The following is a 126391-nucleotide window of genomic DNA, read 5'->3' on the forward strand; positions in this document are numbered from 1 at the left end:
GAAAACAGAATGGAAAAGAACGGACGTGGGTAGTATATAGCGGGGATGTTAAACGCATGTTCATAGGAAGCCTAGCGGATGAAAGCGGATGGAAGTGGATGACAGCTCCGAAGGGGTTACCGGTGATAACTGAGAAGCGGACGCATAGCAGAAAGAGCGGATGCATAGCGGATGAAGGGGATGCATCACATACGCCTAACGGAAACAAAGGGGATGTTGCGCGGATGTATATCGGATGCAGACCGATTGTCCGCTAGTTGTCCTTCTACATACTCTAGACATACTCCAGACATCCTCAATATACGAGATACATCCCAGATATAAACGCTTTGTCCGTTTTGAATACTTTATATACGAGATGCATACGCTTACATCCTTTCTATTTCCGTGCTACTAACGATGAATAGACGTTTCATGTACCTTATCTTTCCTCCCTCTTTCCGTTTTCAGCTGCAGTGGATGTGAGTTGCAAGGATGCCCAGAGGATGCAGAGAGGATACAGCAGACGTTTAACGGATGATAACGGACATAGAACGTTTGTTGCTCGTATATGTCGCGGATTTACATCGTACACGGTGGAAAGTTCATCCGTTCTAAAAGTTTTGTGCAGCTCAAAACTTTTTGCGCGGATGAAATCACAGTGGACGGATGCTCGATGGATAGAGCGTATGAAGCACGTATGCAATGAGTACACAACGGATGCATAGCATTTTCCAACGGATGGCAAAGATTTTTTTTACGTTTTACATCCTCTTTGCATCCGTAAGTGCAGTGGGACCGGGCCTTTACTCAGACGAGAACAAGGTGCCCTCAGAAAAGACTCCTGTACATTTTCTTTTGTATGCATTGCCAAGTTGTGCCTTTTTGTGATTTTTGAAAAGGGGGAGGAGAAAAGATCAGCTCTTGGTCAGAGGGGTCTTGTATTCTTCAAATGCTGAGTCTGTTTTAGGTTTATTATTATAACTGTACATGTGCAGGCAGGTTTTGTTTTCTGGTTTTTAGATTGTTTATGGAAGCTGAAGCAGAACAGCAGCTATTAAACTATTGAATCTGCAAAATACTGTTCACATTTACACAATGGATTTTTTTTTTTTTGCCAAACTTAATTTTTTGTAAGTGTGTATGTAATTGAGATGAGGTGTAGTACAAAACAGATTACTCAAGAAGTGATTGCACAAGATGCATCAAGATTATTTTGGGAACATGAATATTCTCCTCACTGGGGCCTCCACTGTAACGAACTCGATACGAGTCGTTAACAAATCTTATAACTTAATGCATGAAACGCGCTTACAACACATTTCCAATGTGAATATTTTATTGTATGATGGTGCAGAGTGAGAGAGAGTGAGAGAATAGCCTTCAGGGCAGAGTCTTTAGTCCAACCACTGCGTAAGCAGTATAACAAAAACCGCGCACCGCCCGTGCGCTTTCCAAAAACAAAACAATCCTTGCCAGCAAAAAAAATAGGAAACAAAAAAGGAGCGATCTCACCTCTTCAGATGTGGGTTTAAGTCCGTCTGTACCTTCCTCAAAAAGGGCGAAGAAGAAAAAAGTAATCCATAAGCGTGTAGCAGTCAATCTATTTCAGAGCATTGAAGAATACTGAAGGATGTCAGAATGTACGTGCGCCGGCTTCCATCTACCTCCATTCATTCCTCTTTCCGCTTCCCATTCAAAAAACGAGCACGTGATTTAAAGGGTCTAAGGCCATAGGACAGGGAGCGAGGAGGTGTGTGCGTGTGTCAGTGACAGGGTGAGTGACAGAGAAGAACCCTATGGACCCTTTTCACGTGACGTCACGACAAACGCGGCTGCCATTTTGGACATGTACTACCAGTAGTTTACCACAGCCAGCATTGAGGAACGGCAGCAAAGAAAGTGTTTATTTTCAGCAAGACTTCCATCATGCCACTATATTGTTGTGCACCTGGATGTAGTAACCATCAATAAACAAGGCAAGGGTTATCATTTTATCGGATCCCGGTAGATGCTGACCGACGGAGAAGATGGATAGCGGCACACCAACGCCTGTGTAGTGACCACTTTGTTGGAGGTAAGACGAATAAAATTAGCCAGAAAAGGCATTACATTGCTGTTAACATTCTGTGGCGGCGAGTGTGTAACCAAATAGGCTAAAATAACCCATTGTAACCTCTTTGTTCTTCTGTAGTAGCTATTAGCTAACGACATTAGCTAGCGTTGTGTTCCTTTGCTGTTGGTAGACTGTAGGACAGATCAGAGGCAGTGTCCTACAAACAGCGCTTAATTTGAGGGGGAGCAAGCCGGAGCGCGCTCCGGAACCTCGGGCGTTGGCTCCGGCAGCTATTTACACTGGATCCGGTGATCCGACACCTCTTTTGACTATGTAACAAAAAAAACAACAACAAATAATTAAATTAAAAAATGCAAGTTTATTTAGTGTTAATGTCTGATTTTGATATCTGTCTTGTTGGTGATTTCTCTCATGAAACGACATCCACAAAATATCTGCAGATGAACTTAATTTGCAGTGTTATTACAAAACATGCCCAGAAGCGCAGCGCCGCGCCCCCCTCTTTTTTTCCGCACCGGAGCCGCTCATCCTCTGCGCTCCGGGACCTCCCACTTTACAAATTAAGCACTGCCTACAAATAAGTGTTCAAAACAAGAGGAACATGTATTTGTCTCTTAAATCCCCTCCTAGAACTGCCACCTTATTGTGGTGGAGGGGTTTGTGTGCTTGAATGATCCTAGGAGCTATGTTGTCGGGGGCATTATGCCCCTGTTAGGGTTTCCCAAGGCAGACAGGTCCTAGGTGACAGGCCAGACCAAGAGCAGTTCACCAAAAAAAACCCTATGGAGAAAAAATCCAGGACCGTGACGTCGCCCGGTAGGACGCAGCCGGGGCCCCACCCTGGAGCCAGGCCCGGGGTTGGGGCTCGTATGCGAGCGCTTGGTGGCCGGGCCTTTGCCCATGGGGCCCGGCCGGGCTCAGCCCGAAGAGGTGACGTGGGCCCGACCTCCTGTGGGTTCACCACCCACAGAGGTAGCAGTAGGGGTTTGGTGCAGTGTGGATTGGGTGGCAGTCGAAGGCAGGGGCCTCGACGACCTGATCCCCGGACACAGCGGCTGGCTGTTGGGACATGGAATGTCACTTCGCTGGGGGGGAAGGAGCCTGAGCTTGTGCGGGAGGTTGAGAGGTACCGGCTAGAGATAGTCGGGCTCACCTCCATGCACAGCTTGGGCTCTGGAACCCAGCTCCTCGAGAGGGGCTGGACTTTCCACTTCTCTGGAGTCGCCCATGGTGAGCGGCGGCAGGCTGGTGTGGGCTTCCTTATAGCTCCCCAGCTCAGCCACCATGTGTTGGAGTTTACCCCAGTGAACGAGAGGGTCGCCTCTCTGCGCCTTCGGATTGGGGAGAGGGCTCTTGCTGTTGTTTGTGCCTACGGGCCAAATAGCAGTATAGAGTATCCGGCCTTCTTGGAGTCCCTGGGAGAGGTACTGAGGGGTGCTCAGACTGGGGACACCATTGTGCTACTGGGGGACTTCAATGCTCACGTGGGCGATGACAGTGACACCTGGAGGGGCGTGGTTGGGAGGAACGGCCTCCCCGATCTGAACCCAAGTGGTGTTTTGTTATTGGACTTCTGTGCTAGTCACAGTTTGTCCATAACGAACACCATGTTTGAGCATAGGGGTGTCCATAAGTGCACGTGGCACCAGGACACCTTAGGTCGGAGGTCGATGATCGACTTTGTAGTCGTGTCATCTGATCTCCGACCCTATGTCTTGGACACTCGGGTGAAGAGAGGGGCTGAGTTGTCAACTGATCACCACCTGGTGGTGAGTTGGATCCGCTGGCGGAGGAGGAAGCTGGACAGACCTGGCAGGCCCAAATGTATGGTGAGGGTCTGCTGGGAACGTCTGGCCGAGCACTCTGTTGGGGAGGTCTTTAACTCCCACCTCCGGGAGACCTTTTCCCAGCTTCCGAGGGAGGCGGGGGACATTGAGTCTGAGTGGACCATGTTCTCTACCTCCATTGTGGACGCAGCTGTTCGGAGCTGTGGCCGCAAGGTCTCCGGTGCCTGTCGTGGCGGCAATCCCCGAACCCGGTGGTGGACACCGGAAGTAAGGGATGCCTTCAAGCTGAAGAAGGAGTCCTATCGGGCCATGTTGACCTCCGGGACTCCTGAGGCAGCCGACGGGTATCGGCAGGCCAGGCGTGCTGCAGCTCGGGCAGTTGCGGAGGCAAAAACTCGGAACTGGGAGGAGTTCGGGGAGGCCATGGAGAAGGACTATCGGTCGGCCTCGAAGAAATTCTGGCAAACCGTCCGGCGCCTCAGGAGGGGGAAGCAGTACTCTGCCAACACTGTTTACAGTGCAGGTGGGGAGCTGTTGACCTCGACTGGGGACATTGTCAGGCGGTGGAAGGAATACTTTGAGGATCTCCTCAATCCCACCGTCATGTCTTCCACTGAGGAGACTGAGGCTGATGACTCAGAGGTGGACTCGTCCATTACCCAAGCTGAAGTCACTGAGGTGGTTTGCAAGCTCCTCGGTGGCAAGGCACCGGGGGTGGATGAGATCCGCCCTGAGTATCTCAAGTCTCTGGATGTTGTGGGGCTGTCTTGGTTGACACGCCTCTGCAACATCGCGTGGCGGTCGGGGACAGTGCCTCTGGAGTGGCAGACTGGGGTGGTGGTCCCTCTTTTTAAGAAAGGGGACCGGAGAGTGTGCTCCAATTATAGGGGAATCACACTTCTCAGCCTCCCAGGGAAAGTTTACTCCAGGGTACTGGAGAGGAGAATTCGACCAATAGTCGAACCTCGGATCCAGGAGGAACAATGCGGTTTTCGTCCTGGTCGCGGAACACTGGACCAGCTCTATACCCTTCATAGGGTGCTCGAGGGTTCATGGGAGTTTGCCCAACCAGTCCACATGTGCTTTGTGGATCTGGAGAAGGCATTCGACCGTGTCCCCCGTGGTATTCTGTGGGGGGTGCTTCGGGAGTATGGGGTTCGGGGCTCTTTGCTAAGGGCTGTCCGGTCCCTGTACGAACGGAGCAGGAGTCTGGTTCGCATTGCCGGCAGCAAGTCAGACCTGTTCCCAGTGCATGTTGGACTCCGTCAGGGCTGCCCTTTGTCACCGGTTCTGTTCATAATTTTTATGGACAGAATTTCTAGGCGCAGCCAGGGGCCGGAAGGAATCCTGTTTGGGAACCACAGGATTTCATCTCTGCTTTTTGCGGATGATGTTGTCCTGTTGGCTTCTTCAAACCAGGACCTTCAGCATGCACTGGGGCGGTTTGCAGTCGAGTGTGAAGCGGCTGGGATGAGAATCAGCACCTCCAAGTCCGAGGCCATGGTTCTCGACCGGAAAAGGGTGGCTTGCCCTCTCCAGGTTGGTGGAGAAGTCCTGCCTCAAGTGGAGGAGTTTAAGTATCTCGGGATCTTGTTCACGAGTGAGGGAAGGATGGAGCGTGAGATCGACAGGCGGATCGGTGCAGCCTCCGCAGTGATGCGGTCGCTTTACCGGTCCGTCGTGGTGAAGAAGGAGCTGAGCCAAAAGGCGAAGCTCTCAATTTACCGGTCGATCTACGTTCCGACTCTCACCTATGGTCATGAGCTTTGGGTAATGACAGAAAGAACAAGATCGCGGATACAAGCGGCTGAAATGAGTTTCCTTCGCAGGGTGGCTGGGCGCTCCCTTAGAGATAGGGTGAGAAGCACAGTCACTCGGGAGGAGCTCGGAGTAGAGCTGCTGCTCCTCCACATCGAGAGGAACCAGCTGAGGTGGCTCGGGCATCTTTTTCGGATGCCTCCTGGACGCCTCCCTGGGGAGGTGTTCCAGGCATGTCCCCCCAGGAGGAGGCCCCGGGGAAGACCCAGGACACGCTGGAGGGACTATGTCTCTCGGCTGGCCTGGGAACGCCTCGGTGTTCTTCCCGAGGAGCTGGCCGAGGTGTCTGGGGAAAGGGAAGTTTGGGCTTCCATGCTTAGACTGCTGCCTCCGCGACCCGGTCCTGGATAAGCGGAAGAAGACGAGACGAGAAATCCAGGCCGTTCCCTGTAATCTGTAACAACGGTTGGAGAAAGTAATGGCAAATAGTGAGTGCACAAACCATAGAAGGTAAACTGTACACAGCGCCAGGGCAGTGTGATGGTATGTCTACTTTTAGATTGTGTTAGCTTATCAATGAACACACTCGTCACTCGACGAGTTTCACGTCTTTACGACGGATACTTAAATGTGTGTTAGGTATTATTGTTGCAGTCTAAGCAGTCATTGTAGCAGCTAGATGAGCGAGAACCAAAAGGGTCTGTGCCATAAACCGTTATTTCTGTACGGCGTTGCTAATGTGTCGTTACTGTTGTTATTTCTCCCTCTGCTCGCCCTGTAAATGCCCTACGTCGCTGGATAGCGAAGGTGTTTTCTGCATCTCGCTCCTTTTTCTTGTATGTTCTCCGTTTGTCGCCTTCCTCGCATTCAAACCAATTCGAGCCGAAGTCCGCTACATGTCCAAAATGGTGGTCGCATTTACGAAGGTCACGTGACTGAAAAGGGTCTATACCTGAATTTCTCTTAAAGTGAGGCTATCTATGTCTTACTTTACATAGACGTTTTAATACGAAATATAAAGAAGTGTCTTAGACATAGATACTATTTTACGCTACTGATAAATAAAACTTTATGTGGCTGATGCTACAATGTACCTAAGACTTTTGCACAATACTGTATATATGACAAACAAAACTAAACTGAACAAAAGCTTATTGTTCTTTTTGGCTCACCCATACAGTATAATGAACTGTATAATAAATACCTTAAAACTACTGTCATAATACTGTAGAGTATGTGTCAACAGAATGCATTGTGGTCCCACATCACCCGAAGCACTGCTTTCAATGGTTATTTAAAAAAAAAAGTTTACGGATGGATTTGTTTACATTTCCGTGTCTTTTGTTTCTGTTCTAGTCCTGGCTCCTCCCCCATCCTGTCTCTGGTTTGTTACTAGCTTATGTCCATCTGTTATCTCACTGATTAGTTTCTCTATGTATTCTCCTTGTCTCTTTTTACGAAGTCTTACCATGCATTTGTACCATAATTCCTTAGTGTCTTGAGTTTCTAGCTTCCTGGTTGATGATTAAGAATGATTAATTCAGAAAACTCTTTGAACATTTGCGTCCTTCCACATTTTACAAAATTTTAAACCACATTTCAGGATCACTTTTTTAGTTGTACCTTGACCTCAGATTTGATCATCAAATCATTACTAATGTCAAGAGAAGCTTTCAACTTAGAGCAATTACTAATATTAAACTATTTGTTTGTTTGTTTGTTTGTTTGTTTGTTTTTTCATGCATGACTTGGAGGAAGTTAGAGTATATATGCTTTTATTTCATCTCATTCTCTTTGGGACAATTACATCAGAGCTTTTTGGATTACTTAAAATGAATTCCTATATCTATTATGTCTAAGTTTTATTTTTATGATTGTTGGGACTGTATGTGTATGGTTAAAATATACTAATCTTTACTTAATTACTTACAACTGATGGTAAAGACAATGACATTTAGATATTTCAAGTTTATCAAATCAAATCAAGTTTATTTGTACAGCGCTTTTAACAATAAACATTGTCGCAAAGCAGCTTTACAGAATTTGAACGACTTAAAACATGAGCTAATTTTATCCCTAATCTATCCCCAATGAGCAAGCCTGTGGCGACGGTGGCAAGGAAAAACTCCCTCAGACGACATGAGGAAGAAACCTCGAGAGGAACCAGACTCAAAAGGGAACCCATCCTCATTTGGGCAACAACAGACAGCCTGACTATAATATTAACAGTTTTAACAGGTATAACCCTCAACTGTCCTCATGGGGCCGTCCTTCACAGGAGTGGGGCGATAAAACTCCGACCAGACACAGGGCACCAGGATGGATCAAGCAGGTCCGAGGGGCAGAAGAGGCCAGCATCTCAATCCCAGGATCAACATGTAACTCAGAGGGACAGATGGGGGGGGGGGAGAGAGAAAGAAAACACGTTGTTAGGTATGCCCTAAAAATGACAAGTATTAAATCTGTGTGGTAGGCTCGCAGAGACGAGAGTCTTTACATCAGGCATGACGCACAATGGCATGTTAATATGGTAAAAAATATATCATGACCTGCTCTGGCTGGATGCTTGATTGGGTGATGGGAGCACACTCCTCAGCAATGATGAGATGCAGATGGGACTCTTAGGCCTGGCCAAGACAATTCAGTTACATTTCACCGGGTCTGGGACATGCGACAGAATGTCTGACGGCCGATTCCCTGCAGGCTACGATAGCCAGTCGAGGTCCCCACCGTCTCCACCAAAAGATTTCCTGTTGACTCCATGTAACTCAGAGGGACAAATTTGGGGTGGGGGGAGAGAAAGAAAACACAGGTGGTTAGGTATGCCCAATGTCACCTGAATAAGTAGGAACAGTATACATATTGCACCGAGTACAAGCAGGGACTCCGGCAACTAACTATGACAGCATAACTAAAAGGAGAGAGCCAGAAGGTAACACAGGCATGAGGGAGCCCCGGGACATAAAGCAGCCAGCCACTGCACCGTCAACAAACTCGAGTGAGCAAGCGAGTGGGGACTGACAGCATCCATACATCCCAGTTTACCAAAACACTCTATGTCTGAGGACCCTCCAGATCTACTCCTTTACCTCATAAACACCATTAACAAAAGGCTTGACTAAACAGATATGTTTTCAGCCTAGACTTAAATGCTGAGACTGTGTCTGATTCCCGAACATTACTTGGAAGGCTGTTCCATAACAGTGGGGCTTTGTAAGAAAAGGCTCTGCCCCCTGATGTAGCCTTCAATATACGAGGTACCAGCAGATAGCCTGCACCTTTTGATCTAAGTAGGCGTGGCGGGTCATAGAGGAGCAGAAGTTCACTCAGGTACTGTGGTGCGAGACCATTTAGTGCTTTAAAGGTCAATAGTAGTATTTTATAATCAATACGAAATTTGATTGGGAGCCAATGCAGTGTGGATAAGACAGGCGTGATGTGGTCATATTTTCTAGTTCTAGTAAGGACTCTTGCTGCGGCATTTTGAACTAACTGGAGCTTGTTTATGCACTTATTGGAACATCCAGACAGTAAGGCATTACAATAATCCAACCTGGAGGTAACGAAAGCATGAACTAGTTTTTCTGCATCATGCAATGACATTAAATTTCTTATCTTTGCAATATTTCTGAGATGAAAGAAAGCTATCCGGGTGATGTTATCAATGTGAGTTTCGAATGAAAGACTAGGGTCAATAATCACTCCGAGGTCTTTTACTGCTGCACGTGAAGAAACAGAAAGGCCATCCAGAGTTACTGTGTAATCAGAAAACTTACTTCTAGCTGTATGTGGTCCGAGTACAAGTACTTCAGTCTTGTCAGAGTTAAGCAGAAGGAAATTAACGAGCATCCAGTGTCTAATGTCCTTAACACATTCCTCAATTCTATTAAGCTGGTGTCTCTCAGATATTTATATCTGAAGTCACTATAAGCAGGCGACACAGTGGTGTAGTGGTTAGCGCTGTCGCCTCACAGCAAGAAGGTCTGGGTTCGTGGCCAGCGAGGGCCTTTCTGTGCGGAGTTTGCATGTTCTCCCTGTGGGTTTCCTCCGGGTGCTCCGGTTTCCCCCACAGTCCAAAGACATGCAGGTTAGGTTAACTGGTGACTCTAAATTGACCGTAGGTGTGAATGTGAGTGTGAATGGTTGTCTGTGTCTATGTGTCAGCCCTGTGATGACCTGGCGACTTGTCCAGGGTGTACCCCGCCTTTCGCCCGTAGTCAGCTGGGATAGGCTCCAGCTTGCCTGCGACCCTGTAGAACAGGATAAAGCGGCTAGAGATAATGAGATGAGATGAAGTCACTATAAGCTGTTACAATAAAATTTATGCTTATTTATCAAACAATTCACTGAAGAGAAAATGCTTGACTTCTAAAGAACTTATCTTCCAATATGCTCAGAAAATAATTAACAATTGTTCTACGAAATCGAGTCGTACATGAGCTGATAGCTATAATCCGTGTACTACAAGATTGAGTGGAATAATTGTTTTATTCTATCCACATTCACTGGATTTTGAGAAACAGAACATTTTTATTTTTTGCAAATTCGATAAATAAAAACTTTATACAAAACATCTGACAAAATCATTTCTGCTTAGAATGTAAACAAACCGGTGAAATGACAGGAACAATTTGTGAAAAATGCGATAATACTTCTTGAAAAATAAAAAAGATATGTTCTTACCATCAAATACTTTTATTCCATATTTTGTTGCTTTTTTGTATTTTTGGGGTTTTGTTTTCAATTATAGTTTTTATTTCATCCTTGGTTGGTTCAGCAACATGCTCTGCCATTTTGTTTTTCTCTACTCACGGTACAGTATATGAGCTGATATCCTAGTAGTAGAGTAACTAATCAGAGCACGCGATTGCTCACATCCAGTGAATGTGTATACAATAAAGGACATTACTGTACCTTTAGGGATATAATGGCTTGTCACTGGGGCAGGACCTTCTAAGGTACTTACAGTGGGGCAAAAAAGTATTTAGTCAGCCACCAATTGTGCAAGTTCTCCCACTTAAAAAGATGAGAGAGGCCTGTAATTTTCATCATAGGTACACTTCAACTATGAGAGACAGAATGGGGGAAAGAATCCAGGAAATCACATTGTAGGATTTTTAATGAATTAATGGGTAAATTCCTCGGTAAGTATTTGGTCACCTACAAACAAGCAAGATTTCTGGCTCTCACGGACCTGTAACTTCTTCTTTAAGAGGCTCCTCTGTCCTCCACTCGTTACCTGTATTAATGGCACCTGTTTGAACTCGTTCTCAGTATAAAAGACACCTGTCCACAACCTCAAACAGTCACACTCCAAACTCCACTATGGCCAAGACCAAAGAGCTGTCAAAGGACACCAGAAACAAAATTGTAGACCTGCACCAGGCTGGGAAGACTGAATCTGCAATAGGTAAGCAGCTTGGTGTGAAGAAATCAACTGTGGGAGCAATTATTAGAAAATGGAAGACATACAAGACCACTGATAATCTCCCTCGATCTGGGGCTCCACGCAAGATCTCACCCCGTGGGGTCAAAATGATCATAAGAACGGTGAGCAAAAATCCCAGAACCACACGGGGGGACCTAGTGAATGACCTGCAGAGAGCTGGGACCAAAGTAACAAAGGCTACCATCAGTAACACACTATGCCGAGAGGGACTCTAATCCTGCAGTGCCAGACATGTCCCCCTGCTTAAGCCAGTACATGTCCAGGCCCATCTGAAGTTTGCTAGAGAGCATTTGGATGATCCAGAAGAGGATTGGGGGAATATCATATGGTCAGATGAAACCAAAATAGAACTTTTTGGTAAAAACTCAACTTGTCGTGTTTGGAGGAGAAAGAATGCTGAGTTGCATCCAAAGAACACCATACCTACTGTGAAGCATGGGGGTGGAAACATCATGCTTTGGGGCTGTTTTTCTGCAAAGGGGCCAGAACGACTGATCCGTGTAAAGGAAAGAATGAATGGGGCCATGTATCGTGAGATTTTGAGTGAAAACCTCCTTCCATCAGCAAGGGCATTGAAGCTGAAACGTGGCTGGGTCTTTCAGCATGACAATGATCCCAAACACACCGCCTGGGCAATGAAGGAGTGGCTTCGTAAGAAGCATTTCAAGGTCCTGGAGTGGCCTAGCCAGTCTCCAGATCTCAACCCCATAGAAAATCTTTGGAGGGAGTTGAAAGTCCGTGTTGCCCAGCGACAGCCCCAAAACATCACTGCTCTAGAGGAGATCTGCATGGGGGAATGGACCAAAATACCAGCAACAGTGTGTGAAAACCTTGTGAAGACTTACAGAAACCGTTTGACCTCTGTCATTGCCAACAAAGGGTATATAACAAAGTATTGAGATGAACTTTTGTTATTGACCAAATACTTATTTTCCACCATAATTTGCAAATAAATTCTTTAAAAATCAGACAATGTGATTTTCTGGATTTTTTTTCTCATTTTGTCTCTCATAGTTGAGGTATACCTATGATGAAAATTACAGGCCTCTCTCATCTTTTTAAGTGGGAGAACTTGCACAATTGGTGACTGACTAAATACTTTTTTGCCCCACTGTATTTGTACCTTTTATGTACTCATTGGGAATATATGTACCTTTTTGGCCCCAAAAAGTACATCTAGTTACCTTGAGTTCCAATAATGAGCCCTAGGGGGTAGTGTAGATTGTACTTTGGGGGACAGAAATTGACTGCTACTGTACCCCTGTTTCTGACAGTAAAAAATACCAATTTCATTCAACCTGTAAGAAGTATATGACGAGCTGCATAAATGTTCTATTTAATATATTACAAAATTTTAAACTACACCCAGAAAAATATTTATCTTGATTTAATGTTTATCACAAGTTTAACAAGCTGCAGTGTTTCTGAAGGAACTTTGGTTTATTTTATATGTAGAATACAGCCATTTTGAGAAACTGGTATTAAAGCCATAAAGATAAATAGAGGATTGGCAAGTACCGTGATATATAAACTATTTCCAGAAAAGTTTTAATGTTTTCTAAAAAGTAATAAAAACATGTGATTTGTTAATTCATATGAACCTTTATTTAACTGACAAAACTACAAAGAAAATATTTTCAGTAGTTTTACTGACCAACTTCATTGTATTTAAAAAAAATAAATAAACAAAGTGGCGGCACGGTGGTGTAGTGGTTAGCGCTGTTGCCGGGTTCGAGCCCCATGGCCGGTGAGGGCTTTTCTGTGCGGAGTTTGCATGTTCTCCCCGTGTCTGCATGGGTTTCCTCCGGGTGCTCCGGTTTCCCCCACAGTCCAAAGGCATGCAGGTTAGGTTAACTGGTGACCAGAGGCGATTCTAGAGTCTGTTGTGGCCCCAAGCAAAAATTTCCAGGGGGTCCTTCTGACCAGTGTTCATCACCAATATGTTATAAATAATCTGACACCAATGAAAAATGTATGAAACCAAAGTTTTTTAAATTCCAAATGTGAAAATACAATGGTAAAGAACAATAAAAACAATAAAAAAACAAAATAAATAAGCCCTCAGGCCCTGACTCTCGGGGGGCCCCTGGGCCAGGGGGCCCCAAGCAGTTGCCTGCCTTGCCTGTTCACAAGCTGCGCATCTGCTGGTGACTCTAAATTGACTGTAGGTGTGAATGTGAGTGTGAATGGTTGTCTGTATCTACGGTATGTGTCAGCCCTGTGATGACCTGGCGATTTGTCCAGGATGTACCCCGCCTTTCGCCCGTAGTCAGCTGGGATAGGCTCCAGCTTGCCTGCAACCCTGTAGAACAGGATAAAGCGGCTAGAGATAATGAGATGAGATGAGATGAGATGAGATGAACAAAGTCAGAATTTGATGCCTGCAACACACTTTCAAAAAAAAGTTGAGATTGAGGCAAAATAAGACTGAAAAGTTTATAGGATGTTCAATTTTGGAAGATTCCACAATAAGCATGTTAATTGGTATCATGATTGGGCATAAAAGGAGCAATACCAAAGTCTCAGTCTGTGTAAGCAAGGATGGGGTGTGGCTCACTGCTTTGTGCCAAAATTTGTGAGAGAATTGTTCATCAATTCAAAAAGAACATTTCTCAACCCAAGATTTTAGGTCTTTCAAAAACTACAGGACATAATATTGCAAAAAGATTCAGGGAATTCGGAGACATCTCCATGTGTAAAGGGCAAGGTCAGAAACCACTGTCGAATGGGCATGACCTTTGAGCCCTCAGGCAGCACTGTCTGAGAAACTGTCATGCTAATGTGACAAATATAGCCACATGGGCTTGGGAGTACTTCAGAAAACGGTCGTCACTTAACACAGTCCACTGCTGCATCCAGAACTGCAACCTGAAACTGTATTACATAAGGAGGAAGCCATTCATCAATTCTATGCAGAAACGCAGCCGATTTCTCTGGGCCTGAACTCATCTCAGATGGACCAATAGACAGTGGAAACGTGCTGTGGTCAGATGAGTTACATTTCAGCTTGTTTTCAGGAAAACCAGACATCGAGTTCTCAGTGCCAAAGGTGAACACGACCATCCAGTTTGTTATTAGAGAAAGGTGTAAAAGACAGCATCTGTGATGGTATGAGGGACATCAGTGCCTATGGCATGGGTGAGTTGCATGTGTGTGAAGGTACCATTGATGAAGCGGTGTATGTCGGGATTTTAGAGAGACATATATTCCAATCAATGTGACATCTCTTCCTGGGAAGTCCATGCTTATTTGAGCAGGATAATGCAAGGCCTCATTTTGCACAGGCTACAACAGCATGGCTTCATAGACAGAGTGCATGCACTTGACTGGCCTGCTGCCAGTCCAGATCTGTCTCCTATTGAGAATGTATGGCACATCATGAAGAGGAGCATCAGACAATGGCGAACACAGACTGTTGAGCAGCTGAAGTCTTGTATCAAGCAAGAATGGACAAAAATCCAAACTGCAAAACTGCAACAATTAGTATCCTCAGATCACATACAATTAAAATGTGTTGTTAAAATAGGGTGACCAGATTTCCCTAGTCTGAAACCGGGACACTTTTGCGCGCGACCATGCTCGTGCACGCACACCTTTTTTTTTTTACGTAAACGTGACACTCAGAGAGGTGCTCTTATCATTTTGTTGAAGCTCACATTTATCAACATCTCACATGAAATAAAACAAACAGGCATTTTGTTATCTAGTAGCATAGTGGTATACAGATCAGTTAAATTATGGTCAGACAACAGATTTTGTAATGGCTGAGAATAGGCCAGGCTATGTCCATAGGCCAAATTTAAACTGATTTATTTCACCTGTTTGTGAGAACACCAAGAAGAATGCATATGCACATGTAGGCTATATCTCTAAAATTGTATGCACTATAGCATGAACTTAAAAAGTAGATATGTGACCTCAACATAGCCTAGGTCAGAATCAGCCTTACTAACCATTCCCCACAACTGAATGAATAAAGCAAGAAGATGTGTACAAAAGTGAACACTTTAATGGAAGGTGCAACAAGCTGTTCAACATAGTAATATGGCCAAACTGTCAGAATGGTATGTTAAACAGAAACAAAAAAGAGACAAGTGATTTGAGAATATATACAACCCCGATTCCAAAAAAGTTGGGACAAAGTACAAATTGTAAATAAAAACGGAATGCAATAATTTACAAATCTCAAAAATTGATATTGTATTCACAATAGAACATAGACAACATATCAAATGTCGAAAGTGAGACATTTTGAAATTTCATGCCAAATATTGGCTCATTTGAAATTTCATTACAGCAACACATCTCAAAAAAGTTGGGACAGGGGCAATAAGAGGCTGGAAAAGTTAAAGGTACAAAAAAAGGAACAGCTGGAGGACCAAATTGCAACTCATTAGGTCAATTGGCAATAGGTCATTAACATGACTGGGTATAAAAAGAGCATCTTGGAGTGGCAGCGGCTCTCAGAAGTAAAGATGGGAAGAGGATCACCAATCCCCCTAATTCTGCGCCGACAAATAGTGGAGCAATATCAGAAAGGAGTTCAACAGTGTAAAATTGCAAAGAGTATGAACATATCATCATCTACAGTGCATAATATCATCAAAAGATTCAGAGAATCTGGAAGAATCTCTGTGCGTAAGGGTCAAGGCCAGAAAACCATACTGGGTGCCCGTGATCTTCGGGCCCTTAGACGGCACTGCATCACATACAGGCATGCTTCTGTATTGGAAATCACAAAATGGGCTCAGGAATATTTCCAGAGAACATTATCTGTGAACACAATTCACCGTGCCATCCGCCGTTGCCAGCTAAAACTCTATAGTTCAAAGAAAAAGCCGTATCTAAACATGATCCAGAAGCGTAGACGTCTTCTCTGGGCCAAGGCTCATTTAAAATGGACTGTGGCAAAGTGGAAAACTGTTCTGTGGTCAGACGAATCAAAATTTGAAGTTCTTTATGGAAATCAGGGACGCCGTGTCATTCGGACTAAAGAGGAGAAGGACGACCCAAGTTGTTATCAGTGCTCAGTTCAGAAGCCTGCATCTCTGATGGTATGGGGTTGCATTAGTGCGTGTGGCATGGGCAGCTTACACATCTGGAAAGACACCATCAATGCTGAAAGGTATATCCAGGTTCTAGAGCAACATATGCTCCCATCCAGACGACGTCTCTTTCAGGGAAGACCTTGCATTTTCCAACATGACAATGCCAAACCACATACTGCATCAAATACAGCATCATGGCTGCGTAGAAGAAGGGTCCGGGTACTGAACTGGCCAGCCTGCAGTCCAGATCTTTCACCCATAGAAAACATTTGGCGCATCATAAAACGGAAGATACGACAAAAAAGACCTAAGACAGTTGAGCAACTAGAATCCTACATTAGACAAGAATGGGTTAACATTCCTATCCCTAAGCTTGAGCAACTTGTCTCCTCAGTCCCCAGATGTTTACAGACTGTTGTAAAGAGAAAAGGGGATGTCTCACAGTGGTAAACATGGCCTTGTCCCAACTTTTTTGAGATGTGTTGTTGTCATGAAATTTAAAATCACCTAATTTTTCTCTTTAAATGATACATTTTCTCAGTTTAAACATTTGATATGTCATCTATGTTCTATTCTGAATAAAATATGGAATTTTGAAACGTCCACATCATTGCATTCCGTTTTTATTTACAATTTGTACTTTGTCCCAACTTTTTTGGAATCGGGGTTGTACTACGGAAGCCGAGAGAGGCCCTTCATATAATCCTTTTTTTTTTTTATTCACCTTGTTATCCCGAGATAACGACATAATTAATTCAGGATCTCGAGAAAACAACACAACTAATTCGAGATCTCGAGAAAACAAAACCGTTATTTCGAGATCTCCAGAAAACAAAACAATCATTCCGTGATCTTGAGAAAACAAAACAATTATTTCATGATCTCGAGTAAACAGCTGAGAAATGGTTCATTCAGGTGCGCCAAGAGACTTGTGATATGCTGACTTTGGGGCTGTTTCTCATTCTGTATAGACGCAACTTTGGTCATTAGAATGTCTGGAATAATCGATCACCTAATAAGGCAATATTTTGATCAGGGGTTGACAGAGGGAGAGATTGCATTAAGTCTTTTAATAAGGGATCATTTCAAAATTAGTCCGCGGCACCTCCGCAGAAGACTGGCCCGGCTTCGTCTCTACTGACGGAGATACAGTGATCCAGCTGAGATCATGAAATAATTGTTTTGTTTTCTCGAGATTTCGGAATAATACTTTTGTTTTCTCGAGATCTCGAATTAGTTGTGTTGTTTTCTCGAGATCCTGAATTAATTATGTCGTTATCTCGGGATAACAAGGTGAATAAAAAAAGATTATATGAAGGGCCTCTCGCGGCTTCCGTAAATATACACTCAAACAAAACAGCACTAAAGGAGGAGAGGGGCGACAGCCCGAGGAAAGCCCCCACAGGAGCGCACATCATTTGCAACATAGGCTACCCAACTCAGTACAAGAACAAAGCACTTACAGTATGTGCAGTAGGCTTCGTGCACATTGTTCTGCACCTCTCGGAGGAAGGGGTAGGTGCCCTGTAAATCTTTGGAAAAGGTGCATTTTCTTTTCGGCATAATTGCTGCGGCATTACTGCTGCTAGCTGCTAGACAAAGAACATTCGCGCCAGTTAATGTTTATTTTATTGTTGCATGGCAACCCGTTCTGTTGTCTGGAATAATGTGGCTAAATAAACACCCATGCCACAGGGCCAGGGGGCAGTAACCAGGAAAGTTTGCAATTCCTGTCAATTCATCAAAATAGTAAATGCAGACATTTCTCCGCTAATGATTCCCACGCTGCTCAGTCGCAAACGTCGTGAGTGGTGAAAACCGGGACATATCCATGTCCCGACAGACTTTTGTTGGGACTCGGGACACACAACCCCAAATCGGGACTGTCCCGGTAAAACCGGGACGTCTGGTCACCCTATGTTAAAAGGGAAGGTGATGAAATACAATGGTAATAATGCTGCTGTCCCAACTTTAAGTGTGTTACAGGCATCAAATTCTAACTTTGTTTATATTTACAAAATACAATTAAGTTGATCAGTAAAACTTTTGAAAATCTTTTGTCATTTTGTCAGTTAAATAAAAGTTCACATGAATTAACAAATCACAGACTTTTGATTTTATTGCATTTTGGAAGACATCCCAGCTTTTCTGGAAATGGGGTTTGTAGATTTAATTCCAGTCAACACACAGACGTCTGCTCAAGCATGCCAACCAGTATCTATATAAATCTTATTCTCATGCCAGGTCTCTAAATTGAACTTAATTTTAATTATTTATGTCCCTGTTCCTGCATGCTGTACTGGAATTGATAGTTTAGGGCTTTGTCTTAAATCTTGGCAGCAGTGGGAGCAATTAGATGAATACTACAGTAATGTGGGCTTCATTCTCCCCTGAGGGTGACTCAGAGCTTCAGGACTAGAGAGAATGTGCACATACATCAAGAGTGAAGCCAACTAAATTTTGCCCTTATATATCAACTTGCTGACCAACCTCACCAGGATCTACAGCAAGGACATCAGGATGACATTCAGACTGGATAAGCATTGCTGCATGGTGGCAAGGAGAGGGAACATGGTCAAGACTGATGGGGTGGACTTACCACAAGGCAGGATAGCAGACATACAGGACAGCTACAATTGCCTGGGTATCCCACATGCCAATGGGTGCCATGATGAGGAGATTAGATTAGATTAGATAGATACTTTATTAATCCCAGAGGGAAATTTAAGATATCTAGTAACATTTCTGCATTGCACAAGATCAATACAAAACTAAATAGCATTATACAAGGAAATCGGATAAAAAAACTAAAATACAAAATACCAAAGAAATAAAACATTACCAATAAGAGCAAGTAATAGAATATACAGCTCTCAGTGTGGGAGGTAGTGAGGTAGTGCAGTTGGCAGTAACCAGTCACAGTGCAAATAAGAGTGTAGTGAGCAGTGCAAATACAACCCCGATTCCAAAAAAGTTGGGACAAAGTACAAATTGTAAATAAAAACGGAATGCAATAATGTGGAAGTTTCAAAATTCCATATTTTATTCAGAATAGAACATAGATGACACATCAAATGTTTAAACTGAGAAAATGTATCATTTAAAGAGAAAAATTAGGTGATTTTAAATTTCATGACAACAACACATCTCAAAAAAGTTGGGACAAGGCCATGTTTACCACTGTGAGACATCCCCTTTTCTCTTTAGGGATAGGAATGTTAACTTATTCTTGTCTAATGTAGGATTCTAGTTGCTCAACTGTCTTAGGTCTTTTTTGTCGTATCTTCCGTTTTATGATGCGCCAAATGTTTTCTATGGGTGAAAGATCTGGACTGCAGGCTGGCCAGTTCAGTACCCGGACCCTTCTTCTACGCAGCCATGATGCTGTAATTGATGCAGTATGTGGTTTGGCATTGTCATGTTGGAAAATGCAAGGTCTTCCCTGAAAGAGACATCGTCTGGATAGGAGCATATGTTGCTCTAGAACCTGGATATACCTTTCAGCATTGATGGTGTCTTTCCAGATGTGTAAGCTGCCCATGCCACATGCACTAATGCAACCCCATACCATCAGAGATGCAGGCTTCTGAACTGTGCGCTGATAACACCTTGGGTCATCCTTCTCCTCTTTAGTCCGAATGACACGGCGTCCCTGATTTCCATAAAGAACTTCAAATTTTGATTCATCTGACCACAGAACAGTTTTCCACTTTGCCACAGTCCATTTTAAATGAGCCTTGGCCCAGAGAAGACGTCTGCGCTTCTGGATCATGTTTAGATACGGCTTCTTCTTTGAACTATAGAGTTTTAGCTGGCAACGGCGGATGGCACGGTGAATTGTGTTCACAGATAATGTTCTCTGGAAATATTCCTGAGCCCATTTTGTGATTTCCAATACAGAAGCATGCCTGTATGTGATGCAGTGCCGTCTAAGGGCCCAAAGATCACGGGCACCCAGTATGGTTTTCCGGCCTTGACCCTTACGCACAGAGATTCTTCCAGATTCTCTGAATCTTTTGATGATATTATGCACTGTAGATGATGATATGTTCAAACTCTGCAATTTTACACTGTCGAACTCCTTTCTGATATTGCTCCACTATTTGTCGGTGCAGAATTAGGGGGATTGGTGATTCTCTTCCCATCTTTACTTCTGAGAGCCGCTGCCACTCCAAGATGCTCTTTTTATACCCAGTCATGTTAATGACCTATTGCCAATTGACCTAATGAGTTGCAATTTGGTCCTCCAGCTGTTCCTTTTTTGTACCTTTAACTTTTCCAGCCTCTTATTGCCCCTGTCCCAACTTTTTTGAGATGTGTTGCTGTCATGAGATTTCAAATGAGCCAATATTTAGCATGAAATTTCAAAATGTCTCACTTTCGACATTTGATATGTTGTCTATGTTCTATTGTGAATACAATATCAGTTTTTGAGATTTGTAAATTATTGCATTCTGTTTTTATTTACAATTTGTACTTTGTCCCAACTTTTTTGGAATTGGGGTTGTACTTTGTGAACAGTTACATACATGTGCAGTGTGTTTAGTGGTATATGATAGATAAAAAGCATAGTATATTACACGATAGGCATAGTTAAAGTATATATCAGCACATATAATAGTGTGATAATATACGATATATAATCTCATCTCATTATCTCTAGTCACTTCATCCTGTTCTACAGGGTCGCAGGCAAGCTGAAGCCTATCCCAGCTGACTACGGGCGAAAGGCAGGGTACACCCTGGACAAGTCGCCAGTTCATCACAGGGCTGACACATAGACACAGACAACCATTCACACTCACACCTACGGTCAATTTAGTCACCAGTTAACCTAACCTGCGTGTTTTTGGACTGTGGGGGAAACCGGAGCACCTGGAGGAAACCCACGCGGACACGGGGAGAACATGCAAACTCCACACAGAAAGGCCCTCGCCGGCCACGGGGCTCGAACCTGGACCTTCTTGCTGTGAGGTGACAGTGCTAACCACTGCACCACCATGCCCCCCGAACTCAATATATATAAAACTTCCCTCTCAGCCCCCTTTTTTTTGGGGGGGGTTCCTCAGGGTGAGAAGCTTGGTCATTCGGGAGAGATTCAGAGTAGAACCGCTGCTCCTCCACATTGAAAGGAGTCAGTTGAGGTGGTTCGGGCACCTTGTTAGGATGGCCCCTGGATGCCTCCCAGGGGAGGTTCTCTGGGCATGCCCCACTGGGAGGAGACCCCGGGGCAGACCCAGGACACGCTGGAAAGATCACATCTCTCGGCTGGCCTGGGAATGCCTCAGTATTCCCCCGGAAGAGCTGGTGGAGGTGGCCAGGGAGAGGGAAGTCTGGGCTGCTCTGCTTAGGCTGCTATGTACCTCCCCCCCTACCCAGACCCAGATAAGCAGCGGAAAATAGATGGATACATGGTTGCACAAAGATATGAAGTTTATCTTGTGTTGAAAATATTTTCACTCATTTGCTTCACTCACTCGTGGATATGTTCAACACTCAAAGATAAATGTCATATCTTTGCACAACCTTGTTTTATATATATATATATATATATATATATATATATATATATATATATATATATATATATATATATATATATATATTTAAAAAGAGACTGGTTTTACTATTTATAGGTATGTGGTTGAGGAACATGAACATTTTATTCCAGAAACTACTGACAACATTTCCACCAAATTCCACATAAAAATACTCTCACTTAGAGCATTTAATTGCAGAAAATGATAACTGGTCAAAATACAAAAGATCAAGTGTTTTCCGACCTTGAATAATGCATAGAAATCAAGATCATATTCAATTTTAAACAACACAACACTAATGTTTGAACTTAGGATGAGTTCAGAAATCAATTTTTGGTGGAAAAACATTTAATTACAGCTTTCACGCATCTTGGCATGCTCTCCACCAGTCTTTCACATTGCTCTTGGGTGACTTTATGCCACTCCTGGCACAAAAATCCAATTCACTCAGGTCAGCTTTGGTTGATGGCTTGTGACCATCCGTCTTCCTCCTGATCACAGTCCAGAAGTTTTCACTGGGGTTCAGGTCTGGAGATTGGGCTGGCCATGACAGGGCCTTGATATTGTGGTCCTCCGTCCACACCTTGATTGACCTGGCTGTGTGACCTGGAGCATTGTCCTGCTGCAAACCCCAATCCTCAGAGTTAGAGCACAGAGTCAGAGCAGAAGGAAGCAAGTTTTCTTCCAGGATAACCTTGAACATGGCTTGATTAACGTGTGTCCTTCACAAACAAACATCTGCCCCATCCCAGCCTTGCTGAAGCACCCCCAGATCATCACTGATCCTCCACCAAATTTCACAATGGGTGCAAGACACTGTGGCTTGTAGGCCTCTCCAGGTCTCCATTTGACCATTAGACAGCCAGGTGATGGGAAAGGCTGAACATTGGACTCATCAGAGAAGATGACCTTACTCCAGTCCTCCTTATGGTCTTTAGCAAACCTTAGCCTGGCTCTTCTTTGCTTCTCATTGATGAAGGGCTTTTTTCTCACTTTGTATGGCTTCAACCCTGTCCAGAGGAGCCTGTTTCGAACCATCCTTGCCATGCACTTAACCTCAGCTGCCATTTGCATTCTTTTTGTAGGTTACTTGATGTCATCCTACAGTGGTTGAGTGATATTTGAAGGCGTTGACGATCACCCCACTCAGTGGACAGTCGTTTTCACCCTCTGCCAGTCTATAACTTTGTTGTTGCATTACATTATATTACATTACAGGCATTTAGCAGATGCTCTTATCCAGAGCAATGTACAACAAGTTGTCCCCAATGTCTGCTGCTTGACCTTTTCTTATGAACTGCCATCTTTTAAATTTTGAGGATGGAAGCCACCTGACCATTAGACAACCAGGTTCAAAACAGGCTCCTCCGGTTGGGGTTGGTTGGTTGGTAGGTAGGTAGGTAGGTAGGTAGGTAGGTAGGTAGATGGCCAAACAAAGTCAAAATAAACTTTAGATGCTGTTTAGTTGTTATGTGCTTATCTCAAATACTGTGTCCATCTGTTACTCATACCTGTGTTCAGTGAGGGCAGGCTGGCAAGAAGAGGGCAGGTGGTCAAGCAGACAAGTAGGCAGGCAAGGCAGGGATGAAGAGAGGCAGATAGCAGAAAGGCAAGCAGATGGCACATAGTGGTGTAAAATCCAATTGTTTGTAGATCCACAAAAGGGTTATTCCAAAAATGTAAGTTCCAAAGGGTGAAATCAAAGTAAATGAAGAGTTAAGTCTAATTGTTCAAGTGTATCTTGGAAGTGGTTAAAAAAAAAAAACATTGGTCACCAATATCTTCCATCGTCTAACTGAGACTAGACTGAGCACGTGGAATAGATAGTTTTCACTGATGTCACGGCATTCCGGGGAACGCCCCCCAGCCGCCATCTTGGAGGGCAAACAAAATGGACCATCGCCACTACCGGCTACGTTATCTCGGACGAATTTATGAAGTTATATAGTCAGTTTTCTAAAATAAAGATCAATGTCGGCAAAATCAAGCAAACAGAAGTATATAGATACACATCTCACGGTATGCAGCCAAACTGGCCTTGATTGGGGGAATTGACCCCTACGAAGTGGACAAAGATGCATTTTCAAGTGACTATGCAGGGCTGCCAAAGCCTGAAACTGCCAAAGCCTGCTCCAAAGCCTGAAACTGACTTCATCAAACTTTAAAGGCTGTCTGATATATACAACTTTATATATTCACAGCGCGCCTTTTGGCGGATGCCGCCTGAATCGCGCAGATCCGATTTTTTTTTGGGGGGGGGGGGCGTTGGAGTGTCTGATTATAATTTCAAAGTAAATTCTGTATTAAAATTACTAAATAAGCAAATCCGTTACAGTCCATGAAACAGGAAGTATAAGGATGAGAAAAAAACAGTTTAAATCGGGAAGCTGCGCACATTTGCGCAGTCCTGCACACTGCTCGGGCTGCGCAAATGTGCGCAGCTTTCCGATTTAAACTGTTTTTTTCTCATCCTTATACTTCCTGTTTCATGGACTGTAACGGATTTGCTTATTTAGTAATTTTAATACAGAATTTACTTTGAAATTATAATCAGACACTCCAACGCCCCCCCCAAAAAAAAAAAAAATCGGATCTGCGCGATTCAGGCGGCATCCCCCAAAAGGCGCGCTGTTTGCATCCCAAACACAAATTAAATCATACAGAATAGACCTAAAATGTTTTTCAAAAATGACCCTTGCGTGAGTGAAGTGACAAGTTTCAAATAGAAACGTGACAAACGAGCGATATTAAGTGTACATTACAATGTAAATGTACACTCAGCGGTTCCAGTTAGGCATTCTCCAGAGATTGTTCACATGATGTTTTGGTTTCCAAAAACAAACTTAAACACAATTGATTGCTTATTTAAACAACTTACCACTTACAGTGGTGCTTAAAAGTTTGTGAACCCTTTAGAATTTTCTATATTTCTGCATAAATATGACCTAAAACATCATCAGATTTTCACACAAGTCCTAAAAGTAGATAAAGAAAACCCAGTTAAACAAATGAGACAAAAATATTATACTTGGTCATTTATTTATTGAGGAAAATGATCCAATATTACATATCTGTGAGTGGCAAAAGTATGTGAACCTTTGCTTTCAGTATCTGGTGGGACCCCCTTGTGCAGCAATAACTGCAACTAAACGTTTCCGGTAACTGTTGATCAGTCCTGCACACCGGCTTGGAGGAATTTTAGCCCGTTCCTCCTTACAGAACAGCTTCAACTCTGGGATGTTGGTGGGTTTCCTCACATGAACTGCCCGCTTCAGGTCCTTCCACAACATTTCGATTGGATTAAGGTCAGGACACTGACTTGGTCATTCCAAAACATTAACTTTATTCTTCTTTAACCATTCTTTGGTAGAACGACTTGTGTGCTTAGGGTCGTTGTCTTGCTGCATGACCCACCTTCTCTTGAGATTCAGTTGATGGACAGATGTCCTGACATTTTCCTTTAGAATTCGCTGGTATAATTCAGAATTCATTGTTCCATCAATGATGGCAAGCCGTCCTGGCCCAGATGCAGCAAAACAGGCCCAAACCATGATACTACCACCACCATGTTTCACAGATGAGATAAGGTTCTTATGCTGGAATGCAGTGTTTTTCTTTCTCCAAACATAACGCTTCTCATTTAAACCAAAAAGTTCTATTTTGGTCTCATCCATCCACAAAGCATTTTTCCAATAGCCTTGTGGTTTGTCCACGTGATCTTTAGCAAACTGCAGGCGAGCAGCAATGTTCTTTTTGGAGAGCAGTGGCTTTCTCCTTGCAACCCTGCCATGCACACCATTGTTGTTCAGTGTTCTCCTGATGGTGGACTCATGAACATTAACATTAGCCAATGTGAGAGAGGCCTTCAGTTGCTTAGAAGTTACCCTGGGGTCCTTTGTGACCTTGCCGACTATCACACGCCTTGCTGTTGGAGTGATCTTTGTTGGTCGACCACTCCTGGGGAGGGTAACAATGGTCTTGAATTTCCTCCATTTGAACACAATCTGTTTGACTGTGGATTGGTGGAGTCCAAACTCTTTAGAGATGGTTTTGTAACCTTTTCCAGCCTGATGAGCATCAACAACGCTTTTTCTGAGGTCCTCAGAAATCTTCTTTGTTTGTGCCATGATACACTTTCACAAACATGTGTTGTGAAGATCAGGCTTTGATAGATCCCTGTTCTATAAAACAGGGTGCCCACTCACACCTGATTATCATCCCATTGATTGAAAACACCTGACTCTAATTTCACCCTCAAATTACCTGCTAATCCTGGAGGTTCACATACTTTTGCGACTCACAGATATGTAATATTGGATCATTTTTCTCAATAAATAAATGACCAAGTATAATATTTTTGTCTCATTTGTTTAACTGGCTTCTCTTTATCTACTTTTAGGACTTGTGTGAAAATCTGATGTTGTTTTAGGTCATATTTATGCAGAAATATAGAAAATTCTAAAGGGTTCACAAACTTTCAAGCACCACTGTATAAAATGATCGGAGCAGACTTTGCTGTGTTTGGAAGGCTGATAATCCTTGCGGTTGATTCTCGCAAGCCATAGATTTCTCCTCTGTATGCTGAGTTTCTTTGTTTGCTCGCCTTCATGCTCCTGTACAGTGGGAATTCCATAAAAGCTCCGCTTGACGTCATCATCTGACCTATTACGACAGCCGTGAATACAACAGGTGTGCACCATTGCTAGCTTTAAATAGTAGTAATGTAACTATAAATGTAAATAATATATAAATGAATGTAACTCGCGTGTTACAATGTGTGCTCAGTGACCCGTACGGTAAGCTAGCCCTCCAAGATGGCCGCCACCAGGGAATCCCCGACTCTGTGACGTCATGTGAAAACTATCTATACACCATCTTTTACCTGAACAGGTGACCTAAGGCTCTGTCAAAATAAAAGTTCCAAGCTTAGTGCCAGTAAATCTAAAGCAAAAATATGAGCCTCTAAACCAAAGCAATTTTACACTAAAATTGGCTCCTACAGACAGACAGATAGACAGATAGATAGATAGATAGATAGATAGATAGATAGATAGATAGATAGATAGATAGATAGATAGATAGATAGATAGATATACATTGCTATCTGCTGACTACTTCTTTGTCTCCTTTCCATCATCTTTCATGCTCGCTGCATGTAGATCTGTCTGACTATAGCTTGAGGAAATGTTTGCAGTGTGGAAATGTACACAGAAAACTGGAAGTGATTTGTACAGATTTATCTCCATTTATCATTATCAAGATTTTAAAAAAAAACTTAAAACACATGAATAGCTTTACAGACTGTAAAAGAGAATAGATCTAGATTTATCCATCCATCCATTATCTGTAGCATAGTTAATAGAGGGAGATGGTCAGGAAGGCCGGCAAACTTCAAAGGACTAACTCTTTGTTCAACATTATGACATGTCACGTGACATTTACCATGCACACGAACCCTGTTTTGCTATAGAAAAGACTATGCATGCGATGTATTTTTACAGTTTATTAAGAATATTCTAAGAATTTTGGTTTAAAATCAACGTTTTCAAACCACAACATGCTCGTGCTTCGATTCCGTGTTTGTTTACATTTCGCAACAAGAGTAAAGTAGCGCGAAGTTCACTGAAAATATTATGAGCAAAAACTGAATAACGCTGTACGTATTTTAAAAGCTACTGGGATAATAAAAGCAAAACATCGAGTATCAATATTTTATCTCTTGAAATCGAAGTAAAACAAATCAAATCTCAGACGTTTTTTACAATTTTAGGATTTTTTTTTACTCATACTCAGTTTCGAACTGTTGAAGCTCACCTCTACAAGATGCCAAATTTTCCCTATTTCTCAGATCGCTTGATTTGAAAGATTCTGGCTTTTATTACTATTCTTCTTAAAGAAATAACAACCAGGAAATCTGGGGCAAATATTTTTTTTTGATAAGCCTTCAGTATTTGGTTTTGATTGCCGTATCGTAAAACGATGATGCTTAGAAAATAGGTAAATTGACGGCATTTTTAAAAAAAATAATAATTAAGACTTATTTTAAATGATTTTCACTCATCATATGCATAGTTTTAAATGTTTTGCTTTTAAGTTTTCTTTTGCTTCTAAAATTATGAATTTTAACTCAAAATCATCTCTAAATTCACTGTCGTCCTATATGTTTGTTTGGCCGGTGTGCACGGTCGTGGTCACGTGATGGTACAGTTCAACCTCAAATACGAAACAATAGGACGGTCCTTTGAAGTTTGCTGGGTTTCCTAACCATTCCCCTCTATTAACTATGTCTGTAGCCACTTATCCTGTGCAGGGTTGTGGGCAAGCTGGAGCCTATCCCAGCTGACTATGAGCAAGAGGCGGGGTACACCCTGGACAAGTCACCAGATCATCGCAGAGCTGACACGTAGAGACAAACAACCATTCTCACTCACATCTATGGTCAATGTAGAGCCACCAATTAGCCTAACCTGCATGTCTTTGGGGAAACCAGAGCAGCTGGAGGAAACAGACACAGGGAGAACATGCAAAACTCCACACAGAAAGGCCCCCATCGGCCACTGGGCTTGAACCCAGAACCTTCTTGTTGTGAGGCAACATTGCTAACCACTATACCACTGTAATCCATCATACTTTTAAATGTCTAGTAACAGACTAAATACACTTATATTTGCTTTATTGCAATTTTCATAATTAGAAATATTTGATAAATTTACTTATATTTCTTCAGTGTGCTCTCTATAGCTGCAAACAAATCTGGGTTGGTAAGTTGATCTAAACTGGACCGTTTCTCTTCTACACAATTTTTTTTTACCTCTCAGTGAAATCCTGTACTCTGAAACGTCGTTTTAATTGCTGCATGAGCATCACTCAGACTGCTTGCTTCTCTACTCATATCTAACTCCTACTACAGGGTGAAAATAGATCTGTAATCAGGAAATAAACCGAATCAAATCAGATTTAGCGATATTGGTTCCTGAAAGTAAAACCTTACAGATGGTATTGCATGTCTGGTGCAGTTCTGTTACCCAACTCTGGTGCCAAAAACAACAGAAAATTCATAACTTTTTGTTTCAATTGATAAAATATGCTTCTGTCAGTTTTTCACAATCAGCAGTCAGACACTGAATTTCCATAAAACATTCAGTGCCAATTGCTTGTAATAAATTTGTGGCCAAGTCAAGATTGTACCTATGAAAAGATTTAATCATGCAGAAATGTGGATAAACAATCAGTTGACCTTTTTGAATATTGAGCTGTAATTGGAAATCCTGAGAGTGACTGTAAAGGAGGTCTGTCAGGTTTAGGAGTTAGAGGGTAATGGTTATAGGTTAGTGTTCAGGGTGCATGGCAATATTTAGGGGCTAAAATACAGAAGAGCTTAGTGCTAGAAGTTAGCGTTAGGACAGTGATTAATGTTAGAGGTTGGGGTTTGAGGTTAATGTAAGAGGTTGGGGATTTGATTTGATTTGATTTGATTTGATTTGATTTATTAAGGATCCCCATTAGCTGGTGCCTTAGCAACCAGCTAGTCTTCCTGGGGTCCGCATTAAAATAACATACAACAATTATACAATTATAAATATAAAATGAATACACATCACATCAAGCAATGAGCAACAAATAAAATACATACATTGAGAAAACAATAACAGCATTCCAGACAACGGAAACATACAGTAAATTACTGTGTTAAGTAAACCTTAAGAATTCTTTTAAAAGATAATTTGCTAAGAATACAGAGGGTTTGGGGCAGGTTATTCCACAAAGTCAGTGATCGAAAAATAAAAGATCTCATTAATGCATTATTTTTGTTTTTTGAAGTGGGTAATTCAAGCTGTCCATTACTGGAAGCTCTAGTGCAATGATTATGCATAGTATTACTAAAAACTATTTGTTCGTGTATAAAAATTGGCATTTTAGAGGTCATAACTGACTTGAACAGCACAAGTGTATTACACTTCAACCTATTTTCAACAGTAAGCCAAGACAGGCAGGCATGCATTCGGCTTACATTAGACCTTGGTGAGCAGCCCAGGACTAACCGTGCTGCTCTGTTCTGAACTACCTGGAGCTTCCTGAGGTCACCACTGTTAGCAGATGACCACACCATGGAGCAATAATCAAGATGACATAATACCAAACTCTGAACTATCTGATTTAAAAGTGGACGGGCAACAAAAGAAGCACATTTCCTACAAACACCTATTGCTCTTCCCATTTTTTAAAAGTATATAATCAATTTGCTTAGACCAAGACAGAGTGCAGTCCAGCATCACTCCAAGGAGTTTAGTACTTTCACCTTGTTGAACTGCCAAGCTACACAATTTTAAATCAAGCTTTGGGCTTGTAGATAACCTGTGCCTGGTTCCCAGCACAATACATTTAGTCTTAGAGATGTTAAGCACGAGTCTGTTACATACTACCCAGATTTAAAGGGATAGCATTAGAGATTAGTGTTAGAGGTCAGTATTTAGAGGTCAGTGTTAGAGGTCAGGGATAGTTTTGGAGGTTGGGTATAGTGTTCGAGGTAAGAGGTTGGGGAGAGTGTTAGAGGTCAGTGTGAGAGGTCAGTGTTAAAGGTTGGGGATAGTGTTAGAGGTTGAGGATAGTGTTGGAGGTTGGGGATAGTGTTTGAGGTTAGTGCTAGAGGTTAGCATTAGAGCTTGGGGATAGTGTTAGAGGTTAATGTAAGAGGCTGGGGATAGTGTCAGAGGTGAGCATTAGAGGCTGGGGATAGTGTTAAAGCAGGGCTGCCAACTTTTCGAAATTCCTTGGAGTGAGATTTTTTTTGGGGGGGGGGGGGAGTCGACGGCAAAATTTTTCCGCACACTATGCAGTAAGTGGGAATTTTGTATTCAGTTTGATATTCACTTGTCCCCCTGCATTCTGGTGTTTTGTTTGTGGGTCGTCCAGCTGGAGATGGACAATTGGGGGGGGGGGGGGGGGGGGTGAGATTTTGGATTTAGTAGATGTTCCTGCATTCTGGTGGATTTTTGGAGTGGCCTGCTGTGCCATACCTACATTCTTACACACCCTGACTTGCCAGGCCTTCAGCTTGTGGCCAACAAAAGCACCAAGTTTTGGCTTAAAAGCCTCCACACTAGAAAACTACAGATGACTGCCAATGTTCCTGTAGCCCTATAGACCTGTGTTTCAGATTTAAAGGCAAGTTCATGTTTGAAAATATTTCATCAGCTAAGCCTAAACACCTTCTGAATTGAAACTAAATGTTAAGTTTTTAATAACTGTTGCAAAAAATAAGATTGTCCCTCACTGACTATTCATTATGCATTTAAGGGCTTTCCCCACCACTGGGTTCAGCAGAAGATTGGCATGGGGAAAAATATCAACAGCAAAAGAACAAATAAAATGCTTAAACAGTACCAAAATGTGCATGTGCTACAAGAAACATTACAATGATTAAGTTTGAACAGTATTGAAACACAAAAAGCTGAACCTTGGCCATAGGTGGGAATGTGCACACAAAGTTGGGCTTAAAAATTTTGGTCATACTTAAATAAGCTATATTAATATATTTCTTATTAATTTATTTCTTATCTATGTTTCTTATTAGTAATAGAGCATTTGTCAGGGCCTGTTATCTGACAAATATTCTCTACCTGTCTTGCCCTCTTTGAAACCCTGTCTCCTCAGTATATTGTTCTCTGTCTTTTTTTTTAATTATTCACAAGTTCAAGTTCTTTGATATTACAGGTGACCATGCTTTATTTACTTTAACTGAGCAATTACATACATCATAAATAATTAAAAATAAATACCCTGTAAATAAACAATAGGTATGGTGGCTAATGGCTCTTCTTGAATTTGTAATATTATCTCTTACTTGCTTTATTTTACATTTCCAGTATGGCTTCAAATAAAGTCATAAAGTATGATAACATACAGTAAACAAACTAAAAATGCGCCTTAATAAACGTCTGCTAAGGAGGTGCTCTCCCGTGCTGCTTGTTGGGGAAGATAGAGGCTGTGGCACGGCAGGAGGCCTATAATGATTTAGCATGCCTAGTACACAGCTCTCGATATGGCATTAAATATTCTCACAACACTTATAGGCTAAAACGATTCAGAAACTTTATATAAGTTCATAATTACGCCAGTAACACCACACATTGGCGTGCATATGTACAAACCTGTCTGAGACACCCGTCTTCAACTCGGATACCTTCTTCTCTCACCTCTTCCTCTAAATTGACGGTAGGCAATTATCCAACTTCCGGCGAGTGCCGCATCATTAGATGTGCCACCTACCATAGAGGAGTGTGTACAGAAGGGAACACCTCTCTGCCTGTTTAGCCGTGCATAAGGCATAATTGATCGATCGCAAGTGGTTGGCGCGACGCAATGGGTAGCCTAGGTTAGACAGATAAACTAGATTTTTTTCTAGCGTGAGAAATCGGAGGTATGGCGTGTGAGCATGTGAAGACAATCAAATGCGTGTGTCTCACGCTCATTGCGTGAGAGTTGGCAGCCCAGGTTAAAGGTTAGTGTTAGAGGTTGGGAATACTGTTAGAGGCTGGGGATAGTGTTAGAGGTTACTGTTAGATGTTGGGGATAGTGTGAGATGTTAGTTTGGCAGGTTGAGGATAGTGTTAAGGTTAGTGTTTAGAGGTTAGTGTTCGAGGTTGGGGATAGTGTTAGAGGTTAGTGTAAAAGGTTAGTATTAGAGATTGGGGATAGTGTGAGAGGCTGGGGATAGTGTCAAAGGTGAGTGTTAGAGGCTGGGGATAATGTTAAAGTTAGGGTCTAGAGGTTAGAGTTAGAGGTTGGAGATAGTGTTAGAGGCTGCAGATAGTGTTAGATGTTAGTATTAGGATTTAGAGGTTAGTGTTAAATACAGGGATTAGTGTTGGAGGTTGGAATTACTGTGAGAGGTTAGTATTGGAGGTTAGGAATAATGCTAAGGTTAGTGTTTCGAGGTTAGTGTTAGAGGTTGTGGATAATGTTAGAGGCTGAGGATAGTGTTAGAGGTTAGTGTTAGGATTTAGAGGTTAGTGTTAAAGACAGGGATTAGTGTTTGGAGTCGGGATTAGTGTGAAAGGTTAGTATTAGAGGTTAGTGATAATGTTAAAGTTAGCATTTAGATGTTAGAGTTAGAGCTTGGAGATAACATGAGAGGTTGGGGATAGTGTTAGAGGCTGGGGATAGTGTTAAGGTTAGTGTTTAGAGGTTGCAGATAATGTTAGAGGCTGGGGATAGTGTTAAAGGTTAGTGTTAGGATTCAGAGGTTAGTGTTAAAGACAGGGATTTGTGTTTGAAGTTGGGATTAGTGTGAGAGGTTAGTATTAGAGATTGGGGATAATGTTGAGGTTAGTGTTTAGAGGTTAGTGTTAGAGGTTAGAGACAGAGATTGGGGATAATGTTGAGGTTAGAGTTAGAGATTAGAGTTAGAGATTAGAGATAGTATTAGAGATTGGAGATAATGTTGAGGTTAGTGGTTAGAGATAGTATTAGAGATTGGGGATAGTATTAGAGGTTGGGGACAGAGGTTAGTGTTTAGAGGTTGGGGTTAGTGTTAGAGGTTCAGAATTCAAATCAGTTTATCTGCCAAATGTCCAAGTATACGGAATTTAACTTGGCTGATCAGCACAAAAAATACCCAAACATATAATGTACAATAGGGGCAGCATGGTGGTGTGGTTAGCACTGTCGCCTCACAGCAAGAAGGTTCTGAGTTGAAGCCCAGCGGCCGGCAAGGGCCCTTCTGTGCGGAGTCTGCATGTTCTCCTTGTGTCTGCGTGGGTTTCCTCTGGGTGCTCTGGTTTCCCCCCACAGTCCAAAGACATGCAGGTTAGGCTAATTGGTGGCTCTAAATTGACCGTAGGTGTGAATGGTTGTTTGTCTCTGTGTCAGCCCTGTGATGACCTGGCGACTTGTCTAGGGTGTACCCTGCCTCTCATCCATAGTCAGCTGAGATAGGCTCCAGCTTGCCTGTGACCCTGTAGAACAGGATAAGTGGCTACAGATAATGGATGGATGGATAATGTAAAAATACAGATACACACTACCTGGCAGAAGAAAAAAGGACCAAACTCCAATTGAAAAACATTTGGTTTGACCCATTTTTTGCCCAGGAGTGTATAGACCAACAAAGTGCAAAAACAAATACTGTACATTAACAATAAATGTAAACCCAATCCACATACAAAACAATCACATAAATAATACAACAAACACCTCAATTTCAAATGTCTGGTGAAGGCAGGATCAGCCCTGTTTATTTATTGAGAAGAGCAACCACTGTTGAGGAAAAAAAACTGTTCAGGTGTCGTGTGGAGTGGTACCATTTACCTTAGGGGAGTTTCTGAAACACATAGCTCCCCAGGTGTGTTTCAGTCTGTGGATATTTTCTCAACTTGGTTCCTAGCCCTGATGTAATGTAACTCCAGAACCTACAGCTGCTGCTGGCCAGTCAATTTTTCTGCAGTGTGCACAATTGACTGCAGTCTGGCCTTTAAAAATGAGGAGGTTTAACTGAACCACACAGTTACCGACAATGATAAAATACTCTCAGTAGGTGATCTGTAAAACGGTGATTAAACTGCAGATGTTGAGTTTCTGTAGTTGGAAAAACAGTCATGAGTGAGCTTTCCTAATTATGGTGATTGTGTTTATTTCCCATTTGAGGTCTTTGGAGATGTTGATTCCAAATAATTAATGACTGCATGGTGGTTGATTTCCAAGGGGTAATGGGAAGGCAGATTCTTATGAAAATCAACCAGCATCTCTTTTATCTTTTGTGTATTGAGCTCCACATTATTCTCAACATTCCAAGTCAGACAGGCCACTTATCTAATGTAGGCAGACTCCTAATTGTTGCTAATGAGACCTATTATAGCTGTGTCATCTGCAAACTTAATGGAAGTGTCACTGGATGTTCATTCATTCATTCATTCATTCATTCTTTTATGAGTGTACAAGGAGAACATGAGAGGTTTGAGCACACAGCCATGTGGAGCCCTAGTGTTGATGGACAGTGATTCAGTCCCAGCTACACAAATATTCTTCTGTCACTAAAGTGGGGTTTACATTAGACCGTATCAGCGGATCATCAGATTAATGTTTTTAAAAACGATTAGCGTGCACACAGCAATGCCAATACACGATTCGCGTGCACACAGCAACGCCAATACACGGATACGCTAATTACATGACTAATTAGACGGCACGTAAGTTGAAATGTGTAAATGTGTAATGTGTAAAGTTCTCCTCAGCGGCTCGGCTCCGCAGGCATCCTGCGCTCCAAATCACTCCGCCCTGAACAGCGAGTGCCCTCTGGAGGGTGCGCACTCCGGCCCTGCGCAGCTCACAGAGCGCGCGAGTGAAGCGCACGAGCAGTGATTAGGGACTGAGCTGCTGTGTGTGTGATCCCAGTGCATATCGGGCATGCGCAAGTCACTTACCACTTGCAAGTGGAAGGATGGCAAGCCTAAAGACAATCATAACTACACAATGGGCAGTATTTGCATCAGTATTTGCAGTATTTTCATACTTTTATACTCTTTAATGAAAGGTGATACAAGGCGGAAGTCTGCGCCGTTTTTCAGCAGTCGCGTCACATGACCAACGCCAGCGAATCAGGAAGGTGGATGTCACAGTGACGTTGTCCAATGACGACGTCAGCTAGAGCTCAGCACAGCGTATCCATGTATCCTCAATGTTTACACAGCACCGGACCAGACACGAACTGGGTTGAATACGTGGACCCTGGCGGATTCCCGTTTCCCGGCGTTTTAATGTGAACGGACAGTGCATCCACGAAGAAAACGAGACAGATATGGTCTAATGTAAACTTGGCCTTAGGAAGTCAACAAATCACTGACAGATGGAGGGGTCCACACTCAGGTGTAGCAGCTAGAGTCATTCTGGCAGAACTATATTAAAGGCAGAACTGAAGTCCACAAACATGACTCTGGCATGAGCCTGAAGTGTCCAGATGACTCAGGTTGACTGCATCATTAGCTAAGCAATTTGACCTATAAGCAAACTGCAGTGGTTTGTGGTAGTGGTAGTAGTGGGGGGATTGGGGGGTCAGTGACAGACCTGAGGTCAGAGACAACCAGCATTTCAAAGCATTTCATGACAACTGATGTTAGGGCCACAAGCCTAGTCACTGAGGCAGGGTATATTGTCCTTCTGTTATCTGTGAAAGTCCTTCTCCTCAAAGAGAGGGGTGAGGAGTGACAGTCATTGAGTGGAATGGAGGTTGGTTGGTTGAGTACTCACATTAGATTAGATTAGATTAGATTCACTTTATTCATCCCACATCAGGGAAATTCACATGTTACCTTCAAAGTAAGTGTAAAAGTCATTAAGTTGGTTGGTCATCAAGTTGGTTGGCCAGGTTGTGGGATGTTGTGACTTGTAAACACTTTTTCTTGTAGCTGGTGATAGTTTTAAATAATTTCCATACTGCAGAAGTGTGATACTGTATTTTCCAAAAGCTTGCTCAAATTTGGGTGGCACTGTGGTGCAGTGGTTAGCACCGTCACCTCCCAGCAAGAAGATTCTGGATTTGAACCTTGTGGCTGATTGGGGCCTTTCTGTGTGGGATTTGCATGTTCTCCCAATGCCTGTGTGAGTTTCCTCTGGGTGTGCTGGTTTTCTACCATAGTCTAAAGACATGTGGTCAACTGGCTTTTCAGATTGCCCATAGCTGTGAATGTTTGTCCCTATGTAGCCCTGTGATAGATTGGTGACCTGCCCAAGGTGTAACCCAACTCTCACCCAAAGTCAGCTGGGATTGGCTCCTGCTTTCCCAGTGACTCTGATGGTTAAGCAGTGTAAATAATGTGCAGGTGGATGGATGTACACACTATGTGGCTCAGTGCATGGTCTGAGTCACTGAGGAGAGCATGAGAGAGTGATAGTGGAGTTATATTAGAATAAAAGTGATCTAAAGTTTTCCCCTCCTTTGTTGGGCAGCTGACCATCTGTTTAGGTTTGAGATGAACAAAAGTTAAAATTGACTATAATCAGAAGCACAAAGTTTGGGTGTTTGTTTTTGATGTCCAGTATCTGTTCAGCAAGTGAGTGCAAGCACATCAGGTGTTAACTTTGGGGGGTGGAATGAAAACTCTGGTGAAAATTAGGGATGGGGAGAGTGAAATTTAGGGTTGGGGTTAATGTTAGAGGTTAGGGACAGTGTTACAGGTTCCTGTTTAGTGGTTAGCGTCAGAGATTGGGGTTAGTGTTAGATTTTGGGGTAATGTTAGAGGTTGAGGTTTGTGTTATGCTGGGCATACACTGTGCGACTTTTGGCCCGATTTTGACACGATTTTCACTCGTGCAACTATTTTGGAGATCGGGCCGAGTTTTGGCTCAATCGTGCATCTCGGATCGTGTAGTATACATGGGATAACGACAAGCGATTAACACCTCACGACCTCCTCCCGATCGATCGGATGAAAATCAAACCTGTTTGAAATCCTGAGCATCGGATCCGAGCATTGCATCCGAGCATCGGATCGTATAGTGTGAGAACAGGAATTGTAAGCTGCGTGCTGTTTACCCCTGCGATTCACTCATACAGTGTGAGCAGCAGCTGAATACCACAATTGAAAAAAATCGCACAGTGTATGCCCAGCTTTAGACATTTAAAGTAGAGCCTAGTATTAGAGTTAGTGGGTCATGTTAGATGCTGGAGTTAGTGTTAGAGATTGGTGATTGTGTTAGATGCTGGGGTTAATGTTAGAGATTGGGAATAGTGTCAGAGGTTGGGGTTATTGTTAGAGGTTGTGGGTAGAAGATAGTGTTGAGTTTGGACATATTCTTAAAGCCAAACAAAATCAAAAAAATAAATGCCATTTGCCAATCACACAGCCATCAAATAAAGGCTTCTAATTATAAAAAAAAAAATCCCCGGGCACTGGAGCGCAGCTCTCTCTCTCTCTCTGTGTGTGTGTGTGAGAGAGAGAGAGAGAGAGAGAGAGGGTGGGAATACCTCTCACAGTGAAGAAGTGCTGCTGGGACATGTGCAGCCCCAATGGCACGCTAAATAATGTCTCTGCGCAGGTATCCACCTCTGCCTTGGTGAGACCAGCAACCAGAAATGGAAAGTCTGGTGGCAATAGAGTGTTTGGTGATGGGAGCAGGTTTGAATGCACTGGGAGCTCCTAGTCAGATCCCTGCATGCCAGCGGCACGGAGCTTTTTATGGTTGCCAGCAGCTGGGCTGAGTGGCAGCTGCTCTCAGCAGACCCCTGTGTGACTGAGCAGCCCTATTTAGGAGCCACACTGCTCACCCCAAGTGGGAAGGGGCCTAGAAAAGGTGGCCTAACACCTTCTTCTGGAAGGGATACCCTGCAGGAGGACAACACCAGCATGGTGTAGGACTTGCAATAAAAAAATAGCCTCCTACCAAGACTCACTGAAACACTGATTGGCATAAGCGAAAGGCTCATGTCACTCAGGATCCCTCTGGCTAAGAAATGCTACGGTACCCTCCTAAGTGCCTATGTACCAACACTACCATCAGGGGATGAGGTGAAGGACCGCTTCTATCAATCACTAGATGAGGCTCTCCGTCATATATCCAAGGAAGACAAGATCCTTTTGCTGGGTGATTTCAATGCTAGAGTGGGGAAAGACAACAAGGTATGGAGTGGTGTCATTGATGGGCATGATATTGGTCGTGTCAATGCAAACAGTCTGCATTTACTAAGCCTCTGTGCTGAGCATGGCCTGACTATCACAAACACACTCTTCCAGCTCAAAAATAAACACAAAACATCCTGGATGTACCCACGCTCCAAACATTGCCACCTGCTGGACTACATCATTGTGAGGCCGTCTGAGATAAAAGACGCCTTACTCACTCATGCAATGAGAAGCGCTGAGTGCTGGACAGATCACTGGCTCATCATGACCAGGCACCTGGTGAAAGTACGCCCTGCTGTCCATCTCCAGAAGCCAAGAAAGAAGAAGCTGGACTGTATCCAGCTAGAAAAGGCTGAGATCCAGAACAGCCTCAGTCTCACTCTGGCTGAAAACCTGGAAGACATTGAGCTTCTCCTGAGCACAGATGACTCCATAGATGAGAAGTGGTCGTCCATGAGCTCTAGACTCTATGAGGCAGCTTCCCAATCCATTGGGTACAAAGGCAGAAAGCAATAGGACTGGTTCAGTGACAACATGGGCACAATAACTTCCATACTGAAAGGCATGCACAAAGCACATAGTGCTGTCCTCACAAATCCTACATCAACTGCTCTCCGGCAAAAATGGCAAGAATCCAGGAGAGTGGTGCAGTCAAGATTGTGTGCCCTGCAGAATGAGTGGTGGACATCAAAGGCAAATGAAATACAATCTCATGCCGACAGAAATGATATGCACAACTTTTATGATGCAGTGAAAATAATCTATGGCCCAAGAAACTACTCCATCTCCCCCCTGAAGTCTGGCGATGGTACCACCCTCATAAAGGATCAGAACCTGATCTCAAAAAGGTGGGCAGAGCACTTTCAAGCTCTGCTGAACCAGCCCTCCCCAGCAGATCCCTCAATCCTGGATGAACTACCTGTCCGCCCCACCATCCAAGACCTTGACCATCTACCAAGCCTTGAAGAGGTTCATCGTGCAGTAAAGTCACTAAAGAACAACAAGACCCCTGGCCCTGACAAAATCCCCACGGAGATCTTCAGACAGGGAGGCTACCTCTGCACCCGTGCACTTTTCCTCTTTATCTCACACATATGGAGGACCAAAACCATCCCCCAGCAGTGGAAGGATGCTAACATCATCCCCATATACAAAGGCAAAGGAGACAAGTCCCTCTGTGGCAACAGCCATGGCATATCACTCCTGGCTGCTGCTGTAAAAGTCCTGGCCAAAGTTATGCTACAGAGGCTGGTGAAAAAGATTTCAGAGGAGCTGCTGCCTGAGTCTCAGTGTGGGTTCAGGAGAAACAGGAATACTGTGGATATGGTATTCATAGCACGGCAACTCCAGGAGAAGTGTAGAGAGCAACATCGAGACCTCTTCATAGCCTTCATTGACCTGTCAAAGGCCTTCGACACAGTCAACAGGGAGATCCTATGGAAAATCCTTCTGAAGTTTGGCTGCCCACAAAGGTTTGTTAACATCCTTCAGCAGTTTCATGAAGGCATGATGGCGTGTGCGACCATCGGAGGCCAGGAATCCGAGCCATTCAGGGTGTGCACTGATGTACATCAGGGGTGCATCCTTGCTCCAGTTCTTTTTAACATTTTCCTCCTGTGTGTGACATGACTGCTCCACAAGGACATCGAGAGAGACAGCGGAATTACCTTAGACTTCAGACTTGACGGGAATCTGTTTAACATCCGAAGGCTCCAAGTGGCCACAAAAACAACATCTGAGCACATCACTGAGCTACAGTACGCCGATGACTGTGCAGTCGTGGCCCATACACCAGAAGCACTGCAAGTCACCCTTGCAGCTGCTGCAAAGGTGTATGGCAAGATGGGGCTTTCCATAAAAGTAGCCAAGATTGAAGTAATATGCCAGTGGGCCTCTACTTCTCCACTCCACTCACCAACCTTCACTGTCTCCAACAAACCACTTACAATAGTAGAACCCTTCAAATACCTGGGCAGTTTCCTCTCTGATGACTCCAGCATTGACAGAGAGATACAAAACCGGATTTAACATGTGTCATCTTCCTTTGGCAGATTCAGAAAAAGGATCTTCCAAAATAAGGACCTCAAATTCCACACCAAAATATCAGTCTATCTGGCAGTCGTCATCACAACTCTCCTCTACACCTGTGAGGCATGGACCCTGTACAGTCACCACCTCAAGATGCTTGAGGCTTTCCATATCAGATGCCTCCAATACATCTTGGGAATAACCTGGAGTGACTGAGTGCCCCATACTGAAATCCTCCGTAAGACCAGTATGGAGGCCATCATCACCCAGCACCAACTTTGCTAGCTTGGTCATGTCATCAGGATGCTGAAGGAATGCCTACCTCGCAAAGTGCCATATGGCCAGTTACATGTTGGCCACTGCCTGGCAGGGGGCCAGAAAAAGCGCGACAAAACCAACTGAAGATGACTATGAAAAAGTGTGGTCTGAATCCAAGCCAGCTGGAGGACATTGCCACCCAACGCTCCATCTGGTGGCAGCTCTGTCAGCAAGGGGTGCAGAAGCTCGAGGAGGACTGAGGAGACCGACGGACCAGGAGATGCTTGAAGAGACATGAAGCCAGTTCCACACCCATACCCCCAGTCAGTGCCCTTAACTGTTCTGTCTGCGGCAGGCAGTGTGTCTCATGGATTGGACTTTATAGTCATATGAGAACTCACAAGTAGCAGAGGCAGGATTGTCATCATCGGATATGATGGACATCCTTAAGCTAAGTGTGTGTGTATTTTCCCTGCTTCAGATGGGTTAAATGCAGAGAAAGTACTTCACTGTAATGTATATGTGACAAATAAAGGCATCAAAGTCTTTAAAAAAAATCCCCAGGTACCACTGCTCTCTCTCTCTCTCTCTCTCTCTCTCTCTCTCTATCTGTGTGTGTATATGTTCACTGCTTCAGATGGGTTATATTCAGAGAAAGAATTTCACTGTGCTGTAAGGTAAATATGACAAATAAAGGCTTCTAATAATAAAAATCTAATCAGAAATTTTCTCTAACCATGTGATTTTTACTGGCAGCAAAGTCTGCAAATCAACAGGCTTCACTTTTATGAAGTTTAAATCTCACCCGGCTTGATAGCGCACATGCAGTACTGACACAGATACTAGTAAACAATGTCTGTTGTCATAGCAACACGATTCTTGCAGCAAAACAACTTCTCAAATGTTGGTAATGTGTGTGCTCACTGTATATATGTGTGTGTGTGTGTTCACTGCTTCAATGCTCAGTCTTATTTTTACACCCAAACTCTTGACACTCAGGCATCTTCAGGGTTGTTTACAACAATTTAGAAGTGATGTATCCACTAGATCTCAGCCTCGGTAAGTCATGTAGCATCTAAATGACGTCACAATCTCGGATTTTTCTCATGTAATTTGTAGTCAGAGTGTGATATTTGAATCTTGGAGTAAGATGTCAGTGCCCAGGGACATTTTATTTGAAAAGAAAAACAATCTGTACACAGTATACAGGTACAAATATGAACAAGTGAATAATCGAACATGTCTCGTATGGATATTATCTGTCAGTATAAAGGAATTTATTTTTGGAGTTTTGTTTGCCTTTAAAGGTCACAGGTAACATGAAAGACTGAGGGCTTCCATTTTGTCATCAGCAAAAACAGAGATGTTACCATGGCACTTTAACTGAGGACTTATCATTAAGCAGGAGTGTTTGTTTGCTCAGCGCAGCAGGACTGTGGACCTTTGCACAAATCCAATCAGCTCAGCTCATAACTTAATAGATGAGAACAAAGATATAAAGCCTTAGTATTATTCACATGAAGATTATAATCAGCCATATAATGGTGTATAGTTGTTGAAATGTATACTGTATGCTCAGAACTCACTAGGTAGTAGTTAGCCACTGCTCTCCGAAAAAATATGTTTTTGTTTGCAGGAGACCTCAGGAATCTGTCCACAACACCTGTGGGACAATATTCTGAGGACAATGCGAACACTGGTTGGAGTTAAAAAATAAAAAATAAAAAAAAGCAGTGTGTGCTAACATGGAAAGCTCATTACAGTAGTGAAGCATGGTGGGGGGGTGCATCATGGTTTTGGGCTGCTTTACTGTCTGAAGGCTTGGACAAAGGGATCATTGATGGAGTAATGAAGACAAAATTCTCTCAAGAAACTGTACAGAACTTCAGGGCAGCATTACATCATGTTATTTGTACTAATTCATCAATGTGTTCTATAAAGACATGAAACATACAGTTGTTTATGTGTTCTTTTTGTAGATAGGCAGAAAGTGTTAAGCAGGCCTCATTTTATGAGTAATTAATGAAGAAATCCAGGTAAATACACAAAATCCCATATTTTTATTTCATCATATCAGATTCATCCTGCTACAAAAAGTGCCATAAAAATAAAGAAAAGGGAAAAGCTAAATAATGAATGCTATTAATCCAGTATTCACCTCAATGAACAACTGCAAAAGGATGTGCAATTGCATCATGCTTCATCCTCATTACCTGATTTTACCACATGACTGTGCAGCAAATTAAATGAGACGATGACCAGAAAAGTCCACCTCTGCAGTGCTGGACTCTGGGACAATGTAATGGCTGTGCCTTCCAGTATGTCACATTAATAAGCCGTGATCATGCAACCTCCAGCTCTGGTTCAATTACAAAACCCATCCTATTTAACAGTTCCTGTTCAGGCAGCTCGAGAATCATTGGCACCCTTTGTAAACATGAAAATGACCCTTTGTAAAAATAAAATTATGGGTTTGACAGTGAAGCTGGGTACAGTGTGTATAGTTTACACTACCGTTCAAAAGTTTGGGGTCACTTTGAAATTTCCATATTTTTGAAAGAAAAGCACTGTTCTTTTCAATGAAGATCACTTTAAACTAATCAGAAATCCACTCTATACATTGCTAATGTGCTAAATGACTATTCTAGCTGCAAATGTGTGGTTTTTGGTGCAATATCTCCATAGGTGTATAGAGGCCCATTTCCAGCAACTATCACTCCAGTGTTCTAATGGTACAATGTGTTTGCTCATTGCCTCAGAAGGCTAATGGATGATTAGAAAACCCTTGTACAATCATGTTAGCACAGCTGAAAACAGTTGAGCTCTTTAGAGAAGCTATAAAACTGACCTTCCTTTGAGCAGATTGAGTTTCTGGAGCATCACATTTGTGGGGTCGATTAAATGCTCAAAATGGCCAGAAAAATGTCTTGACTATATTTTCTATTCATTTTACAACTTATGGTGGTAAATAAAAGTGTGACTTTTCATGGAAAACACAAAATTGTCTGGGTGACCCCAAACTTTTGAACAGTAGTGTATGTTGTGGGTTTTTTTTCTGCAAAAGTCAAACTTATTGACAATCCCATAATTAATACTTGGTGAAGCCTAACATTACTGAGCCTCCTTAAAGGAACAGTCCACCGTATTTCCATAATGAAATATGCTCTTATCTGAATTGAGACGAGCTGCTCCGTACCTATCCAAGCTTTGCGCGACCTCTCAGTCAGTCAGACGCAGTCAGACACGCTGTCACTCCTGTTAGCAATGTAGCTAGGCTCAGTATGGCCAATGGTATTTTTTGGGGCTGTAGTTAGATGCGACCAAACTCTTCCGCGTTTTTCCTGTTTACATAGGTTTATATGACCAGTGATATGAAACAAGTTCAGTTACACAAATTGAAACGTAGCGATTTTCTATGCTATGGAAAGTCCGCACTATAATGACAGGCATACTAACACCTTCTGCGCGCTTCGGCAGCGCATTGATATCTGAGCTCCGTATCAATGCGCTGCCGAAGCGCGCAGAAGGTGTTAGTACGCCTGTCATTATAGTGCGGACATTCCATAGCATAGAAAATCACTACGTTTCAATTTGTGTAACTGAACTTGTTTCATATCACTGGTCATATAAACCTATGTAAACAGGAAAAACGCAGAAGAGTTTGGTCGCATCTAACTAGAGCCCCAAAAAATACCATTGGCCATACTGAGCCTAGCTACATTGCTAACAGGAGTGACAGCGCGTCTGACTGCGTCTGACTGACTGGGAGGTTGCGCAAAGCTCGGATAGGTACGGAGCAGCTCGTCTCAATTCAGATAAGAGCATATTTCATTATGGAAATACAGTGGACTGTTCCTTTAATGACTATAAAGGTTGGAGAGACTTATAAGGGATTTTGATCCTGTATGTTACATTTGTGGTGGCACGGTGGTGTAGTGGTTAGCGCTGTTGCCTCACAGCAAGAAGGTCCGGGTTCGAGCCCCGTGGCCGGCGAGGGCCTTTCTGTGTGGAGTTTGCATGTTCTCCCTGTGTCCGCGTGGGTTTCCTCCGGGTGCTCCGGTTTCCCCCACAGTCCAAAGACATGCAGGTTAGGTTAACTGGTGACTCTAAATTGACCGTAGGTGTGAATGTGAGTGTGAATGGTTGTCTGTTTCTATGTGTCAGCCCTGTGATGACCTGGCGACTTGTTCAGGGTGTACCCCGCCTTTCGCCCGTAGTCAGCTGGGATAGGCTCCAGCTTGCCTGCGACCCTGTAGAAGGATAAAGTGGCTAGAGATAATGAGATGAGATGAGATGTTACATTTGTGTCTCGTCTCCCACTTTGTACAAACCACAAAGCAGAAAAAACATGCATATGACGTCACAATGATTGCTCTTGCCTCAGAATAATCATTGTTCACGATAAATTCATGCAAGAGATAAATTTTCATTTGTCAAGCTATTGCTTAGTTGAAATTTTTTAGGCCAGCATGCAATAATGCACACACCAGGGCTTTACATTAGCACCCACCCACCTGCCAAATGCGGGTAAAATCCGGCTTTGGCGGGTAATGACTTTAGTCCCACTAGCCACTTTGGTGGGTGGTTTATTCTGTGGTATGACAATATATTTTAATTGTAGTTTTCTCTGAAGGCATCTGATATAATAAACACATTGCAATGTAATATTACGCGCCTACAACTCCCATGAGCACCTGCATAAACATTCTGACAACATGTTAGAATTGTTTAGAACGTTCGTTAATGTCTCAGATAAAATCAATGATATGGTAACCTGAGGTTAATGAACAAAGCAACAAAGTTGCTGATGACTGACAAGCGCACGATGTGGCGGCATATAGCTGGAGTTTCAAACCCTGCTGCTCAGGGAAAAAGGGGCAGAGATGATCAGGGCCGGAGCAGCATTTTAAAATCACAGAGGTCCGTGATGCGCAAAGCGCGTGCCGAAACATGTTCACCATATTTAAATGAGAGGGGTGAATTACACGCCACACAAGAGATCTATTCCTGAAATTACTTTTAATGGTGTCTGAACTGAATATCATCAGTTTTGAAAAAAAAATCATGTATGTGGCAAGAGTAAGAATAATTTAAGCTTGTTTAATGGTTTGATCTGGCCCAAGCAATGAGGACAAAAGATACCTTAACCATGTAGCCTATGGAACTAAGATACCACTAACAATCTGGCATCCGTTACACCTACGCACAAAAAAGAAAACATTCTGGGAAAAAAAAAATCAGTATACACCACCATGTTTTAGGCAAAGTTATCCAAGGCAAACATAAGTTTAAACTTTCCGCTCTATTGCTTTGGCTTATCGAATGATTTATTTTTAAAATCTCAAACAAGGTAGGCTACAACTGCACTGCTTCGAAAATGTAAATTTAACAGCTTCATGAAAGTGCACTGATGGTTACCATGGAAACCCCGTGTCTCCTGCACTGCGTTCCTCCCCTGAGTCGCGCACTCATTCATTTTTGTGTTCTTGGTCTCAGAGCCGCGCGCACCAAACAGACACAGAAGACAGAATCAACGTTTAACATAATTAATAATGCACTTTTTACGGAGACATTTTAATGTTCTTTATTTTTTTAACCAGTTGAATATTTAGCATACAAGTGTATTTTCAGCTCTTAAAAATGACTGAGGTCTGGACTGCGGGGGCCTCAGAGCTGGCTGCGGCCATGGAGATGAACAAGACACCAATAGGAAGATAAGGCAGTTCAATGACAAATGGAAGTTTGGGTGAGATTGGCTAGTTCATAGCAAAACCGAAAATACCATGTACTGCGAAGACTGTAGAAAGTCTGGCAAAGACAGGCACCAGTAATTTTAAACTTGAAACTATAAAGGACCACGAAAAGTCAAATGCACACATCGGTACTATAACATTAAAACCGGCGAAGACGGCTGGTTCACTACAGGACAGCATTGCTTTCAAGTCCCTGGCTGTCATGAAGTTGGCTGAGCTGGAGAGGACGGAGCTGCTGTTTAGAAACGTTCACGCGGTTGTAAAGAAGTTGATCTTGCCCCAGCTATCAACTTACGGCATGCTGGAAGCCTCAGGTCATGAAAACCATTTTTCATGGACCATTCAGACTCATCTGATGATTAGATTAGATTAGATAAAACTTTATTGATCCCTTTGGGCGGGTTCCCTCAGGAAATTAAGAAAATGCAAGCAAGGGGGCAGTTGCTGCTTTGGAGAATGTGGGCATCGATCCCACTATCTCTCTACACATGTTCACACATACACACTATTAATAGATAATACATAATATGCATAATAATACTTGATAATACACAATACTTGCATATCAAAACATCGAATGCTTTTCAGTGATAAATGTTTTGAATTGGACTTTTAATATTAGAATCAGTTCAGTTGTACTGAATGTTATTTTTCATATTATACGATATTTCATATTGTAAGGGGCTTGAATTTGAGTTCAATAAACAGAATACTCTATATTTTTCTCTGAATTGGTTGCATGTTTTCATATAGGGAGCTACCTTAACAGCACTGAATACTTGAGTGCTACTGTAGAGATACATTATACACTGCCATTCATAATTAAATCTAGATCTTCCGAATTTTAACATAATCATGGTGAAGAAAAATCTGCGATTTCCTGGCAACAAAATTGTGGCTAGTGAAAAGGCTGAATGGCTAGTGACTCAGGAAAACCACTAGCCACAGTGGCCGGTGAGCAAAAAAAAGTTAACATAAAGCCCTGGCACACATGTACAGTGGTGCTTGAAAGTTTGTGACCCCTTTAGAATTTTCTATATTTCTGCATAAATATGACCTAAAACACCATTAGATTTTCACACAAGTCCTAAAAGTAGATAAAGAGAACCCAGTTAAACAAATGAGTTAAACTTGGTCATTTATTTATTGAGGAAAATGATCCAATATTACATATCTGTGAGTGGCAAAAATGTGTGAACCTCTAGTATTAGCAGTTAATTTGAAGGTGAAATTAGAGTCAGGTGTTTTCAATCAATGGGATGACAATCAGGTGAGAGTAGGCACCCTGTTTTATTTAAAGAACAGGGATCTATCAAAGTCTGATCTTCACAACACATGTTTGTGGAAGTGTATCATTGCACAAACAAAGGAGATTTCTGAGGACCTCAGAAAAAGCATTGTTGATGCTCATCAGGCTGGAAAAGGTTACAAAACCATCTCTAAAGAGTTTGGACTCCACAAATCCACAGTCAGACAGATTGTGTACAAATAGAGGAAATTCAAGACCATTGTTACCCTCCCCAGGAGTGGTTGACCAACAAAGATCACTTCAAGAGCAAGGTGTGTAATAGTCAGCGAGGTCACAAAGGACCCCAGGGCAGAGGTGATTCTAGAGTCTGTTGTGGCCCCAAGCAAAAATTTCCAGAGGGCCCTTCTGACCAGTGTTCATCACCAATATGTTATAAATAATCTGACACCAACAAAAAATGTATGAAACCAAAGTTTTTTAAATTCCAAGTGTGAAACTACAATGGTAAAGAACAATAAAAACAATAAAAAACAAATAAATAAGCCCTCGGGCCCCAACTCTCAGGGGGCCCCTGGGCCAGGGGGCCCCAAGCAGTTGCCTGCCTTGCCTGTTCACAAGCTGCGCATCTGCCCCAGGGTAACTTCTAAGCAACTGAAGGCCTCTCTCACATTGGCTAATGTTAATGTTCATGAGTCCACCATCAGGAGAACACTGAACAACAATGGTGTGCATGGCAGGGTTGCAAGGAGAAAGCCACTGCTCTCCAAAAAGAACATTGCTGCTCGTCTGCAGTTTGCTAAAGATCACGTGGACAAGCCAGAAGGCTATTGGAAAAATGTTTTGTGGATGGATGAGACCAAAATAGAACTTTTTGGTTTAAACGAGAAGCGTTATGTTTGGAGAAAGGAAAACACTGCATTCCAGCATAAGAACCTTATCCCATCTGTGAAACATGGTGGCAGTAGTATCATGGTTTGGGCCTGTTTGGCTGCATCTGGGCCAGGACAGCTTGCCATCATTGATGGAACAATGAATTCTGAATTATACCAGCGAATTCTAAAGGAAAATGTCAGGACATCTGTCCATGAACTGAATCTCAAGAGAAGGTGGGTCATGCAACAAGACAGCAACCCTAAGCACAGATAATGGATGGATGGAGCTGAAAGTTCCAAAATGTCTTTTAACTTTGCCAAGGCCAAGCCCTCTTAACTTCCTGTTAATGTAGTGACCATGATTGACTACAGCTAGCAGATTCAATGTGCACAACATAAAAAGCTGACAGTGATTGACCAATATTACTGGCATTTAGCAGACACTCTTATCCAGAGCAACATACAATGCACCCAGAGCAGCCTGGCAAACAGTTGGGGGTTAGGTGCCTTGCTTAAGGGCACTTCAGCCAGTCCTGTTTGTCCAGGGAATCAAACTGGTGACCTTTTGGTCCCAAAGCTGCTTCTTTAACCATTAGGCCATGGCTTTACACACAGCATAATAGGAAAGTCCAAGGAGCTCAGTGCAGATCTGAGAAAGAAGATCATAGGTTTACACACTCAGGAATGTCTCCTGGAGCCATTTCTCAACAAATGCAGATCCAAGATCATCAGTTCAAACAATTGTATTTAAGTACAAGTTATTGGAAGGTGGAGCCACTTTGCCAAAGTCTGGAAGAAGACCCAAATCATCACCCTCCATTGAGAGGAAACTGGTTTGGATGATCAGGAACCACCCAGGAACCATGAAGGCACAAGCCTGCCATGAACTAGAAGTTGCTGGAACACCAGGGTTACTGTCTACAGTCAAGTGAGTTTTACATCACCATGGACTGAGAGGCTGCCATCCAAGAAAGAAGCATCTGGTCCAAAATTGACACCTTTAGGCTCAAATAAAGTTTGCAGCTGACAACATGAACAAAGAGAGAGCCTTCTGGAGGAAAGTTTGGTCATAATAACCAGAGGTATGTTTGGAGGAGTAAAAGAAGAGACAAGCACGGTGGTGGTAGCATCAGGGTTTGGGGACGTTTTGCTGCCAGTGGAACTGATGCATTGCACAAAGTGGATGGCATAATGAAGAACCTCAGAATTCTTCAGCAGAATGTCAAACTATCAGAAACTTGGACACAATTGAATGTTCCAAGGATAATGACCTCAAACACACATCAGAGCTGGTTGTGGAGGATAAAGTAGGATAACATGAAGTTTTTAGAATAGCTTGACCTCAACTCTATATGGAATGTGCTTAAAAATTAAAATATAATATAAAGTCAGGTCCATACCAGGAAACCAAGAGTGATCAAATATCCAACCAGAATTCTGCCATAAGCTATGAAAAAAAGCAACAACAACAAAATAAAATAAAGCCTGCATGTGTTCTTGCATGGTGACCAAAATCTTCTGGTCAAGGTGAAACTTCCTAAGGGACGTTTTAACCAAATATTAGGTGTGCTGCATGTATAATTTTGACCCTGTGCTAATTTCAGAAAACTCCAAATAAATTAAAACTTGTGCACCAAATTCTTGTTTTTTTGTTTGTATTAGTTTCTATTAGAGATATGTGTTGTACAATCATTCAGCCACAGAAAAAGAAAAGTTCAAATAAATCACTGAAAGCCCAAAATATTGCCATGAAGTTCATGTCCCTGATGAGTGTATGTCAACTTCTGACCTCAATTATACAGCATGTCTATGGTTATGGCTCATGGACTGTGGGTTCGAGCCCCATCTGAGTCTCATCTCATCTCATTATCTCTAGCCGCTTTATCCCTCTACAGGGTCGCAGGCAAGCTGGAGCCTATCCCAGCTGACTACGGGCGAAAGGCGGGGTACACCCCAGACAAGTCGCCAGGTCATCACAGGGCTGACACATAGACACAGACAACCATTCACACTCACATTCACACCTACGGTCAATTTAGAGTCACCAGTTAACCTAACCTGCATGTCTTTGGACTGTGGGGGAAACCGGAGCACCCGGAGGAAACCCACGCGGACACGGGGAGAACATGCAAACTCCACACAGAAAGGCCCTCGCCAGCCACAGGGCTCGAACCCAGGACCTTCTTGCTGTGAGGCGACAGCGCTAACCACTACACCACCGTGCCGCCCCATCTGAGTCTATTCACCTTAAATTTCCTACAAGAGGTGTGAATTTATGTATTACAGTTTTTCTGAATTGCTAAAACACTAACTCCTGTTGTGTGAATCAATTGCTCAGTTGTCTAAACTCATTCACTGAGTTGAGCATCATTTTGACAAAACCATAAACTATCTTCACCTAGTAAAACACTATTTGCAGATCTCAGTCCTTCCTTTTGCAAAACTCTCAACACATTCTCATGCAATAAGACACAGTTGTCACTGATGCACTTGTGATGCATAATGCTAACAAGTGGCAAAATATGAACACAAATGAAACACGTGTCATCCATTGAACACAACGATTCAAAATTGATTACATTTGTTTCTCATCATGGCATGGCAACATGACAACCAATATAAGCCAGTTCAGAGGGCAAGCAGGTTGGTCCTGCAAGCTCATGACAGTGGATCAGAGACACAGAGGATGAGTGCGTGTAAGAGGAGGTAGAAGCGGAGGACAAGAAGGAGGCAGAGGAAGAGTGACAATTTCTGATGAAATTCTGGCTACCATCATAGACCATGTACTGATGCATGGCATGGCATGACCATGAGGGAGGCAGGCCAAAGAGTCCAGCCAAACATCAGTCGATTCTCTGTGTCCACCATAATCCGGAGATTCAGACATGAGAACAGGTACAGTCTACTTTACGGTACTGTTTTATCACTGAAAGTTTACAGTGCTACTATATAAGGGCGGCACGGTGGTGTAGTGGTTAGCGCTGTCGCCTCACAGCAAGAAGGTCCTGGGTTCGAGCCCAGCGGCCGGCGAGGGCCTTTCTGTGCGGAGTTTGCATGTTCTCCCCGTGTCCGCGTGGGTTTCCTCTGGGTGCTCCGGTTTCCCCCACAGTCCAAAGACATGCAGGTTAGGTTAACTGGTGACTCTAAATTGACCGTAGGTGTGAGTGTGAATGGTTGTCTGTGTCTATGTGTCAGCCCTGTGATGACCTGGCGACTTGTCCAGGGTGTACCCCGCCTTTCGCCCGTAGTCAGCTGGGATAGGCTCCAGCTTGCCTGCGACCCTGTAGAAGGATAAAGTGGCTAGAGATAATGAGATGATATATATATTATATATATATATATATATATATATATATTTCAGAACATTACATATATTTTGCACATTCTCTTTTTTCAGAATTGCAAGACTGCCATACGGGGTGGGAGGACACCCATGTTCACACCCCAGCAGGAGGTCATTGTAGTCGACATTGTCCGTCAAAACAATGCCATTACACTATGGGAAATACAACAACAAATTATTGAAAACCACAGACTTCAAGGGAATCAATAATGTGAGCCTTTCCACCACAGACCGTATCCTCCATCGCAACAGGATACGAATGAAACAAGTGTACAGAGTGCCCTTTGAACGTAACTCTGAAAGGATGAAGGAGCTGCGATTTCAGTATGTACCGGTAAGTGTACAGTTAGTTATGGTACTGTAGTATATACATATTGTCAAGTTCAATAGCATCACATATACAATGTATGTTAGTGAAGAATGCATACATTGTACTCCACAGCATAGGCCTGTCTCTTTGAAGCACTTACAAAACTATATCCGTCTAATTGCAGAGAATGTTTGAACTGGACGCCATGGAGAGACCCCATGAATTCATTTTTGTTGAGCAAGCTGGATTCAATCTCACCAAGAGAAGGAGAGGCAGGAACATAATTGGCCAGCGAGCCATTTTTGAAGTCCCTGGCCAGCGTGGTGGTACAGTTTTTCCTCGATTGCTAAGACATTTCTTGAAAGCTGCTCTCCTTTTCTCTAAACTGTGAACACAAAACCCAATTTTCAAGCTACATTCACAAAACCTCAGAGTCTTCTTGCAAAAGCAAACTTTCACCTCAAAACAGTTCAATCTGTGCTCAAAACTGAACTATGTTGTCAAATCGTGCCCCGAGTCAATCAAAATTAAAAACACTACTGAGCAGTCACTAAACACTACATAGAAAAATAGAAAACACAATGCTCAGGACATGAAGCTGGAGAAATAAATGTTTATTGTTCACTGTAGGCTAAATGCATGTTGCAAAACAAAAAAAACTGTGCATTTAGCACTTGTACAAAAAGACAAAAAACAAATCTTGTTTTTACAAGTGCTACATGTAAATGCACAAGCAGAAATCTTGTGCATTTGCCACTTGTGTACAGTAAGCCCATGTAAAAATAAAGTACAAAAATATACAAATAAGTGCATTACTCAACCACAGCATCATGTCTCCGTACTGGGTCAGGCCATAGGACTTCATCCACATCACAGGCCACATTTTGTCTGGCCAGGCAACGGGGGAAAAAACCCAGGCATGCCATATCCAGGCTTGGCATGCCTCCACACCTATGTCACCACAGGCAAGTTTCATGGCTTGCAGATTTACCCTGGTGTAAGGTTGGTGTTCATATACCTTTCACCGCCATGAGAAGAATTCCTCAATGGGGTTTAGGAAAGGGGAGTACAGTGGAAGGCAAAGATTGATAAAACCTTGGTTCATATAGAACCACTCTCTAACCTGGAGGGCTCTGTGAAAACTCACATTGTCCCAAACAACATAGCTGGGATGCTCATCCTGCTGCCCTAACAGAGCATCTCGCATGTGATTGAGGAAAATGAGTAGCTGGTGAGTGTTGTAGAGCCCCAGGTTGGCATGATGGTAGACAACCCCATGATTGCTGATGGCAGCACATAATGTGACATTGCCACCATGCTGCCCAGGGACACCAACAATGGCCCGATGGCCAATCACATTACGGCCTCTCCTTCTCCTTTTGGTGAGATTAAACCCAGCTTCATCCACGTAGATGTATTCATGGGGTCTTTCCATTGCATCCAGTTGAAAAACCCTCAGAAATATAGTGTAAGTGATACAGAAAAAGTGATTTAGGCCACTACAGTAAATCACTACTTAGAGTAATCAACATTTAATGTGTCTGGATATATACCAACCTGTACATACTGGAATCTTTGCTCTTTGACTCTGAGTTGCGATCAAAGGGCACTCTGTACAGCTGTTTCACGCGCAGTCTGTTGCACTTGAGGACACGATCAACAGTAGAGAGGCTGACACTGTTGATACCCTCAAAATTTACATGGTCCTCAATGATCTTCTGCTCAATTTCACTCAGTTTAACGGCATTGTTCTTACGGACCATATCAACAATTAGGGTCTCTTGGTGTGGGGAGAACATACCTGTCCTCCCACCCCCATGTGGCAGTCTTTCAATTCTACAAAAAGAGAACATGCAGTTACAAAAAATATACATGGAATACTAGGCCTACAAACAGTTAGACCAACCCTCCATTACAATACTACAGTATATTGGTACAGTGATGTACTGAAACATATTTACTTAAAGTATACTGTGGTACAGTATATAGTATGTCATACAGTAATTGCTGTCAACATTTACATACTGTACTATAATGTCAAAAAAGGTAATTATCTGTTCTCTTCTCTAAATCTTCAGATTATGGTGGACACAGTGAATCTACTGATGTTTGGTTGTACCCTTTCTCCAGCCTCCCTCATGCTCATGTCATGGACAAGAACATGGTCAATCACAGTAGCTCTGATTTCATCAGATATTACAGATTTTGCCTACTGCTTGCACACCATTTGCAAAACTCGGCTCATAGAGTCAAAACTCTACACACAAGCCAATTATACTCAACACTTGGAAATAAACCCTTCACATTTATGCCATAATGACACTCTGCTATCAAAACCTAAACTATACAAAAAAAAAAACCTAACAATCCTTTGTCGAAATGTAACTCTGATGACAAAACACACAAACTTGCACCAAATGATAAGACAGTTCAGCTCAACTGTAACACACTAGTCTACTTTACATAAAACAATCCACTCTTTCAGTTTCTGTGTTTTATTCAGCTCCACAAAGCAGATAAGGCACATAACAACCCCAAAACAGAAATATTCAATGATGTAGACTCGAAAAGCCTTCAGTACATAAACTACTGTAAAACAAAGTAAAAATAAAAACCAAATGAAACAATAGTAGGCCCACTACACAGAAGCACTTCAAAAAACAAAACAACAACAACAACAACAACTTTTACAAAAGCACTTCAAAAAAACAATTATGGGGCCTGCATTTTACAGTGCGTAAATAAAACAATTATGGCGCCTGCCTTCTGTTTGGGTCTGGCCACATGACCTCATCTACATCGCAGGCAATATCCTCCCTTGCCAAGCATCGGGGGAAGTAGGCTCTGGAGTGCCTTATCCATGCCTGTATTGCCTGGACATCAATGTCTCCGCAGGCCTGGTTCATTGCCTGAAGAAGAGGCACACGGGCATGTGGCTGATGGTCATACACACGTCATCTCCAGGCAGAGAAAAACTCTTCTATTGGGTTTAGAAATGGCGAGTAAGGGGGCAAGTACATTACATCAAATAGGTTGTGGTTGTCGAACTAGTCACGGACCAGAGCAGCCCGGTGGAAGCTTACATTATCCCAGATAACAACAAACCTGGGCTGGTCTGGTCTGTCCTGCACAACAGTGAAATGAAGTGCATCTAAGAATGCAATGATGTTTTGGGCGTTGTATGCACCTATTTTACAGTGGTGGTGAAGTAACCCCCTAAGACTTATGGCAGCACACAATGTGATGTTTCCACCACGCTGCCCAGGGCCGTGCACAATTGCCCTTTGCCCAATGATATTGCGCCCCCGACGTCTGTTCTTTGACAGGTTGAACCCGGCCTCATCAATGAAAATAAATTCATGTATTTGGTCAGCTCCATCCATGTCCAGGACTCTCTATAAGAATAGATACATCTCATCTCATTATCTCTAGCCGCTTTATCCTTCTACAGGGTCGCAGGCGAGCTGGAGCCTATCCCAGCTGACTACGGGCGAAAGGCGGGGTACACCCTGGACAAGTCGCCAGGTCATCACAGGGCTGACACATAGACACAGACAACCATTCACACTCACATTCACACCTACGCTCAATTTAGAGTCACCAGTTAACCTAACCTGCATGTCTTTGGACTGTGGGGGAAACCGGAGCACCCGGAGGAAACCCACGCGGACACGGGGAGAACATGCAAACTCCACACAGAAAGGCCCTCGCCGGACCCGGGGTTCGAACCCAGGACCTTCTTGCTGTGAGGCAACAGCGCTAACCACTACACCACCGTGCCGCCCCAAGAATAGATACATACATACATAATTACGTAATACAGTCATACATAATACTAATTTTACATAATTACAGTATGAATAGCATATACTCAAAGTGCACAACTACACTACAACATGTGTGGAACCATCCCACCCCACCCAACAGTCCACCACTTTATGAATATACCTACTGCACAGCTCCAATTTCTGCTGTCAGTGGACTGACCCCAATTCTGTATTACTGTACATTATACTGTAACTGTAAAAGACAACAATACATACCTGAACATATGTACGGCGAAGTTCCTTAACCCGGTCCTCATTTCTTTCAAATGGGACTCGGTACAGCTGCTTCATCGTGACACTGTGCTTCTCCAAGATCCGGCGAAGAGTTGATATGCTGACCTGATTGACATTTTGAAATGTCCCTTGGTCAGCCAGGATTTCAGCTCTGAGCTGGTGGAGACGGATAGCATTGTTGGCTCGAACTATGTTTACTATTGACATCTCCTGTTGAAGGCTGAAGATGCGTCGATGCCCACCCCTATTTGGTCTTCTGGCCATTCTATAGAAATATGCAGACAAGTTTCATGGATTGGATTACTCCTTTTCACTGTATATTCCTCGTACTGTGTAATTTTGCACTGCACTGTACTTACTGTAACCTTACTTACTGTAACTGTATTGTACTGTACCGTACAACTGTAACATGTTACAAGAATACCACCTTTGCTCAAAAAGGAGAATCATCCACAGTGCAGTACAGTAGCTTACGTATATGTGATGTGGCTGTGTGGTACAGTATTACAGTACAATTCTACACAATACATTACTGTAGATGCTATTTGAGAAGAGAATCAAACACATACCTGTTTTCCAGCCGGAATGTCCTTATGACGGAGGCCACCGTGAAGCGGCTGAGGTTTGGGTGGACTCTAAGTCCAGCTTCCCTCATTGTCAAACCATGGTTTACCACATGGTCCACCAATGTTTCCCTAATGTTATCCGATATTACATTGCGTTGACCTCTTACTACACGTCCTCCTCTAAGTTGTCCTCGTCCTCGTCCTCCTCCTCCTCTCACTCTAACTCTGCCTCGGGCTCTCCCTCCATCCATGCTTGCAAAGTTCTCCAAAAGGCTTAAACTGGGGCTTTTTTGTTGCTGACTAATTGGTGTTCAATTTTGAAGGTATGGGTTTTCAGGTGTGAACCAATGTTTAACCAATCATCCAATGTGTTTTATGTTTTGGATATATGTGTTTTCCAAATGGTATGATGAGACATCATTTTTTAACGGAGTGTCTTATGAATGAAAAAGTGTGCAGTGAACATTTGCAAGTGTGTTGTATAAGGGACAAAGTGTGTTGCTGAATTGCTACAACAGTGTGAGGCAGAACTTTTGTTTAAGGTATGGCACATTTTGTTTACAGTATAGCAACAAGAACTTCAAGTTATGCTACTTTGGTTTAAGCACTGGGCTTTAGTGTCTAAGCAACAGGCAAAAACTGTAAGCACTGGGCTTTAGTGTCTAAGCAACAGGCAAAAACTGTACTGTTCTTTGTCTTCACTGACCACCTCAACCTCCTCTCACACAACCTCCTCCTCCTCTCAGATTTCTATCCATTGGAGGGCCTCACAAACCAGTGCTCTCTGAACTGGCTTATATGTTCCCTCACATCATTAGCCAAATGTGTGATCAATTTTGAGTTGTTGTGTTCAAGTGGTGACACTTGTGTTTTAATTGTGTTTGACTTTTGTCACCTGTGCTCACCATTATGCAGCACGGGTGCATCACAATGAAAATGTGTTGGCAAGTTGTGTCTAAACAGGTGAAGAGTGCTTATGGTTTTGCCAAAAGAGTGATTGATTCAATCAGTGGGTTCAGGCAACTGAGCATTTGGTTCAGACAATAAGGTTTAGTGTTTTAGCAATTGAGAAAAACTGTAATATAACGCTGTGGACTGCTATAAGCAACCGGGGTGTTCTTCACCATCATGCCACTCTAGGGCCATATAACACCCAGCACCTTCTCACCTGTCTTGGAGGTCTTAGAGATGTGTTGTCTGCAAATGAACAGCAGGAACATGAGATGATTGAGCAGACTATTTGTTATACAACCCCAATTCCAAAGAAGTTGGGACAAAGTACAAACTGTAAATAAAAACGGAATGCAATGATGTGGAAGTTTCAAAATTGCATATTTTATTCAGAATAGAACATAGATGACATATCAAATATTTAAACTGAGAAAATGTATCATTTAAAGAGAAAAATTAGGTGATTTTAAATTTCATGACAACAACACATCTCAAAAAAGTTGGGACAAGGCCATGTTTACCACTGTGAGACATCCCCTTTTCTCTTTACAACAGTCTGTAAACGTCTGGGGACTGAGGAGACAAGTTGCTCAAGTTTAGGGATAGGAATGTTAACCCATTCTTGTCTAATGTAGGATTCTAGTTGCTCAACTGTCTTAGGTCTTTTTTGTCGTATCTTCCGTTTTATGATGCGCCAAATGTTTTCTATGGGTGAAAGATCTGGACTGCAGGCTGGCCAGTTCAGTACCCGGACCCTTCTTCTACGCAGCCATGATGCTGTAATTGATGCAGTATGTGGTTTGGCATTGTCATGTTGGAAAATGCAAGGTCTTCCCTGAAAGAGACGTCGTCTGGATGGGAGCATATGTTGCTCTAGAACCTGAATATACCTTTCAGCATTGATGGTGTCTTTCCAGATGTGTAAGCTGCCCATGCCACACGTACTAATGCAACCCCATACCATCAGAGATGCAGGCTTCTGAACTGAGCGCTGATAACAACTTGGGTCGTCCTTCTCCTCTTTAGTCCGAATGACACGGCGTCCCTGATTTCCATAAAGAACTTCAAATTTTGATTCGTCTGACCACAGAACAGTTTTCCACTTTGCCACAGTCCATTTTAAATGAGCCTTGGCCCAGAGAAGACGTCTGCGCTTCTGGATCATGTTTAGATACGGCTTCTTCTTTGAACTATAGAGTTTTAGCTGGCAACGGCGGATGGCACGGTGAATTGTGTTCACAGATAATGTTCTCTGGAAATATTCCTGAGCCCATTTTGTGATTTCCAATACAGAAGCATGCCTGTATGTGATGCAGTGCCGTCTAAGGGCCCGAAGATCACGGGCACCCAGTATGGTTTTCCAGCCTTGACCCTTACGCACAGAGATTCTTCCAGATTCTCTGAATCTTTTGATGATATTATGCACTGTAGATGATGATGATATGTTCAAACTCTTTGTAATTTTACACTGTCGAACTCCTTTCTGATATTGCTTCACTATTTGTCGGCACAGAATTAGGGGGATTGGTGATCCTCTTCCCATCTTTACTTCTGAGAGCCGCTGCCACTCCAAGATGCTCTTTTTATACCCAGTCATGTTAATGACCTATTGCCAATTGACCTAATGAGTTGCAATTTGGTCCTCCAGCTGTTCCTTTTTTGTACCTTTAACTTTTCCAGCCTCTTATTGCCCCTGTCCCAACTTTTTTGAGATGTGTTGCTGTCATGAGATTTCAAATGAGCCAATATTTGGCATGAAATTTCAAAATGTTTCACTTTCGACATTTGATATGTTGTCTATGTTCTATTGTGAATCCAATATCAGTTTGAGATTTGTAAATTATTGCATTCTGTTTTTATTTGCAATTTGTACTTTGTCCCAACTTTTTTGGAATCGGGGTTGTAATTTGGGACAATGTTAGTTTTCACCACGCTGTCCAAGTCAGAGAATGGTTCAGTATGAATCAGAATTTCATTAACCTATACTTGCCACCGTACTCTCCCTTCCTCAATGCAATAGAGGAGTTTTTCTCCACTTGGAGATGGAAGGTGTATGTGCGACAGCAGTACACCAGGCTTAATCTTCTTGAGGTCATGGAACTAGCCTGTGATGACATTGGCGAGGAGATGTCAGGGCTGGGTACGGCACACTAGGGTTTTTTCCCCCGTTGCCTGGCAAGGGCAAATATAGCGTGTGATGTGGATGAAGTGCTGTGGCCTGACCCAGCCCAAAGACAGGATGAAGCTCAATGATCAACTGTGTAAAGTCGTTTGAGGGTTTTTTTTTTACCTTTTACAGTACATTGTAGGCTGTACACTTTCTTTTGTATTTGTCTATTTCAGGATTTTTTTTTCACAGTACCTATTACTATAGTTTGAATGCAGAGTAAATGCTAAATCCACTGAGTTGTGAAATCTTTTTTTTCTTTACTTTTGGAGATGCAAAATGCGTATGCTATACTTTATTTTGACCAATAAACATTTCTCCATGAGCAACATGCCTTGACCACTGTGTTTTCAATTTTTTGGTGTAGTGTTTAATGACGGCTCAGCAGTTTTTCTATTTTGACCGATTCGTGCAAGATCTGACAACATTGTTCGGTTCTGAGGACATGTAAAACTATTTTGAGGTGATGGTATGGTTTTGCAAAAAGAATCAGAGGTTTTGTGAATGTAGTTTGAGAAGAGTTGATAAAAGGACAGGAGGATTCAAAAAATGTGCTTAAACAATTGTGAAAAACTGTAAATAACAGACGAGTACAATGTCCTATTTTTGAAAATCACAATTAAAAATTCATTGAATGCTTGAGGGTTTTTTTTCCATAACAATCTTCCATAATTCCTTATCCAGCTTGCAGAATATCTCGGAAATGCCCAATAATTATATTTGCCAAAAGCTTCTTTGCTCAAATACAAATCCAGAGAATTCCCACATGACCATTAAGCACATTAGCTTCAGGAATACAGCTGTAGGTGAGCTTTCGAAATATCCACTAATGGCTAGCGTAACCTCTTCTGTGATCACTGTGTAAAATCATTCTACTCCATCTCTAAATTCAATAGAATGTCTCTAAGTAGCTTTAAGTGGTTCTCTTTAGAAAAAAGAGTCTCAAAAGAATGCAATGAACAAATTGGCTCGGACAAAATCAATGACACTAATGTTTAAATGGGACTGTGATTAAAACTGCATAACACTTTTATCATTCGATAAAGTAAAATACAGGTGATTAAAGATTTAGCATTTCTCAGCATTTCTCAGCATTCACAGTCTCAGCATTTAAGTCTAGGCTGAAAACATATCTGTTTAGTCAAGCCTTTTGTTAATGGTGTTTATGAGGTAAAGGAGTAGATCTGGAGGGTCCTCAGACATAGAGTGTTTTGGTAAACTGGGATGTATGGATGCTGTCAGTCCCCACTCGCTTGCTCACTCGAGTTTGTTGACGGTGCAGTGGCCGGCTGCTTTATGTCCCGGGGCTCCCTCATGCCTGTGTTACCTTCTGGCTCTCTCCTTTTAGTTATGCTATCATAGTTAGTTGCCGGAGTCCCTGCTTGTACTCGGTGCAATATGTATACTGTTCCTACTTATTCAGGTGACATTGGGCATACCTAACCACCTGTGTTTTCTTTCTCTCCCCCCCCCCCCCCCCCCAAATCTGTCCCTCTGAGTTACATGTTGATCCTGGGATTGAGATGCTGGCCTCTTCTGCCCCTCGGACCTGCTTGATCCATCCTGGTGCCCTGTGTCTGGTCGGAGTTTTATCGCCCCACTCCTGTGAAGGACGGCCCCATGAGGACAGTTGAGGGTTATACCTGTTAAAACTGTTAATATTATAGTCAGGCTGTCTGTTGTTGCCCAAATGAGGATGGGTTCCCTTTTGAGTCTGGTTCCTCTCGAGGTTTCTTCCTCATGTCGTCTGAGGGAGTTTTTCCTTGCCACCGTCGCCACAGGCTTGCTCATTGGGGATAGATTAGGGATAAAATTAGCTCATGTTTTAAGTCGTTCAAATTCTGTAAAGCTGCTTTGCGACAATGTTTATTGTTAAAAGCGCTGTACAAATAAACTTGATTTGATTTGATTTGATTTAAAGATTTAAATGAGGACATAAAGGAGTTCAGGTGAACAGTTTAGTAGTATTTTTTTTTAATCTGCATTCATTCAGTTGATATCTGATGCAATAAACTGCACAAAATACCCTAAAGACCCGTCCTCTACCCCATCCTTTAATGCAACCACACCACCAGATATTAACTGGGTGGTGATTAATTCTCAGTTCAGCAGTGACACTGATGTAGTCGGGTGTGTACGAGGCACTGGTATGAGTGTATCAACTACAACAGTGTTGTTGACAATGTGTTAAACACTTTATTATGCACGCCGACCCTGGAGATTTTTCACTGGTGGACAGTTTCTCAGCCTAGAAAACAAAAACTAGCATTGTTGACTTTGAAGATATTAAACCTGCAGTACTGGATTTTACACCACAGTGCTGTTGAAATCTGCACTCTGATTGGTCAGAAGGTGTTGATTCATTTTCTAAAAAAGCAGCTTGGACAGTAACGTAGCTGCAAAATCATAGCATTGTTATATTAATGACTTATCATTTCTATAGTAACAGCTCATTCACAGGGACTTGTAAAGCGGATGCTTGACTTACGTGGATTATAAACGTGTACAATCTTTGATTTGTTTAAGAGACATTTATGTAACGTTTATGGAAGGAGTCTCCAGTGTCAGAGCTTTGTAACAGTCAGAGGTGAAGGTGTAACGTTGAGTTTTCTGACATTTTCAGGACAGAGGAGTTTACGCTTCTTTGCAGTTTCTCACTAACGTGACAAGATTTTATTTTGTCTTGCTAACTTCAAGAGAGAGGCTACTATAATATAAGTGAACAGCAACAAACTTCTTTTCTGGATATTAAATGTTGATTCAAACCTTTGGAGTTGATTCCATACACTGAAAAGTAGTCACCTTGTGCACACACACATACACAAGCAAAATTAAATAATCTCATCAACTAGTGCATATTAATTAAAATTGCCTTTATTTTAAATTTTACGAGTGGGAATTGAACAAATCAGTGCTTGAAATACAGATAAGACATATCTTCATGTGTCAGGTCTGGAGCAGATATCAATGATCATGGCTCTCCAGCCCTCTCTGTCATCAGCTAGGCGTATGAACTCTGTGTTCTTGAGGTGGTTGTTTTGTATTCTCTCAAACTGTTGGTGAATGTTATTTGCTGTCTTCCTTGGCTTTTATTACCCACAATCTTGCCACACAGTATCAATTTTTCTAAGCCATCTTTCCTAATGACATGGCTGAAGAATTTAAATTGTCGTTCTCTGTCTTGATGTGTTCTTTGGATTTGTGCCATCCAATAAGATTGATAAGACATATAGTCACAAAAGATAGCCTCAATGAAACTGTAGCTCATACCAGACACTGTTGCTGTGTGTGAGTTTGAAATCTGATCAATCCTATGGGCGGAGTAGCGATTTTTGTGAAATTGCATATGACCCCTGTGTAGCCGCATCCATGGTAGGTGGCGCAACCTGGTGAACAATTCTTGTTGGAATATGTCTTTAGAGTCTTGTGGGTGAGTTTCAGTGAAAATGTCCCAGCAGTTTACAAAGAGTAGCATTTAATGTGACAAGTCACCCAAAGATTTCAGACGTCCATAAAATCGTAAATATGACAGGTGGTGCCACCAATAGACAACTTTTATGCACACCCACTTGGGAAACATTGTATGTGAGTTTGATCAAAATCCGATCACTCCTGTAGGAGGAGTAGCGATTTTTGTAAACTGTGGACGGACGATGACAGATCGCATAATCTCATCCTACGGCCGGATGAGCTAATAAAAACTGCATGGAAACAGTAAAAAAAAATGTAAAGATCAGGACACACTACAGTTACCTTGTGTTAGTGTGTCTCATTTGGTTGACATGAGCAGTATTGATAATATTCTCGTTGTGTGAGAGATTATCTGATGTTACTAATGTTGTATCACAGTTAGTTTCGTGTATTTTAATTGCACCTAGAGATATAAAAGAGATTTTTAGTAGTATTACCTGAAAAAGATGCTGCAATTAAATATTTTTAAATATTTTGGTGAGTTAATATACTTTTAAAATAATCCAACAAATAAAATATTATTCGATTAATGAAGCTCTGTTGGTAACGAGTTCCTCATTCATGTCACTGGTCCCATAGAGACAATCAGCTTGGTTTTGGTTTTGTCTCTGCCCCTGTTCTGTCATTAGCCTGTTACCTGATTATACCCTGCTGTTTCTTTGTTTCATTGCGTAATCTTATGGTGTGTTTCGGTTTGTTAATTCCAAGCCATAATTTCTGATATTTTTTTTTCAGAGTTTTCTGAGTTCTGTGTCTTATACAACTGCTTGGTTTGGATTTAGATCCTCGTTAATCCTGTGTAACTCTTGTTTGCTTGTACTTGGACGCATTTCACCCAAGCTATGTTCTATGACAATGTTTCTTAGTCAATAAAACACAAACCATGTTTGTGCACTAGATGGGATTAATATCACATTACATTACATTACAGGCATTTAGCAGACACTTTTATCCAGAGTGATGTACTTCTAGATAAGAAAGTGCCAAATGTACAAGTGACAGAATAACACTCAGTATAATATTCTGTTGAAGTAACATCAATCAGCAAACAGTCAAGGAAAACAATTCAACCATATAAATGAGCTGGCCAAGTACAACTACTGTAAATAGAGGAAATTGAAACCCCAAGGGCTAACACTGAGTCATCATGATCAGGTTAGATAGTGCACAGCTTGGGCTGGTCAAGACTGCTAGGTGATTACACAGTGGGCAGGGAAGCAGGGGAGAGGTGCAGCCTGAAGAGGTGAGTCTTCAGTCAGCGCTTGAAGATGGTCAGGGAGTCAGCAATTCTGACCTCAATGAGAAGGTCATTCCACCAACAGGGAACCAGGACAGACAGCAGTCTTGAGCGGAGAGGAGGCGGGGCCAGGTGAGCAGTAACAGCAGAGCATAGGGATCTGGCTGGCATGTAGGGTCAGATCAGTCTCTGGGGGTATGTTGGACCTGATCCCTTGACTGCCTGGTAAGCTAGCACCAACATCTTAACTTTGATACGAGCTGCGACAGGGAGCCAGTGAAAGGCAGCGAACCAAGGGGTAGAATGGGAGGAATGAGGGAAGTTGTAGACCAGGTGTGCTGTAGCATTCTGGATGAGCTGCAGAGTTCTGATGGCAGATGTTGGGAGGTTGGTGAGGAGAGAGTTGCAGTAGTCCAAGCAGAAGAGGACCAGCACTTGGACCAGGAACTGAGTAGAGTAGGTGGTGAGGAAGGGATGGATACTTGCATAATCTGCATGTCCAGGTCACTGTAGTAATGCTCACCAAAGAGGAGAGTCTGTCATCAAACATGACCCCTAGGTTCTTCACGCTGGGTGAAGGTGACCTAGGGAGACGGCGAAGTCCACGGGTGGACAGGAGGAAGCGGGAATGCAGATCACCTCCATCTTGCCTGGGTTGAGCTTCAGGTGATGGTTGTCCATCCAGCTCTGGATGTCATGCAGGCAAGTAGAGATGCGAGCAGAGACCTGTGTGTCAGAAGGAGGAAAAGAGAGAAACAATTGAGTGTCATCAGCATAGCAATGGTAGGATAGACCAAGAGCAAAGATAATCGGGCCATTCAGTTTAATAAAGTACTCATCTCATCTCATCTCATTATCTCTAGCCGCTTTATCCTTCTACAGGGTCGCAGGCAAGCTGGAGCCTATCCCAGCTGACTACGGGTGAAAGGCGGGGTACACCCTGGACAAGTCGCCAGGTCATCACAGGGCTGACACATAGACACAGACAACCATTCACACTCACATTCACACCTACGGTCAATTTAGAGTCATCAGTTAACCTAATCTGCATGTCTTTGGACTGTGGGGGAAACCGGAGCACCCGGAGGAAACCCACGCAGACACGGGGAGAACATGCAAACTCCGCACAGAAAGGCCCTCGCCGGCCCCGGGGCTCGAACCCAGACCTTCTTGCTGTGAGGTGACAGCGCTAACCACTACACCACCGTGCCGCCCTTAATAAAGTACTAAAGTACAAAACAAATTTAAATGCATCACATGTCATATTTCACAGTCTGCAGTTTTTATTTTCTGGGTAAAAGCAGCACATACACAACTGAAAGCTTAACAACAGTCATTAAATATTAATTGAAATGAAATGATACTAATTAATTATTAAACAGGCAGCTCATAAATCTATGGCTGTGTAAAAAGATTTATGTTCTCACATAAATATTAAATACAGCCATGTTTCTCTGTATGAACACAGCACAAAATCAGATACATCAGAAGCAACAGGAAAAGCTGAGAATGCTGCTTTAAAACTTATGACTCTGGTACATTCACCACAGTTATTTAAGAAAGTTTTTATTTATTTAATTTGGTTTTACAACCCACATTTCCCGTTAAAACATTATTCACACCTGACTGAGAACATACTTTTTCTTAAATGATTGTAAACAAGGGTGGCATGGTGGTGTAGTGGTTAGCACTGTCGCCTCACAGCAAGAAGGTCCGGGTTCGAGCCCTGTGGCCGGCGAGGGCCTTTCTGTGCGGAGTTTGCATGTTCTCCCCGTGTCCGCATGGGTTTCCTCCGGGTGCTCCGGTTTCCCCTACAGTCCAAAGACATGCAGGTTAGGTTAACTGGTGACTCTAAATTGACCGTAGGTGTGAATGTGAGTGTGAATGGTTGTCTGTGTCTATGTGTCAGCCCTGTGATGACCTGGCGACTTGTCCAGGGTGAACCCCGCCTTTCGCCCGTAGTCAGCTGGGATAGGCTCCAGCTTGCCTGCGACCCTGTAGAACAGGATAAAGCAGCTAGAGATGATGAGATGAGATTGTAAACAATTTGAACAAAGATAAGCAACAAAACTGTTGTATATGCTCAGTGCAAAAATTTGTACACCCTTATTTCACAATGAGGTTCCTTTAACTTATATGATTTAATGTGTTAGTTAACATTAACAACATACAACGGTAATAATGCCTCTGTCCCAACTTGTTTTGAGTGTGTTGCAGGCATCGAATTCTAACTTCCTTTATATTTACAAAATACAATTAAGTTAGTAAAACTATCAAAAATATTTTCTTTGTACTTTTGTCAGTTGAATAAAGGTTCATATGAATTAACATATCACAGAGTTTTTGTTTTTATTGCATTTTGGAAATTATCCCAACTTTTCTGGAAAGGGGGTTAGTACACACACACACAGACACACACACACACACACACACACACACACACACACACACACACACACACACAGTGTCTTGCAAAAGTATTCACCCCCTTTGTGTTTGTCCTGTTTTGTCGCATTACAAGCTGGAATTAAAATGGATTTTTGGAGGGTTAGCACCATTTGATTTACACAGCATGCCTACAACTTTAAAGGGGAAAAGTGTTGTTTTATTGTGACACAAACAATAATTAAGATGAAAAAACAGAAATCTGGAGTGTGCATAGGTATTCACCCCCTTTCATATGAAACCCCTAAATAAGAGCTGGTCCAACCAATTCACTTCATAAGTCACATAATTAGTTGATTAAGATCCACCTGTGTGCAATCAAAGTGTCATATGATCTGTCACATGATGCCTGTATAAATCAACCTGTTCTGGAAGGACCCTGACTCTGCAACACTACTAAGTCAAGTCAAGTTTGTTTGTATAGCACTTTTAACAATAAACATTGTCACAAAGCAGCTTTACAGAATTTGAACAACTTAAAATATGAGCTAATTTTATCCCTACTCTATCCCCAATGAGCACACCCGTGGCGACGGTGGCAAGGAAAAACTCCCTCAGACGACATGAGGAAGAAACCTTGAGAGGAACCAGACTCAAACGGGAACCCATCCTCATTTGGGCAACAACAGACAACATGACTATAACATTAACAGTCCTAACATAAAGTCAGCTTCATTGATGCTATAAACCCCCCACCGATGGAAACCCGAGCGCAAAACCGTTCACGTCAACCGCAGTCCCAAAGTCAGCAAGTCAACTGCAGCCCTAAAGTCAGCAAGTCAACTGTAGTCCTAAAGTCAGCAAGTCAACTGCAGTCCCCAGCCACAAAAGCACCACTGCAAGAGTCCAGAGCGTCCTCCAGGCGTGACCCCCAACTGTCCACATGTGGCCGCCCTCCACAGGAGCGATGCAATGAGACTCCAACCAGACACAGGGCACCAGGATGGATCAGACAGGTCCGAGGAGCAGAAGAGGTCAGCATCTCGATCCCAGGACCGACATGTAACTCAGAGGGACAGATTTGGGGGGAGAGAGAGAGAGAAAAAAAACACAGGTTGTTAGGTATGCCCAATGTCACCTGAATAAGTAGGAACAGTATACATATTGCACCGAGTACAAGCAGGGACTCCGGCAACTAACTATGACAGCATAACTAAAAGGGGAGAGCCAGAAGGTAACACAGGCATGAGGGAGCCCCGGGACATAAAGCAGCAGCCACTACACCATCAACAAACTCGAGAGAGCAAGCGAGTGGGGACTGACAGCATCCATAAATCCCAGTTTACCAAAACACTCTGTCTGAGGATCCTCCAGATCTACACCTTTACCTCATAAACACCATTAACACAAGGCTTGACTAAACAGATATGTTTTCAGCCTAGACTTTAACGCTGAGACTGTGTCTGATTCCCGAACATTACTTGGAAGGCTGTTCCATAACTGTGGGGCTTTGTAAGAAAAGGCTCTGCCCCCTGATCTAGCCTTCACTATACGAGGTACCAGCAGATAGCCTGCACCTTTTGATCTAAGTAGGCGTGACAGGTCATAGAGGACCAGAAGTCCGCTCAGGTACTGTGGTGCGAGACCATTCAGTGCTTTAAAGGTCAATAGTAGTATTTTATGATCAATACGAAATTTGATTGGGAGCCAATGCAGTGTGGATAAGACGGGGTGATGTGGTCATATTTTCTAGTTCTAGTAAGGACTCTTGCTGCTGCATTTTGAACAAACTGGAGCTTGTTTATGCACTTATTGGAACATCCAGACAGTAAGGCATTACAATAATCCAATCTGGAGGTAACAAAAGCATGAACTAGTTTTTCCGCGTCATGTATTGACATTACATTTCTTATCTTAGCAATATTTCTGAGATGAAAGAAAGCTATCCAGGTAATGTTATCAATGTGAGTTTTGAATGAAAGACTGGGGTCAATAATCACTCCGAGGTCTTTGCCTGCTGCACATGAAGAAACAGAAAGGCCATCCAGAGTTACTATGTAATCAGAAAACTTCTAACTGCATGTGGTCCAAGTACAAGTACTTCAGTCTTGTTAGAGTTAAGCAGAAGGAAATTAAGCAAACAACATGAAAACCAAGGAGCCTCCAAACAGGTCAGAGACAAAGTTGTGGAGAAGTATAGATCAGGGTTGGGTTCTAAAAAATATCCCAAACTTTGAATATCCCAGGGAGCACCATTAAATCCATTATAGCAAAATGGAAAGAATATGGCACCACTACAAACCTGACAAGAGAAGGCCCCGCCCACCAAAACTCACAGACCAGGCAAGGAGGGCATTAATCAGAGATGCAGCAAAGGCACCAAAGAAAACACTGAAGGAGCTGCAAAGATGCACAGCAGATATGGGAGTATCTGTCCATAGGACTACTTTAAACCGTACACTCCACAGAGTGGGGCTTTATGGAAGAGTGGCCAGAAAAAAGTCATTGCTTAAGAAAACACGTTTGGAGTTTGCCCAACAGCATGTAGCAGACTCCTCAAACACATGGAAGAAGATTCTCTGGTCAGATGAAATGAAAATTGATCTTTTTGGCCATCATGGGAAGTGCCATGTGTGGTGTAAACCCAACACCCTGAGAACAACATTCCTACAGTGAAGCATGGTGGTGGCAGCATCATGCTGTGGGGATGTTTTTCATTTGCAGAGGCAGGAAAGCTGGTCAGGACTGAAGGAAAGATGGATGGCACTAAATACAGGGCAATTCTGGAGGAAAATCTGTTTGAGTCGGCCAGAGGTTTGAGACAGGGACGAAGGTTCACGGTCTAGCAGGACAATGACCCAAAACATACTGCTAAAGCTACACTGGAGTGGTTTAAAGGGAAATATTTAAATGTCTTGGAATGGACTAATCAAAGTCCAGACCTCAATCCAATTGAGAATCTGTGGCATAACTTGAAGATTGCTGTACACCAACGCAACCCATTTAACTTGAAGGAGTTGGAACAGTTTTGTCTTAAGGAATGGGCAAAAATCCCAGTGGCCAGATGTGCTAAGCTAATAGACACATACCCCAAGAGACTTGCAGCTGTAATTGCAGCAAAAGGTGGCTCTATGCACACTCCAGAGTTCTGTTTTTTTCCCATCTTAATTATTGTTTGTGTCCCAATAAAACAACAATTTTCCCCTTTAAAGTTGTAGGCATGTTGTGTAAATTAAACGGTGCTAACCCTCTAAAAATCCATTTTAATTCCAGCTTGTAATGCGACAAAACAGGACAAACACCAAGGGGGATGAATACTTTCACAAGATGCTGTATATATATATATTCCCCCAAGCTGTCACTTACAGCATTTTCACACAAATTACACAAACATACTGTACACAAATTGTCTGTAAAACTTATGTATTTCCCCCCATATGTATTTGTATTTGAACTTATTTCCTTTTTAATATAGATTTTTTCCAGATTATCACATATTACCAAATATTATGTGTTACATCATCACAAATTGTATGTTTTTTAATGTAACAATTTGAAAAAATACTAGTAATTTTACTTAGTTTGTAGTCATTATGTATTATGCATTATGTCTAGTCACTATGGGGCAGCCTTGGGCCCAAAGGGTCACCGGTCCAATTCCCGGGACCGACAGGAAAAACGTGAGGGGAGTTGAGTGAATGAACAGCACTTTCCCCTCCATCCGTATCATAGCTGATGTGCCCTTGAGCAAAGCACCGAACCCCCAACTGCTCCCCGGGCGCTGTGGTATCGCTGCCCACTGCTCTGTGTGTGTGTGTGTGTGTGTGTGTGTGTGTGTGTGTGTGCTCATTGCTCACTTGTGTGTGTTCACTGCTTCAGATGGGTTAAATGCAGAGGATGAATTTCACTGTGCTTGACTGTACATATGACAAATAAAGGCTTCTTTTATCCCATGTTTATTTACAGATATTTCATGTCCTCTAAAAAGTTTCCACCACATTTTCACAAATTATATTTAAATTCTTTTTTAAACTTTATGTACACATGTATTTTCATGTTGTTTTTTCAAGGCACCATACAGTCACGAGTTATATGATTGTTTTTTTTTAAACTGTGACAACTTGTGAAAAGTGCCATTTTATCTACATGCATTTTCACATAATTCTTTTTTCCATGTTATCACACATTCCCAAATATTATGCTACATATATATATATTTTTTATAAATTTTATAAATTGTCATTGTTTTTTATATGACAAAAAAAAAGTTCTTTATATTTTCACATTTAAGATGATGTGGAATATTTTCCATGTGTATTTTCACATATTTCATGTTTTCTTTTTGTCCAAGTTCAGTATGTGTTGTATATTTACAAATTAATTTCCTTTCAATGCAACAAATAAAATAAGTACATACTGTATATAAGTTTCACTTGTGAAATGATGTGTTACATTTTTCAAATATATTGTCACACATGGGGCGGCACGGTGGTGTAGTGGTTAGCGCTGTCGCCTCACAGCAAGAAGGTCCTGGGTTCGAGCCCTGGGGCCGGCGAGGGCCTTTCTGTGTGGAGTTTGCATGTTCTCCCCGTGTCCGCGTGGGTTTCCTCCGGGTGCTCCGGTTTCCCCCACAGTCCAAAGACATGCAGGTTAGGTTAACTGGTGACTCTAAATTGACCGTAGGTGTGAATGTGAGTGTGAATGGTTGTCTGTGTCTATGTGTCAGCCCTGTGATGACCTGGCGACTTGTCCAGGGTGAACCCCGCCTTTCGCCCGTAGTCAGCTGGGATAGGCTCCAGCTTGCCTGCGACCCTGTAGAACAGGATAAAGCGGCTAGAGATAATGAGATGAGATGAGATGAGATGAGATTGTCACACATTTTATTTCTGTCCTAAGTTTTATGTATTCAGCAATTACATGTAAATTTCTTTAATATGACAATTTGAGAGAAGAGAGAAAGAAACAAATGAACAAACAATCAAACAAACAAACACAAAAAAAATGTTACAAAAACCTTTACATTGCACATGGTACTTTTTCACATTTAATTTTTTTGTCACATACAAATTATAGGTGATGTGTAATTGTTTTTTAATGTACAAAAAATGAAAATCACATTTTTTGTGATGGAAAGAGAAATACATCAACATGATAACTGTCATGACTGTATTTTAGTGATGTGATTTTTAACTTGGCTGCAGCTTTAACAGGCATACTTCAGACTGGATTTGCTTGTTGTTGTTGTTGTTGTTGTTGTTGCCATTTATATCAACCTTTTCTTCCAGCAGAAAATTTCGAAACTCTGATGCATCGCAGGCCTGATAGAAATTCTTAAAGTGCATATTACAGGTAAATTCAGGAGCAAGATCAATGTAATTCTCCTATTTTATATTAAACTTTGGTCAAATATCTGTCACATTTTGCATTTTGTGCAATTTTTTTTACCTTGCGCAATACCAGAAAAATTCACTTGAAATCAAGCCATTTGAGGTGAATTGGTCCGCCTCTGAAAAAACTTGGCATTTAGATTTCCCGGCAAACATTGATTTTCGGGCGGCACGGTGGTGTAGTGGTTAGCGCTGTCACCTCACAGCAAGAAGGTCCTGGGTTCGAGCCCCGGGGCCGGCGAGGGCCTTTCTGTGCGGAGTTTGCATGTTCTCCCCGTGTCCGCGTGGGTTTCCTCCGGGTGCTCCGGTTTCCCCCACAGTCCAAAAACATGCAGGTTAGGTTAACTGGTGACTCTAAATTGACCGTAGGTGTGAATGTGAGTGTGAATGGTTGTCTGTGTCTATGCATCGGCCCTGTGATGACCTGGCGACTTGTCCAGGGTGTACCCCGCCTTTCACCCGTAGTCAGCTGGGATTGGCTCCAGCTTGCCTGCGATCCTGTAGAACAGGATAAAGCGGCTAGAGATAATGAGATGAGACAATGATTTTTGTGACGTTGCGTGCGGGATACCTCCCTCTGAATCCTACGTCAGCGCTGGTTTGTTTATGAGAAAATGACCTGGTGGTTTTCTGCAAATTTCTTCAACGTTATCACGTAATTATTAAAACGGTTAACAGATGTATCATAGGAGGGTGTAGCAACACCAATCTTGATGGGAGTAGTACTCATCGTTTTCCAAAAGACCGGACAATGAGAGAGAAATGGGAGCGCTTGGTGTACACAGGCTGTGCACTGAAACCGTGCAAAGCTCGCGCAGCCTGCTGGCGCTTCCGCAGGTGACGTCACGAATCTGACTCCAGACTCCCTTGGGATTTTTCCAGACGTGTTTTGTTATTTTATTTTTTTCTGCTGTAGACAGATGGCCTTGTGCAAAATTACCCTTCTGGATGAGTGTGTAAAGAGACATACTTTCATATAAAAGAAAACAAAATTGGTCCAGAATACGCACTTTAAATACATGATTCATTCATGTACACACTTACTGTGTACACAAAACACTGAAGAATTATATATATATATATATATATATATATATATATATATATATATATATATTTCTAGTTACATCTCAAATGAACAAAAAGTATAATAACGTAATCCTCCAGTTTTTTAATAATAGCTAAAAGAACAGTATGAGCAGAAAAGATTCAGCACAGGACCACATTTTGCTTTAGTTCTGAGTGTGTGATGGCTTCAGTACTTCAGCAAATCAGAAATAACCAACTACACAAAGACCTGACAGGAAATTAATAATAATAAAATTAATAAATATCCAGCTGAAGCTCTGGGTTCTTCGATTTGATTCATGAATCATGAATCATTAAAGACCACGCGAAAGCCATCCTGCTGACAAGCATGAAAAAAATCCAAAACACTCTCAGAGACTCCGATTTTGGTTATTTTAATGAGAAAAAAATAAAAATGTGGACTAGTTTAGCTCATATTTTGCTATTCTGGACACATACATTCTGTGATGAATAAAATCACTTAGCATGGATAAGATATACCTAGCAACTAAAATGCATTTCAAGTAGTTGAATTTGTACCGAAGAGTTTAAAAAAAAATGAAAACAAAACTAGATAGAACTCAACGCCAACGGCGTCGATGGGGATGCCTCCGCCCGGTAGACTACACGCCTTATTAAGTTGTGATTTGGGGATGGACATTTGACCTCACAGTAATCTTGACCTGGTGAAATTACTTGTATTCGCCTTGGAGATATTGTGTTCACAAGGTTTTTGAACAGACATTTGACCTCACAGTGACCTTGACCTTAGACCTTTTGATCTCAAAATCTAATCAGTTTATCTTTGTCCCCAAATGCGCAAATGGTGAAAGTTTGGTGAAATTCCTTTCATCTGCCTTGGAGATATCGTGTTCACAAGGTTTTCGGACAGACATTTGACCTCACAGTGACCTTGACCTTAGACCTTTTGATCTCAAAATCTAATCAGTTCATGTTTGTCCCAAAGCGCACAAATGGTGAAAGTTTGGTGAAATTCCTTTCATTAGCCTTTGAGATATCGCGTTCACAAGGTTTCGGGACGGACGGACGGACGCATGCACGCACGCACGGACAGACGGACAACCCGAAAACATAATGCCTCCTGCGCCTTACGGTGGCGGAGGCATAAAAACAAAAAACAACAAAGTCGTCTTATTAGCGTGTGGTGTAAAATATCCCATCCTGTGTATTTCTGGGACGGCACTAAGTAAAACGACATTCTAATATTCCTGTAAAAATTACTTTACTGATACTCTGTTGTGTTTTTTGAGAAAAGTTAAGAAAATGTAACCTAGTTTTTATTATTTGGAGTTATGTGAGAAATGAGAACTTTTATTCTGATGTGAATGCTTGATTAGCCAAGCCTAAAACATAGTATTAGCATCGCTAATGAGATTCTGTTCCGTTTCGACCTCAAAATCTACATGGTGTGTGTGTGGTTTTGATGAAAAAAGAGCATAAATAACAATAACACCTGTTTATACGAAATTAAACATTTTATTTTCCTGTTTTATTAGCTCATGTTAGCTATCAGGGTTACCTTATGAGCTAGCTTCACTTTTGGATTACATCATATAACATAAAGCTAATGTTAATTAGCAAACTTAGATTGATTCTCCTGTTAGCTAATGTACAGTAGTTTTGAGACTCGCTGATCGATTTCTGACTTTGTGTGTGCGTGTATTTTTAAAGGTGCGAATAACTTCACTGTGCAGCTGATTTACGTCTCGCCCTCTGTGAAAACAGACACTTCACATTTATTGGCTCGTGTATTTGCCTTCTTGCTGCTGGGAACAGATAACATATCTGTGGCCTATCTGAGTTTCATGAAGGACTGTTTGTGAGCGAGCGAGACAAGAAAAAAAAAACACTTTACTATTACAGTGAATGAGCCGCGGTGCAGCAGGGTTTAGCCAAATCATTAAACTTTTAACTAGTGCAAAAGAACATATTCAGTCCTTAAACATTTTAATATCGACCACACTAATTATAATATTAAATTCTCCGAATTCACTTTGTACCCAGTGATAGAGAGAAATACAGTTGAGTGCAAAAGTATTCACCCTCTACAGCAAGTGTACCTCTATTTTACAATTGATCCAGAAATTAAGACGTTAAACATTTTGGATGTATTAATAGAGAACAACAACATGAAATGAATTCAAGGAAAGAAGTAAATGTTTTGCCGTGAGAGGATCCAGACACTGTTCAGATATTGGTATTGGTAGGTAAAGAATTACAGAATTGTTTGCATTATATTTAGTTTGATCTGCTATTTCGGGCGGCACGGTGGTGTAGTGGTTATCGCTGTCGCCTCACAGCAAGAAGGTCCGGGTTCGAGCCCCGTGGCCAGCAAGGGCCTTTCTGTGTGGAGTTTGCATGTTCTCCCCGTGGGTTTCCTCCGGGTGCTCCGGTTTCCCCCACAGTCCAAAGACATGCAGGTTAGGTTAACTGGTGACTCTAAATTGACCGTAGGTGTGAATGTGAGTGTGAATGGTTGTCTGTGTCTATGTGTCAGCCCTGTGATGAGCTGGCGACTTGTCCAGGGTGTACCCCGCCTTTCGCCCGTAGTCAGCTGGGATAGGCTCCAGCTTGCCTGCAACCCTGTAGAAGGATAAAGTGGCTAGAGATAATGAGATGAGATGAGATCTGCTATTTTAATTTCTTTGCTATTAACAGTTTACGGTGGCACGGTGGTGTAGTAGTTATCACTGTCGCCTCACAGCAAGAAGGTCCGGGTTCGAGCCCCGTGGCCGGCGAGGGCCTTTCTGTGCGGAATTTGCATGTTCTCCCCGTGTCCGTGTGGGTTTTCTCCGGGATAGGCTCCAGCTTGCCTGCGACCCTGTAGAACAGGATAAAGCGGCTACAGATAATGAGATGAGATTAACATTTTACATGAATATTACAACAAACCCCATTTCCAGAAAAGTTGGAATATTTTCCAAAATGCAATAAAAACAAAAATCTGTGATTTGTTAATTCACATGACTGAAAAGTTGAAAAGTCCAAGACTGAAAAGTTTATAGCATGTTCAAATAACACCATTTTGGAAGAATCCACAATAATCAGGTTAACTGGTATCATGATTGGGTATAAAAGGAGCAGCACCAAAGGCTCAGGCTTTGCAAGCAAGGATGAGGTGTGGCTCACTGCTTTGTGCCAAAATTCATGAGTGAATTGCTCGTCAATTCAAAAAGAGCATTTCTCAATGCAGGGTCTTTTAGGTCTTTCAGAATCTACAGGACATAATATTGTGAAAAGATTGAGGGAATTCAGAGATGTCTCGGTGTGTAAAGGGCAAGATTAGAAACCACTGCTGAATGTTTGTGACCTTCAAGCCCTCAGGTGGCACTGCCTGAGAAACCGTCATGCCAATGTGACAAATATAGCCACATGGGCTTGGGAGGACTTCGGAAAACTGTTGTCACTTAACACAATCCGCCGCTGCATCCAGAACTGCAACCTGAAACTGTATTAGATAAGAAGGAAGCCATTCATTAATTCTATGCAGAAATGCAGCCAATTTCTCTGGGCCTCAACTCATCCCAGATGGACTGAAAGATGGTGGAAACATGTGCTGTGGTCAGATGAGTCCACATTTCAGCTTGTTTTTGGGAAAACCAAATGTTGAGTTCTTAGTGCCAAAGGTGAACACGACCATCCAGTTTGTTATCAGAGAAAGGTGTAAAACCCAGCATCTGTGATGGTATGGGGGGCATCAGAGCCCACGGCATGGGTGAGATGGATGTGTGTGAAGATACCATTAATATATTGGGATTTTAGGGAGACATATGTTCCCATCAAGGTAACGTCTCTTCCCAAAAAGTCCATGCTTACTTGAGCAGGACAATGCCAAGCCTTGTTCTGCACGGGCTACAACAGCGTGGCTTTGTAGACAGAGTGCATGCGCTTGACTGGCCTGCTGCCAGTCCAGATCTGTCTCCTATTGAGAATGCATGGTGCATCATGAAGAGGAGAATCAGACAACGGTGACCATGGACTGTTGAGCAGCTGAAGTCTTGTATCAAACAAAAATGGACAAAAATTCCAATTGCAAAACTGCAACAATTCGTATCCTCAGATCCCATATGATTAAAAAGTGTTATTAAAGGAAGGGTGATGTAATACAATGGTAATAATGCCTCTGTCCCAACTTTTTTTGAGTGTGTTGCAGACATCAAATTCTAACTTCATTTATATTTACAAAATACAATTAAGTTGGTCAGTAAAACTGTTGAAAATCTTTTCTTTGTACTTTGGTCGGTTAAATAAAGGTTCGTGTAAATTAACAAATCACAGATTTTTGTTTTTATTGCATTTTGGAAAATATCCCAAATTTTCTGGAAATGGGGTCAGTATCGTGCCAACTTATTGTCTTTGCCACTAGATTTGTCAGCTTTTTTGGTTCAAAACTGTTTACCAATCACAGTTGTTCCCAATGACCAAAGACTGTTCACAATTATTTCCAACAACCAATCACTGATCACCACTGTTACCAACAACCAATCACTGATCACTATTGTTCCCAACAACCAAGCACTGATCACCATTCCTCCCATCGACCAATCACTGATCACTACTGTTCCCATTTTTTCCAACAACCAATCACTGACCATCATTAATCCCATCAACCAATCACTGATCACCATTGTTCCCAATTACCAATCACGGATCACCACTGTTCCCATCGACCAATCACTGATCACCATTGTTCATCTGACCTTCTTTATTCTTGGTTTTAAATTCTCCTCCTGGTGATTTTACAGTAATAAAAGCTAACTATTCCATCCATAACTGTTTTCTTCACATTGAGTTCTTGAATGAACATCACCACTGCTTCATTTAGTCTGCATTCTTGATCAAATTTTTAAACATCATATTTATCCACTTCTTTTTTTAATATATAAGAAATCAAACATAATTTATTATGTTCAATTCTGATAAAACTTTATTCTGTCCTATGGACCATCAGATAATCTTCCTTCTTCAGGTAACATGCATTACTATGCAAATAATCATGATGAATCAATGAATATGCAAATCCTGTGATTTCTTGTAATTTTTTAAGCATGCGTTAACGACTTGCTCTTGAAAAACATTGTAACACTGGCAACAATGAATAAGCGTCTGTGAAGCCTGGTTTAAAAAAAAAAAAAGCTTTGTCCTGAACATGCACAAACCTTTGCACTCGACCTTATGCTAGCAAAAACAGTGATTAGTCTAAAATTTGATTTGTAATACCGGAATCATGTTCAAGTTGAGCTGAGCTGCAAGTCGTATACATGAAATCAAAATGTTCCCTTTGGTAGATTTAAACCAGAACATCTCATCTCATCTCATCTCATTATCTGTAGCCGCTTTATCCTGTTCTACAGGGTCGCAGGCAAGCTGGAGCCTATCCCAGCTGACTACAGGCGAAAAGCGGGGTACACCCTGGACAAGTCGCCAGGTCATCACAGGGCTGACACATAGACACAGACAACCATTCACACTCACATTCACACCTACGCTCAATTTAGAGTCACCAGTTAACCTAACCTGCATGTCTTTGGACTGTGGGGGAAACCGGAGCACCCGGAGGAAACCCACGCGGACACGGGGAGAACATGCAAACTCCACACAGAAAGGCCCTCGCTGGCCACGGGGCTCGAACCCGGACCTTCTTGCTGTGAGGCGACAGCGCTAACCACTACACCACCGTGCCGCCCCAACCAGAACATTAATGAGAAAAAAATATTTCATTCATTTCATTCCAAATGCAGAGAAAACATAGATAAAAGTCTTGAAGGCTACATAAGACAAAGCCTGTTGATAATGATTGATAAGAAAGAAGGCACTTAAGAGCTGTAAAACAAATTTCTTTAAGAAGAGCATTCAGAGTCACAGTCTTCATTGTGCCTTGAATTTCATGATGGTTGTTCAGTCAAATATATCACACAATCCACAGGAAAGCCCTGGAACTAGTCCAAAAAACCAGAGGTGGACAGTAATGAAGTACATTTACTTGAGTACTGTACTTAAGTACACTTTTTGAGTATCTGTACTTTACTTGAGTATTCTTTTTTTTTTGGAAACTTATGACTTTAACTTCACTACATTTGAAAGGCAAGTATCCTACTTTTCATTCCATTACATTTCTATCAAGGTCTTCGTTACTCGTTACTATGAAGCAGCTTTGAAAGCGGATGTTTTTTCTTTTCTTTTCTAAAACGTGATTGTTTTTTTTTCCCAGGTGACACTGAGACAGTCTATCAGTAATCACGAGGGTCACGTCACGTCCATAGACTGGATAAAATCAAGGTCAATTTTTTCTCAACAGCATTATTTGAACATAATCAGTTGACGGCAGAATGGAAGGAGGCGGTTCTTCTGGAAAATGTGTGCACCCATGGTCATACCGAGAACCCATGTTTCAGTTTTCTGAAAGGAATAAAGATACATTTCGTTTTAAATGTTTGCTTTGTTTGCCGAAAACGAACCACATCACAGTGTACAAAAACTCGTCGTCCAACCTGCAGGAGCATATCGAGGTATATAAACATTTTATTCCAAGAGAAAGCTTGCAACGAAGTTGTCTGTGCTTTTAGAGCTAGCGATAACGTTGCAATAGCTATGCAGTCTGGTTAGTCATATGACTTTCTATGGATTTTCCCGCCAAGTTGCCACAGTCTTGTCCACGGCTAACATTTACACATAGCTAGTTAACTTGGACACTGTTAGTTAGCATGTAAAAACAGAGTTATGCTAACATGAATAACGTTAACTTATGTGAAGTCCTTTCAGAAATGTTTTAGCATAAGCTTGCCAAATAAACAGAATGTAGAAATCTTTCTTTTCTAGTAGCGTTAGCTACCCAATATGATTTCGAGTTTGAAAAGAGCTTGCTAGCATGTCAGGTGGAGTTACTGACTAGCTAGCTTAACGTTAAACCACCATGATGCACAGCATGCGTTCATTTTGTGAATTCACATTTCTGTCTTTGGTAACGGCATTAGGTTTTGTAAGCGTTGTGGAAATAATACAACAATGAGTTGAAGAAAATTTACTTTTAATACTTAAGTATTTTTAAAAGCAAGTACTTCAGTACTTTAACTTAAGTAAAAATTTGACTGGAAAACTTTCACTTGTATCGGAGTAACATTTGACCAGCGGGATCTGCACTTTGACTTAAGTAATGAAGTTGGGGACTTTGTCCACCTCTGCAAAAAACACCAGAAAACATTTATCTTCTTTTTTTCTTAGTCTTTGTTGGGAAACAGGCTCACTGTGATGTGGTGCGCACACATTTCTAATTTGCACTATTAGAAATGTTATCATGTCCCAATATAAATTCTAAATCTCCTTCTCCCAATCTTTGCAATGGAAATTGTCCTGGACATCATATATACACTATCTACACCTGCACGTTCTCTTTGTTCTCAACAGCATGTGTTTGCAGAAAGATTAGATTTCATTCTGATGAAGTATGGACAAGCTCCAAACAAAACACCGCCCCAGATTTGCTTTTTCCACATCTAACCTCCATTCCAAAACTTGAACAATTTGCCGCAACTATGGCAACCCTGGTAACCCTGCAGATACAAGATGTACTCAGACATGGCACTGCGTGGCACGGACAGATAAGGGCATGGCAATTTTCCGGTTGTATTTTGCAAACATTAAATAATTATTAAAACAGGTTCAAGGACAAATAGCTGGTTGGAACTGTATGTGAGGTGTGTTAGTTAATTCCATTTAGGAGCCAAAAATGATGGAAAGAAAGTGTAAAGGACAGAAATGAAACATGGAAATGTAAAAGCTCGCCAAGTGCCATTTGAGCTTATCATACGTTCACAGAATCTAGTGAGGCCGGCCATGACGCCTATCTGTCCCATTTCCACACACCTCAATCATCATTAATATACAAACTTAAGTAGAACTAACATGTATCCATTCACCTTCAGACATTTGGAACATAAAAAAATACAACATCGTTTCAGATTCAGCACGATGACGTTCCCTTTGCAATCTGTTTTTTCTAATATACATTATATTGCTGTTCACTGGATATGGATATTTTCATTTAATGCATATGATTTCCTTTTATTCATGCTTTCTGTTTTTCTATTTAAAAAAATCAACTTTGAGACACCAGCAGGCCTGGAATTTCGTCATTTTAGGGGCGGGGCCACTTGGCCTTTTGTGCTGTCAATTTTTTTGAGGGCACAAAGGCCAAAAGCCAGGGCACCAAGGCCATAAAATAAAACAATGATTTTAAGTTCACGTCTATAATGAATTTAATTTAAGGACTAATGACTCTTCTGAGGAAGATTGGAGTCTCAGTCGAAACTATCAAGCAGGTAAAGAAACATCTCCTCCACTATTATCTCTGAAGATAAGAAAATATTGAACACATCTAAACTTATCAATCCATCACTCACTTCAAAAATTGTAAAACTTATTAAACCTATGTCCTCCCACAATTTTTGTTCGATTGACACTGAATGTGCAAGAGCATCTTCAGACTGTACTACTACGCAGATTTTTGATTAATCAAAATTGAGCCTGGAGTACATCAAAATGTTTGACTGTAAATGGAACATATACTAGCATGCAGGCTACTGATTAACCCATAAGAGCCCAGACCGATTTCTCAATCAAGGAAAATTATCGAGGAAATAAAATGAACTAAATAGACGACAAAGAAAACATTTCTGACCTTTTATTTTTTTTTAAATGGCACTTTCATGTCTCAAGATCTGAAACATTAAATTGCAAATTTGCAGAACACTGCAACACTATTACACTGTTAACCCGAAAGTTCATTCTATGCAAACAGTTTGAGTAAATACCACTTTTAAAGATTAGTTTTATTGCATTACTTAAACAGTATGAGTATATGAAGAGTATATGAGACAGTGTACTCATTTTTGTAATTTAAACCAACTTAAACTATCATGTTTTACCTCAGGCCACAGTGCTGCACTGTTGTGATTGGCTCAAAACTCAAGACAAGTCCGTGCTTGTCCGTTGACGGCTACAGAGGAAGTTGCGCCATTTTCTAATTTACACAGAGCAATTTAAGGTCTTTGCACTTTTGACAGCAAGCTAATTAGCATTTGTTAGCGGCTACAGTCGGTACTCGGCACATTAAAAGTGGGTCAACGTTGTAACGACATAACGTTACTGTACAAGCAATGCTTATTTAACAGTAACAAACTTAAGCCCTATATGTTGAAATTCCTATCTTATTCGTTCGTTAATTTATCACACAGTCTTACTTCAGTCAACTTCTTCCCTCCTTCTGTGAAAATTCAACGTCTCAGACGCGGACACAAGTGGGCAGTGGATACGTTTGATTAAGTCTCCTGGTTGGCTGGTGATAGATTGGTGTCATTATAGCACGTCGGAGCGGTTCATGCCAGGCTCGAGTCCAATCCACCACTGATGAGTTGCCCATTAAGAATCCAGAATGTCATCAAAAGATGTATTTTTTTTTCTCTATAGACCCTTTTCAGTCACGTGACCTTCGTAAACGCGACCACCATTTTGGACATGTAGCGGACTTCGGCTCGAATTGGTTTGAATGCGAGGAAGGCGACAAACGGAGAACATACAAGAAAAAGGAGCGAGGTGCAGAAAACACCTTCGCTATCCAGCGACGTAGGGCATTTACAGGGCGAGCAGAGGGAGAAATAACAACAGTAACGACACATTAGCAACGCCGTACAGAAATAACGGTTTATGGCACAGACCCTTTCGGTTCTTGCTCATCTAGCTGCTACAATGACTGCTTAGACTGCAACAATAATACCTAACACACATTTAAGTATCCGTCGTAAAGACGTGAAACTCGTCGAGTGACGAGTGTGTTCATTGATAAGCTAACACAATCTAAAAGTAGACATACCATCACACTGCCCTGGCGCTGTGTACAGTTTACCTTCTATGGTTTGTGCACTCACTATTTGCCATTACTTTCTCCAACCGTTGTTACAGATTACAGGGAACGGCCTGGATTTAAGAGACAAATACATGTTCCTCTTGTTTTGAACACTTATTTGTAGGCAGTGCTTAATTTGTAAAGTGGGAGGTCCCGGAGTGCAGAGGATGAGCGGCTCCGGTGCGGAAAAAAAGAGGGGGGAGGGGGGCGCGGCACTGCGCTTCTGGGCATGTTTTGTAATAACACTGCAAATTAAGTTCATCTGCAGATATTTTGTGGATGTCGTTTCATGAGAGAAATCACCAACAAGACAGATATCAAAATCAGACATTAACCCTAAATAAACTTGCATTTTTTTATTTAATTATTTGTTTTTTTTTTTTGTTGTTACATAGTCAAAAGAGGTGTCGGATCACCGGATCCAGTGTAAATAGCTGCCGGAGCCAATGCCCGAGGTTCCGGAGCGCGCTCCGGCTTGCTCCCCCTCAAATTAAGCGCTGTTTGTAGGACACTGCCTCCGATCTGTCCTACAGTCTACCAACAGCAAAGGAACACAACGCTAGCTAATGTCGTTAGCTAATAGCTACTACAGAAGAACAAAGAGGTTACAATGGGTTATTTTAGCCTATTTGGTTACACACTCGCCGCCACAGAATGTTAACAGCAATGTAATGCCTTTTCTGGCTAATTTTATTCGTCTTACCTCCAACAAAGTGGTCACTGCACAAGCGCTGGTATGCCGCTATCCATCTTCTCCGTCGGTCAGCATCTACCGGGATCCGATAAAATGATAACCCTTGCCTTGTTTGTTGATGGTTACTACATCCAGGTGCACAACAATATAGTGGCATGATGGAAGTCTTGCTGAAAATAAACACTTTCTTTGCTGCCGTTCCTCAATGTTGGCTGTGGTAAACTACTGGTAGTACATGTCCAAAATGGCGGCCGCGTTTGTCGTGACGTCACGTGAAAAGGGTCCATAGACGCAGCAGGTGATGTTAAAGCCTATTGGCAGTCACGAGGCAGACTACAAAACCGCAAAACCGCAGGGCATCAAGGCCACTGTGGCCTTACGGCAGATATTATTTTCCAAGGGCACAAGGCCAAATTGAGAGGGCACAAGGGCCATGGCCCTCGTGAAATTCCTGCCCTGGACAACAGTACTAACTCTGTTTCACCACACCACTGTGTCGTTGATTATTTTCCAATAACAGCACGACACAGAGTGTTTTATTCCTTACTTACTTCAAGAGAAGACATACTTACAGCTTAGTTTAATACCTCTGTTTTAGTCCCCTAGGTATTTATTTAAATTATTGTCGCATAGGGACGTTACTGGACCAAGATATCACCGTTGCATCCCACAGATTTGATGCCATACATATACAGTGCTCTCCACAATTATTGGCACCCCTTGTAAAGGGTAAGAAAAAATGCACCTTTTGGTGAAGTTGCTTCATCTCACACAGAAAAAAAAAACTTTATTTTAAATAAATTTATTCAGAGGAAAAACAAATCCCTGATCAGGAAATATATTTTCAACAAAAACACATGTACATACCACTATTATAAATGATAGCGAACACAATGCACCTGAAGCATGTTTCCCATTTAACTTGTACAGTTTTGAGTTGATTGGAGTGTGAAGGAACTTTCAAGCTGTAATCCATGACTTCCTGATTAACTGGGGAACAAATATGTGATACAGAGGCCAAATTCCCTCAACATCAATATGGGAAAGACAAGAGACACACAAACCAAATGAGGGAGAAGTATGATGACCTTCATAAGTCAGGAAATGGTGATAAAAAAATAGCTCCTAGCCTGAAAATGTCCATTTCTACTGTTAGGGCAATAATAAAAAGTGGGCACCAACTGGAACTGGTACAAACTCTCCTTGAAGACAAATCAAGGTGATTTTGCCCCCATGTACTGTGAGGAGGAGGGTAAGAGAGGCAAAAAAAAAAAAAATCCCCAAGGATCACTGTTGGCGAATTACAAGAAAAAATAAAATGCCAAGAGATTATTTGGAAGTTTCCCAAAAAAGCCTTTTCTCTCAGTTAACCACAAACGTAAGCACCTGAAGTTTGTGAAATGCTATGACAACTACATCAGGGGGCGGAGCCTTTTCTTACAAAGCCCTACAGTTATGGAACAGCCTTCCAAGTAGTGTTCGGGACTCAGACACAGTCTCAGTGTTTAAGACGAGGCTGAAAACATATCTGTTTAGTCAAGCCTTTTGTTAATGGTGTTTATGAGGTAAAGGAGTAGATCTGGAGGATCCTCAGACATAGAGTGTTTTGGTAAAGTGGGATGTTTGGATGCTGTCACCTCCCACTCACTTGCTCACTCGAGTTTGTTGATGGTGTAGTGGCTGCTGCTTTATGTCCTGGGGCTCCCTCATGCCTGTGTTACCTTCTGGCTCTCCTCTTTTAGTTATGCTGTCATAGTTAGTTTTGCCGGAGTCCCTGCTTGCACTCAGCCCAAAATGTATACTGTTCTTATTCATTAGGTGACACTGGGCATACCTAACAACCTGTGTTTTTTTCCGCCCCTCCCACTCTGTCTGTCCCTCTGAGTTACGTGTCAATCCTGACCTCTTCTGTTCCTCGGACCTGCCTGATCCATCCTGATGCCCTACGTCTGGTTGGAGTCTCATCACATCGCTCCTGTGGAGGACGGTCCTATATGGACAGTCGAAAGTCATACTTGGAAAACACTCTGGACGCTTACAATAATGCTTTTATGGCTGAGGACTACAGTTAACTTGCTAACTTTAGGACTGCAGTTGTCATGAACAGTTTTGCACTCAAGTTTCCATCAATGAACAGTTTATAACTTCAACAAAACAGACTTCATGTTAAAACTATAAAGAATTTCCTGGTTACACAGTTATAATTTGTGACTCTACAGGACACAGTTGTAGAAGCAAGTTATTTATAATCACGTTACAGGTATCTGTTATCAACCAAATGAGGATAGGTTCCCTTTTGAGTCTGGTTCCTCTCGAGGTTTCTTCCTCATATCATCTGAGGGAGTTTTTCCTTGCCACCGTCGCCACAGGTTTGCTCATTGGAATTAAATTATGGATAAAATTAGCTCATGTTTAAAGTCTTTAAATTTCTGTAGAGCCGCTTTGCGACAGTGTCTATTGTTAAAAGCGCGATAAAAATAATCTTGACTTGACTTTGACTGGAACCATGTTCTATGGTCTGATGGAACAAAAATGGAGCTTTGTATTCAATAAACACTCGTGGTGGGTTTGGTGTAAAAAGAAGGATGGCTATAATGAAAAGAACCCGATCCCAACTGTAAAATATGGTGGAAGTTCTGTGATGTTTTGAATCTGTTTTTCCTCCAAAGGCCCTGGAAACCTTGTTAGGGTCCATGGCATCATGGACTCCATGAAACACCAGGACATTTTAAATCAGAATTTGACTGCCTCTGAGAGGAAACTAAAACTGGGTCATCATTAGATCTTCCAGCAGGACAATGATCCGAAGCATCTGTCCAAATCAACACAAAATGGTTCGCTAAGCACAGAATCAAGCTCCTGCCCTGGCCATCTCAGTCCCCTGAGCTGAACCCCAGTGAAAACCTGTGGGCTGAGCTTAAGAGGAGAGAGCACAAGAGAGGGCCAAGGACCCTGGATGATCTGGAGAGATTGTGTAAAGAGGAATGGTCTCAGATGCCCTGCTCTGTATCTCCAACCTTATAAAATGTTATAAGAGAGACTCAGTGCTGTTTTACTGACGGAGGGAGGGTGGACAAATTATTGAATGCAGGGGTGCCAATAATAGTGGCGCATGTGTTTGTGTTGAAAATATATTTCTTGGTGAGGGGAGTTTGTTTTTCCTCTGAATAATTTTTTCAATTAAAGGTTGGATTTTTTTCTCATTTTTTTCAGTGGGAGATGAAGCGACTTCACCAAAAGGTGGATCTTTTCTAACTCTTTACAAGGGGTGCCAATAATTGTGGAGGGACCTATATTTTGGATAATTTTCTTCTTTTATATGGGTCTGTCCATCACCGAGGGTGAATGACTCTACAACTTAAGCTCAGTTTGTCTGTTGTCTGAGAGTTGTTGAGAGTTCACAAGAGCAAACTGAGAGAATAAATAAATAAATAAATAAATAAATAAATAAGCAAATAAATAAATAAATAAATAGTAAGCAAACGCATGCTCTACTCTTCTACACCTGTATACTGTACTCATTTCTAATCCCATTCTCAGGTGTCACCCAGAAAAGGATGGGTTCCATTTTGAGTCTGGTTCCTCTTGATGTTTCTTCCTCATAGTGTCTCGGGAGTTTTTCCTCGTCACTGTCACCTCAGACTTCCTCATTAGAGATCTAACTCTATATTTTACACATCTAGTGTACAGAATTCTGTAACGCTGCTTTGTCACAATGTCTATTGTTAAAAGTGTGATGTAAATAAAATAAAATTGAATCGAATTGAATTAAGTAGTGCTTATGACACATTATATCACCAATAGGAAATGAACTCAGTGCAGATCATCGAAGACAAAGAGCAGAATTTCATATGATTTATTTATCATAGTTTTATCACATCTAAAGCAACACTGCACAAAATCATCCAGAAGCTCCAAAATGTCCTGATCTCACTGATATAATTTATTTATTTAAAAAAAAAAACAGACTTGTGTTATAATGCACTATACAAAGTGCCAAAAGGGTGTTCATTAGTATTGGTGATATACAGTGTTATGAGTGGGTAATAAAGTTAGCTATGAAATGTAATGAGTTGTAAATTCTAAACCTACATTCAAATTTCTGTAAAGCTGCTACATGAGAATGAACTTTCATTCATAACAAGATATGTCCAGTACAAGTACAGTCCATAGTTTACTAGAGATACTGTATGACCTTCATGGAAAGTGTTACCAAAATCTTTTAACAGCCTCTCAGGGGCCATCGCTAATTTCCAGTCAACATTGGAGCGTTGAATTATCGCAGATAAGTCAATCCGGCTTCACTAATCCTCATGTGATTATAACATCTAGAATATGTCATCTTGTATTTATTAAGCAACGCATGAAGAACAGGGTCCAGATCTCGGACTGCAGCGTTTGGCTTCAGAGGATGCATTAATTTCACAAAATGTACAAACTGCCAGGGCCGAGCGGTTCTATCTGTTTAAAAGCATCGAGTGTTTGCATGCTGGACTCACTCAGCTTTCACATGGCAATCCAAAAAGCCAGCATCTATTAGAATGAGATTAATCGTACACATCCCGCTGTCGTCATTTAAACACCTTTCTATAAATAACTGCAGTCACACTTGTGCACTTCCATCAGGATCAGGAGAAGCCAGTTTCTTACACTCGTCATTCTCCTTGGCTGGATCCTTTGTGGTGGCGTCCAGAGCGGTTTCCTTCTGAGTCTCTTTCTGTTCTTCCAGTGAACAGTTGGACACTGCATTGGCCACCTGGCAGAACTTCCTCAGCAGGATCTCTCTGAGGAGCAGGTAAACCCACGGGTCGAGGATCTGATTAAGCGAGGCCAGACGAATGGCAGTCAGGAAGAAGTTGCAGTCCATCTGTAAGTCCCGGCTCGTCTGGAGCGGAACTGCTGACGATTTGCACTGATGAGAAGATGTGTGGTTGGAGATCATCTTCAACATTAGGATCTGTGAAAAGAGAGTGATTGGTCAATATGCACCACAAGTTATAAATATGAGTCACTAGGAGTTATTTCCGAGCAATAACACTAACCAAGAACCCAATGAAAAACTCCTATTACCCCCATGAGACATGATAAGCTCACGGTGGTTATTGGTCCTGGAGAACCTACTGTCCTGCAAATTTCCCTGTGCCAACACACCCACTTCAGCTCAGGAAGGTCTTTTAATGAACAGATTCGATTAATCAGGTGTATTAGGAGCAGGGAAACCGCTAAAGGGTTTTCCAGGACGAAGGTTGGGAAGCTGTGTTCTAAATAATATCGTTGCTCTAAACGTATCATTCTGCATGGAAATGTGAACATTTTCCTTCCATCTTTCCTGGTAGGAGTCATGGTGGCAGCACCTCCACCCCTGAGGAGGAACATCATTTCTACTACTTGTCCATGTGACCTGCTTCTTTCAGTCACTACACACAGCTCGTGATCATGTATGAGGAAAGACAAATAAACATTAACTAGAAAAAAAACACACTTCCTGAAGAGAATGCAGAGTGATTGTGCAGCATAAGCAGTGATGCTAAGAGGTTGCTAGGGTTTTCCATGGTGGTTGCTATCTTATTCCAAGTTGCTTGGGTGTTCCTAGGCTGCTGCTATGGTTGTATAGGTTGCTAGGGTGTTGCTAAATGGTTCAAATGTAATCCTTGGTGGTTGCTAAGGTATTCTTAGGTGGTTGCTATGGGGTTGTTAGTGTATTCCTAGGTGGTTGCTAGGTATTCCAAGAAGTTGCTAGGCTGTAGCATTGGTAATTCAGGTGGTAGCTAGGGTGTTGGTAAGTAGTCGTTGTGGTATTCCAAGTTGCCTGGATGTTCCTAAGCTGTTTCTATGGTACTACAGGTTGCTAGGGTGTTGCTAAACAATTCAGATGGAATCCTTGGTGGTTGCTAGGTGGTTGTTATCGGTTTTCAGGAGGTTTAGGTGTATTCCTAGGTGGTTGCTAGGCATTCCAAGAGGTTGATAGGCTGTTGCACTGGTAATTCAGGTGGTAGCTGGGGTGTTGGTAAGTGGTTGCTGTGGTATTCCAAGTTGCTTGGGTGTTCCTAGGCTGTTGCTATACTACTACAGGTTGCTAGGGTGTTGTTAAGTGGTTCAGATGGAATCCTTGGTGGTTGCCAAGGTGTTGCTTAGTGGTTCAGATGTAATCCTAGGTGGTTGTTATCATTTTTCATGAGGTTTTAGTGTATTCCTAGGTGGTTGCTAGGTATTCCAAGAGGTTGCTAGGCTGTTTCAGTGGTATTTCAAGTGGTTGCTTTAGTATTGTAGGTGGTTTCTGTGGTACTCCAAGTTGCTTGGGTGTTCCTAGGCTGTTGCTATAATACTACAGATTGCTAGGGTGTTGCTAAGTGGTTCAGATGTAATCCTAGGTGGTTGCTTGTTATAGTTTTTCAGGAGGTTTTAGTGTATTTGTAGGTGGATGCTGTGGCATTCCAGGTTGTGTGGGTGATCCTAAGCTGTTGCTATGGTACTACAGGTTGTGAGGGTGTTGCTAAGTGGTTCAGATGTAATCCTAGGTGGTTGTTATCGTTTTTCATGACGTTTGAGTGTATTCCTAGGTGGTTGCTAGGTATTCCAAGAGGTTGCTAGGCTGTTTCACTGGTATTTCAAGTGGTTGCTATGGTACTCCAAGTTGCTTGGGTGTTCCTAGGCTGTTGCTATAATACTACAGGTTGCTAGGGTGTTGCTAAGTGGTTCAGATGTAATCCTAGATGGTTGTTATAGTTTTTCAGGAGGTTTTACTGTATTCCTAGGTGGTTGCTAGGTATTCCAAGAGGTTGCTTGGCTGTTGCACTGGTATTTCAGTTGGTTGCTATAGTATTGCAGGTGGTTGCTAAGGTGTTGCTAATTCGTTGCTATGGTATTACAGATGGTCAGTAGAGTGTTGATAAATGTTTGCTATATTATTCCAGGTGTTTACGATGGTATTCCAGTGTGGTTGCTATGGGATTCCAGGTGATTGCTAGGGAGTTACTAAGTTGTTGCGATGTAATCCCGGGTAATGTGAGTGTGCTGGTAGGTGGTTGCCACAGTGTTGCTAAGCAGTTGTTTTGGTTTCCAAGTTGATTGTTAGGATATAAATTAACCTGACTTAATAAACTAATTAAGACAGATGTGGAGAATGGTTAAGAATTTTTTTGGATCTTTCTTTACTTATTTTTTAAAAAGTACAACAACCAGTCCTCTGACCAATATGTCTCTCTCTCTCTCTCTCTCTCTCTCTTTTTTTCTCTCTCGGCTACACAGTTTAATTACATTTTAATTATCTTTAATTAACGCGTTAAATGAAAGGTCATGTCTCTGCTGACTGAAACCCTATTTGTTGCCATTTTTGTGTGGTCTTTTTTTTCTCCCCAGTCTAAGTACCGTATCATGTTTTCCTTTTGTGTCTCTTAGTGTGTGGTGAAAAACAACATTTAGAAATGTTATGAGGTCTTTATTTGTCCATCTGGTGGAAACCTACAGCAAAGTGTTTTCTTATCAGATACATTTCCAAGTAGAAACTTGTATGGAAGCCAAGAAGCACTGATTATCCAATAAACCCTTAAAGTACCACTGAAGAACCCTGAGTGTGTGTATTAATTGGGCAAGTGTGTGGTACAAACTCCAAATTAGTGCTCGTTATTTGGTTTTTAATACCTGGCAGGAGTTTAACATTTAACTCTTTTTACTTGCTCAACACTTTAAGGGTTTAAAGGTTGTCCTTTTTTTAATCGAGAAGCACTGCTGTCAAGTTCTACATAGAACCTTGACAGGATCTTCAAAAGGAACTTTGTGATGAACCTGTAAGGGTGTTTCACTTTTACTGATCCATATTATTAGGGCCTGAGCACTGGAGGTGCAAAGCCCTATTGTTTTCCTAAGGATTCTTCTTTTTCTTCAAGACTTGGCTATTTTTGAGGTGGTTCCCTTGGGCGAAAGCTCATGAAATTTGGTACACACATCAGTCCTGGCCATGCTACTCAGGGATAGAGGCTTGGCCCCAGCTGTGTCCAGAGGACTCTATAGACCCTTTGCACTGACGTCACCCGAAACCGGAAGTAAACAAACCCTGCACCATATTGGAAGACCAACAAACTCGTGATTAGGGGGAAATAATGGCAGCGCGCAGTATGTGAACCCACAAGGCACTTGATTCATCAAAAACCTACAATGGTAAACTTTTGTGCTGTGTTAGGGTGTTCTAACAAAGCTGATGGGAAAGGTGAAAAGAAGTCTTTCTTCAGAATACCAGCTGTGACTGAGACACAGGGCAAACCAAGGAGCTTTCTGCCAGGAGACAGAGTATTTAGCTGCTTTATGCAGAGCGGATCTGAATACTTCAAGTCTACAGCAGTACAGAATACGTTCAGACCATTTTGTTACTGGTAAGTCACTAGGCTAGAGTGTTGTAGAACATTTTTTTAAATGTTTACTGAATAAAAACATCCTTAATTTTATCACATTTATGTTATATATTTCATTTCTTTCTTTTGTTTTAATTTTCCTCCCTCCATCCCTCTTTGGATTTTAAATATAGTTTTTCCCCATGTCCAAATAATTCAAAGATATATAAATAAAAACAGATAAGTAGTAAATTAAAAATAAATTATGAAATAAAAAAATCCATAACAGCATGAATACAGATTGCAATAGTTTACAATGTCTGGGTAGCAAACAGATGGCAGAATTGGTGTCCGGTCCTCCTTATGTTTCCATTCTCCCTTGCCCCGAGTCTTATCATATGGGTCAAACCCATCTATCACAACCAGTTTCTCCACATACCGTGCCCTTTCTGCAGCTGGTAATGTACTCACATAACCAGAATTATCAGCCATCGTGTCACTTCACTCATCGTGTCACTTCACAACAGCTGTAATATCACTTCACTCTCGCTTGTAGTTTGTTTTGTATTGTGAGTATGTATGTATGTATGTACTTGGTCTTCCAATATGGCGCCCTAACAAAATCACGCGGTACGGTGACGTCACGCGGCAGCCCTCTATAGTGCCCCCACATGTCATTGAGACTTTTGCCCTGTATATAGTTTCACCTATCCATGTCAAATTTGGTAGGTGTATGGGGAGCCCCAAGGTGAACAAAATTCTAATGTACATTGTATTAGTCATATTCAACAGGAAGTGAGTTAGTTTTGGTTTTGTGCATTTTGACACGTTACATTTTGATGTTCTGCTCCTAGGCAGTTCGTTGGATTCATGCCAGATTTGGTATATGTGATGTCAAGACGTTGCTGATTTTGAATTGTGAAGGGATTTGTGATATCCAGAGGTGCTCGGGCCCTTCATTGATGCTTGCGGCTATATTTTGCTTTTTTCCCCCCACTTCACATCCCAAGGTGGCTCTTAGACTGTTGTTTCTTCTCTGCATATTATTATTTCACCGATGCTATTGGAACGTGAAGAGAACTTCTGCTAAAATGGCAGCTGTTCTAAAAAGCACACATCACACAGTGCTGTTATTTTGCCGCTAGTTCTGTTTTATCTCGTGTTAGTTCCGTTGTAACAAACTGCATCCCTCAGCACACTCCGTATCATGCTGTTAGAGGAAAATAATCAACAGCAGAGTTGTGTTGTGAAGTGGAGATACTGTTTCCATACAAAGATTATTTTCCTATAACCGCACACCCTGAAGTGTTTTATTCCTCTTACACCACAGAAATTCGTCGATTGAGATACTTTTTATCTGTTTATAGTTACATTTAATGTTGTGAAACTTTGCCATGAAACGAATCACTCGTTCCATCACCAGCCTCTCTTTTAACTCTCCAAGTTTAATTCTAAAACTGGAGCTTACTTCCATAAATGCTAAATAAACATCTCTTTAAGGAAAATGGAGAACGTCACAATATCAACCATTACACATTTACAAATTTGCACATACTATTCACTACGAATGAGCTGTTACTATAGAAACGATGATGTATTAGAAACAGTATGTTAATATTAATCTGTGATTTGCAGCTACACTACTGTCAGGGCTACTGTTATAGACAATCACCTTCTGACCAATCAGATTCAAGAACTCGACAGCATTAGTCAAAGCTTAAGACACTCTGGAGAATACAGCAATCATTCAACCCGCTCAAATAACCATGACTGAGACAGAGAGTGAGGCCGACGTCTCATCCGTCTCTCTGCATTAAAAGAGCACATGGCCCTGAGCGATGTTTCATCATCGTAAACAATCGATTAATGGTGTGATGTAAAGAGAACAGACATGTGCTTGTAATACAGTATCGCTCTTTATAGTCGATATTTAATTTCTACACTTGCAGCGTCCTGTAAAAATGACCAGACTGTGCTGCTAAACCAACATGATGGCTATCAGATGCCTGAAAGTGTCAAATAACTGATGGCAGGACTGTAAGAACCAGTGTTCTCCTCGCTGGCAGAGGTTCACCAGCACACAAGTGCCAAAAAAAAAAAAGCATGGAACAATGAACAGAAACTGGACATCTGAAAGGTTATTAATGTTTATTACGCACATTACCGAAGCACAACGCTAGAATTCTGGCTCTGAACGAGAACTTTTTTCTCCAACATCTGGAGTTGGTTATGTTTCTTTAGTGTCAGACTGAAGAACATTTAAACTGTCAGGAATTTTGTTTTTCAAGAATTTTCTGACATTACAGAGTGGTCAAAATGTCAACTACAAACATCAGAAACCTGCATTCAGAGATAAAGAAGGTGAGGGGAAATTTTAAATGGAAAATGGAAATCTAGGGTAGGATGGTCTTGGAGGAACCAGCAAGAGTAAGCACGACTTTAAAGCCACTCTTGTGCCAGGACCTGGTCTTCCCAGGCAGTCTCCTGTCCTAGTACTAACCAGGCCCTTAAGGTGCATCAGGTGGTGCCAATCTCCGTTTCTATAACCCTTGGCCTCTCATCTATTACATAGCTAGGATTACAGTGGGGCGTCTGGTCCTCTGGTGACCGTGAGAGTTTGATTCCATACTCACATCTGTATTGTAGTGTGTCTTGCCAAATGGCACCATTTTTATGATGCTCTTTGGTATGACCCAGCCGTGAGTAGAACTCATGAACTCCTGGTCAAGAAGTGGATACGTGAACCACTAGGCCAACTCATGGGTTTTAAAGTATCCAAATGAAAAATCCCACCCCTTCTGTTCAGTCCTCACATGAACGCACACCGCCTGACTACTGCTGGAGGACAAGCTCCTGAACAAGAACACTGAGGAAGGAGCGAAACGCATCACTGTCATATCCAATGACCTCATGTCTCATTCACATGTAAGAAAACACCTAACATTATCATAATGAATGTAAACACATAATGAACGCGACTACTGTTAGTACTCATAGCTGTCGACTACTTCGCTAGCTTTAGCAATATGGCTTCAATATGTTTGCCTTGCCTTATGGGAGACTCCAGTCACGAGCAATGAGTCCACAGGCAGGGTGTGAGCAGGTAGGCAGGCGGACAGGCCATCCAAATGAAATGACTGGACCGGACTTTTACAGCCGGAGATGAGAGATTTTTTTCTTTTTATTGTCAGAGCATTTGATATGTTTTAATGCTGTCAGGATGTAAAGAGAATTTCAGGAAATATAACAAAAATGCTTCTAAAAGAATTACCTACCCAGCATTAAACCCTGATTTAAAAAAAAAAAGCATCTGTTGAACTTGGCCTGCTTGCACTTGTTAGGTTTTATGATGTAGATTTATAACCAAATCATTAATGCGGTTTAGGATAAATGTTGAAATGTTTAGAAATTTAAATGTGAAAAAGTCAGATTTTAGACTCAAAATTAAAAATGTACCATAATAATAATAATAATAATAATAATGTGTAATTAGATGAAAATTGCTTGTCATTACATGTAAATTGTATAATAATAATAATAATAATAATAATAATAATAATTATTATTATTATTATTATTATGTAATGATAATACTGAATTTTATTATTATTATTAAGTAAAAAAAGACGTGTAATGACACGCCGTTTGCACCTAATTACACATAATAATAATAATAATAATAATAATAATAATAGTCAAAAATTTAAATAATCATTATTATCATTCAATTACATAAAATAGTTTGATTATTATTATCAATATTATTATTATTATTATACTGAATGTCAAAATTAAAATAATAATAATTATTATCATTACATAAAGTAGTTTTATTATTATTATATTAAAAAAAGAAGTGTAATGACTAAGCAATTTTCACCTAATTACACAATAATAATAATAATAATAATATTTTATGTAACGTAATGATAATAATCTCATCTCATCTCATTATCTCTAGCCGCTTTATCCTGTTCTACAGGATCGCAGGCAAGCTGGAGCCTATCCCAGCTGACTATGGGCGAAAGGCGGGGTACACCCTGGACAAGTCGCCAGGTCATCACAGGGCTGACACATAGACACAGACAACCATTCACACTCACATTCACACCTACGCTCAATTTAGAGTCACCAGTTAACCTAACCTGCATGTCTTTGGACTGTGGGGGAAACCGGAGCACCCGGAGGAAACCCACGCGGACACGGGGAGAACATGCAAACTCCACACAGAAAGGCCCTCGCCAGCCACGGGGCTCGAACCCAGGACCTTCTTGCTGTGAGGCGACAGCGCTAACCACTACACCACCGTGCTGCGTAATGATAATAATGATTATTTTAATTTTTTGATGTTCATTATTATTATTATTATTATTATTATTATTATGTAATTAGGTGCAAACTGCGTGTCATTACACATCTTTTTTACTTAATAATAATAATAACTCAAAAAATAACATTTAATTCAGTATTATAATTATATTACATAATTTATTATTATTATTATAAAAAATTGTGTAATAACAAGCAATTTTCACCTAATTACACATAATAATAATAATAATAATAATAATAATAATAATAAAGTCTTCAAAAAATAAAATAAAATTCAGTACTATCATTACATTTCATAAAATAGTTATTATTATTATTATTATTAGTAGTAGTAGTAGTAGTAGTAATAATAAAAAAAAGTAAAGAAAGAAAATTTCATTTCCCTGCCTCCTCCTTATTTATGGTTATTATTGTTATTATTTGTTTTGTAGTTTGTACAGTGATAAACTTGTGATTAATATCGACACCATCAACTCAGAAACACCCAAATCAGGAGCCCAGCATCTCTCTCCTTATTACTGATCACTCTCATGTTTCCTAAAAGTGTGTGGACTGTAATGTAATCAGCTAAAGGACACTGATGTCTTCTGAGGTTTCTCACAGCACGCTGGCGAGGCATAACATCTCCATCTCTCTCTCTCTCCGAAGTGCGCTTATGTGCGTAAAAACAATGAAAACCCGGTGAAATACACACCAGTAAAGGAGACCAGCAGACGAGCAGCACACACATGATCCCCATGAGCTGGATGACGGTCTCAGTGGTCAGTCTCTCCCACTGCCTGGAGCACTGCGACGCGCTGGGTTTGGTTCTGTAGCGCGCCACTAACGCGCGGATCGTCACCACGTTGCACGAGAAGGTGACGAGCAGAGAGAAGATCCCGAGCACGGCGAAGGTCACGGAGAAAAACGTGTTCCCACTGACGTGTGTGTCTCCGGTGCTGATGAAGCACCAGGTCCCGGGCCACTGCACAGTGTACTTCCCGACTCCAATGACGGGCAACAGGGCGAAGCACAGCACCAGGCACAAGATGGAGACGAGCGCATGCTTGGTGACGGTGGGCTTCATGCTTTTGGAGTACCAGTGAGGAGCGGTGATGGCGAGAGCCCTTTCCACAGCCATGGTGCTCGCAAAAAACAGCGAGCACAAGCCGAAAGTGGTCATGCACACGCCGAAGAACGGGCACAGAGTCCCGGAAGTGTCGATGCGCTCCCACCGCAGCTCGGCTCTGTACACGGAAATGACTATGGGGCTCGTGAGAAGCTGCCCGAACACATCCGTGAGCGCCAGGGACGCGATACACAGCAAAAACGACTGTTTGCGTCTGTTCTCGTGGCGCCTGTACGCATGGGAGACCAGTAAGATGGCCAAGAAGTTACCCACCATCCCGGTCACCATCATGGTGATGGGGAAGGCGACGGACACCGAGCCGCACGACGCGCTCCTGTTGCTGGTGTTCGACCCCAACATTGTGTCTTCTGAGAGGTTTGACTGGAGATCAGAGTCACATCTGGATGCCATCCTCCTGTCTGACCATGGCCGTGGTGAGACCCTCAGGAGCGCCGGGAGCGCGCGCGCGTTTACGCAGTCGAAAGCAAAGGCGGGACTCCTGCTATGAACAGTCATAACAGTCCACTGTGCACAAGCACTAAACCGAGCTCAACTGGCATCTCTCTCTCTCTCTCACACACACACACACACCTCTTTGCTATGCACATGCGCGGAAACAGAAATACACGCATGACCCAGCAGAAATATCACACATTTCACGTGTGATCAGAGGTTTTTCCACGTGCAAAAAACCAAACAAACAAGTGCATTTGAAAGAAAAATCATAATTATCCACACATACACTACCGTTCAAAAGTTTGGGGTCACCCAGACAATTTTTTTTTCCATGAAAAGTCACACTTTTATTTACCACCCTAAGTTGTAAAATGAAGGGACTCCCTACAGTGAATGACGCATGAAATGGAATGACGAATGACAGCTAGTGATTTGAACAATAAATGGTCCCTTGTCATTCAGGTTCTTATAAATGGAATAACGATTGGAATGTAGGTGGAATGACATGCTTTCAGCTCCTGAAATGGAATGACATTGTTTCTAAGTGGAATGACATACTTTTAGGTTATGTTATCAGTGATATCACCTTTTACAAATGGAATGACAGCGTTTCCAGGTGGAATGACATACTTTAAGCTAATGTTATCAGTGATATCCCCTTTTACAAATGGAATGACAGTGTTTTTAGGTGGAATGACATACTTTGAGGCAATGTTATCAGTGATATCACCTATAACCTAACCCTAACCCTAGAAACAATGTCATTCCATTTGTTAATTTGATATCACTGATAACATTGTGGCGGCACGGTGGTGTAGTGGTTAGTGCTGTCGCCTCACAGTAAAAGGGTCCGGGTTCGAGCCCCGGGGCTGGCGAGGGCCTTTCTGTGTGGAGTTTGCATGTTCTCCCCGTGTCCGCGTGGGTTTCCTCCGGGTGCTCCGTTTTCCCCCACAGTCCAAAGACATGCAGGTTAGGTTAACTGGTGACTCTAAATTGACCGTAGGTGTGAATGTGAGTGTGAATGGTTGTCTGTGTCTATGTGTCAGCCCTGTGATGACCTGGCGACTTGTCCAGGGTGTACCCCGCCTTTCGCCCGTAGTCAGCTGGGATAGGCTCCAGCTTGCCTGCGACCCTGTAGAACAGGATAAAGTGGCTACAGATAATGAGATGAGATGAGATGAGATGATAACATTGCCTCAAAGTATGTCATTCCACCTAGAAACCTTATCATTCCATTTGTAAAAGGTGATATCACTGACAACATTAGCTCAAAGTAAGTCAATACATATAGAAACCCTGCCATTCCATTTGTAAAAGCTGATATCCCACCAAGCACCCACTTATCTTATCCTAGGGAGGTCTAAAACTAAAGATTTCAATCGTTATTCCATTTGTAAGAATCTGAATGACAAGGGACCATTTATTGTTCAAATTTACTACCTGTCATTCGTCATTCCATTTCATGCGTCATTCACTTTAGGGAGTCCTTAAAATGAATAGAAAATATAGTCGAGACATTTTTCTGGCCATTTTGAGCATTTAATCGACCCCACAAATGTGATGCTCCAGAAACTCAATCTGCTCAAAGGAAGGTCAGTTTTATAGCTTCTCTAAAGAGCTCAACTGTTTTCAGCTGTGCTAACATGATTGTACAAGGGGTTTCTAATCATCCATTAGCCTTCTGAGGCAATGAGCAAACACATTGTACCATTAGAACACTGGAGTGAGAGTTGCTGGAAATGGGCCTCTATACACCTATGGAGATATTGCACCAAAAACCAGACATTTGCAGCTAGAATAGTCATTTAGCACATTAGCAATGTATAGAGTGGATTTCTGATTAGTTTAAAGTGATCTTCATTGAAAAGAACAGTGCTTTTCTTTCAAAAATAAGGACATTTCAAGGTGACCCCAAACTTTTGAACAGTAGTGTACACAATCTCATCTCATCATCTCAAGCCGCTTTATCCTGTTCTACAGGGTCGCAGGCAAGCTGGAGCCTATCCCAGCTGACTACGGGCGAAAGGCGGGGTACACCCTGGACAAGTCGCCAGGTCATCACAGGGCTGACACATAGACACAGACAACCATTCACACTCACATTCACACCTACGGTCAATTTAGAGTCACCAGTTAACCTAACCTGCATGTCTTTGGACTGTGAGGGAAACCGGAGCACCCGGAGGAAACCCACGCGGACACGGGGAGAACATGCAAACTCCGCACAGAAAGGCCCTCGCCGGCCACAGGGCTCGAACCCGGACCTTCTTGCTGTGAGGCGACAGCGCTAACCACTCCACCACCATGCCGCCCCGTGTACACAATCACACCTGAAAAATAAAACCAAAGTACTAGAAGTAGAAGAAGAAGAAGAAGGCGGCTTTTTTAAAAGTCACATGTACACTCAAGCACAGCAAAATTCCTCCTCTGCATTTAACCCATCTGAAGCAGTGAACACACAGACACACACAGAGAAAGTGAGCAGCTGCTGTATGCTACAGCACCCAGGGAGCAGTTGGGGGTTCGGTGCCCTAGCTCAAAGGCACTTCAGCCATGATACAGAGGGAGGCGAAAGTGCTGTTCGTTCACTCAAAGTACCCTCACATTTTTCCGGCCATGGCCTGAAGGTTCAAGAAGCCACTGTAAAAAATTCTACGGACGGGTGTTGATTGAACATAGATTTAAATATCATTTGACTCAGAAATGTCATTTTCACTTACAACCAACTAAACCAGGTTGGCCCTAATACACTTTCTCTCATTGTGATATCATGTTGAGCTATCAAGAATTTTAACATCCAAATATCAAAGATATCCTTGTTGATAGAACTAGCTGCAACCTGTTGCAACGCTGCATGCTGGTATCCTTGTTGGTAGAACCAATGACGCATATATACACGTGCTGTATGGGGTTTCCTTACCTCTGCGCAGGGGCAAATCACATCAAGGAGGAACGTGCTTGTTCTGAAGAACTTCGCCTTGTTTGCAAAATTTCAAATCATAGTGTGTAGTCCATATATTAACACTGACGCTCAGCTGTGAAGGTTAACTTGATTTGAATACTCAGGTAAAGCTTTAAGTTTTTTTTTTTTTTTTTAGTTTTTTGTCGTAAAATTGAATTTTGAAATTGACACAGCAGTCACAGTTAGTTTATTTTGTCAAGTGCAAGTAGCTGATGGAGCCTGAGCACTTGTTTGTGATGCAGCCTGAGCCCCTTTTTTATTGTGGTATAAATGTCAGTTTACTCCAGAACACTTGTGAAAGACTCATTCAACAAATGTGTTCAAAATTTCAAATTATAGTCTGTAATCCAACTTGACTTTAATGTTCAGGTAAATTTCAACAAAGGTCTTTAGTTCTTCATTCTAAAATTGAAATGTGAGATTGACATGTAGCAATCTGTCTGGAAGTGGATCACTTTTTTCCTGCACATTGCAGAATTCTTTTTCATTTGCAAGAGACACGCAGTCTTACAAATAAAAGTGTTTTCCTTTGACAATTATTTGTAAGTGTCTTTTTTGCACCAGTGGTGTATTGCATGTTTTAAGGTACAGGTAACCTGAAAAAAACATCATATGAAATGTAGAAATACATGTTATTATAGCAAACATTTATTTGTTATTATAAGAAGAGTAACCTAATTTGGGTAACAGCAAAAATACGTTGGTTGAAATCAAATGTTAAGTCAAATTTTCTAGGCAACATGATGCAAGAGAATTTTGAGATGGTCAACAACAAATAGTACGTTGGCTGAACTCAAATTTAAACTCAGAAATCCTTGTTAGGTCAACAGCAATTGAGACAGGTTAAGTAAACTAGAATTTTCTAGGCAACATGATGCAAGAGAATTTTGAGTTGAGATGGTCAACAACAAATAGTACGTTGGCTGAACTCAAATTTCAACTCAGAAATCCTTGTTGACTTAACAAGGATCTTTGTTGACTTAAGAAGGATTTTTGTGTTTAAATTTGAGTTCAACCAACTTACCTTTTGTTGTTGACCATCTCAACACAAAATTCTCTTGCATCATGTTGCCTAGAAAATTTAAGTTGAGATGGTCACTTTTTTTTTTTTTACAGTGCAGCCTTGGGCCCAAAGAGTCGCTGGTTCGATTCCGAAGATCAGCAGGAGCCAAATTCCCCACAAAATTTTTTACAAAGTGCAAAACCAGGTAAAAATAAATCAATCACATATGGGAAAACAAAAACACCTCCACAACATGTAGAAAAATGTATGAAATGTAGTAACTGAAGTGTCTTAAACACCATGGGTGTAAATTGTACGTGTGAAGTTCTTGTGATGTTTGTTTAAGGGTTAGATATAAAGGTGTACAAGTAAAAATATTTACCGTAAAGTTTATAGTGAGTTACTGGCAACTTTAGTTGTAAAAGATATCGTAAAAGACTAAGATATTGACATTTTGTAATTCTACAAAAAATAAAAAAATAAATTTAAAAAAAGGTTTGGTGTAATTGGAATGCTGTGCAAAATGTAAATAAAAACAGAATGCAATTATATTTAAATCTTTTCGACCTATATTCAACTGAATACAATTCAAAGACAATATATTTAATGTTCAACTTGATAAAGTTTAATGGGTATTTTTTAAATAGTGGTGTTTGAAAGTTTGTGAACCCTTTAGAATTTTCTATATTTCTGCATAAATATGACCTAAAACATCATCAGATTTTCACACAAGTCCTAAAAGTAGATAAAGAGAACCCAGTTAAACAAATGAGACAAAAATATGATACTTGGTTGTTTATTTATTGAGGAAAATGATCCAGTACATATGTGAGTGGCAAAAGTATGTGAACCTCTAGGATTAGCAGTTAATTTGAAGGTGAAATTAGAGTCAGGTGTTTTCAATCAATGGGATGACAATCAGGTGTGAGTGGGCACCCTGTTTTATTTAAAGGACAGGGATCTATCAAAGCCTGATCTACACAACACACGTTTGTGGAAGTGCATCATGGCACGAACAAAGGAGATTTCTGAGGCCCTCAGAAAAAGCGTTGTTGATGCTCATCAGGCTGGAAAAGGTGACAAAACCATCTCTAAAGAGTTTGGACTCCACCAATCCACAGTCAGACAGATTGTGTACAAATGGAGGAAATTCAAGACCATTGTTACCCTCCCCAGGAGTGGTTGATCAACAAAGATCACTCCAAGAGCAAGGCGGGTAATAGTTGGCAAGGTCACAAAGGACCCCAGGGTAACTTCTAAGCAACTGAAGGCCTCTCTCTCACTGGCTAATGTCAATGTTCATGAGTTCACCATCAGGAGAACACTGAACAACAATGGTGTGCATGGCAGGGTTGCAAGGAGAAAGCCACTGCTCTCCAAAAAGAACATTGCTGCCCATATGCAGTTTGCTAAAGATCACGTGGACAAGCCAGAAGGCTATTGGAAAAATGTTTTGTGGATGGATGAGACCAAAATAGAACTTTTTGGTTTAAATGAGAAGCGTTATGTTCAGAGAAAGGAAAACACTGCATTCCAGCATAAGAACCTTATCCCAACTGTAAAACATGGTGATGGCAGTATCATGGTTTGGGCCTGTTTTGTTGCATCTGGGTCAGGACGGCTTGCCATCATTGATGGAACAATGAATTCTGAATTATACCAGCGAATTCTAAAGAAAAATGTCAGGACATCTGTCCATGAACTGTATCTCAAGAGAAGGTGGGTCATGCAGCAAGACAACGACCCTAAGAATGCAAGTTGTTTTACCAAAGAATGGTTAAAGAAGAATACAGTTAATGTTTTGGAATGGCCAAGTCAATGTCCTGACCTTAATCCAATCGAAATGTTGTGGAAGGACCTGAAGCTAGCAATTCATGTGAAGAAACCCACCAACATCCCAGAGTTGAAGCTGTTCTGTATAGAGGAATGGGCTAAAATTCCTCCAAGACAGTGTGCAGGACTGATCAACAGTTACCGGAAACGTTTAGTTGCAGTTATTGCTGCACAAGAGGGTCACACCAGATACTGAAAGCAAAGGTTCACATGCTTTTGCCACTCACAGATATGTAATATTGGATCATTTTCCTCAATAAATAAATGACCAAGTATAATATTTTTGTCTCATTTGTTTAACTGGGTTCTCTTGATCTACTTTTAGGACTTGTGTGAAAATCTGATGTTGTTTTAGGTCATATTTATGCAGAAATATAGAAAATTCTAAAGGGTTCACAAACTTTCAAGCACCACTGTAAATATACACTCATTCCGGCGGCATGGTGGTGTAGTATTTAGCACTGTCGCCTCACAGCAAGAAGGTCCTGGGTTCGAGCCCAGTGGCCACTGAGGGCCCTTCTGTGTGGAGTTTGCATGTTCTCTATGTTTTAGAACAACTTTTCTCAACATACAACTGCAAGAAATTTAGTGATTTCACAATTGACAATCCATATCATCATCAAGTGATTCAGAGAATCCAGAGAAATCTCTGCACGTAAGGGGCAAGGCTAAAAACCAACACTGAACGCCCGTTACCTTCAACCCCTCAGGTGGCACTGCACTAAAAACCGACATGGGCTCAGGAACACTTTGGAAAACCATTGTTGGTAAACACATTTCTTTGCTGAATCTGCTATGAATAGTGAAAGCCAGATAAAATCAACATCATCCAGAAATGCCACCGAATTCTCTGGACCTGAGCTCATCTGACATGGACTGATGCAAAGCAGAAAAGTGTGCTGTGGTCTGACAAGTCAACATTTCAAATTGTTTTTGGAAGTCATTGACATCATGTCCTCTGGGCTAAAGAAGAAAAGGACCATCCAGATTGTTACAAAGTTCAAAAACCAGCATCTGTTCATGGTATAGGCGTGTTAGTGCCCATGACAGGGTAACTAACACATCTGTAAAGGTTCCATTAATAGTGAAAAGGTACATACAGATTTTAGAGCAAAACATACTGCCATCCAGATGACGTCTTTTTCAGGGACATCCTGCTTATTCCAGCAAGACAACACCAAGCCACATTCTGCATGTGTTACAACAGCATGGCTTCATCATTAAAGAGTGCGGGTGCTAAACTGGCCTGCCTTCATCCCAGTGAAAATGTGTGGCGCTTTAGGAAGAGCAAAATACAAAAATGGAGACCCTGGACTGTTAAGCACTATTCTCGTAATCACTCTCATTTAGTTATGGCATTAATCCTTTTTATTTTTCATTTTACTAACCCTGTTTCCAGAAAAGTTGGGATTTTTCCAAAATGCAATAAAAACAAACATCAGTGATTTGTTCATTCATGTGAACCTTTATTTAACTGACGAAAGTACAAAGAAAAAAGATTTTCAATAGTTTCTCTGAGCAACTGTGGCAGTTCGGAGTAGGTGGGTGGAGCACAGAGGATGGCAGGACAGAGATCAGGTTCCAATTTAGCATTTATTGTCACACTTTTCAGTCTAACAGTCACTCAAACAGACACACACACACGACGGGTGTCTGTTCAGGGAAGAGCTCTTCTGCTGTCTGCTCTCCCTCCTTATATAGGGCGCGGTCACTGGGAAGACACACAAACACAGGTTAAGTGCTCTCAGGTGTAGTGATTCTGCCACTCACCTTCCCTGACTCCGCCCTCCTGTCACAGACCGGCGCTTGACCACGCCCCCGCTGCCACATACCCCCACCGCCCGACTCAGGCCGGGCGGCTGTCCGGCCTGCAGCCGACTCCCCCCCCCCCCCCCGATGGGAGAGGAAGTCCGCCACGACCATCTGCGCCCCCGGCCTGTGGACCACCTTGAAATTGAAGGGTTGGAGTGCCAGATACCAACGGGTGATCTGCGCGTTGGCATCCTTCATGCGGTGGAGCCACTGGAGGGGCGCGTGGTCCAAACAGAGGGTGAAAGGGCGCCCCAGCAGGTAGTAACGGAGGGCGAGGACCGCCCACTTGATCACTAGACACTCTTTTTCAATTGTGCTGTAGTGCCCCTCACGCACTGACAGCTTCCTGCTAATGTACAGGACGGGGCGGTCCTCCCCCTCCACCTCCTGGGACAAAACCGCCCCCAGCCCTCTGTCTGACGCGTCGGTCTGCAACACAAAAGGGAGAGAAAAGTCAGGGGAGTGTAATAGTGGCCCCCCACACAGCGCAGCCTTTACCTCAGAGAAAGCCTGCTGGCATTGCTCCGTCCACTGGACCGGATCTGGTGCCCCCTTTTGAGTGAGATCAGTCAGCGGGCTGGTGACGTCCAAATAATTAGGTATAAACCTACGATAATAGCCAGCCAGCCCCAGGAACTGTCTCACCCCCTTTTTGGTCTTGGGCCTCGGGCAGGCTGCAATTGCTGCGGTCTTGTTAATTTGGGGACGCACCTGCCCGTTGCCCAAGTGGAAGCCCAGATACCGTACTTCCACCCGCCCAATCGCACACTTCTTTGGGTTGACTGTGAGACCCGCTCGCCTCAGCGACCTAAGGATGGCCCTTAGGTGTTCCAGGTGCCTCAGCCAGTCATTACTATATATGATGTCATCAAGATAGGCGGCTGCATAGGTGGCGTGGGGACTGAGGACCTGGTCCATCAGCCGCTGAAACGTAGCGGGCACCCCAAACAGCCCAAACGGAAGTGTGACGAATTGGTGTAACCCAAACGGTGTGGAAAAGGCCGTTTTTTCTCAGGATAGTGGAGTCAAGGGGATCTGCCAATATCCCTTCGTCAAATCCAGTGTCGAATAAAAGCGAGCCGTGCCTAGTCGATCGAGCAACTCATCAATACAAGGCATTGGGTACACGTCAAATTTAGACACCACGTTGACTTTTCTATAGTCCACACAGAACCGGACCGACCCGTCGGCCTTGGGTACCAAGACCACCGGGCTGCTCCAGTCACTGTGGGACTCCTCGACGATGCCCATTTCAAGCATGGTCTGAAGTTCTTCCCGAACCACCTTTTTTTTGTGTTCGGGTAGCCTGTAAGGGCGGCTACGCACTACCACCCCCGGGGGCGTCTCTATGTGGTGCTCTATGAGGTTAGTGCGACTGGGCAGGGGCGAGAACACATCCGAAAACTCGGTCTGCAACTGGGCGACCTCCGTGAGTTGGGTCAGGGAGAGGTGGTCTCCACAGGGGACCGGAGAGGTACGTGATGCCAATGTCCCTTTTTGAACCTCCGGCCCCAGCTCCGCCTTCTCCGGAACCACCGACACCAACGCCGCGGGGACCTCCTCGTTCCAGAGTTTAAGCAGATTGAGGTGGTAAATCTGTAGCGCCCCACCCCTGTCCATTCGCCTCACCTCATAGTCGACGTCCCCGACTCGCCGTGTGACCTCAAAGGGTCCTTGCCACTTGGCGATCAATTTGGAGCTCGACGTGGGCAACAGTACGAGTACCTTATCTCCCGGTGTGAACTCTCTAAGGCGTGTACCCTTGTTGTACAGGCGGGCTTGCCGTTCCTGGGCCTGCCGCAAATTCTCCTGAGTTAGGTGGGTGAGCGTGTGGAGTTTTGCGCGCAGGTCCATAATGTACTGAATTTCGTTCTTGCTTTGTGAAGGTCCCTCCTCCCAATTTTCCCGCAGCACGTCCAGGATGCCGCGCGGCTTACGCCCATATAATAATTCGAACGGGGAGAACCCTGTGGAGGCTTGGGGGACCTCTCGCACTGAGAACAACAAGGGTTCGAGCCACTTATCCCAATTACGTGCGTCCTCACTTACGAATTTTTTAATAATATTTTTGAGGGTGCGGTTGAACCGTTCCACTAAACCATCTGTTTGTGGGTGATACACGCTGGTGCGGATCGGCTTAATCCCCAATAACCCATACAGTTCGCGCAGTGTTCGTGACAAACGTAGTGCCTTGATCAGTCAGAATCTCTTTCGGGATTCCAACTCGGGAGATGACGCGGAAGAGCGCCTCTGCAATACTGCGTGCTGAGATATTGCGCAGAGGCACTGCTTCCGGGTATCGCGTTGCATAGTCCACCAGAACTAATATAAAGCGGTACCCTCGTGCTGACCGATCTAATGGCCCGACGAGATCCATCCCAATTTTCTCAAATGGGGTCTCGATTAATGGAAGAGGGCACAAAGGCGCTTTTGGAATGGCTGCTGGATTTACTAACTGGCATTCGCGGCATGCCGTACACCACCTACAGACATCGCCACGAATCTCCGGCCAATAGAATCGGGCCATTATTCAGGCTAGTGTTTTATCCTGCCCCAAGTGTCTAGCCATGGGATTAAAGTGAGCTGCCTGGAATAGCAATTCCCGGCGGCTCTTCAGAATTAAAAGCTGCATGACTCGCTCTTTAGTTTGAGTGTCCTGCATCACTTGGTATAATCTATCCTTCATAATCGCGAAGTAGGGGAAGGACGGGGTGGCGTTCGGCTGGAGTGTTTGACCATCGATTACTCTCACTTGGTCAAACGCATGCCGCAGAGTCTCGTCTCGCGACTGCTCTAATGGGAAATCCGCGAGGGATTCCCCAATAGAGAGAGGAGGGGCCGGCGGCTCCTCACTCTGATGCGGAGATGACATAGACGGCTCTGTGACAGCTGCTCCCACCAAAGCGACACCGGGACCTCCCCCTGTCAAATGGCAGGACCCACTCTTTACTAGGCGTGTCATTAAACCCCGAAATCCCGGCCAATCAGTCCCCAAAATTAAAGAGTGGGTAAGGCGAGGATTAACTGCCGCCTTCACTATAAATTTTTCCCCTCTGAAAATAATGTGGACCGACACCAAAGGGTAGCGGTGAACATCCCCGTGCACACACAACACCTTCAGCCCTTGTGCTCCCCCCAATGCCTCATTTTGAACCAGGCTTTGGCGAATTGAGGTCTGATTACAACCAGAATCCACCAACGCCTGATATGTAGCCCCTTGGATACTCACCGGTATGCGATACGCTCCGGCCTGATCGAGGGCGGCCTCTGGCACGTCGGGGATCCGAACCACCGCGCCCACTTCCATTGCTGTGCACTGCTGTTGAAGGTGGCCCGGCTCCCCGCAGCACCAGCAAACCGGCCCGGGCTTTCCCTCTGCACCGGTGATCTGGGGCTCACTCACCTGAGGTGGGGGAGAGACAGACACAAAAGGGAGAAACGGGAGGGCACCGCGGGTGCGGCGGGCCGGCTGGGGTGGTGCCGGCCCCCGCCTCCGCGGTGGGGGAATGGGGCGAGGACGGGACACAGGAGGAGGGGGAGAGAGAGAGAGAGAGAGAGAGAGAGAGAGAGAAGAGAAGATGCCATCTGCTGCCCTGCCGCCGGGACAGCCGCCAAATGGTCCTCCACCAGCTCAACTGCCTGATCCAGCGATGCCGGGCGGTGGCACCAGACCCACTCCGCAGTTTCTGCTGGCAAGCAAGCGACGAACTGTTCCAGCACCACCTGGTCGATGATTCCTTCGGCATCGCGGTTGTTGGCCCTCAGCCACCACCAGCAGGCGTCCTGGAGCTGCTGGCCAAACGCGAATGGCCGGCCAACTTCCTCCAAGCGCAGTGCGCGGAAGCGCTGGCGCTGCTGTTCTGGAGTGCGCCCCACGCGCTGGAAGACGGCCCGGCGGAGGTCCGCGTAGGCCAGCCGGCGGGGAGCTGTAGCGCAGCCAGCTGTGCTTCTCCCGTGAGCAGGGGGAGGAGGCGTGCCACACGCTGCTCCATCGGCCACCCTGAGGCTTCGGCGACTTGCGCAAAGAGCGTGATGAATGCCTCGGGGTCGTCCTGCGGGCCCATCTCGGTTATGGTGAGGGGAGACGGGCCCGCGGTAGGAGCACTGGTGGACCCCGCCGACGCGAGGAGGTGCCGGAACACCTGTCGATCTTCTTGCTGGGCCAACACCAGGGCCTCGAACCGCTGTTCCTGCTCCTTTCGGAGGGTGAGTAGCACCTGGTGCTGGCTTTGCTGGGCCGTGGCGAGGGCGTGGACCAGTTCAGCGAACGGGGAGGACTCCATGGGGCTATGAGGCTGCTGTGCTCCAGATCCCGGGTTTCAGCACCACTGTGGCAGTTCGGAGTAGGTGGGTGGAGCACAGAGGACGGCAGGACAGAGATCAGGTTCCAATTTAGCATTTATTGTCACACTTTTCAGTCTAACAGTCACTCAAACAGACACACACACACGACGGGTGTCTGTTCAGGGAAGAGCTCTTCTGCTGTCTGCTCTCCCTCCTTATATAGGGCGCGGTCACTGGGAAGACACACAAACACAGGTTAATTGCTCTCAGGTGTAGTGACTCCACCCTCCTGTCACAGACCGGTGCTTGACCACGCCCCCACTGCCACAGCAACTTAATAGTATTCTGCAACACACTCAAAAAAAAAGTTGGGACAGAGCTATTATTACCTTTGCGTTACATCGCCTTTCCTTTAATAACACTTTTTAATCGTATGGGATCTGAGGATACTAATTGTTGCAGTTTTGCAGTGGGAATTTTTGTCCATTCTTGTGTGATGCAAGACTTCAGTTGCTCAACAGTCCGTGATCACCGTCTTCTGAGCCGCCTCACGATCCGCCACGCATTATCAATAGGAGACAGATCTGGACTGGAAGCAGGCCAGTCAAGCACACGCAGTCTGTCTACAAACCCACGCTGTCGTAGCCCATGCAGAATGAGGCCTGGCATCGTCCTGCTCAAATAAGCATGGACTTCTTGGGAAGAGATGCTGCCTTGATGAACATGTCTCTAAAATCCCTATATATGCCCCAAAATATAAATGGTACCTTCACACTAGGGATGGAGCTTAAATGACAGAAAATTGTTTTTCATTTATTTTATTTAGAACATGTTCCATTTGGGGGTGGCACGGTGGTGTAGTGGTTAGCGCGGTCACCTCACAGCAAGAAGGTCCAGGTTCGAGCCCCGTGGCCGGCGAGGGTCTTTCTGTGCAGAGTTTGCATGTTCTCCCCATGACCGCGTGGGTTTCCCCCACAGTCCAAAGACATGCAGGTTATGTTAACTGGTGACTCTAAATTGACCGTAGGTGTGAATGGTTGTCTGTGTCTATGTGTCAGCCCCGTGATGACCTGGCGACTTGTCCAGGGTGTACCCCGCCTTTCGCCCGTAGTCAGCTGGGATAGGCTCCAGCTTGCCTGCGACCCTGTAGAACAGGATAAAGCAGCTAGAGATAATGAGATGAGATGTTCCATTTGGACTAAAAACTATATAGACAAAGTTTGTGCATTATATGTTAAATTTTAATGGTAGCTCAATCAAGTCGAAGATTACAAAAGTAACATATTTTATACAAATTTGCAATAAAATTGTAAATTGTGTACAAAGCTCAGAGATATTAGATATTTTATGTATTTATAATAGTGTGTACAAATTGTAAACTATATTATATAGTTCGTATACAATTCTAGTTCTTTGCATTTGTGTGATAAAGCTCACTATGACAGCTTCTTGTTTAATGTATGATTTATATAATTTTCTTTTACTTCGTGTATGTGTATAGTAAGTTTTAGAAAAATTAGACACGTGTTCTTGGGCAGCTCTGTATTTGTATATATTATTCAGAACTACAGATTCAGAACATATTCAGATAATTGCACACATACACATGTAGTCAAAAGAAGTACCCATTCTACAGGCTTTTTAATTTTTTTTAAGCCTATTGGTACTTTCTTTTTGATATTTCATCAATAAAGTAAATAAAAAAAATATTGTTCAACAAAATAGTTTATTCACACATTGACAGTTATAGCAATGTGGCATATTTACCATGCACTAGTTCTGCATCCAGACTTCAGAGGTACTCAAAAAAAAAAGTGTCTTCAGGATGGGTATAGGTAGACCTTGGGCCAGTAGAGGCCTCCCCCCAAGTATATTTTCAGCTTATGTTATCAGGCACTATGGGATGTGATCAGCTAGATTGGTTAGCTCCATAATGTTAGTGATCATTTTTAAAATGATTAACACTAAGAATCACACAGTGTACATTTCACTGTATACGCTGCAATAAACCCTTAATAAACTGATATTTAATCCATTCCAGCGTAGTAAGTATTGTAGGCCCGGTACTGAATAACGCCTCTGATGATAGCAGGACTTAACTGTGTTGGACTTTGTGGCTTGGCTGCCAAACTTCATGCTGAGCTTCCTGTTAGATTTCTTCGTTTTAGTTAATATTTTATCAGAATTATTTTTATACATCTCAAATTAGGTGGTAAGATGGTCGTATTTAATAACTTTAAAAATTAGCTCCACCCTACTTCACAAACACCCAACTCCCTCATGGCGTTGGCACTGATGCCCCCCCATACCATCACAGATGTTGGTTTCTGATGCTGAAGTGCTCTTGAGCAAGGAACTTAACCTCCAGCTGCTCCCCAGGCACTGGATAAGAGCATCTGCTGAATGCCTGGAACGGAATGCAACTTGAAAAACATCAACAATTTCTATCCTCGGTTCCCAAAAGTAAAGGTGATGCAACACAGTGGTAAACGTGCCCCTGTCTGGACTTTTTTGGAAGGTGTTGCAGTCTAAGTGCATATATAAATAAAATGAAAAACCGATCATGTTTTTCAGTTTCCATCATCAATATCTGGTCTTTGTATTGCACTTCAATTGAATATAGATGAAAAGGGTTTGTAAATAATTGCAGTCTGTTTTCGTTTAACACAATGGCCTCATTTTTTGGAATGAGGTTCTACTAAAATATCCTGTTGGTGTAGTTTTACAGTACTAACTTGCCATCATTACACGCACCAGCCACTTTCTTAGGAACACCCATACTGTACATCCACCTGCTGTTCGAGGCAGTTCTCTAATCAGCCGATCCCTTGATGCATCAAATCACGCAGATACAAAGCAAGAGCTTCAGTTAACGTTCACACATCACAACGGAGGGGGAAAAAAAACGTGATCTTATAGTGAAGTGTGACTTTCTTTCACTGTGGCATGGGTGTTGGTTTGAGTGTTTCAGAAGCTGCTGATCTCCTGCAGTTTTCACACACACAACAGTCTCAACACAGAATGGTGCGAAAAACAAACATCAAGCGAGTGAGAGACAGATCTGGGGATGGAAATAAACATCTTGTTGATAAGAGAGGTCAGCGGAAAATGGCCAGCTTGGTTTGAGCTTTTTTTTTTTTAATCATCAGGAAAGATATAGTAAAGTCACTCTTTACAACTGTGGTGAGCAGAAAAGCATCTCAGCATGCAACAGAAAAACACATTCCACTTCTGCAGCCAAGAACAAGTTCCTATTAAAGTGGCTGGGGAGTTCTGTATCTCAAAATACACTGGGGTAATTTTAATATATATTTATGGCAGTCAGGTATTATTGTGCTGTAATTTTTACTACAACCCCGATTCCAAAAAAGTTGGGACAAAGAACAAAATTGTAAATAAAAACGGAATGCAATAATTTGCAAATCTCAAAAACTGATATTGTATTCACAATAGAACATAGACAACATATCAAATGTCGAAAGTGAGACATTTTGAAATTTCATGCCAAATATTGGCTCATTTGAAATTTCATGACAGCAACACATCTCAAAAAAGTTGGGACAGGGCAATAAGAGGCTGGAAAAGTTAAAGGTACAAAAAAACAGCTGGAGGACCAAATTGCAACTCATTAGGTCAATTGGCAATAGGTCATTAACATGACTGGCTATAAAAAGAGCATCTTGGAGTGGCAGCGGCTCTCAGAAGTAAAGATGGGAAGAGGATCACCAATCCCCCTAATTCTGCGCCGACAAATAGTGGAGCAATATCAGAAAGGAGTTCGACAGTGTAAAATTGCAAAGAGTTTGAACATATCATCATCTACAGTGCATAATATCATCAAAAGATTCAGAGAATCTGGAAGAATCTCTGTGCGTAAGGGTCAAGGCTGGAAAACTATACTGGGTGCCCGTGATCTTCGGGCCCTTAGACGGCACTGCATCACATACAGGCATGCTTCTGTATTGGAAATCACAAAATGGGCTCAGGAATATTTCCAGAGAACATTATCTGTGAACACAATTCACCGTGCCATCCGCCGTTGCCAGCTAAAACTCTATAGTTCAAAGAAGAAGCCGTATCTAAACATGATCCAGAAGCGCAGACGTCTTCTCTGGGCCAAGGCTCATTTAAAATGGACTGTGGCAAAGTGGAAAACTGTTCTGTGGTCAGACGAATCAAAATTTGAAGTTCTTTATGGAAATCAGGGACGCCGTGTCATTCGGACTAAAGAGGAGAAGGACGACCCGAGTTGTTATCAGCACTCAGTTCAGAAGCCTGCATCTCTGATGGTATGGGGTTGCATTAGTGCATGTGGCATGGGCAGCTTAGACATCTGGAAAGACACCATCAGTGCTGAAAGGTATATCCAGGTTCTAGAGCAACATATGCTCCCATCCAGACGACGTCTCTTTCAGGGAAGACCTTGCATTTTCCAACATGACAATGCCAAACCACATACTGCATCAATTACAGCATCATGGCTGCGTAGAAGAAGGGTCCGGGTACTGAACTGGCCAGCCTGCAGTCCAGATCTTTCACCCATAGAAAACATTTGGCGCATCATAAAATGGAAGATACGACAAAAAAGACCTAAGACAGTTGAGCAACTAGAATCCTACATTAGACAAGAATGGGTTAACATTCCTCTCCCTAAACTTGAGCAACTTGTCTCCTCAGTCCCCAGACGTTTACAGACTGTTGTAAAGAGAAAAGGGGATGTCTCACAGTGGGAAACATGGCCTTGTCCCAACTTTTTTGAGATGTGTTGTCATTAAATTTAAAATCAGCTAATTTTTTCTTTAAATGATACATTTTCTCAGTTTAAACATTTGATATGTCATCTATGTTCTATTCTGAATAAAATATGGAATTTTGAAACTTCCACGTCATTGCATTCCGTTTTTATTTACAATTTGTACTTTGTCCCAACTTTCTTGGAATCGGGGTTGTATGACAGTAAAGACAGTTAAATATTCCCTTACTGTAATTTTACAGCAAATATTGGGTGATGTTACTCACAAGACTAAAAAAATCTCCACTGCTGTAAAATGAAGGGATAGTGTGTGTGTGTATTTAGAGTAAGTAATTGACGACAAAAATTCATTCATTCAAACATTCTCAGAAATCAAGGCACCAAATGGTACTTTTCCACATCACTGGGGTGGGACCTTGAGTGTGCATCATTTACATAGAAAACATTTAAAAAAAAAAAAAAAAGGTACATATATAATTGGACCACTATTTATTTACAGGTAAACCACGCACACTAAAGGTGTAAAATATGACACAACAGAATAGGATGCATGAAGATAGAAAGTTTCATGCATTAGTGTGGGGGAAATCAATGATGGAGTTACTGCTACCACACCCAAGTTTATTTTCCTGTCACACCAGGTCCCCAAAGTTTTTCCCCCCCACTTATACTACAGCAACATGCCAGTGAGTCCACATTTCATTTACTAAAAGTACGATAGTTGCATTCAACATTGTAGATTATTATCCATATGGGCCACTTTTCCATGGAATAAAAATGTGTTCTATCCCCTTCTAGTGGGTTTATGATAATATTACATGGCATCAATATCACTTACCCGCCATGTATTATGCCGCTCTCTCCAATGGAGAATGAGCGTGCAACATTGTTATAATATTGCACATTGTCAAGACAACACAATGTCGCATGCGAAGATCCAATGACAAAACTTTCCTGTTCCACACAATCATTTCTTTGTTGGACGGGAAAGAGAGAAGACGGGGGTTAACGAGTGCTCGGTTTAAGCACTAAATAAATGAACTGAAACTAAAGATGTGCTGAATAGGGACGTTAACCGATGACCGTTTGACCGAATCAACGTCAACCGGTTCATTTTTTTTGGTTGTCGGTTAAAAAAAAAATCAATTGTTTTGAAGCTGCCGATTTTGGAGCGGAGAACCTGGAATTCTGTGTTGTAAACGCTTGGGGCGTGCCATGCGGTGTAAGGACGACAGCTGACAAATCAGAAACACCCATTCAGTCATGTCCCGCCCTCCCGCCCCAGTTGAAGACAGCTGCCACTCGGCGAAAGAAAAGTCTCAAAAAGTATCAGGCTAGACTTTTTAGCTTACAAATTACTATTCTGTTTTTTTTTATTATTATTATTAGAAGGCACATCGAGTTTAGTCCTGCCTTGGCCAGTGCATTCTGAAAGTATGTTTCGGTCTGTAGCCAACAATGCATGTTATTGCAGATCAGATCTCTCCACGCAAACTAAAGGCGCAGATGCCGACTTTTGGAGGGAAGGGGAGAGAATGAAATGACAGCGGTGTCTGAGGGGGAGTGACAAACGCAGCTTTTATGTCTGTGAGCCAAGTCGGTGACGGCTTCAGAGCAACTTCAATACCATGCAGTAATGGCGTGTTGATATTGGTAACGGCGTTATAACGATTGTAGCTAATTAATTAGATTACCCGGTGTTATAACAGCCTTTGTTTTAATGCCGTTATTCCCATCACTGAATGCTATGTACTTCTTCTAGCACTTGACTTTATTTTCAACGCCATCATGGCCAACTGAAACTGTCTCTAAGCTGCAGCCATTTGTCCTCCGCTCTGATACAAACACCTCAACATCAGTGCTGCATTTGACTAAATGTTTCGTGCTGTAGAAAAGATAATGTGAGTGGAGGGCAGCGACTGGGACTGAATGTGCGGATACTCGTGGTTAGATTTAGAATAGATTCTAATAATTCCAATTCTAGAATTTTAAACTCATAGGTTAACCGACTAATGAGGCTCGGTGGTCGGTCAAGATTTTTTTTTTAGTTTTCGCCATCCCTAGTGCTGAACACCCAAAAGGCTACTAGACTAGTGGCAAAATCTGAAAAGAGGCCTAGAAATCACTTTAGGGAGGACGGAATGTTAGCTTGTGGCACCTATGTTAGGTGGTTAATATGACCGTTAATGGACACATTTTTGGTGGATGCCACTTGAATTAAGGCCCGGTCACACAGCGCTTTACGGCTTTATCACGGCCAAAACCCGTCAAAAAGTGCTCTCCCGTGAAGCAGACGATGTTGTTCGTGTTGATGTCGAAGTTAAGACGTGTTACAGTCGATATACAGACGTGACAGGACGCAGGGGAAAATCGGAACGACATCGGACGCGGCAAAAAGTTTTGGACTGCTCAAAACTTTAGACCGCGGACAACCACGGCCGGCACACGTGGTAAAGACGTGCAACACACGTGAAAAACACATGATAATCAGTGTCCCGGCCGTTATTAAAACTTGGGGAGACGTGGTAAGACGCGAAAGTTTGGCGGTCTATCACGGGCAGAGCACGGTCATCGGACGGGTGTTACGCGTTGGTATCACGGGATATAGCGTGTTTTTAGCGGCTTATCACTGAGAAATGGATTTTTCCGCGTACATAGCACTGTCTAAGCCCGTTAAACGACGTCTGAAACAAGTTCTAAATTCGATTGATCACTGTCTAATCACTTCTGCATCACTTCTGATTTGCGGCATGTATAAATACCGTAATTTTCTGAGACCTTGGCACTTGCAGTCTAGATGTCAAGGGGTGAACATGAACCCTCAATGCTGTGATGTCCTCATCTTAATGCTCCAGCACCAACAGAACCAACTGATACAGGCTCAACATATCCTTGCTGACAGAAGAAGAAGAAGGAGGAGGAGGAGGGTGGTACGGAACATCTGGGTGCGTGACTGGATTGCGAGGAGACCTCAGCTTGGGCTTTACGACCGTCTCATGGTCGAGCTGCGTAACGAAGATCCAAGAGCCTTTCAGAACTTTATGAGGATGCCTCCTGCGATGTACGATGAAATTGTGCAGAGACTGAAACCAGCCCTGCACACAGCCGTGCGCGACCGCTTTTATATGCGCAGCAAGCCGCTCTTCCAACGACGCTGAGCCGCGGTTACCCGTGATTTGGCAGTACTATGGCAGTGGAGTGCCCGTTTTACGTCCGCGCTCAACACGTGATCGGCAGTGCTACAGACGCGATGAGGCCGCGGTTATCCGTGGTAACTTGTCGCTTTTTTCCCTGCGTTCGAACACGTGCGAACCTATTTTTAGCCTTACACGTGGCTGGACTTGGTTAGCTGTGCTTAGGCAGTGCTGCAGCAGTGAAACAGCCGCCGACGGCCATACCCCGTACAAAGCACGGCAAAGCCAAAATTGACCAAAAATTACCACTTACGACCACGTCCACCAGATTTTTGTATCTTTTTGTACGTGATATAGACGCGGAGTGCTGTGTGACCGGGCGTTTAGGCTTTTAATAATTTTGTATGTGGAAAAACATAATTACCACCCCAAGTAATTTTTTGGTCAATTTGATCAACGAAAAAATTGGGGGGTACCCATAATTTTACTTCTCCCATTTCATTTTTGCTGCTTTTCTCTTGTCAGAAAATACATAGGTCAGTGTTCATGGTTGAAATTTCACTGCGAAGTGATGGTCTTGATCGTTCACACTCCTCAAATGTACTGCTTGAAGGGAGGCTGCTTTCATATTTTTTTTTAAGTCGTGCTATTTTGTCAGAGCTTGTAAATGTTGAATAACAGTCTTTGTGATAAAGGATGTCGGTTTCTTCATCTACATCACTATTTTGAATCCTTTCTATGGTGTGGAAGTTGTCCACGTCGTTGTACTTTTTGCGTTCCGCTGCAGCTTGACGAACTCGTTCAAATCCAGTGTCTCCAAGTTTTCGTGTCCTTTTTCAGGTTTTTTCTCTGACAGAACAGACACAGATCCCAGTCAGAAGTAGTGTCAGAACTTCTCTTTTGGCTATACATGACAGATTCCATCGTGCTTGTTTAGCATTTGTCACAATATCCTGCCAAAGAAAAGCACATATTCAGAAATTGTGCTATTTTGTATTTATCCTTACCCTAAGCTTATCCTAAGTGAAAATTGACTTAATTAAGAGTCAGTGGTATCCATGGTTCATGAAGCAACTGTCATCTATGTTTACTCCAGACAAAGCAAGATTAATCATAATTTTACAATCTGCAGGGTACTGGTGAAAGAGAGATGTTACAATACTTAACTAAATTAAGAATGACTTGTTTTGGTTTCCGTTCAATCATTCCAGTCTGTTACCATGAATAACAAGATACATATCATAAAATAGAGAAGTATTGTTTATAAGTTTCATATATAGTGGGTGTATATACATAATAAATACGTTTATCACTTTAGAAATCATAAGATTTTGTGTGGTCGCCTTAATTTTCCATTGACAAAATCTGTTGAACTGATGCAGGTGGACTGTCGCAGTATAGCTTATTATGCAATCCATCTTATTCAAGTTTACAAGGCATTTTTGTATTCTGGGAGCATTGAGGTTCCATTTGACATGCTTAAATATGTGGTATTGGTGCATTGGGTGTAGTGAAGATATTTAGAAATAAAAGCAGAAATACATGTAGTTTGATTGAAATTGGTTAGTTTCATTTTTTCAACACATTGTTTGATGAATCTCATACCTCCTTCTGAAACATGTATATCTGAGTGTTATATTTAAAAAAAGCTCTTTTTATCAGCTTTCATACAATACGAGTCATTAACATATGCCATTTTTTTTTATTTCTGACATGGGAGAAGATGCATTAGGAGTAACCCTTATTTTTCAGCCAACAAAACTGGCCGAAAATTGAGTGGGGTGGTGGCCATTAAGTTTTTGGTGTAAAACAATTTTTAGAAAGCCTACTTTAGGTGGCATCCACACTAAATGAGTTCAGTAGGGGCCATATTAACCCCCTGACATGGATGCCACAAGCTAACATTCCGTCCTCCCTTAAGTGAAATTTGGCCACCAGTCTATACCAAAACTTCACATGGATATTCTTCACGCATATTTACAAGAGAAAAACATACCAACGGACCTCAAAAAACTGGAAAAGAGACATGTCAGAGATGTAAAACTTCCATGCTAGTGAGTGAGTGACAGTTTGTAAACAAACATGGCTGCCAGGTTTGCATCATTAAAAGCAGAAGATTTAAAGAGAGAGATGTGCAGAACTCCCGAAAGGCTACAAAAACTTTACTGGATATTCTTCATGCATATTTACAAGAGAAAAACAGACCAACGGACATAAAAAAACTGGAAGAGAGTAATAGTGGAAATATTGTCAAAGTTCTACTTGGAGGTGAGGAAAAGTGACAGAGACTCTTACAAGACGACTTCACTCGTGGACATCACTCAGCAAAGCCCTTTTGTTTTGAACAACTGCAATGGAACAATTAACTACGACCAAAAGTAACTGAACTTGAACCGTAACCTGTATATAGCTCAGGGATCCCAGACGTCCGCTATTTAGCGGAATTCTGCTATTTTTCTAGCCAAAGTGGTGGTGTTTTTTTTTTTTAAATCTCTTGTATATCCGTTAAAAATAATATGTTTAAGTAAAATGACCAGCAGAATACGTTCTGATTTGGTTTGCTTGTTTAGCGATGTTTTTGTCAGCTTCGTTTGTTCTCGTTGACATTCGGGAACACTCGGAAGTTAAATTGATGTAAATACTGTGAGACTGTACGTGATAGAACGAGAAAACAATATGACTGCGCCCATTTGCTAGAAAATGTGTTTTAACTCCGTTCGTGCTTTTGTTTCTAACGCGTTGAAATTAATTCAATATGCAGGGCTGTGAAATTTCCGCGGATTCTGTCGCGAAAAATATCTTCACAAAACGTCTATTTTTGCATTAAAAATCATGGGGGGTGGGGGGGGGGTGTCTAGTCGGTTTTAAATCGCCTTGCATGAGACCGGCGGCTCAATACAGCCGGACTCGCGGAGTTTTATGCCAGCTGAGCGTGGAACACGTGTTGACTGCGACTCAGGAGCACTGTTGCCAGATTGGGCGGGTTCAAGTGCATTTTGGTGGGTTTTGAACATATTTTGGACTGGAAACCGTCAGCAGTATCTGGCAACACGGAGTGCATGACAGAGCTAAAAATAGCTATTGCGTGACCTGGCACCGCGTACGTGAATTTTGTACTTACAGGGTGTAAGATGAGACATAGTTAAGATGCCATCAAAAAGGAAAGCTAAGGAGGTGTTTGAGAGAGATGTAAAGAGGGCTAGAAAAGAACACACAGACAGACTGAAGGAAAAGATGAAAAAGAACAAGTTTGCAAAACTGAAAGAGATGGTGTTAAAGAAAATTAAAAGACTTTCATTAGATGCTGTTTGACAGACTATGAACATTTTGTAAATAGCTTTAATAGAGGAATGCAAATACTATAGAACTAATAGCCTTACTGAAAGATGAATTGAAAGAAATAGCTGGGAGTGATGCAAAGAGGAATAGAAGGAGCCAGAAGTAAAAGAAAAGATGTAAATAATATATTAGATAAGAAACATTAGGTTTTTTTTTTTAAACTTTTGCTCTGTAGACAAGAGACATTGTGACAGATTCTTGGAAAAAGCCAGGACATAATACAAGAATTAAGTGTAATTTGGAAGACAACAGGTATCTCACTTAAATATTGAGCGTGATTTTTCACAAAGTCATTTTGAAAGGCCTATCAAAAAGTTCTTTTATTAACATTTCTTTAAATTATTTACACATTTTTTTTTTACTTTTATTTTGATTAAGAGATAAAATACATAGGCACTTATTAGATATTTCAAGGTATTTTACATGGATCTTTCATTTTAAGAGAAAACTGTTGATAGGTATTTTATATGGCAAAATGAAGACCAAGACTAGTCAAATATTTACTTGTTGAGATCAATTTTTTACTTGCAGGAAATGCTCAGAATACACCATATAACACCTAAAATGGCTTGGTGTCCCCAGACCCCCGGCTTATGCTGGGGGGCTGTGCCCCCCAGACCCCCCCTTTTCCTCGGATTTCTTATTTACAATTTCACAGCCCTGAATATGTCGTGGAAAAAAAAAAAAGATATCGTCCATAAAAGAGATAGCAGAACAGTGTCTGGGTTAGAAGAAGTATATTCTTCAAAGCTACATTTTCATCTAATTTTTATAAATAATTTTTTTTGCCACTTATGTCATTGATTACAAAATATGGCATCAAGTAGACACATTATTGTTAAATTCTGTTGCTTTTCTATGTTAAATCTATGTAAAAAATGTGTTCTATAGCATCTTTAAAATGTTAAAATCTCAACAGCTTCAGGGGGCTTGCAGCCCCCTTGAGCCCTGCTGATAGTTTCTTACATTCCTCTATTTTTTTCAATTACTGCTGGGATCCCTGATAGCTTGTATACAAGTTGGGTTGTTGTTCAGGCTTTTTGGACTTGTACCATTTTTATTGTTAGAACTTTAACTTTGTACAGATCATTGAATTACATTCGATCAGAATCAGCATTGATAAGTTACCGCCCTGTTCTTAACTTTTTATAAAGTCTATAATTGTTCCAGGGCGGCATGGTGGTGTAGTGGTTAGCGCTGTCGCCTCACAGCAAGAAGGTCCGGGTTCGAGCCCCGTGGCCGGCGAGGGCCTTTCTGTGTGGAGTTTGCATGTTCTCCCCATGTCCGTGTGGGTTTCCTCCGGGTGCTCAGGTTTCCCTCACAGTCCAAAGACATGCAGGTTAGGTTAACTGGTGACTCTAAATTGACCGTAGGTGTGAATGTGAGTGTGAATGGTTGTCTGTGTCTGTGTGTCAGCCCTGTGATGACCTGGCGACTTGTCCAGGGTGTACCCCGCCTTTCACCCGTAGTCAGCTGGGATAGACTCCAGCTTGCCTGCGACCCTGTAGAACAGGATAAAGCGGCTACAGATAATGAGATGAGAATTGTTCCACTGAATATCTAATAATAATAATAATAATGGCTTTTTTCATGGTCTATCAGATCTATTCCATTCAGCTCCTTGTGCTCGACTCGTTCAATATCATGCTAGCTGAATGGAACAGATCTGATATACCACTCAAAGCCAGCCAATATTACGTAAACATACATGAAACAAGTTAGTTCCTGTTCTCACTTACATTATAGCAGGTAGAAACAGTCATTCCCTCACCAGCATCTTTTTTTTTTTGCTTTCCCCCCTTTCAAGGGTCCTCAGAGTCCTGAAGACTTCCTGCCTACAAATCCATCCTCCTTGGAAGTTTGTACACACAACATCAGAGATCGTGATGACAAAGCACGTGTTCAAGTGGTTTTGACTGAAAAAAAAGTTTAAAAACTTTCATGCTGTCCATTTCTCAACAAGAAGCTCATTTAGGCTTACTGAAAGAAAATGAAACAGACGTAACATGCAAAATTACCAATTAAACCTTGATGTGCGTTACTGACACCCTTAAAAGCTGAAAAAAGTTGAGGTTGAGGCTACAGCAGAGATGTCAACATTGACAAATAGTAGCATCTCTGAGTGCAGCGAGGATTCCTATTAGGCTGGGGGTCTGGGGGCCGTCAAGGCCCCCACAAACCAATTTTCAGGGAAGCTCAGAGATGCAATCCAGGCCATTTTGAGCTACTTTTTGAGAAAAATAAATGCTAAGTTTATTGTAAAACATAAGCTCAATTATCCAAACCCTCCAGGGAAAAAGTTTGGTTAAGAGGCTGTTCAGATAACTGAGCTTGTCCTGTAATACAGCATTTCAGTCGTTTCATCATGATCAACAACAAAAGCCAGAGTAGAAGACAGAAGATTTATGTACAGGTCTTTCAATAACAAAGTATTTACTTCCTGAACTGGGCACCAGTCGAATACTGGACTTAATAAAGTCAATACTGAAAGACGTCCATCCATACAACATTTAATTAAACCGAACATGCTGAAGTTACTGAGATTTGCTGTATGTAGCTGACTTTGCCTTCTCCAGTGTACGTCTGTTGTATGACTGTCTTCACTTCACACCGGACACTAGTTTGAGAGAGAAATCCACCGCTTCAGTTCTGGAACACCACCGATGAAGCCAGTTTGCTTCCAGGAAAACGACTACGTATCACTACTGCGCATTTCTGAGCGCCGCGCTGTGATTGGCCGGTGAATCAGGTCACCTCTCGGCCAATCACAGCACAGCTAAGAAAGATACGGAAATTCCCGGAATTATCCGAATCAGTGTAAACAAGACACGTGGACCAGTCCAAACACTAAAAATATGTTGATTCGATGGATACATGGGCAAAACTGGTTGAAAAATGTATTATTTTCAGGTCGCCGCATAGCACCGTAATTGTGCTTCAAATCCGTAGCTGCTACGCCCAAATCGTGCATGTTGGCATCTCTGCGACAGTCACACTCCAGCTCTTGATGCTTTACGATGGGTTCTCGATGAAAATGGTGTTTGGTGGCAACGTGTCCTCAATATTTCCTTCAGGAAGTATTCCTAAACCCATCTGCGAATCCTTGATGCTTAATTTGCTGACGAAAACAAACATCACCACCAAATTCCAACACACGTTGAGGTTTTTCACAACATTTTTGGCCAATCGCGAGACGGAGGGACACCAAATAACTCGTGAAGCTCGGAGAACATTTGCTGCACGATTGGTGGCGATGCGACCGATTTTTCATCGCCAAGTATTCGCAAATTAAACCCATCGCGAGCTGGAGTGTGAGCAGGGTCTTACAGAAAAATACAAGTTCCTGCTTTGCGGCATTTACATTACCTCACTTCATTGCTAGTTCATCCGGCTGACAGGTGATTAGCTTATGCCACCATGCGTTGTCCGTCGTCGTCCACATTTCACGAAAATTGCTGCTTCTCTCTCAGTTCTTCACAGATTTTTTTTTTCCTTTTTGGCAGGAAGGTAGGTCTGCCTGGGGTGCATATAGATAGTTTCTACCCAGATTTGCATAATTGCAATTAATAATGACAATATGGAGTAATTAATCAATCCCTAACGAGCAGTTTCCACACAAATTGCTTCTTCTCCGTCAATCCTTCACCGATTTTGATTCTTTCTGGCATGAAGGTAGGGGTACCTAGGGTGCATAGAACTTCTACCTAGATTTGCTTCATTACAATTATTAATGAAGTTATGGACTAATTAAGCCTTAATTCAACAGCAGTTCAACAACAATCGCTTCTGGTAAATAGGTCGGTATTTCGAGGGTGGATATCGCTTCTATATCTAGCTTGTACAGTGGGGCAAAAAAGTATTTAGTCAGTCACCAATTGTGCAAGTTCTCCCACTTAAAAAGATGAGAGAGGCCTGTAATTTTCATCATAGGTACACTTCAACTATGAGAGACAAAATGAGAAAAATCCAGAAAATCACATTGTCTGATTTTTAAAGAATTTATTTGTAAATTATGGTGGAAAATAAGTATTTGGTCAATAACAAAAGTTCATCTCAATACTTTATTATATACCCTTTGTCGGCAATGACAGAGGTCAAACGTTTTCTGTAAGTCTTCATAAGGTTTTCACACACTGTTGCTGGTATTTTGGCCCATTCCTCCATGCAGATCTCCTCTAGAGCAGTGATGTTTTGGGGCTGTCGCTGGGCAACACGGACTTTCAACTCCCTCCAAAGATTTTCTATGGGGTTGAGATCTGGAGACTGGCTAGGCCACTCCAGGACCTTGAAATGCTTCTTACGAAGCCACTCCTTCGTTGCCCAGGCGGTGTGTTTGGGATCATTGTCATGCTGAAAGACCCAGCCACGTTTCATCTTCAATGCCCTTGCTGATGGAAGGAGGTCTTCACTCAAAATCTCACGATACATGGCCCCATTCATTCTTTCCTTTACACGGATCAGTCGTCCTGGTCCCTTTGCAGAAAAACAGCCCTAAAGCATGATCTTTCCACCCCCATGCTTCACAGTAGGTATGGTGTTCTTTGGATGCAACTCAGCATTCTTTCTCCTCCAAACATGACAAATTGAGTTTTTACCAAAAAGTTCTATTTTGGTTTCATCTGACCATATGACATTCTCCCAATCTTCTTCTGGATCATCCAAATGCTCTCTAGCAAACTTCAGACGGGCCTGGACATGTACTGGCTTAAGCAGGGGGACACGTCTGGCACTGCAGGATTTGAGTCCCTGGCGGCGTAGTGTGTTACTGATGGTAGCCTTTGTTACTTTGGTCCCAGCTCTCTGCAGGTCGTTCACTAGGTCCCCCCGTGTGCTTCTGGGATTTGTGCTCACCGTTCTTGTGATCATTTTGACCCCACAGGGTGAGATCTTGCGTGGAGCCCCAGATCGAGGGAGATTATCAGTGGTCTTGTATGTCTTCCATTTTCTAATAATTGCTCCCACAGTTGATTTCTTCACACCAAGCTGCTTACCTATTGCAGATTCAGTCTTCCCAGCCTGGTGCAGGTCTACAATTTTGTTTCTGGTGTCCTTTGACAGCTCTTTGGTCTTGG

The 126391-nt window shown here is 42.3% G+C and overlaps 1 protein-coding gene across 2 annotated transcripts; it reads right to left on the minus strand.

Moving 5' to 3' along the window:
* Positions 1-64812: 64812 nt before the first annotated feature.
* Positions 64813-98275, minus strand: ptger3 (prostaglandin E receptor 3 (subtype EP3)). 2 transcript variants are annotated; one of them, XM_060920134.1, is made up of 3 exons: positions 97330-98275; positions 88627-88933; positions 64813-65246 (listed from the first exon to the last, which is right to left on the minus strand). In XM_060920134.1, exons 1-3 carry the CDS (start codon positions 98257-98259, stop codon positions 65215-65217), a joined length of 1269 nt encoding a protein of 422 aa, XP_060776117.1. In that variant the 5' UTR covers positions 98260-98275; the 3' UTR covers positions 64813-65214. The 2 variants fall into 2 exon arrangements, with proteins under 2 accessions (XP_060776117.1, XP_060776116.1); XM_060920133.1 differs by lacking the exon at positions 64813-65246 and having other exon boundaries at positions 88138-88933.
* Positions 98276-126391: the final 28116 nt, after the last annotated feature.

The sequence above is a fragment of the Neoarius graeffei genome, chromosome 4 (assembly GCF_027579695.1).
Source record: "Neoarius graeffei isolate fNeoGra1 chromosome 4, fNeoGra1.pri, whole genome shotgun sequence".
Taxonomy (NCBI): domain Eukaryota; kingdom Metazoa; phylum Chordata; class Actinopteri; order Siluriformes; family Ariidae; genus Neoarius; species Neoarius graeffei.

Bases quoted from the DNA above. Each gene is read 5' to 3' on its own strand.
- ptger3 (XM_060920133.1), bottom strand. From the start codon at position 98,259: ATGACTGTTCATAGCAGGAGTCCCGCCTTTGCTTTCGACTGCGTAAAC. The intron at 88,934-97,329 runs GTGTGTATTTCA...CTCTTTTCACAG, and splicing joins TCTGCTGGTCTCCTTTACTG to ATCCTAATGTTGAAGATGAT.